We start from the raw sequence: 144,179 nt of genomic DNA on the forward strand, positions 1-144,179 counted from the left end.
TTTGGTGTTTCACCTGAAATCACCTTGAACTTTGAAATTTCTTGCTCAAATTTTTCTGTACTACAATGTTGTACATTCTCTTCTACATTTCCTTCTATTAATGTATCTATTTCTGCACTGCCTTCTTCAGGACCAAAGTAACTAACATGAATTTCATCACACACGTTCATTACATCTGATACAGATCCAGGCAAAAGAGCACTGTTCAACTTTTTTAACATTAGTGCTAGACTTTTTTGCATAATACAACCTGCAGACTAATTTCCTCATTTCAGTATGATGTAATGTTAACATTCTGAAATGGTGAAAAATACTTCAACATACTTTTTTAGAAAGACAAGCCAGAGAATGACCTTACAAACCAGTATTTTCTCTCACTCTGCAAGGTTCTAATCCTTGCAACATCGTAATCCTTTGTTTAACACTTTTCTTAGTATAGTTACGTAAGAAATTGTATAAAAAAATCAATAGCCTGCCGAACACTACAAATACTACCGCAATTCCAAGTGTACACTGGACCTTTAGGACGTCTCCCTAAAACTTCATCAGCTAACACCTCTACTACATTTCTAGGAACAATTTTCTCTTTCTCAATAGGACAAGCATTTTTAACCTCATAAGCACGACCAGTAGTGTCAACTGCATGCAACAAATCATTACTCTGAAGATAACTCTCTTCATTAAAAAAAGGCTCAGAACTTGAACTATGTTTCCATTCACCCAAAAAAACATCAGAAAAATGATGTCTATTAATTGCTCTTCTCCACTTACTTTTGTCCTTCATTAAATGGATTGGCTTATCTAGTGATCGAATTCTATTAATTACTAAAAAAACTTTTTTTTTCAATTCAAAAGCCTTCTCAACTACTTTTTCAATACAATTCTTTTTCTTATAAAATGCTGTTTTTTTACAATTCTTTACTACCTTAGTCAAATTAGACAATAATCTATTATAGAACATCTTCTTCCTAATTTCCTTATATTGGTTTTTCCTCCTTTTGCTATGCATGGTGTTTTGACAAGATGCTTTTCCATGGTTCTTCTCTTTCCTATTAGTTGCAGATAGAGTAATACTTTGTTTGTCTTTGTGCACACTGCTCTTAGTGTTTAACAATTTTCGCAGAAGAGTCTTAGTTTTCTTACCAGGACTTTTTTTCTTTTTATTAACACATTGTTCTTCAGGTAAGTCTTGTAGATGACTTCTCTTTAAATAAACTGCTTTCTTTCATTCTTTCCTCTTTTCAGTTCTTGTAGGCATGATGACTTTTTTTCAGTGTTGATCAAAAGAATCTATTATAAACAATATATATCACTTTAGAAAAATAAACATATGAAATACACTATTATATTACTTATAAGAAGAGAGGGGAGATTATGACAACAAACAATGGAGTATGAAAATAGAAGGAGTTACAACAAGAGAAAGAGGACTATGAGACAAAGAGAAATTTAAATAGAGAAAAGAATATAAACAGACACTGCAGTATAAGGGGATAAAGAGACTATGAAAAGACAGGAAAGTATGAAGAGCTAAGAAGGGGTATGAGGAGAAAGGTGGCAGTATGACGAGAGAAGGCAGAAAATAAGAAGAACGAGACAGACTGTGAGGAGACAGGGGGCAGTATAATAAGAGAGACAAGGACTATAAACAGAAATTGAGTAATATGTGGAAACAGGCATTAGTATAAGGACAAAAAAATATATAAGGAAAGAGGGGTGAATATAACAAGAGACAGAAGAGTACAAGAAGAGAGCAGGGATAATGTGTAGTGCATAAGAAGAAAAAGAGTGTACAAAAACAGAGGATACACTATGAGGAGAAAGGAAGGAGTATAAACAGATGGTGGATTATGAAGAGTGAAAAGAGTATGACGAAACAGGGAAGAGTATGACAAGAGAAACAAATATAAAGAGAGAGGTCAGTATGAAAAGACGGGGAGTATGAGGAAAGTGCTGCTCTACCACCTACCACATTGCTGCAAGCGCGCTGGACTAGCGCTGTGGACATTTTAACCTCTTGTTTGTTTTTATCTGGGATTACCTCTGTGTATTTCTGGGGTTTATATTTACCCTCGTTTTTAACCTGCTCCCTCCTGCCTACATCCCGCTCCCCTTACTGCACATAAAAACGGCACCTTTGTGCCTCCAAAGCACCACTACTTTGTGGGTCCGGGTCCTGGGTCTTCATTTCGGGCGCCATCTTAGATTGGGGCTTGGTATTCGGCGGCGGCCGCCATCTTGGAGCGGACTCGCGCGCCAAGGGCTCATTGGAGAGCCTATTTAAAGTCGCTCCCTTACGCGCAGCGGTACGCGCAGGTGGACGCCTTCTCTGTGCCGGAGTCCTGCCCGTCTGCGCCCGTCAGCGTCCCGGAGGCGGCGGGGCGGTGGAGGATTTGGGTCAGGTGAGGGTAAGGATGATCCACTATTCCTCGGCGACTCTTTACGCTATGCACGCTTCATCTAGCTTGTGTCGCTCTGTATTCCCGGGTCGTTACAGGGGGAAACGTTCCTGCCCGGCTTGTGGCTGGTCACCCACGGGGGCACAGTGCAGTGTTATTAGGACACCCGAGGTCCATGCGAAACATCGCTGCTTGTTGCTTAACACTAGATCGTTAGCAAGGCATGCCCTGCACATTCACGATCTTCTTGTCAGGGAGAACCCGTTATGCCTGCTCCTGACCGAAACTTGGTTGGGAGAGGCGTCGAACCCAGATATTTTCACGGCGGTCCCTTCATCCTATAATATCTTTCGCCAAGACAGAGCTAAGGGTAGGGGGGGAGGAGTCGCTGTGGTGGTGAGGAAAGATATTTCCTGCTCAGTTCTGCCCGTGAACTCCATCGAGGGCTCTGAATCCCTGAGCTTTATGCTGAGACTGTCTCCTGGTCAAGCGCTTAAGGGATTGTTGGTTTATAGGCCCCCTGGCCCGGTGGGCTCTTTTTGGGACGACCTACAGATAGCCATCTCGGAGTTGGCTCTGTCTGCGCAGCATTGTCTGCTTGCAGGCGATTTTAATTTTCATCTTGATGTTTTGGACGATCCGGATGGGATTAAACTCCTAGATATTACATCTCCGCTTGGACTAGCACCGTTTGTGCTAGGGCCTACTCACGAGAAAGGGCATACCCTCGATCAGGTGTTCTCTTCTGTCCCTATTGTTGACATCGCTGCACGGCCGGTGCTCTGGTCGGATCACTGGCTGATTGGGTTTTCCGTGTTGGAGAACGGGCGATCTGGCATCTGTGCCCCCGCGGTGCCCAGAGCTGCCTCGAGAGCGCTACACAGAGTGACGCCGGCTATGTTGGAGCAGGCGCTCACGGAACATCCGTGTTCTCTCTCGGGCGACCCGGAAAGAGACACTGAGGCCCTTCAGCGTTGGTTGACTGAGAGGCTGGATACTCTCGCCCCAAAGGTAACCCCCAGGTCCACCGCGATACGACAATCTGCGCCATGGTTCACCGAGGCGCTGCGTGTGGCTCGCAGCCAGTGCAAGGTTGCTGAGCGGGCTTGGCGCCTTCAATATGATGGGGAGGCTAAGCTCGCCTATAGGTATGTGGTGAAGGCCTATCACCGGGCTATTCTTGACGCCAAGCGGGACTACCTTGCCAGGAGGATTGAGGTGTCGGCGAACTCCTGTAAGGAGATCTTCACGATAGTGAAGGAATTCACGTCTCCGACCTCTTATTCACCCCCGCCTGTGTCACCTGAGGCGTGGGCGTGTGATCTTGCCACCTTCTTCTCCAACAAGATTAAGGCAATTCAGGCCTCCTTCTCGGAGAGCCCAATGGAGGATGGCTGTGGCCCTGGGGCAGGACTTGGAACATCGCCCGTGTCCATGGCAGTACTGGCTGACTTTCCACCTGTCTCCAGTGACATGTCTCGGACACTGTTGGCCAGCCTTAAATCTGGCTCACCACTGGACCCCTGCCCTGCCAAATTTCTGGCGGGCATGGCGGCAGTGGTGGATCCTTTGGTCAACCCGATCCTCAATGCCTCCTTGCGGGAGGGGATTGTTCCACGCACCTGGAAAAGGGCGATGGTGATCCCCCTCCTGAAGAAGCCTGGTCTTGATGCCGAGGTGTTGGCCAATTACAGGCCAATTTCACTTCTCCCGGCGCTGGCTAGGATCACGGAGAAACATGTCCATGGTGTCTTGTCGAGCTTTCTTGAATCTAACAATCTGCTCCATCCATCCCAATCCGGTTTCCGTCCGAATTTCAGTACGGAAACAGCTTTGGTGGAGGTCTCGGAGATCATCAGGGAGACCTTGGATGTGGGTGGCAAGGCCATGTTAGTCATGTTGGACCTGTCGGCGGCCTTCGATACCGTCCCCCATGAGGCACTTCTCGCCAGGCTTCATGACATCGGCCTAAGGGGGATGGTGTTCAGATGGTTTACATCTTTTCTGGAGGGCCGCCGCCAGACGGTCTGGGTGTCCCAGAGCTCCGCCGAGATGCCGCCATTGGGAGTCGGGGTTCCACAGGGGTCTGTGTTGAGCCCGACATTGTTTAACATCTTTATGTCCCCCCTGGCGGCGGCGGTGGAGGCTTACGGAGCCCAGATCGTGTCCTACGCCGACGACACGCAACTCCTCTTCACATGTGGCAAAGATCAGCCATTTGATGGGGAGAGAATTCGGGATTGTCTGGATATGGTCTTCGGCTGGTTCCAGCGTAATAGCCTGAAGGCCAATTCCAGCAAGTCGGAGGTTTTATTCTTCGGCTGTGCCATCGATCTTGAATGGCGGCAATGGTGGCCGGTTGCTATGTGCCCTCCGGTGCAGTCCTCCACGGTTGCCAAGAACCTCGGTGTTAGGCTTGATAACAAGCTCTCTCTGAGAGCGCATGTTCTCGGCCTGTCTGGCACCTGTTTCGGTATTCTGAAAATGCTCCGCAAGTTTCTCCCTTTACTATCTGCGGAGCACAGACGGATTACAGTGCAGGCGCTAATCGGTTCTAGGCTCGATTATGCCAATGCTCTCTTTCTAGGCTTACCGGACTATTTGGTCCAGCACCTGCAGGTGGCACAGAACTCTGCAGCCCGTGCGATCTTTGGTCTGCATAGACGAACACGGGCTTCTGGGCTGCTGCAGACGTTGCATTGGTTGCCGATCCGTAAACGGATTATGTTTAAAGCCCTGACGCTGGTGCACAAAGCTCTGTTTGGCACAGGTGCGGGATATCTGCAGAAGAGATTGGTTTTTTATCGTCCTACCCGCTCTTTACGCTCTGAATCCCTTTTTACTTTTGTGGTCCCACGGGTGAGGAAGGCTCGTACGGGGGGGCGTTCTTTTAGCCTCAAGGCCTCCCAGCTGTGGAACTCGCTTCCACTGGTACTTCGCAGCACTCCCAACTTGCTTCAATTTAGAAGGAACCTGAAAACTTGGCTTTTTAATCTTTCTGTTTAGGTGGATTTTCTTTTTCCTGCATCTGGGATCTGTTTTTCATGTTATGTTGTACACTGTAGCTGTTGTGGAAAGCGCCGGGACACTCTTTTAGAGTAGCCGTGCGCTATATAAACGCATTTTAACATAACATAACATAACAGTATACACGGGGAGTCAAGGAGGAGTAAGAGAAGAGAACATGCAATATGAACAGAAACGGGAAGTATAAAGAGAGACAAGACAAAATGAAAACAGAAAAAGAATATGAAGAGAGATAGAAGAAGAAGAACACAAAGAGAAGGAGTATAGGATAAAAGGGAATATAAGTAAAAGGGAATAAAATGAGGAGACAGGAAGAAATAAGAGAAAAGAGAGAAAAATATGAAAACAGGGGGGAGTATAAGGACAGGGGTGAGAATGATTTGATTTGATTTGATTTGTCTATTTGTATAGCCCGCGATTGCCCGAGGGCGTCTTGGCGAATAATGAGAGGAATATGACAATAAGAAAAGAGAAGAATATCAGGTCAGAGTTGGGACTATAAGAAAAGAGAGGAGAAGTGTGAGCAGAGAGAGCAGAGTATAAGAAGAGAAACAAGAATAAGAGAAAAGAATGGGAAGTATGTGCAAAGAAGAGCGTGAATAAGAAGAAAGGGAGAATATATAAGGAGAGTCGAGTATGTGTGAGAAAAGAAGAAGGAATATAAAGAGAGAGAGAGAAAGAAATGTGGAGAAAAGAGAAATATAAGAGAAGACTGAGTGTATAAGGAGAGAGAGAGTACTATGAGGAGACAGTAAAAACTATAATGACAGGGATGAATATTAAGACAGGATAGATTATGAAGAGTAGGGGAACTATGCAAAAAGAAAGGCAAATGTGAAGAGAAAAGAGAAGTATAAGGAGAGAGGAAAATATAGGTACAAGGAGGTAGTATAATCAGAGAGGAAGGCGTAAGAGGATAGAAGACAGGGGAAATTATGGAAAAAGGGGCAAGTATAATTCCTTAATGTACACAGACACTCAGTCTGATTCTAGACAAAAATTTAAAACCATACATTTTACCAAAACAAATTTACTACACTAAAACGTTTAAGTGACTGAACACATTCCATGTAAACAACTACTACATTTTAGTGGAAAACCCTGACTCATTTTGCAAATAAATTTCCAATTTGCTGCATTATTTTTTGCCAACATTACATCCAAAAATGAGACACCATAGAACAAGAAAGAGGCCCAAGGGGCTTGTAAATCTGCCAAAGAGTGTATGCAGCAGTCTATGTATACTGGCTGGGGAATTTTAAGAGGGAGGTATGATGAGAGAGGGAGGATTAAGAGGTCAAGTGAGAATAAGGAAAGAGGGGAACTATCAGAAGAGAAGGGACAGTATAAGCAGAGAGAGGTAGACTTTGAGGAGAGACAGGGGAGATTATGGAAAAAGGGGCAAGTATAATTCCTTAATTTACACAGACGCTCAGTGTGATTCTAGACAAAAAATGTAAAACCACACATTTTACCAAAACACATTTACTACACTAAAATTTTTAAGTGACTGAACACATTCCATGTATATAACAACTACATTTCAGAAGACAAACCTAACTCATTTTGCAAACACATTTCCAATTTGCTGCATTATTTTTTGCCAACATTACATCCAAAAATGAGACACAATAGTACAAGAAAGAGGCCCAAAGGGCTTGTAAATCTGCCCAAGAGTGTTTGCAACAGTCTATGTATACTGACTGGGGAATTGTTAAGAGGGACGTATTATGAGAGAGGGAGGATTAAGAGGTCAGAGGAGGGTGTATAAAAAGAAGGGGGAGTATTAGGAGACAGAGGAGACAATGAGGACAGAGGGGGACTAAGAGCACAGGAGGGACTATGAGAACAAGCAGCACTATGAGGAAAGACAAGTGAGAATAAGGAAAGAGGGGAAATATCAGAAGAGAGGGGACAGTATAAGCAGAGAGAGGTAGACTGTGATGTGAGACAGGGGAGATTATGGAAAAAGGGGCCAGTATAATTCCTTAATTTACACAGACGCTCAGTGTGATTCTAGACAAAAAATGTAAAACCATACATTTTACCAAAACACATTTACTACACTAAAACGTTTAAGTGACTGAACACATTCCATGTATATAACTACTACATTTCAGTGGACAACCCTGACTCATTTTGCAAATACATTTCCAATCTGCTGCATTATTTTTTGCCAACATTACATCCAAAAATGAGACACAATAGAACAAGAAAAAGGCCCACGGGGCTTGTAAATCTGCCTAAGAGTGTATGCATCAGTCTATGTATACTGACTGGGGAATTGTTAAGAGGGAGGTATGATGAGAGAGGGAAGATTAAGAGGTCAGAGGAGGGAGTATTAAAAGAAGGGGACTATTAGGAGACAGAGGAGACAATGAGGACAGATGGGGACTAAGAGGACAGGAGGGACTATGAGAACAAGCAGCACTATGAGGAAAGACAAGTGAGAATAAGGAAAGAGGGGAAATATATGGAGAGGGGACAGTATAAGCAGAGAGAGGTAGACTGTGAGGAGCGACAGGGAAGATTATGAAAAAAAGGCTAAGTGTAATTCTTTAATTTACACAGACGCTCAGTGTGATTCTAGACAAACAATTTAAAACCACACATTTTACCAAAACACATTTACTACACTAAAAGGTTTAAGTGACTTTACTCATTCCATGTATATAACTACTACATTTCAGTGGACAACCGTGACTCATTTTGCACATACATTTCCAATTTGCTGCAATATTGTTTGACAACATAAGATCCACAAATGAGACAAAATAGAACAAGAAAGAGGTCCAAGGGGCTAGTAAATCTGCCCAAGAGTGTATGCAGCACTCTATGTATTCTGACTGGGGAATTGTTAAGAGGAAGGTATGATGAGAGAGGGAGGATTAAGAGGTCAGAGGAGTGAGTATAAAAAAAAGGGGGACTATTAGAAGACAGAGGAGACAATGAGGACAGAGGGGGACTAAGAGCGCAGGAGGGACTATGAGAACAAGCAGCACTATGAGGAAAGACAGGTGAGAATAAGGAAAGAGGAGAAATATCAGAAGAGAGGGGACAGTATAAGCAGAGAAAGGTAGACTGTGAGGAGAGACGGGAGATTATAGAAAAAGGTGCAAGTATAATTCCCTAATTTACACAGATGCTCAGTGTGATTCTAGACAAAAAATTTAAAACCATACATTTGACCAAAGCACATTTACTACACTAAAATGTTTAAGTGACTGAACACATTCCATGCATATAACTACCACTTTTCAGTGGACAAGCCTGACTCATTTTGCAAATACATGTCCAATGTGCTGCATTATTTGTTGCCAACATTTCATCCAAAAATGAGACAAAATAGAACAAGAAATAGATCCAAGGGGCTTGTAAATCTGCCCAAGAGTGTATGCATCAGTCTCTGTATACTGACTTGGGAATTGTTCAGAGGGAGGTATGATGAGAGAGGAAGGATTAGGAGGTCAGAGAAGGGAGTATAAAAAGAAGGGGAACTATTTGGAGACAGAGGAGAAAATGAGGATAGAGGAAGACTAAGAGGACTGAAGGGACTATGAGAACAAGCTGCACTATGAGGAAAGACAAGTGAGAATAAGGAAAGAGGGGAAATATCAGAAGAGAGGGGACAGTATATGCAGAGAGAGGTAGACTGTGAGGAGAGAGAGGGGAGATTATGGAAAAAGGATCAAGTTTAATTCCTTAATTAACACAGATGCTCACTGTGATTCTAGAAAACAATTTAAAACCATACATTTTACCAAAACACATTTACTACACTAAAACGTTTAAGTGACTGAACACATTCCACGTATATAACTACTACATTTCAGTGGACAACCCTGACTCATTTTGCAAATACATTTCCAATTTGCTGCATTATTTTTTGCCAACATTACATCCAAAAATGAGACACAATAGAACAAGAATAAGGGCCAAGGGGCTTGTAAATCTGCCCAAGAGTGTATGCAGCAGGCTACGTATACTGACTGGGGAATTGTTAAGAGAGAGGTATGATAAGAGAGGGAGGAATAAGAGGTCAGAGGAGGGAGTATACAAAGAAGGGGGACTATTAGGAGACAGAGGAGACAATGAGGACAGAGGGGGACTAAGAGGACAGGAGGGACTATGAGAATAAGCAGCACTATGAGGAAAGATAAGTGAGAATAAGTAAAGAGTAGAAATGTCAGGAGAGAGGGGACAGTATAAACAGAGAGTGGTAGACTGTGAGGAGAGACAGGGGAGATTATGGAAAAAGGGGCAAGTATAATTCCTTATTTTACACAGACGCTCAGTGTGATTCTAGACAAACAATTTAAAACCACACATTTTACCAAAACACATTTAGTACACTAAAAGGTTTAAGTGACTGAACACATTCCTTGTATATAACTACTACATTTCAGTGGACAACCCTGACTCATTTTGCAATTACATTTCCAATTGGCTGCATTCGTTTTTTGACAACATAACATTCACAAATGAGACACAATAGAACAAGAAAGAGGCCCAAGGGGCTTGTAGATCTGCCCATGGCTGTATGCAGCAGTCTAATTATACTGACTGGGGAATCGTTAAGAGGGATCTATGATGAGAGAGGGAAGATTAAGAGGTCAGAGGAGGAAGTATTAAAAGAAGGGGACTATTAGGAGACAGAGGAGACAATGAGGACAGAGGGGGACTAAGAGGACAGGAGGGACTATGAGAACAAGCAGCACTACGAGGAAAGACAAGTGAGAATAAGGAAAGAGGATAAATATCAGAAGAGAGGGGACAGTATACGCAGAGAAAAATGTTAAACCAAACATTTTACCAAAACACATTTACTACACTCAAACATTTAAGTGACTGAACACATTCCATGTATACAACTACTATATTTCAGTGGACAACCCTGACTCATTTTGAAAATACATTTCCAATTTGTTGCATTATTTTTGACCAACATTACATCCAAAAATTAGACACAATAGAACAAGAAAGAGGCCTAATTCTAAACAAGCAAGACTATTAACTATTCTACAACTACAAAAAGTGACTGCACACATTCTACATTTTTAGTACTGCACTTTATTGCACAAAAGTGACTAACTAAACACATTAACTTACCAAATGATTTTATCACAATAGTTATCTAAATGCAGACAAACTCAGAATATGATGCTACAAACTTTACAAGGATAAACACATTACTCTTACTAAAAATAAAATGCACCACATACAGTCCCTTACAAGTTATCAACTCACTTTTCAAACTGATTGGTAAATTAAGAAGAATGCCACTCACACAGTAGATAGTCTTACACAGAATCTCTCTGGTTCAGTGCTTGCAGCAGAACCAAGAAATGGGACATTATCCCTCTCAATTTTCACATATATACACATTGATAACATATCAAATTCCTTCACACAATAATTCAAAACCGAACACACATTTCTATTGGTTCAAAATTTCAAACCTTTCCAATTCACATAACTTTCCACCCTATCCTCAACAGATCATGCAAAAGTCAATTGTCAACAGAGGTCAACACACTGCTCCTCAATAACTTTAGACTATCCATAAGTACTTACTAATAAGTACTAATAAAGAGAAAAGGTTTAATTAGAACCAACCAACACATAAACACATAAACTTGATAGATATCTGTAAAATATATTTTTTTAATTGATTTTTTCTTGCTTAGGTACGCTTACTGGATGACTTACAGACTTTGCACCGTACGTCGTACGTACGTGCATGGTACGCGCACGGTAAATCTACTGTAAAAAAAATAAATAATAGCCGGTATTATACATTTTTTATAATGCCCAGGGACCCCATCTTCCGGTGCTGAAATATAATGTTGGGGACCATGGGGGAAGCCCCAAAGTCCACACGGTCCCAGCGGGCTCCCCGTGTCCTGCGGGAGCTGGCATTGCCTTTCTGCTTGGGGAGCAGCTAACATGCTGCTCCCCATGCAGAAAAGCAATACACTTTGATTTTTGAAAGAGAGAGCAGGTTTCCAGTTTGCTGTGGTAGGGTGGGAGCCGTGAGGCTCCCGCCCTACCATAGCAAACAGCAGTGTCACGGGGGTAGGCACCCCAGGACACTGCAGGAGCCGGCCCTGGGAGAAGGCGGTCACCAGGGCCATCGAGGGCTCCAGGAGGTGGGCCGTGCGGCCCCCCTCCCAAAAAATGTAAAGCCCTGTGGTCCACAGGGTCTGAGGGTCCATCACGGAGCCCCCTATTTTAAATATTAGAGCCCCAGGGAGGTGGCGGTCCCCGGGGCATGTGGGGGACTTCAGCCCCCCCCACACATGTGTTTTCCTTTTTTTTTTTAAAGCCCCGGGGGGTGGTGATCCTTGGGGTTGTGGGGGGGCCATAAGCCCCCCCGCAAACATACAGTTAAAGCCCTGGGGGATGGGGCCCCCGGGGATTACAAAAAATGAGTTATAGAAGCTGTTTTAAGATAGATTTACCGTGCACATACCATGCACGTACGTACGACGTACAGTGCAAAGACTGTAAGTCATCCCATAAATGTACCTAAGCAAAAAAAAAAGATTTTGACATTGGGGATCATTGTAAAACCCCCTAAGCAACCCTAGTGGGTCACGAAGTCCTATAGCCAACAGCAAACATTTCCTGTCAATCTACACACATATACAAATAAATAACCAATCACATTTATTCCCACATTAAATCAAAATGAAACACACATTTCTATTACTTGAACTTTTTAACCCTTTCCACCTGACAAAACTTTCAACCCTTCCCCCATTCCACATTCTGCCAGTTACCATAGAAACACTTAACTGAGCACACAGGTGAAAAGTTCATCATACATTGTTGCAAATCAAAACAGCAAGTGTGCTTGACTTGTCAATATACCAGCTTATCTTAAGTCTTTTCTATCACTTTTTCTTAACCAATAAATAACAGGCTTTTAAAAAATAGAAAATTGAAAAATGCACCCTCGTTTTCTATCTAAAAAGTTTTCAAACACCAATCACTTCTTTGCTTTTTTCAAAAGTCCATTTATCCAACATTTTCGAAAAACAATTATTCAAACTGCTCTTTCATTTACAGAAACCATCTGAGTGCATACAGACCTCTCTTCAAGGTGCTTAGAGTGAGGATTGTGAGACAGCTATATTTTCTGGAGTGAAAGGTACCCAGAACACAAAGGAATTCACAAAGACCTAGGTTTACCACATTAGACATTAGACATTAAATGGATTGGACAGAGAGGGTGAAAGTGGCTCGAAATGATGCCATTAGTGAAATCCTTTATGCATCACCAACACCCTGACTTCCTAACTGTGCACTGTGATGGCAATGACCTAGGCACTTTGACTGGGGTAGGTCTGGAAATGTTTATGAAGGACACCTTTACAGAACTGATGTCACTTTGCCCCCAAACTTCTTTTGTCTACTCTAATATATGTCAAAGGCAAAAATGGAATTGGTCCAATCAATTTTGTCAACAGATTGAAAAAGCTAGGAAACATGTGAACAAATCTGTTTCTGCGTTTCTCCGGGACTATAGAATTGGGACTATTAACCATAACAATCTGCGCTTCAATATGGAGAGATGGTGTACATTTTTTAGATGAGGGGAACAGAGTCTTCCTCTTGAACTTTAGACTCTACATCGGTACTTACTTGTAGGTAGTAAAATCTCCTAATGAATCCAAGGGCTCTTATTAGAGCCACCCAACATGTAAACACATACACTACATAAATATCTTAAAATATTTTTATTTTTATTGCTTAGAAATGCTTACTGGACGACTTACAGACTTTGCACTGTACGTCGTCAGTACGTGCATGGTACGCACACAGTAAATCTATTGTTAAAAAAAAAATAACCAGTATTACACATTTTTTATAATCCCCGGGGACCCCATCGCCCGGGGCTGAAATATAACATTGGTGACCGTGGGGGGAGCACCAAAGCCCCCACGGTCCCAGCCGGCTCCCCGCGTCCTTCAGGAGCCGGCATTGCTTTTCTGCTTAGAGAGCAGCTAACATGCTGCTCCCCATGCAGAAAAGCAATACGCTTTGATTTTTGAAAGAGAGAGCAGGTTTCCTGCTCTCTCTTTCAAAAATCAAAGCAGTTTGCTATGGTAGGGCGGGAGCCGCGAGGCTCCCGCCCAACCATAGCAAACAGCAGTGTCCCGGGGGTAGGCACCCCAGAACACTGCAGGAGCCGGCCCTGGAGGGTGGTGGTCCCCAGGGCCATGGAAGGCTCCAGGAGGGGGGCCGTGCTGCTCCCTCCCAACAATTGTAAAGCCCCAGGGGGTGGCAGTCCCCAGGGCTCGGGGGGCCTTAGAGGTCCCCATCATACATACATAGACAAGCCCTGGGGAGTGGCGGTCCCCGGGGCTGTGTGTGGGGGATTGGGGGGTCCCCCCACAAAACCCTGAGCAGGCCTAGGGGGTCAGGGTGTTTCTACCCTGCCCCCTTTGCTTGTTTTGCACATTTGTTTCACTGCTTAAAACCGTGGCACAAGATGTCTGCCAACACTTCCTGGTTTGGAGTGTTGACAGACAGTTGACAGCGCATGAGCATACAGCTCGAGCTCGTAATGGTACACGTACGGTATATATATATATAGGTAGGTAGTAGGTAGTTGTAGCTAGGACCTAGTTTCCATAGGAAATCCGCAACTTTCTATTTGAAAGAACTTTGGCGCTGGTCGACAAATCTTCGCAAAATTCTCCAAGAAGATGGCCTGCTCTGGTCCTTCCCTGAAAGTTTGTGGGTGATTCGTGAAGCGGGGACTGAGAAAAAAGGGGGGGCCCAAAATGTGTTTTCCTCATGCAATTTTAAATAGGGACATTTAAGACGGGCGACAGCTTGCACTGCTGAACGGAATTACACCAAATTTGACAAAAGAGTAAAGTTTGGTTCACAGATGACGCTTTTTGTTAAATGGTGTAAATCCGTGCAGTAGTTCCTGAGAAAATCAAAAGTAAAATCATAGATATATCTATAGACAAAGTACCGTCTGAGGATTATACGCATACCTTTACGAGCATGAGTTGCATGCTAATTGGCTGGCAACTGTCTGTCAATACTCCAAACCAGGAAGTGTTGGTAGCCATCTTGTGTCTCGGTAGACTCGAGGTACAAGAAAACTGAAAAACAAGTGTGCAAAATATGCAAAGGGGAAGGGTAGAAACCCCATGACCCCCTAAGCCTGCTCAGGGGTTCCACAAGGATCCCAAAGGCATTTTTTTATTTTTTTATTGTGGGATTATGAGTCGTGCATCTAGGGCATGCACAACAGGGGTCCGCACTGAGCTGGGGGCGCAAATTTAACTTTTTCTGTTAAAAAATAGCACCTACTAGAACTTTCTACCTGGGGATCATCGCCCGGGTCTTACAAAACATGTTGGGGATTGTGAGGGGAGCCACTATGGCCCCACGGTACGGCCGGCTTCCCGTGTTCTTCGGGAGCCGACATTGCTTTTACACAGATACTAACTTGCATGTGGAAATGCAATCTTATTTAGATTTTGAAAGGGAGAACAGATTTCACTGCTCTGTCTTTCAAAATGCAAACACAGTTTGCCATGGGAGGGCGGGAGCCGCAAGACTTCTGCCTCTCATAGAAAACAGCAGTGTCCCTTGGGTAGGCACCCCGGGACACTGCAGGGGCCGGCTTTGGGCCTGTCGTTCTCCAAGGTTCTCGTGGGCACCAGGCGGAGGGCCACGCAGCTCCCCTCACACAATACAGAAATCTCTGGGGGAGGTTGTTTCCAGGGTTTGAGGGGCGTCATTGAGACCCACATACTTTTAATTTTGTTGGGGAGGCCTTGCATGCGAAAGTGCAGTAAGGGAGTTGTAAATCTGGTACACAGTGTTTTGCTTTACTTTGCTTTCCTTTCTGTGTTGTAGAGGATCCAGGGTACATGTAAAGTTTTTTTCTACAGCCAGTACCTTTCAACCCTACCTCCAAACGACTTTCTGCCTGTTACCATAGTACTTCAAATTATAAATATTATTTCTATTGGGGACCGCTAACCCCACCCCCCCAAATAAAAAGGGACGTATATACTTAGGATAGTAAAAGAGCTATCCCTTCCTGAATGTGCTAATAGTAAAATCAAGCCCTCACAGGAACTATGCGACGGTTTGGCCTCCTTTTTCCAGAAAAAAATTACCAAGATCATTGAGAGCATGAAGATGCCCCACCTCCCTAGCGCAGCATAATAGCAACATAGAGAACGGGAAAAAGAGTGAAGGAAAGGAAAGACACTCCATACCAAAGGCTATCTTGGATAAATTTGAGACTTCGACAGAACAAGAGTTTGCTCAAACAGCCCTCAATATAACATCGGGATCCCCACTGGACCCTCTACCTCACAAAATAGTAAAAGAGTTTGGGGATGAACTCTTTCTAGTACTTCATCAGCTGTGTAATCAATCGCTCGAAACAGGTATTGTACCAACAGATTGGAAATTGGCAGTTGTCACCCCCATATTGAAGAAATCAAACTTGGACCCCAATTGCCATAAAAACTACCGACCTATATTGCTCCTGCCGTATCCAATCAAGATCATGGAACGGCTGGTCAGCAGATCATTGTCCCTCTTCCTGGAAACTAACAACAACCTTGAAGAGGAGCAATTCGGTTTCAGACCAGCCCATGGAACAGAGTCAGCTCTGCTGATGGTCCTGGACAACCTGCGAATGAGGGCGGACAGGGGAGAATCAGCAATCTTAATTCTGCTGGACCTGTCCGCCGCATTCGATACTGTTAGTCACGACATTCTGCTGACAAGACTGAAAAGCCCTGGAGTTGGGGGAGTTGCGCTCGATTGGTTCCGCTCTTATCTGACGGACAGATGGCAGGCAGTAGCACTCCCTCCATACCAGTCTGAGTTTGCTACAGTCCCACACGGGGTCCCACAGGGGTCTGCAATCAGTCCGATACTCTTTAACGTATACATGCAACCCCTGATGGGCATCATCAAGGCTCACGGCATTAGCGTGATCAACTATGCGGATGACACGCAGCTGATGATTTCTCTTGATGTTGTTCATGCAGATTCACTCGAGACCTTCCACACCTGCATGCTGGAAATGGCATCTTGGTTAAATAAGAACTCACTACAGTTCAATAGTGATAAAACCGAGATAATGCACTGCAAAGTAGGTAGAGTCACTAGAAGCATGCCTGACGACTTTTGGCCTCTGGAGCCAGGGGAGCTACTAACTCCAGTAAAATCAGTGAGGAACTTAGGGGTCAGCTTTAATGACAGTTTGAGTCTAGAGACCAATGTCAACAAGCAGGTAAGCAGCTGCTTCGCCTTAATACGAGGCCTTCGAAAGCTGCTGCCCCTTTTACCAGCACAGGTTAGAGCTACCATAGTCAGGAGCACTATTCTCAGCCGCCTGGACTATTGTAACGCTCTGTTACTGGAATCTCCTGCTTACTTGATCTCCAGACTTCAGAGCATCCAGGCAGCAGCAGCCAAAATGGCACTTTCCCGAGGACGAAGATCCTCCACCACTCTTGCACTGGCCGAACTACACTGGCTGCCCGTACATCAGAGGATCCTCTTCAAATACCTATGCACTGTCTTTAAGGCAGTGCATGGGATGGGGCCCTTACCACTACAAAACAAATTTAAAGGGTATGAACCCACTTGGACCCTCCGATCCTCCTCCACTAACCTCATTAGTATACCCAGGATCAGGCAAGCCACTCATGGTGGCAGAGGCTTTAGTATAGCGGCAGCCCATCTCTGGAATAGCCTCCCTATTGCTATCAGGAAAACAGACGAACTGATGGCATTTTGAAAAAAGGTAAAGACATGGCTCTTCCCTAAAGTCTAACTGCCCCAGAATCAAATGACCACCCATTCTACCCATGATGCACATCGCGCCAGCTATACTATCACCGCGCCAGGATGCCCGTAGGGTTGCAGAGCGCTTTAAAAATACTATAACTAAATAAATAAATACATCATTAAAAATACATTTTATTAAAACAACAATAAATAACTGGAAACGTAACTTAAAGATAACAATACAATAAAGAACTAGAAACATAACTTTAATAAACAATATAATGAACAAAATGTGATGTGGACTTCAATAGACGTATGGTAGGTAATCTGCAAAACAAAAAAGAAAATTAGTGTTTAAAATTAGATTGATGAGACTAAAGGAGGTCAAACATTACAAGTCAAGGTAACACTAGGATTTTACATGTGCAGTGTGCCTGGTACATTTCACTTGTGTTAAAGGCCGCATTGAAGCCGTGCCTGTATGGAAGTGCCTATTGCGTTAGTGATGCAAAAGTGGCGCAACGGGATTGTAAATATGTTCTTTTATTTCTAATGCATTTAATCGGAGGCATTGTATATCTAGGCAGCTCTGTTTACCTTGTGTAAACATTGTGACCAGCAGAGTTCACAACTTCAACTCGGCTTTGGTTCTACACATCAGAGTAGACAGCAGCGTTCATAACTGTAAAAGAGTAAGAGAAATGATGTAAGAGTGAGTGAGAGAGATAAAGAGAGAAAACGATTTTAAAACTGTGAGAGAAAGTTATAGATGCAGCAGTTAATACTGTAGAAAATACTCTAATATTTTATTATTTCCTCAGATTGTTGTAGCCTATCTACTCTCACTGCTTGGAGGTAATTGTATATTTCTGCACACTACCCACTCTCTCCTTTCACAGATAACTTGTTGTTGTTTCGGAAACAAGTTATTTGCTCACCTAGTGCCATTGGCGTGATTCAAAGACATTAAAACTGTGAGAGAAAGTCATAGATGGAGCAGTTAATACTGGAGAAAATATTCATAGCTCATCTTTTGCCTCCGTTGTGTGTCCAAACATGTGCTGGTTTATAGTCCACCCCCCAGTTTAGTGATCAGAAAGATAATATATAGAGTTAGTACATAGTACATACACCTGCCCACGTATATTTTTGCCTCATTTGTTTACACTCAGGTAAATATATTTTGTCAAGTTCCACTGTAAGGTGGTGTCTGTGCACTGTTTTTCTTCCAAAGTAGAATATCCCATGCACTCCTACTGCATAGCGGTAGGTTCTCAATATGGCGTACCTAGACTGTTGCACCCCATTGACTCGCAGAGTCTGGAGCTCCTTGTGCCACTTTTCCCATGTTAAAAGTGACACAAAAGTGGCACATGAAGCTTGTAGATTTGTTCTTCACACTGTTTTAACCTTTCTATTCTCACTGCCCGAGGTAAATGTATATTTCTACGCAGTGAAGCTGCTGCACAGTGCATACTACCCATTCTTTCCTCTCACAGATAACTTGTCATTGTTTCGGAAACAAGCTTCTTTGCTCACCTTATGCCAAGGCTTTCCAAACTTTTCAAGTTGGTGACACACTTTTTGGAGATGCATCATTTTGTGACACAGTAAGGCAGTGTAGCGAGTGATCGTAGCGAGCCAGCCCGAGCCACCTAAGAGGGTTCGGGGGGTTCTCTCTCTCTCTCCCTCTCCCTCTCCCTCTGTCTCTCTCTCTGTCTCTGTCTCTCTCTGTCTCTCTCTCTCCCTCTGTCTCTCTCCCTCTGTCTCCCTCCCTCTCTCTCCCTCCCTCTGTCTCCGTCTGTCTCCCTCTGTCTGTCTAGCTCCCTCTGTCTCGCTCCCTCTGTCCCACTCTCCATCGCCCTCCTCCCTCTGTCTGTTTCCCTCTGTCTCCCGCTCTCTGTCACCTTCTCTATGTCTCCCTCTGTTTCTGTCCCTCTGTCTCCCTCCCTCTGTCTCCATTCCTCTGTCACCCTCCCTCTCCCTCTCTCTTTCCCTCTCTCTTTCCCTCTCTGTCTCCCTATGTCTCCCTCTCTCTCCCTGTCTCCCTCTGTCTGTCTCCCTCTCCTTCCCTATGTCTCCCCCTTACTGTCTCCCTCTGTCTCCCTCTCTCTGTCTCCCTCCCTTAGTCACCCTAAGTCTCTGCCTCTGTCTTTCCCCATATATGCCTCTATCTGTCTGTCTCTGTCTCTGTCTGTCTCTGTCTCCCTACCTCTCTCTGTCTCTCTCTGTCTGTCTCCCTTCCTCTCTCTCTCTGTCCCCCTCCCTCCCTCTCTCTATCTCTCTCCCTCCCTCTGTCTCTCTCTGTCTCCCTCCCTCTCTCTGTCTCCCTCCCTCTCTCTCTGTCTCCATCCCTCTCTCTCCATCGCTCTCTCCCTCTGACTCCTTCCGTCTGTCTCCCTCTTGTCTGTCTCCATCTGTCTCCCTCTTGACCGTCTCCATCTGTCTCTCTCCCTCGGTCTCCCTCCACCAGTCTCCCTCTCCTTCCCTCTGTCTCCCCCTGACTGTCTCCCTCTCTCTCTGTCTCCCTCCCTCAGTCACCCTCTGTCTCCCTCTCCATCTCTGTCTCTCTGCTTCCCTGTCTCAGTCTCTGCCTGTCTCTGTCTCTGCCTTTATCTGTCTGTTCCTGTCTCAGCCTGTATCTGTCTGTTCCTGTCTCTGTCTGTCTCTCTCTCTGTCTGTCTCTGTCCCCTACCTCTCTCTGTCTCTCTCTGTCTCCCTTCCCCTTCCCCTCTCTCTCTGTCTCCCTCTATCTCCCTCCCTCTGTCTCCGTCTGTCTCCATCTGTCTGTCTACCTCCCTCTGTCTCGCTCCCTCTGTCCCACTCTCTATCACCCTCCTCCCTCTGTCTGTTTCCCTCTGTCTCCCGCTCTCTGTCACCTTCTCTATGTCTCCCTCTGTTTCTGTCCCTCTGTCTCCCTCCCTCTGTCTCCATTCCTCTGTCACCCTCCCTCTCCCTCTCTCTTTCCCTCTCTGTCTCCCTCTGTCTGTCTCCCTCTCCTTCCCTCTGTATCCCCCTTACTGCCTCCCTCTGTCTCCCTCTCTCTCTGTCTCCCTCTCTCTGTCTCCCTCCCTCAGTCACCCTGTCTCCCTCTCCGTCTCTCTGTCTAAGTCTCTGCCTCTGTCTGTCCCCATATATGCCTCTATCTGTCTGTTCCTGTCTCTGTCTGTCTCTGTCTGTCTCTGTCTCCCTACCTCTCTCTGTCTCTCTCTGCCTGTCTCCCTTCCTCTCCCTCTCTGTCCCCCTCCCTCCCTCTCTCTATCTCTCTCCCTCTCTCTATCTCTCTCCCTCTCTCTGTCTCCCTCCCTCCCTCTCTCTGTCTCCCTCCCTCTCTCTCTGTCTCCATCCCTCTCTCTCCATCCCTCTCTCCCACTGACTCCCTCCGTCTGTCTCCCTCTTGTCTGTCTCCGTCTGTCTCCCTCTTGTCTGTCTCCCTCTCCTTCCCTCTGTCTCCCACTGACTGTCTCCCTCTCTCTCTGTCTCCCTCTCTATGTCTCCCTCCCTCAGTCATCCTCTGTCTCCTCTCTCTCTCTGTCCCCCTCCCTCCCTCTCTCTATCTCTCTCCCTCTCTCTGTCTCTCTCTGTCTCTCTCTGTCTCCTTCCCTCTCTCTGTCTCCCTCCCTCTCTCTCTGTCTCCATCCCTCTCTCTCCATCGCTCTCTCCCTCTGACTCCTTCCGTCTGTCTCCCTCTTGTCTGTCTCCGTCTGTCTCCCTCTTGACTGTCTCCATCTGTCTCTATCCCTCGGTCTCCCTCCATCTGTCTCCCTCTCCTTCCCTCTGTCTCCCCCTGACTGTCTCCCTCTCTTTCTGTCTCCCTCTCTCTGTCTCCCTCCCTCAGTCATCCTCCGCCTCCTCTCTCTCTCTCTCTCCCTCTGTCTCCCTCTCCATCTCTGTCTCTCTGCATCCCTGTCTCAGTCTCTGCCTGTCCCTGTCTCTGCCTTTATCTGTCTGTTCCTGTCTCTGCCTTTATCTGTCTGTTCCTGTCTCTGTCTGTCTCTCTCTCTGTCTGTCTCTGCCCCCCTACCTCTCTCTGTCTCTCTCTGTCTCCCTTCCCCTTCCCCTCTCTCTCTGTCTCCCTCTCTATGTCTCCCTCCCTCCCTCCCTCTCTCTGTCTCCCTCCCTCTCTCTCTGTCTCCCTCCCTCTTTCTCTCTCTGCCTCCCTCTGTCTCCCTCCCTCCCCCCTCTGTCTCCCCTCCCTCCCTTTGTCTTCCTCCCTATGTCTCCCTCCCTCTGTCCGTCTCTGTCTCCCTCTTGTTTGTCCCCCTCTTGTCTGTCTCCCTCTTGTCTGTCTCCCTTTTGTCTGCCTCCCTCCCTCTGTCGCCCACCTCCCTCTGTCACCCTCCTCCCTCTGTCGCCCTCCTCCCTCTGTTGCCCTCCTCCCTCCCTCTGCCTGTCGCCCTCTGTCTGTCGCCCTCTGTCTGTTGCGCTCTGTCTGTCGACAGACCTGTCGCCCTCTGTCTGTCGCTCTCCGTATGTCTCCCTCTTGTCTGTCTCCATCTGGCTCTCTCCCTCTGTCTCCCTCCATCTGTCTTCATCTCCTTCCCTCTGTCTCCCCCTGACTGTCTCCCTCTCTCTCTATCTCCCTCTCTCTGTCTCCCTCCCTCAGTCACCCTCTGTCTACCCCTCTCTCTCTCCCTCTGCCTCCGTCTGTCTCCCTCTCCATCTCTGTCTCTCTGCCTCCCTGTCTCAGTCTCTGCCTGTCCCTGTCTCTGCATTTATCTGTCTGTTCCTGTCTCTGCCTTTATCTGTCTGCTCCTGTCTTCGCCTTTATCTGTCTGTTTCTGTCTCTGTCTGTCTCTCTCTCTGGCTGTCTCTGTCCCCCTACCTCTCTCTGTCTCTCTCTGTCTCCCTCCCTCCCTCTCTCTGTCTCCCTCCCTCCCTCTCTCTGTCTCCCTCCCTCTCTCTCTCTGTCTCCCTCCCTCTTTCCCTCTCTGTCTCCCTCTGTCTCCCTCCCTCTTTCCCTCTTTGTCTCCCTCTGTCCCCCTCTGTCTCCCCTCCCTCTCCCTCCCTATGTCTCCCTCCCTCTGTCTCGCTCCCTCTGTCCGTCTCTGTCTCCCTCTTGTTTGTCTCCCTCTTGTCTGTCTCCCTCTTGTCTGCCTCCCTCCCTCTGTCGCCCTCCTCCCTCTGTCACCCTCCTCCCTCTGTCGCCCTCCTCCCTCATCCCTCTGATGCCCTCCTCCCTCCCTCTGTCTGTCTGACGCCCTCTGTCTATCGACCTCTGTCTGTCGCCCTCTGTCGGTCGCCCTCTGTCTGTCAACAGACCTGTCGCCTTCTGTCTGTCGCCCTCTGTCTGTCGCCCTCTGTCTGTCGCACTCTGTCCCTCTGTCTCTGTCCCTCTGGCTCTGTCCCTCTGTCTCTGTCCCTCTGTCTCTGTCCCTCCATCTCTGTCCCTCTGTCTCTGTCCCTCCGTCTCTGTCCCTCCATCTCTGTCCCTCCATCTCTGTCCCTCCGACTCTGTGCCTTTGTCTCCCTCTCTCTCTCTCTCCACCCCTCTGTCTGTCTCCCTCTCTCTCTCTCTCTCCCTCTCTCTGTCTCTCTCTGTCTCTCTCTGTCTACCTCCCTCTCTCTGTCTCCCTCCCTCTCTCTCTGTCTCCATCCCTCTCTCTCCATCGCTCTCTCCCTCTGACTCCTTCCGTCTGTCTCCCTCTTGTCTGTCTCCGTCTGTCTCCCTCTTGACTGTCTCCATCTGTCTCTCTCCCTCGGTCTCCCTCCATCTGTCTCCCTCTCCTTCCCTCTGTCTCCCCCTGACTGTCTCCCTCTCTCTCTGTCTCCCTCTCTCTGTCTCCCTCCCTCAGTCATCCTCTGCCTCCTCTCTCTCTCTCTCCCTCTGTCTCCCTCTCCATCTCTGTCTCTCTGCATCCCTGTCTCAGTCTCTGCCTGTCCCTGTCTCTGCCTTTATCTGTCTGTTCCTGTCTCTGCCTTTATCTGTCTGTTCCTGTCTCTGTCTGTCTCTCTCTCTGTCTGTCTCTGCCCCCCTACCTCTCTCTGTCTCTCTCTGTCTCCCTTCCCCTTCCCCTCTCTCTCTGTCTCCCTCCCTCCCTCTCTATGTCTCCCTCCCTCCCTCCCTCTCTCTGTCCCTCTGGCTCTGTCCCTCTGTCTCTGTCCCTCTGTCTCTGTCCCTCCGTCTCTGTCCCTCTGTCTCTGTCCCTCCGTCTCTGTCCCTCCATCTCTGTCCCTCCATCTCTGTCCCTCCGACTCTGTGCCTTTGTCTCCCTCTCTCTCTCTCTCCACCCCTCTGTCTGTCTCCCTCTCTCTCTCTCTCTCACTCTCTCTCTCTCCCTTTGGCTCCCTCCCTCTGTATGTCGCCCACTCTCTCTCCCTCTGTCTCCCTCTCTCTCTCCCTCTGTCTCCCTCTCTCTCTCCCTCTGTCTCCCTCTCTCTCTCCCTCTGTCTGTCTCCCTCTGTCTGTCCCCCTCTCTATCTCTCCCTCTGTCTCCCTCCGTCTTACTCTCTCTCTGTCTCCCTCTCTCTCTGTCTTCCACCCTCTGTCTCCCTCTCTCTCTGTCTTCTGCCCTCTGTCTCCCTCTCTCTCTGTCTTCTGCCCTCTGTCTCCCTCTCTCTCTGTCTCCCGCCCACTATCTCCCTCTCTGTCTCCATCGCTCTCTATCTGTCGCCCTCTGTCTCTCCCTCTGTCTCTCCCTCTGTCTCCGTCCCTCTGTCTCCGTCCCTCTGTCTCCATCCCTTCGTCTCCGTCCCTCTGTGTCCGTCCCTCTGTCTCCCTTCCTCTGTCTCCCTCCCTCTGTGTCCCTCCCTCTGTGTCCCTCCCTCTGTGTCCCTCCCTCTGTCTCCATCCCTCTGTGTCCCTCCCTCTGTCTCCCTCCCTCTGCCTTCCTCCCTCTGCCTCCCTCCCTCTGTCTCCCTTCCCTCTGTCTCTCCCTCGGTCTCCCTCCCTCTCTCCCTCGGTTTCCCCCCTCCTCCCTTGCTGTCTCCCTCTGTCTGTCTCCCTCTGTCTGTCTCCCTCTGTCTGTCTCCCTCCCTCTGTCTCCCTCCCCCTGTCTCCCTCTCTCTGTCTCCCTCTCTCTGTCTCCCTCCCTCTGTCTTCCTCCCTCTATCTCCCTCTGTCTGTCACCCTCTGTCCCCTCACTCCGCATGTGTTTCAGCCTGGACAGAGAGCAGCTTTCTGGACACCCACACACAGCTGCACCCCAGTACTTTTCAGGTCTTTAAAAGACCATTTACTGCTTTGTTGTAAATCTCCCAGCCCCCATAGAGCAGTGTCAGGGAGTCTGCGCTGCTGCGGCGGTGTTTGCTGACACTCTTTCAAAGGAATGCCTTTTAATTAGCAGCAGTTATGTGCTAAGTGCCCATTAATATGCACTCAACACTGGCCGAAACCACACCTGCTTCCAGGCTGCCCCGAAACAGACCCACGGACCCTTCTCCTGCCGCACCTGCAGCTTCACCTGCGACAGAGCCACCAAACCTCCAAGGACTGGAACCAACCACCTCTGCTCCATACTCCTCAACACCCGTTCCGCATGCAAACACGCCATCGAGCTCTGGGATCTGCTCAACACCTCCGCCCCAGATGTGGCCTTCCTAACCGAGACCTGGTGGAATGACTCCTTGGCCCCCGACATTGCCATAGCCATCCCAGATGGCTACAAGATCACCCGCAGGGATCGCACCAATGGAATCAGAGGAGGAATAGCCATCATCCACAAGTCCATTCTCAAGGTCGCCAACCACGCAGACGACACCCTCAACACTGCCGAACACCTGCACTTCGGGATCCACACCGACCCCAACACCACCCTCAGAGGAACACTCGTCTACAGACCCCCCGGACCCTGGGCTCAGTTCAGCGACTCCATCGCCGACCTCGCCAGCACCCACGCGCTAGCCTCCACAGACTACATCCTCCTCGGGGACCTGAACAACGACGACTCCAACTCTGCCACGCTGACCGACAACCTCACTAACCTCGGCCTCAGACATCTCGTCACCACACCCACCCACGCCGCCGGCCACATGCTGGACCCCATCTTCTCCACAAGTATCCACGTCGCCTTCGACCACACCACTGAACTCCACTGGACCAACCACCACTGCATCCATTTCACCATCAAGAAACCAACCACGTACCCAAAAGCTGCCTCGCCGCTGCTGGAGCAAAGTCACCGAAGACCAGCTGATCACCGCCCTCGCCCAGAACCCACCCACTGACCCACAAACCCAGACGCTGCAGCCCGCAACCTCAGACAGTGGATCTGTGACTGGGCCAACACCCTCACCCTACTCTAGAAACCCTCCAACACCCACACCAGCAAGAGAGCCACCTGGTTTACCGACGAGCTCCAGACCTCCAAACGCGCATGCAGCCATTGCACTCCAACTACGGAGGGTCATCAACATCTCCTTTGAAACAGCTACATTCCCGGAAAGCTGGAAATACGCCAAAATCAACATGCAATTTGCCCGCCTCCTCGAAGACAACATCTTGGACATGTCCCAGTCCGAATTCAGACAAAACCACAGCACCCAGACAACCCTCATCGCCGCCACAGACGACATCAGGCGGCACCTAGACAACGGCAAAACATCAGCCCTCATCCTCCTGCACCTGTCAGCTGCCTTCGACACCGTCTGCCATCGCACACTAAAGACACGCCTCCAAGAAGCCGGAATCCAAGAGAAGACCACGTCCTTCCTCTCCGGCAGAACGCAGAACGTCCGCCTCCCACCCTTCCGATCCGAAGCCACCGACATCATCTGCTGCGTCCTCCAGGGCTCATCCCTCAGCCATACGCTGTTCAATGTCTACATGGCCCCCCTCGCACAAGTGGCCCACCATCACGACCTCAACATCATCTCCTATGCTGATGACATCCAGCTCATCCTCTCCCTCACCAAGGACCCACACACCACCAAAACAAACCTCCACGAGGGAATGAAGGCCGTCACCGACTGGATGAGGAGCAGCCGTCTGAAACTGAACTCGGACAAGACGGAGGTCCTCATCCTTGGACCCATCCCCTCAGCCTGGGATGACTCCTTGTGGCCGACCACACTGGGAACAGCACCAACAGCCAACAACCATGAACGCAACCTAGGATTCATCCGCGATTCTTCCCTCTCCATGTCTAAGCAGGTCATCGCCGTCTCCTCCTCCTACTACAACACCCTCCGCACGCTCCGCAGGATCTACAAGTGGATCCCGACTGAGACAAGAAGAACGGTGACACATGCCCTCGTCAGCAGCAGACTGGACTATGGCAGCGCACTCTACGCAGGAATCCCATCCAAACAACTACGGCTACTACAATGCATCCAAAACGCCTCTGCCCGACTGATCGGCATCATCCCCCGCGGCAGCCACATCACCCCCTACCTGAGAGACCCACACAAGCTCCCCGTTGACAAGAGGATCACCTTCAAGCTCCTCACCTATGCACACAAAGAACTCCACAACGCCGGACCAGCCTACCTGAACCGCAGACTCAGCTTCTACACCCCCAACCGCCAGCTCCACTCCGCCAGCCTCGCCGCTGTCCCTCACATCCAACGAACGACCTCCGGTGGCAGATCCTTCTCCTGTCTCGCCACCAAGACCTGGAACACCCTCCCTACCCACCTACGGTAGACCTAAGACCTACTCGCCTTCAGAAGACTCCTCAAGAGCTGACTCTTCGAGCAGTAGCGTCAACCCCCTCAGCGCCTTGAGACCCTCCCAGGTGAGTAGCGTGCTTTACAAGTACTCTGATTGATTGATTGATTGATTGGTTGTTTGAAAACATTGTACACTGAAAATTAGGGTGCATGTTTCTGTTTTTTAAAAGCATGTTTCACAACAACTGATTGAAAGGTACATTGTTAAGATAAGCTGATATGTTGAAAAGTCAAGCATATTTGCTGTTTTGATTGGTAATATTGTGTGATGAACTTTTGCACTGTGTGCTCAGCTAAGTGTTTCTATAGTAACAGGCAGAAGACAGAATGGGGGTGGGGTTCAAAGTTATGTCAGTTGGATAGGGTTCAAAGTTCAACCAATAGAAATTTGTTTTGAATTAATGTGGGAAGAAATGTGATTTGTTATTTACATGTATATGTGAGTAGTATGAGAGGGAAACTATGCCATTTTCTGTTTTTTTAAGAACGGTGAAACACAGAGATTCTGTATAAGAATATCTGCTGTGTGACTGACATTCTTCTTAATCTGCAAATCAATATGAAAGGTGAGTTGTTAACTTGTAAGGGGATGTGGGTGGTGCATTTTGTTTTTAATAAGAGTAATATGTTTATCGTTGTAAATTGCAAAGAGTAGTTTAGTTGTGTAGAATCACATTCTGAGTTTGTCTGCATTTCGATAACCATTGTGATAAAAGCATTTGGTAAGTTAATGTGTTTGGAAACTTGAAGCATAGGGTTTCAGATATAAGTTACACTATTGCTATAATGGCATTAATCAGGGATTGAGGGTGGAGGAAATAAATAATTTGCTGATCCTGCATCAAAATTCCAGTCTAATGATTAGGGTTACCAGCTCATTATTTTGATGGCCCAGAAATAAGCAGTCACATAAAGCTGTATTTTTTGCACTTATCTGTGAATATTTAGAACAGCAAATATAAATAGAAAGCACTTTTAATTGCGTTCTAGGGATGCCTCAATGATCCATGACTGATATTTAAAGAGAATAAAGAAAGAAAAGTAACATAACTAATTAATACATACTTTTTTATTTATAACTCTATTTAGTGTCAAGAGCAGGTCTCTGCAGGCTCCTTAAACAACACACAGCAGACATATTTCTTTTGGCAACCCAACTTTATATTCCTTTTCATTAACTGCATTGAACACTACAGCAGTAAGTGTAAAAATACAAATGTACGGAATAGGCTATAGGGGAGGCCCAGGGGGTACTGGAACCATAAAAAACTAAGCTTTGGTAACCAGTTAACAAAGGCATGTAAATATGCTAATGGTCTTTAAAGACCGGTGAAAAACTCGGGCATGCCGGAGATAAGACTCCAGACACTGCCCAGCCGAGCCCCCAGGAGCGCAAGCTTCACTGCAGCAGCCCGGGCTGAGACACAGGATGGGGGAGGAGGGAATCTGAAGCCCTGGAGGCCAGGGCAGAAGTGTGAAAGTGAAGGCGAGACCCCCTTCGCATCACTCCAGGTCCCCCCTGGGGGTCGCGCCCCACAGTTTGAAGACCCCTGTTCTAAAGAAACAATGTATAGTAAAAGGATGAAGAATCAATTTCAGGAAATTAGAAAAAGAATGTTTTACAATAGAGTTGCCTTAAACTTATTAAAGGATGTGAAGAAAGGTAAAAGAAAATCAGCATTTTACAAGAAGAAGAAACATATTGAAAGTATTGTTGAGAAGGCTTTTGAATTAAAAAAATATGTATTTATTTTAGTAATCAATAGAATTCGATCATTAGATAAACCAATCCATTTAATGAAGGCCAAAAGTAAGTGGAGAGGACTAATTAACAGAACTTATTTTTCTGATGTTTTTTTGAGTGAATGGAAACACAGTTCAAGTTCTGAGACTTATTTTAATGAAGAGAATTATCTTCATAGTAATGATTTGTTGCATGCAGTTGACACCAGTGGTCGAGCTTATGAGGTTAGAAATGGTTGTCCTATTGAGAAAGAGAAAATTGTTCCCAGAAATGCAGAAGAGGTGTTAGCTGATGAAGTTTTAGGGAGATGTCCTAAAGCTACAGTGTACACTTGGAATTGCAGTAGTATTTGTAGTGTACGACATGAAACTATTGATTTTTTACGCAGGTTCTTACGTAACTATACTAAGAAAAGTGTTAAACAAAAGATTAAGATGTTGCAAGGACCAGACCCTTGCAGAGTGAGAGAAAATGCTGGTTTGCAAGGTCATTCTCTGGCTTGTCTTTCTAAAAATGTATGTTGAAGTGTTTTTCACCATTTCAGGATGTTAGCAGTATATCATACTCAAACGAGAAAATTAGTCAGGACATTGTATTATGCAAAAAGTCCAGCAGTAATGTTAAAAAAGTTGAACAGTGCTATTTTGCGTGGATCAGTATCAGATGTAAATGTAAATGTAAATGTACAGGAATTTATATAGCGCAAATCACCGAGCGGTTTCTAAGCGCTTGCTTAGGGAACCCGTCCTGGTATTCCCCTGTGAGATAACCCCGGCAGGGTATCCGCAAGGTGAAAGCCAGGCATCCCGCCGAGAGGGGCCGTTGTGGAGATTAAGCAAGCCATTGCCCAGAGTCGCAGAGTGTGAACCCGTGAATCGAGTAGGCACCGGAGCGAGAATTGTCAAGTCCATGGACATTTTAGGACTCAAGACCCCGCTGAGCCGGGAATTGAACCCTGGTCCCGGGCTGACCTCTGCTTCCAGGTCTGCCTCCTCTAACCAGTGAGCCACACTTCTCCACGTTTGTGAAGAAATTGAGTTTAGTTACTTTGGTGGTGAGCAAGACAGTGCAGAAACTGATACATTAATAGAAGGAAATGTGGACGAGATTGTACAACATTCTAGTAAAAAACAATTTGAGCAAGAAATTACAAAGTTTAAGGTGATTTCAGGTGAAAGGCCAAATTATTCTTGAATCTGTTGTCGACAAACTCATTATAAAAATCAGACTAGGACGGTTAATCTGTATTTAAAAAGTGAAAAAGAAAATAATAATGAGTGGAAGGAATTTGCAACTAATTTGTTTTGATTTGGGTTCTGATCAACGTATTTGTAAATATTGTTGTAACAAATTTGATGAGAACAAAATGCCTGGTAGAGCTGTGCATAATAATTTTGAGTTGGTAAAACTTCCTTCTGAACTGATGGATTTAAATACCTATGAGTCTATTCTTATTCAATGTGTGCATCCATTACAGACTATTGTTCGTATAGAGCCTAAGACTGGGAAATTTCCTCCTTCAGATTTACAGAGAGGATTAATGAAAGAGTTGTGTATTTACAGTTAGAATTAAAGAAAATTATAGAAACTATTGGTGTAGACAGTGTAGAAAATGAACCACTAGTTACTCTTGTTAATGGTGTGCCGACTAAGAATAAAAAAAGCTGGCATATATTAAGATGTGAAGAAAACTATGAACATTACAGTGTGCATCCACTTCATTCAAAAGAAGTGAAGGGAACACTATTGATTTGTTCCAAATTAAAAAAGCAAAACAAGTCCCATGAGTGTATGGGAAAAGAGCTTGGAAGCTCGTTGTTTTCCACAGTTGTTACCAACTGGAAAAGGAGGACAATATGATGAACATCCTGTGCAGATTCCTGCATCTGAATATCGGACAACAAGATTATCTGCAGAAGATACAAGATTTTGACAATGTATCCCTTATATATTTCTTCTTTTGTTTGAAAATGACTTGTTTGGACTTTCAAATGCAGTCAACCATATTCTAAAATCTGGAATACATCTGCAACATGTATCTGCAAAAGATATTATGGATAATGTGCACCAGAGAGATGATCCTCTAGAATCTTAGCTCATTAATTTGATGGCATGTCAGCGTGGGACTAATGAATATTGGTACAGTCGTCATGGAGAACTGAAATGTATGCTACGAAACTTAGGAACTCCAACATGGTTCCTTACCCTGAGCCGTGCTGAGTACGCTTGGGATGATTCACTAGATTTTCTTCGAGAGGCAAATTTGAATATAAAAAACAATGAACACAAGACACCTGGAGAATTGTGCTCTTTGGATACTGTTGATGTATGCAGGTATTTCAATCATAGATTTGAGGCTATGATGTCTTTTATATGCAATAAAAAAAATCCTGTGGATTTCTTTTGGAGAAAGGAGTATCAAGCAAGAGGTGCTCCTCGTATACATATGCTGTTATGGATTAAGGATGCTCCCAAATTTGTAACAGAAGCGGATGATACTGTTTTGAGTTTTATTGAACAATATGCAAATTGTGCTGTACCCAAAAGCACAGAAGAAAACAACTGAAGAACACAAGTCTTACGATTCCAAAGCCACCCATGTGGAAAATACTGTCAATGAAAGTCCAAATCCAAGGACAAGTTCTACACCAAATGTCGTTTTGGACTTCCGCATCCTGTAATATTGAAAGGAAGAGTTTTATGTCATCTTGGTGACATACTATCACAAGAAAGTCTCCAAAAAATACCTACAATTTAAGAAGAAAAGAAGAGTCAAAATACATAAATGACTACAACCCAGTCATTTTGTCCAATTGGAATGCTAACATGGATATTTAATATGTTGCGCACACTTCCATTGCTGTTGCTCGATATGTAGCATCTTATATTACAAAATCAGAAAATAAATAATACAGTTTCAGTTTGAAGATGTTATCGCATCGAGAAATCAGAGCATATGAATGCTCAGATCGGTTATCATCTGCAAGTCTATACTCCAAATCTACAAGAATCAGTTATGTGACTCTAGGACTTGCAGCAATGCGAAATCAAGTACTGAAATCTGTACAATAAATTGAATATTTAGCAGCAAAAGATCCAGAATGTACAGATATTTTGGAAATTGAATATGTTGGATACATATTACTCAAACAGAAGTCATCATCTTGAGAACTTGTGTCTCTGTGAAGTGCTGCAAAATTACACTTTTAAACGAAATACTACAGAGAACATCAATGATGGAAAATATGGAATCATTGGTTCCGAAGGATGCTTGGTGAAACAAACAAAAGTCAATTTGATTAGTCACAGGAAGCTGAGTTGTGACACTGTTGATAAAATGGAATTTTACTATTTAGCTCTTTCACAACTATTCAAACCATGACGTCCAGAATTGGAATTACTTGGACGATGAAATTGATCAAGAAGTTACAATTGCAGCTGATATTGCTAGATACACTTCTCAAGACAGTCAAAGTTCTACTGCACTAAGTCAAGATCCACTAGGAGAACCAATTGTTAAAAATGAAGCAGCAACCGCCATGAATGAGGTGGAAACAGCAATGTATCAAGCTCAAGAAGATGTAACAAACTTAGAAAACTTGGAAGAACAACTAAATATTGAGCAATAACAAATATATGAGCAAGTGACCATGGATTACTTCATGAAAAGAAAGAGTGCTCATGGACGTCATTTCAACCTATCCGAATGTATGTGAGTAGACAAGCTGGAACAGGAAAACGTTTTTTAATTAAAGTAATTACAAATTATCTACAGAAAAAAATTAGTCACATTTGTCTCGTTTTGTCACTGCTCCAATTGGGTTGGCAGCACACAACATTAAAGGAATTACTTTACATTGTTTACTAATGCTACCAGTAGAGCATGAAAATAAATCGGAATACCACAAGCTATCTGGAGAAGCATGTTGTAAAGTTTCAAAAGTCTTGAAGAAAATAAAACTTAATGCTTGTATTTGTGCATATAAGAATGCAGCAAATTCTACACACAGAGTATGACGTGTTAGTTGGAGGAAAACACATCATAGTTTTTGGAGATCTACTGCAACTGACTCCTGTAAAAGGACAACCAGTTTTTAAAACACGTGCGCATGAAGACACCAGAAAGTCTCTGGGTAGTGTTGGAAAAGTGAACATTTGGTCATATTTTGAATACAAAGAACTCATTACAAATATGTGAGAGGCAGATGATGTTGATTATGGAACTATTCTCCAAGATATAAGAATTGGACTTCTGACAGAACATGACAAACAAGCTTTACAGACTTGATTACTTTCCAATTTGTTTCCAAATGAAAATATAGTTCCTGAGAAAATATACATGGAAATTGCAGATAAGAAATCAGTAATCTGCTTAATGCTAACACTGCATGAGTGTTCTATATTCAATGAACAACTTTTGAAACTGGAAAATGAAGAAATAATAAAAATGGAAGCAATCGATAAAATAGAACATGAAGGAATCACTATAATTTGGACCGAAAAATTGAAGAAAAAATTGTATTCTTTAGAAAAATCAATATCTAAAACTGCTGGTTTAGAAAATAATCTATATGCATGTAGGAACTGTCGGATAATTTTAAGGCGTCATTTGGTTGTAGAAAAAGGTTTAGTTAATGGAGCAATGGGCAAAGTTGTGGATTTTGTTAATTATCAAAATAAAGATGGTATTGAATTCTTAAAGATTAAGTTTGATCAGAATGAAGAAGTGAAACAAATTGGTTGTTGTTCTGTTCGTTTTTTGCTTGTTAAAAATGTATATGTCAGTGGAAAACAGTTTCCATTTTCTCTGACATATGCAGTGACTATTCATAAATCTTAAGGTTTAAGTGTTGACAGTGCTTTGGTGAACATTGGAAATTCTGTGTTTAAAGAATGTATGGTATATGTTGCTTTGTCCAGAGTCAGAACATTATCTGGTTTGTTTTTGATTGATTTTGATGATACTAAGATTAATTCTGATGCCAACTATGTTAAAGAGTATAATAGGTTAAGGAGAACATATGTTCCTAATTTAGGTCAATTACCGGTATTTGAAAAGTGTGTAGATGCTCAAAAAAGAAGGTATGAGAATATCTGTACTGAAGGTGTAGGGAAGGGAAAAAACAAGATGATGTTGTGATTGCAAGCAAAAAGAAAAAGGACACTGTTGAAGAGATTGTTGTTTTTCAGTTTGAAAATAGTTCTGGTGTCAACTGCTGTGCTAATGTAGTGGTCAATGTTGTTTTTTTCTTGAAGGTTTGCAACAACAAATTATGGAGAATCGTGAAATAAGATTTTGTTCCTTGTTACATTCTCTTTATGTTACATTCTCTTCATTAAAAATTGAGAACAGATACAAGTAAAATACAAAGTGTTTCTGATGTTCGTAATCTTTTGGATGTATGTTCTGGTTCTACACAACTTACACAAAATATCCAAAAAGATGCTCGGGAGTTTCTACTGTATATGCTTACAGAATTGGAAAATGAAGGTGTAGACATAGAGAATATTTTTGGCCTTTGTTATAAATGGGAACATCAATGTGAAAATTGTATGTATACATGTAGCACTAATGTAGACACTGAAAGATTTTCATATTTGACATTACCAGACTGTCTTTCAGTAAATTAGTTAAAGCTGCAATCATGTAGTGTAGGCATTGCAAATCAGAAATGTTTGAAACAACAAGAGGAACGGGGATAGGACGATATTTAATGGGGTCCAGTGTACATGTCCAAGTATAGAGCACACAGAAGGATACAAAGTTCCCTGGGGAGAGTACAACAGTGTGGAGAAGGAGAAGAAGTGCAGAGTCAGGGAACTAGAGAGGTTCCCTTATCGGAACTAGAGAGCCTCACACACCCAGAGCGCTAGCTGTAAAACACCCTGACTGTAGGATGTCCAGCTTCATCATCGGCTCACTGCTCCTCGTCAGACCGGCGCTGCAATGTCTGACGGAATGCCAGGAGGCACTCTTTTGGCGGAGTTCTTTTGTTCCTTGCCGATGGTGTGTGTGGGTGAGAACAAGAAGTGTAGTCGGTGAAAAGTGAGTGAATGTTAAATAGGGTAAGCAATCCACAATGTATTTTATTGGCGTGGCTGATTCCCTGATTAAAAGGGGTGAGAGGGGAGCTAGAGACTGTAGGGTATGCAGAAAACTAACTCAACCCCCTATTGTGGTCAACATGTTTCTCGCCAACCGGCGATTCGTCAGGACCTTAACAAGGTACTACACAGGAAAACGGCGATACACTGCTCATTCAAAAAGTAAAAAGCAAATGCAAATACAACCTCACTGGGTCAGGTACAAAGCGGGCCAGGGGTCCTGCTCTAATTAGGCGACCCTAAGGGAGAGGAACACAGGCCTCGCAGCATGCTCCCGTGAGGCCAGCGCTGTCTGGTAAGAGTACCTGAGCGTAGACGCTGGGACGGCGGCGACACCTACCCCTCACGCTCGCGGCACCTTGTTAAGGTCCTGACGAATCGCCGGTTGGCGAGAAACATGTTGACCACAATAGGGGGTTGAGTTAGTTTTCTGCATACCCTACAGTCTCTAGCTCCCCTCTCACCCCTTTTAATCAGGGAATCAGCCACGCCAATAAAATACATTGTGGATTGCTTACCCTTTTTAACATTCACTCACTTTTCACCGACTACACTTCTTGTTCTCACCCACACACACCATCGGCAAGGAACAAAAGAACTCCGCCAAAAGAGTGCCTCCTGGCATTCCGTCAGACATTGCAGCGCCGGTCTGACGAGGAGCAGTGAGCCGATGATGAAGCTGGACATCCTACAGTCAGGGTGTTTTACACCTAGTGTTCTGGGTGTGTGAGGCTCCCTAGTTCCGATAAGGGACCCTCTCTAGTTCCCTGACTCTGCACTTCTTCTCCTTCTCCACACTGTTGTACTCTCCCCGGGGAACTTTGTATCCTTCTGTGTGCTCAAATCAGACATTTTATCAACATTATTTATCCAAAGATATAGAAAATATATAATTTTAATGATGTTGTACAGCTGACGGAAGAAAATTGGACACTTTAATAAAACATTTTGTAGCTACACAAATATCAATATCTGGAAGGACTTTTGTAGCAGTAGCGTTAATTTCCCACAATGGTCCTTCAATAACATCTGGACATTACATTGCATATCTCAAAAGTGAGAAAGGCTGGAGTCTTTGTAAGGATGCTCAGTTTGATTTTCAAACAATGTTTGCCTTTCGAATTACCAAATTCCTACCAAATATTTTTAAAGCCAAAGTTTTAGGGAGATAATTCAGCCTCTGAGGAATTTATTGTTATCATTTCATATGATTATCATTGGACAATTTACATAAAAATTACTGCAAAAATACAATTTGGCCTCAAGGAAATGTATTTCTTTGAATTATGGACTTGTTGTTGCACATTGCCTTGGTGCATAATTTTAACTGGCATTATTTATAGTGTTTATAAATTTAAGTTATAACATTTTCTTAGCAGTAATCATTTTATATACGTGTGATTTGTACTATCTAGTATTTTACTATAGATGTATTATTGTTTTTTTTTTAAACATCTAATTGATTGGGGGGTTTTTGCCCGCTGTAATGTGATGAGTACAATTGAAATCACTGTTTCTAGTGAAATCCAATATATTCTGAGAACAGCAAAAAAGGCAAAGCAATTACTTTGTAAAATGTTGAAATCATGCTGTGCTGTTAAAAATGTATTATTATATGTTATAACTACTTTTTCTTTTTCTTTACAGAGCTTAATTTTAAGATATCAAATTTACCACCATTTAGATTATAAAAAACAAGTGAATAGAATGTGTACTGTTTTTTACGTGTACTACTGTTGAGGTAAGTTTTAGTAAGTCTTAAAATACACAATGGACTGTGTTTCGACACATGTTTCAACTAATTATTAATAATTCAAAAGTACCGATCATCTGGGATTTTAACTACTGGCCCACAGATGTAAGGGAGAGCTCTTGCTCTTCCGACTTTACTGACCTTTTATCTGGCATGAACTGCATCCAGCATATACAGTCCGCTACGCATGTCAAGGGACACGTCCTAGATCAAGTGTGGCCATCCAACCTGGACATTTCCCAACCGCTTATCTGTCAGTGCCCGTGGTCAGATCATTGTATTATTACGTTCTCTTTGGCCTGCCCCCCCCCACACAAAACTGGCCCCAATCGGGAATCATATGGCCAGAAGCTGGAACAGAGCCAATCTTAATGAGTTTTACACCCTACTTAGGGTTTCTCCTCCTGCTGAACATAACTCCTTAGCAATTCAGGCCACCAGCATTAAACTCTGGCTTGAATCAGCCAGTGACATCATTGCCCCTCTTAGGCGTATTAAAGTAAAACACCCCCATGACGCCCAGAAATGGTTTTTGGATGACCTAAAAAATAAGAAACTTATACTTAGGCAGGCTGAACGCAGCTGGAGACGAGACTACGTCCCTGGTAAAAAAAACTCTATTTATGACACTGCTCAAAGACTATAAACAAGCTATCCGCCAGGCTAAAACTTCATACTTCTCTCTGAAGATTACCAGCTCTGCTACCAAGACCAACGATATATTTTTCATAGTTGAGGAGCTCTCACACCCTGACAGAGTCACTATTCAGCCCCTCCCTTCTCAAACCCTCTGTGACTCCCTCAACTCATACTTTATGGACAAGATCGCTAAGATCAGAAGCAGCATCCCTCCCCCCCCCCATTAGACCTGCACCCACCATTTGAAATATCCAAATAGTGGATGAAATACCTCCGATATCTGAGGATGAGTTCTTTGCACTCTTAAAAAAGGTAGGCTCTGGCTCCCCGACAGATTTCTGTCCTTCTCACATTCTACAAGCAGCTTTCTCCATTTGCCCCAAGCCCCCCTTGACACTCCTTAACAATTCCCTCAGACTAGGTTCAGTCCCAGACTCTTTTAAGACCGCCAAAGTCGTCCCCATCTTAAAGAAACCCAACGCTGACCCCTCCCTATTGAGCAACTTCCGTCCCGTCTCGTTGCTCCCTTACCTCAGTATGGTGCTCGAAGCCCATGTCACCAACTTCCTTAGTTCATTCATTGAAAGCTCTCAGTTCTTTGACTCGCAACAAGCCGGATTTAGGCCAGCTCACTCTACTGTGTTAGTCATTCTTTCAGTTATGGATGAACTTAGGAGGGGAGCGGACCTCAAGATCTGTCAGGCATTAGTGCTCCTGGATTTGCCGGCGGCCTTTGACACGGTCGACCATAACATCTTAATCGACCGTGTCAGCATCCAGGGGTCGGCCCTTAGGTGGATCTCCTCCTTTCTCAGCAATCGACATCAGGCTGTCCGCCTTTCAAACTTTTCTGTGGAAAAAGTTAAGTTGACATGTGGCGTCCCCCAGGGATCTTCCCTTCCCCCCCTTCTTTTTAATTTGTACCTGACTACCTGACTTCCCTTATTCGGTCCCTACGCGGGAGTAAGGTCACTGCTTTTAACTATGCAGACGACATCTAACTGGTCTTCGAGATTGATTCCTCAGACCTCTCCATCCATAACTTCCAGTCCACCATGTGCCTCATTAGAAATTGGATGGAGGTCAATCACTTGAAACTCAATCCCGACAAGCTAATCTTGATCGGTGGTATTTCCAACCCGTGGAACTCCAATTTTTGGCCCTCCAGCCTCGGCTCCCCTCCTTCTCCGGCTGAATCGGCCAAAAGTTTGGGGGTCATTATCTGTAAATATCTCTCCATGAAGTATCAGATTAGTGCTGTGGTGTCCTCCTGCTTTTTCAATCTCCGCAGAATCCGTAAGATCTCTCGCTTTTTAACCACTGAGGCATTAACCCTCTTCTGGCCCTGGTCATCTCCTGTATCGACTACGCCAACTCACTCTATGTTGGCATCCCGGCCTACCAGCTACGCCACTTGCAGCTGGAGCAAAATCAGGCCGCCAGGCTCATCTTTTACCAACCTAGACACCACCATGTTCACCCTTTGCTTAAATGCCTCCATTGGCTCCCAGTGGCCAAACTTTGCGAATTTAAACTAGTCTGTATTATCTTCAAAGCACTGGCTGGCCTTGGTCCCGTTTTTATTTCTTCCTTGCTTCACCGTTATTTTCCCTCTCGTAACCTCCGCTCCCTTCATCTGGCTCTTCTTACAATCCCTACCTTTCGCTGCAAGAAACATGGTGGTCTTAGATTCTCCTTTCTCGCCCCCTTCCCCTGAAATTCACTTCATGTTGAATTTAGTCTAATCACATCCTACCCCCACTTCAGATCTCGTCTGAAAACTATATTGTTCTGTCAGAGTTACGAGTAATGCACTATCTACTCATTCCATCCCCACTGCCGGTTCTTTCTGTCTCTTCTCCGCTCACAGCGCCATGAAACCGTTTGGTGTGCACGCACTCTAGAAGTAATTTTAACATAACATAACATAACAGTTGAATGAAAAGAACGTGGATCGACTAGATTTCTGTCAGCAAATTGTAATGCAAAAAGGTATAAAATAGGGGACAGCTTTAAAACACCTGTTTGCGAGATATATGGTATAGTACAGAATAGACTAATATGGTTGTTTTGTAGGTCTTGATAATTTCATAATTAAAAGAAATGAAACTCTTTAACTTAAACCACATCACTCAGTGTTTTTGCATATGTCATATTAGATCACATCCCTTCCCTTCCCTTCAGTAATATATAATTATGTCCTATCAGTTTCCTAAAATGTAAGTAGTTGTACATGTTTGTTAATCTTTGTTATGAGTACACAAATGTACTCCTATAATAACAAATGGCATAGCCATTAATTCTATTTCATATTTATAAGGTGAGGAAAAGGCATTCTGTATACCTTTTCTTTTCCATGTAAATATAATCTCATCATACACAGTACTTTGCGTTGAAAGGTGTTCTATAGATGTTGCTGTGCGTGTTTGCACAGAACACTCATAGAACAAAACACATCTCCAGATTTATCAGAAATCATAAATCTGAACATGTTTGTGAATGCTACACCATCCTCCTATTGGTGTTGCAAAGCACACCAAGGAAAATAGTTTTCACTTCTCCTAATTTTTTCACATTCAATATATGCTGCAATGCAAAGCATATATTGAAGGAGAAAAACGCCTTTACTGATTGTTTTTGTGCAGGTCCCTTCTTGCAAAAAAACAATCTCCACATGACACGGAGATACTTTCACCAGGGTGCAAATCTGGCTGTCTCACCACATGACTGCAGTTTGTGCAGCTGTGCAGAGCCAAGTACAGAGTTGCAACATATTTATGTACATATGTTACATCCCTGTGCCTCGGAAGTACCACAGCACACTGTAGTTAAACAGTTTACAGTGTCATGCTGCAGCACTTCCTTATAATTATGCACTTATGCATTCACCACACATCAGAAATGTATTTTTACAGTCAATTATGCACTACACATACATTCATCTTAACTTTCACACACTAGCATACTAGTTTAGATCTTTCTTTAACCAGTGTAGTTAGTTCTGAAAATAACTTTTTTTTATTGTTGTTGTTTTTTTGGGGGGGGGGGATTTTTTGAACGATTTTGTAAAAATGACAACTAGGAAAAGAGAACTTAAAACTGGGAGGAGAGGAGAAAAGAAATCTAACAATGGTGGTGGTCAACAGCTTGACACACCAGATCCACCGACTGCTCTCCATATGCTATCAGCAGTCCATATTTTACACAGTTCATTCTAAGTTTCCCTAATTGGGGACAAATATCAGGGTGTGCAGTAGAGGTTGATGGTGTTGCTCCACTCAAACTCGGGCCTTCTGATGAAGCAGGAGGAGCCTTTCTCAATCTCCTTAACTCCACCCTTGTAAAGTTGACCGGATGCTTAGATTGCAAGTGCTTCCGCATATTTGCAGTTCCGCACGAGTACTTTTGGTTGGGGTCTCCCCTTGAAAGCACTTCCTTCCATATACGGGAAGTAACTTTTGTTGCATTCACCTTTTTCAAGCCTGGTGGAAAGGTGAAAAATGTCCAGACAATGCTGCTATATTTTTCTTCTGGTGGAGGTTCAGGTACAAATTCTTCCTCTGATGAGTTCTCTGAATCAGAGCATGAGGGTGGATTAGCAGCCATAGTATCTTTAAATGAATCTCTTCTCCAAAAAAGAAAAGTTCTAATAAGAGTGATTACAATGGGTGGGGTCCTTCAATAGTTTCAATACGAAGTGTAATGAACCAATCAAATCTCTGCTTTTGAAATCACATGGGGTGCGTGTAGGTTGCACGTAGGATGCGCACACTCAGCTCGCAGCCTGCTTGCATCGTGCTCGCATCCAGTGCAACTTTGTGAAATTGCATCAGATAATCCCTTGTCTTTAATATTTATATTAAATATATATAAATAAGTTTTACAACATTAAAGAAAAGGCGGAAGTCACACACCCAACTCGTCCGATATGCATATGACGTCATGCGCTACCGGGCGTCCGTCACGTCGCGTTATACGTATATCTCGCATATGCGCCAAGCGTCATGCACAATTCGCATAGCAATCATACCTGTCGCACGCCCTACGCGGATCCTAGACAGCGACCATAAAATGGCGGACACGTTCTTATGTCGGAATCTAGAACCCTAGTGTAATTTTCCCAATTCATGCCCATATATAGGTATAAATTACCCGATCCTTGTATAGGCATAGAAATCATTACCATATTTGGACTGAGCCTATGCAGCCCAAATACGGCATGGCTACTTCCACTAAGTTGCGAGAATCCACAACGATTTCTTAGAGAAACCCGCCTTGGGCAGCTAGTGACTTCCCCTTGCCTGAATACTAATTTATCTAGGAAATCATGGAGTTTTCAAAGAACTGAGCCTTTGATGACGTTATTATGTCCAATCATACTTCAAACTTGGCACCTTCCAGGTATAAATATTCGTACATTTTCCCAGACAAACACTCAGTGGTTTGGAGCAGATCGACTATCTACTTGCCCGATGCGCTGCTGCTGCAAGTGCCGAAGGAAGCCGACCCTCCAGCTGACGCACTGAGAGAGGCTCTCTTTTCTCCTGCCGAGTAATCCAGCTCTGGTGTTTCCAGGCTACCAATGCGGGTTGCTGGGAGATCAAGCCCTGGGAGAGAGATACAAGACCTCTGTCATTCTAACACCAAGGTACGGAGCTGATTAGACCCTTAGCCTAAACATTCCCATGTCAAGCCCTTACTGAAAAGTCTACATTGGCTTCCTATTCTCCAGCGCTGCTTGTTTACACTGGGCTGTACTATTCATGAAGCCCTGTCAGGACGCGGCCCCACCTTCATTGCCTTAAACATCCAGTGGTACCTTCCATCGCGCGATCTACGCTCCTCTAATAAAAACCTTCTGGTGTCCCATGCCTTTAAACGGAAGAAACACGGCAGCCTCAGATACACGACCTTGGCCCCTCAATTTTGGAACTCTTCCCCCTAACCTGCGCATGACGGACTCGTATACCCAATTCAGGAAATTACTCAAAAGCTGGCTTTTCTCCCACACATATGACTGATACTCATTCTCTGTTCAGCACAACGTTCGGTCCTGTCCATAGCGCCAAGAAACAGTTTGGTGAACGTGCGCTCAAGAAATATAGTTTAACATAACATAACATTAGAAAATTCTTGAAATAGATTATTGGCAGAAAATACTAAACTTAGGCTACACATCACTTATTCCTTTCCTTGTACTAGACTTAGGTTAGGTACACTGGGGTAGGCACCAGTTGAGTACTTTTAGTCTTTCTACATAACTGTATGTATTTTATGCATTTTATGTATTCTATGTTATTTCATGTGGCTTTGAAACCATACCATGCTTTTTACAGTATTACTTGATAATACTTTTCGCATTATATGCCTTGTACTTTATAACCAGTATTACGATTGTAGCAGTACATTTTCCTATGATTGAGAAATAGGACTGTTCAATAAATACCTTTTATTGAAAACACCCGTGTTTCTATTTCTCAGAACTCTGGTGAAACAAAGCATGCACAATTGACTGAGTAAAATAGTTATCTATTGTTTCCGCGACTCTAGAGATACGTTTCATCCTTGGGGAAACAAAGTTGTCATGTTTATGCGGTTGTCAGAAACTAATCCATTCTTGTGAATTCAAGAAAGTTTCTAGTGACCTCTGAGCTAGCTGGCACTCACAATTAAGTCTAATATATTCGGTAGAGACCTAGTAGAATTCAGTTCTACGTCTAAACTAATCAGGATATATTATTCCAATGCGCAGAGCCTATTGGCAATATAGGAACTACACTACAACGTTTCCCGCAGTAAATGAGCAGGGTGTTCATAAGGTGCTGAACTCCAAAAAAAAGAAAAAAATTATAAAAATAATTTAAGCATATTATGAATAAATTATAATAATGAAAACTACAACTAACTATAACTGGGGAGCTTCACTGGTTTTACATGAGTGAAATGTCCAGCTAACTATAACACCCCTATATGTTTTTTCAGTGAATAGTCTTTGGTGAACCACAGATCCCGTAATGCAACATTCAAAAGGGAGTGATTCCAAAATGGGCGGGTCCATCGGAAGTTAAAAAACTTTGAAAATTCACCTGTGGTAAACTGACGACTGTTTTGGTGGCAGGCACACCTTGGAAGAAGTTTCAAGATGAAACGAAACATGTTGGTGACAATGCCATGCCCTGTTGCTCTGTACGAAATAAATTGATGGAGGCAAGTTTATGTGCGACTCGTCTCATCTCTTGAAGGGGATGGTTGTTGGAATTTATGTCGGCGTGGTTCTGCCGAGGAGAAACGCACAGCCAAACGCAGCGCCAGGCAACCCCGCACCCGAACCATACTGTTGGAACCGTGGATACGGATTGAAGGGGATTGCGGTGCTCCCGGGGACTGGACTCCGGTACTTGGTCCTCAGCCAGTCCTGAAAGTTGGCTGACAGTGAGGGAACTTGTGGCAAATTCGTAACAGAAGGAAAGAGGTCTGTGACCACAACAGGACATTAATGCACCACCCACTGTAGGGTTAAAATTTGAACAGTCTTTGGTGAACCACAGATCCCGTAATGCAACATTCAAAAGGGAGTGATTCCAAAATGGGCGGGTCCATCGGAAGTTAAAAAACTTAGAAAATTCACCTGTGGTAAACTGACGACTGTTTTGGTGGCAGGCACACCTTGGAAGAAGTTTCAAGATGAAACTAAACATGTTGGTGACAATGCCATGCCCTGTTGCTCTGTACGAAATAAATTGATGGAGGCAAGTTTGTGTGCGACTCGTCTCATCTCTTGAAGGGGATGGTTGTTGGAATTTATGTCGGCCTGGTTCTGCCGAGGAGAAACGCACAGCCAAACGCAGCGCCAGGCAACCCCGCACCCGAACCATACTGTTGGAACCGTGGTTACGGATTGAAGGGGATTGCGGTGCTCCCGGGGACTGGACTCCGGTACTTGGTCCTCAGCCAGTCCTGAAAGTTGGCTGACAGTGAGGGAACTTGTGGCAAATTCGTAACAGAAGGAAAGAGGTCTGTGACCACAACGGGACATTAATGCACCACCCACTGTAGGGTTAAAATTTGAACAGTCTTTGGTGAACCACAGATCCCGTAATGCAACATTCAAAAGGGAGTGATTCCAAAATGGGCGGGTCCATCGGAAGTTAAAAAACTTTGAAAATTCACCTGTGGTAAACTGACAACTGTTTTGGTGGCAGGCTGTCGTGGATTGGCAGCAGCACCAGCATATACTCGCCACTAACCTTTGCTCAGATGTCCGGCAGAAACGACGTCGGATGCTAATATCCCCAGCCCTACCAGCTACGGATCCCACAGTGAAGGTTTACTCACTGTGTGAACACATACCCAGCAGGGAAAGGGTAAGTGGATAAAATAAAAAACAGGTAATGGTGAATCTTGAGGACCCCTCTTGGTCTGGTCTAAGGATGGCAGGGGACCGACAAGGACACTCCACCTGTCCAGGGGAAACAAAGGAACAACGTTACCCCCAATGCTTTTGGAGTCTGAGAACACCACTAACCCCCTTTTGGTTTCTGGATCTTACCAGACTCACACCCCACCCAGGCCTTTGGAACCGGATAACAACAGCCTCCTGTGGGGCAGAGAGCCCTCTGACTCTACAGGAGGAAAGTGTTCAGAGGATGGTTGATTGTTCCTCAGACAGGCGTTACCAGCACTGGACCTGTTGCGGACAAAGTACATAGACTATGACGGTTTGTTGACAGCACAAACCGTACATAGCCTGAATTCCAAGGAAGAGTACTAGTGATAACAAAAAAGTCAATGAAATATCTCTGCCTCCTATTCAAGGCTTCACAGTACAGGACGTCACAATACTACAACTCCCAGAATCCCTCTCTGGGGGGTAGCGGACGACAGTAGGCAAATCCTCGGCTTAACTGCAGACGAGGTCCCCTCTTGGACTCTTCAGAGGGGAGAGCACCCAGGGTTCTCAAAGCAAGCAAGAGCCCGGTACCAACTGAATCCCTATCTAACTATGGTACCATACAAATACAGGGCTGGAAACGGAGACGGGCCCGTCTCCGTTTAACACAGTACTTATCAGAGTGCAGGCAGCAGACGGCAGGATACAAACGGCTTCAGCTCCTCTGCAATCTTGTGCTTCTCGCTGGAATCCGGCGGGGAACACCATCCGCCCATCCCACGGCTTCCGGATCAATTGTCAAGCACCTTTCTGTAGGAAGGGAGGTGCCTATAAACGCTGGGTCTCGTGGCTCCACCCGCTTTTCCTTGTGCAGGCTGGTTCCTGTAGTTCGTGTGCCTTATCCTACAGCTACTCCCAGGCGCCCTACAGCGACGGGGATTTCCTCGGTGACCGGTACCCAGCCCCCAGGACCCCGCAATCGCTACACAGGCACACCTTGGAAGAAGTTTCAAGATGAAACGAAACATGTTGGTGACAATGCCATGCCCTGTTGCTTTGTACGAAATAAATTGATGGAGGCAAGTTTGTGTGCGACTCGTCTCATCTCTTGAAGGGGATGGTTGTTGGAATATATATATATATGTACAGAAAAGTCCCTCCGCAAAAGAAGAAAAGACGCAGCAGCCCAGAGGGGAAGTGTAAGGAGGGGCTTTATTCAAACAGATGGCCGTCTGGTGGCGGCGAATGCATTTCGGCACAGTGGCCTTCCTCAGTGCCCAGCACCTGACGAAATGTCTCGAAAAGCCTGCCTGCCGCTTGTAGATGTAGACGCCACTCCGCTCCTCCCCCATGTGATTCCGCTCACCTGTTGTGGCGCGTTGTGTGTCTGCGCACCACGACTCCCAGAATGCAACATGTTCTCACAATCCGGGTCGGTGTAATGGGGAAGGGTAACTGCTGTTCCAAATGGTGTAATGGGTCGGAGGCGAAGAAATAAGCAGCAGGATTTGATGGGCAAATTCAGGTTGTTTCTTGAACTTAGTCACTCCTTGTGCCCCCTCAGACTGTCAGTCCCTCCAGCAGAGCGAAGTGTAGAGCAGGGGCATAATGCCCGAAGAGAGGTATGCAACCTCAACCACTCTGAATCACCCTGCAAGGGGGACGGGTACCGGACCAGTCCATTACTGGAAACAAGAACAAGAAGCCGTGAGGCTGGCCAGTGAAGTCCGGACCCAAGTTGTGACAGGGGCTTGCTGCAATGCGCCTCTGGCTGTGCGCTTGAATATGTACAGAAAAGTCCCTCCTCAAAAGAAGAAAAGACGCAGCAGCCCAGAGGGGAAGTGTAAGGAGGGGCTTTATTCAAACAGATGGCCGTCTGGTGGCGGCGAATGCATTTCGGCACAGTGGCCTTCCTCAGCGCCCAGCACCTGACGAAATGTCTCGAAAAGCCTGCCTGCCGCTTGTAGATGTAGACGCCACTCCGCTCCTCCCCAATGTGATTCCGCTCACCTGTTGTGGCGCGTTTTGTGTCTGCGCACCACGACTCCCAGAATGCAACATGTTCTCACAATCCGGGTCGGTGTAATGGGGAAGGGTAACAGCTGTTCCAAATGGTGTAATGGGTCGGAGGCGAAGAAATAAGCGGCAGGATTTGATGGGTTAATTTGGGCTGTTTCTTGAACAGAGTCACTCCTTGTGCCCCCTCAGACTGTCAGTCCCTCCAGCAGAGCGAAGTGTAGAGCAGGGGCATAATGCCCGAAGAGAGGTATGCAACCTCAACCACTCTGAATCACCCTGCAAGGGGGACGGGGACCGGACCAGTCCGTTACTGGAAACAAGAACAAGAAGCCGTGAGGCTGGCCAGTGAAGTCCGGACCCAAGTTGTGACAGGGGCTTGCTGCAATGCGCCTCTGGCTGTGCGCTTCAATATGTACAGAAAAGTCCCTCCTCAAAAGAAGAAAAGACGCAGCAGCCCAGAGGGGAAGTGTAAGGAGGGGCTTTATTCAAACAGATGGCCGTCTGGTGGCGGCGAATGCATTTCGGCACAGTGGCCTTCCTCAGCACCCAGCACCTGAGGAAATGTCTCGAAAAGCCGGCCTGCCGCTTGTAGATGTAGACGCCACTCCGCTCCTCCCCCATGTGATTCCGCTCACCTGTTGTGGCGCGTTGTGTGTCTGCACACCATGACTCCCAGAATGCAACATGTTCTCACAATCCGGGTCAGTGTAATGGGGAAGGGTAACTGCTGTTCCAAATGGTGTAATGGGTCGGAGGCGAAGAAATAAGCGGCAGGATTTGATGGGCTAATTCGGGTTGTTTCTTGAACAGAGTCACTCTTTGTGCCCCCTCAGACTGTCAGTCCCTCCAGCAGAGCGAAGTGTAGAGCAGGGGCATAATGCCCGAAGAGAGATATGCAACCTCAACCACTCTGAATCACCCTGCAAGGGGGACGGGTACCGGACCAGTCCATTACTGGAAACAAGAACAAGAAGCAGTGAGGCTGGCCAGTGAAGTCCGGACCCAAGTTGTGACAGGGGCTTGCTGCAATGCGCCTCTGGCTGTGCGCTTGAATATGTACAGAAAAGTCCCTCCTCAAAAGAAGAAAAGACGCAGCAGCCCAGAGGGGAAGTGTAAGGAGGGGCTTTATTCAAACAGATGGCCGTCTGGTGGCGTGAATGCATTTCGGCACAGTGGCCTTCCTCAGCTCCCAGCACCTGACGAAATGTTTCGAAAAGCCTGCCTGCCGCTTGTAGATGTAGACGCCACTCCGCTCCTCCCCCATGTGATTCCACTCACCTGTTGTGGCGCGTTGTGTGTCTGCGCACCACGACTCCCAGAATGCAACATGTTCTCACAATCCGGGTCGGTGTAATGGGGAAGGGTAACTGCTGTTCCAAATGGTGTAATGGGTCGGAGGCGAAGAAATAAGCGGCAGGATTTGATGGGCTAATTCGGGTTGTTTCTTGAACAGAGTCACTCCTTGTGCCCCCTTAGACTGTCAGTCCCTCCAGCAGAGCGAAGTGTAGAGTAGGGGCATAATGCCCGAAGAGAGGTATGCAACCTCAACCACTCTGAATCACCCTGCAAGGGGGACGGTACCGGACCAGTCCATTACTGGAAACAAGAACAAGAAGCCGTGAGGCTGGCCAGTGAAGTCCGGACCCAAGTTGTGACAGGGGCTTGCTGCAATGCGCCTCTGGCTGTGCGCTTGAATATGTACAGAAAAGTCCCTCCTCAAAAGAAGAAAAGACGCAGCAGCCCAGAGGGGAAGTGTAAGGAGGGGCTTTATTCAAACAGATGGCCGTCTGGTGGCGGCGAATGCATTTCGGCACAGTGGCCATCCTCAGCGCCTAGCACCTGACGAAATGTCTCGAAAAGCCTGCCTGCCGCTTGTAGATGGAGACGCCACTCCGCTCCTCCCCCATGTGATTCCGCTCACCTGTTGTGGCGCGTTGTGTGTCTGCGCACCACGACTCCCAGAATGCAACATGTGAATATATATATTACCTACTGGCGGTCGCCAGTAGGTATATATAGTTAGGATTTTTTCTCTATGGGTTTTTTGAAAATTCTATGTCTAATAACTTTGGCGTTTGTGGACGGAATTGGCTGAAATTTTCAGCAAAATGGAACATTTTGTTTCTGAGCAGCCACTGGAAATTTGGGGGGAGTTGGTCCAGGGGGGGCCGAGAAAAAAGGGGGGTCCCAAAACGTGTTTTTAACATTGAGTTTTCCATAGGGCGGTTAGCCTCACTTTTAGCCCGAACGGCTGAATGGATTTGCACGAAACTTGGCAAAATTGTAGGGACTGGTAGCCCGATGTGCCTTTTGTAGGTCTCAATATATGTGCTGCAGTGGATTTTGAGAAAATAACGTTCAAAAAAAGATATATATCTGTAAGCGCGGACCAGGCAGCACCCCGGTACGCGTACTTGACGCGTAACGGAACTTCGCGTAGCGAAGTTGATTGGCTCTCCGGTGTCTGTCAACATTCTAAACAGTCCGGAGCGGCCGCCATCTTGTCTCTCGGTAGGATCGAGTGACAAGAGGAGGACAAAACAAAGGGGGAAATGACCATAAGGGGGCATAGTAGATCCTCCCTGACCCCCTAGGTTTGATGTGGAGGCTTTAAAGGGGCCCCGCTAAGCAAAAAAAAATAATTTTTTTTTGTTTTTTTTCGTGGTTAGCGCCCGGTACGCGAACCGGGAAGCGTTCTGGGGAGCGTATCACAATGAAAAATGAATGATAGACTTTTCAAATTGTCGTGTATTTCTATAGGTTCTGATTCGATCCCCCTATTCCTGACCCTATTCTGGTTAAACTTACTAGCTAGTTAACTAACAGTCAGCCCATGAGGCAAGAAAACCCCCATGATGCAGATACCGTTATCTGACGCAGTCACACTACGGCACAGGAACGTGTTATCTGATTAGGTCATAACGCTTGAGATCTAATTAGACAAGCGACATTCCTCCAGCCCCTGATAAGGCATACGACGTTCTCATAACAAATCAAACCTATGACAACCTGGATAATCCGTGCGGCCATTGTTTTGATTTCACAGAGAACTTTAGTAAAGAATGTGCTAACGAGCAAGTCGTATGACATCTTTATTGACGTACCTATGTCCATCCTTACGTCAATCCCGGCACCTTTAAGGTATAAATATTGCCGACCTTGCCCTATGCAAACACACGCGTGGTGACAAGACGGAGCAGCCATACTTGCCGAAGCCGAGAGCAGAAGCAGACCCCGCAGGCAGCAGCCCCGCCTTCCTGACGCGCTGAGAGACGCGCTGCTATCTCAAGCCGAGAGACCCAGCACCGGCGCTTCTGGGCAGCCCTCGCAGGCAGCCTGGAATATCGAGAGCAGAGAAAGAGATACCATTCCTCATTCATCCTAAATTCCAGGTACAGAACTGAATAACCCCTCCTAGAGAATTCTTTAGTTATTCACTTGGCAAAAACAAACTTAACTTAAACTGTAACTTTCTATTCCCGCCCACGCATTAGACTTAGGTCAGGTACACGGGGTAGGCGTAGTTAGAAACACCAGTTGAGTACGTTTAGTCAAATGTATATGTGTATGTAAATATATTTTAATCATTTTTAAACATCATATGGCTCAGAAACCATATCAATGTTTTTACAGTATTATTTTATACTATTGCTTCTAATGTATGCACTTTACTTAACTATAAGTATTGCAATAATATCGATCCATTTCTCTTGTACGAGAAAAGAGACTGATCAATAAATAACATCTTTTATTGAACACGCCCGTCTCTTCCTTTTCTCTACATTCTGATGAGACTAAGAATGCACGTACTGACTGAGTAAAATAATTGCCTTGTGCTCACACGACTCTCGAGATTGACTCTTGATTAGGGGAGAGCAAAGTTGTCATGTTCTATGGTTGTCAGAAACTAAATCCCTTCTTGTCTAATCAGGGGAGTTAATCCTTCCTTGAACATTCGAGAAAGTTTCTAGTGAACTCTGAGCTTAGCTGGCAAACCCAAAAATTTTCGGCACAGTGGCCATCCTCAGCGCCTAGCACCTGACGAAATGTCTCGAAAAGCCTGCCTGCCGCTTGTAGATGGAGACGCCACTCCGCTCCTCCCCCATGTGATTCCGCTCACCTGTTGTGGCGCGTTGTGTGTCTGCGCACCACGACTCCCAGAATGCAACATGTGAATATATATATTACCTACTGGCGGTCGCCAGTAGGTATATATAGTTAGGATTTTTTCTCTATGGGTTTTTTGAAAATTCTATGTCTAATAACTTTGGCGTTTGTGGACGGAATTGGCTGAAATTTTCAGCAAAATGGAACATTTTGTTTCTGAGCAGCCACTGGAAATTTGGGGGGAGTTGGTCCAGGGGGGGCCGAGAAAAAAGGGGGGTCCCAAAACGTGTTTTTAACATTGAGTTTTCCATAGGGCGGTTAGCCTCACTTTTAGCCCGAACGGCTGAATGGATTTGCACGAAACTTGGCAAAATTGTAGGGACTGGTAGCCCGATGTGCCTTTTGTAGGTCTCAATATATGTGCTGCAGTGGATTTTGAGAAAATAACGTTCAAAAAAAGATATATATCTGTAAGCGCGGACCAGGCAGCACCCCGGTACGCGTACTTGACGCGTAACGGAACTTCGCGTAGCGAAGTTGATTGGCTCTCCGGTGTCTGTCAACATTCTAAACAGTCCGGAGCGGCCGCCATCTTGTCTCTCGGTAGGATCGAGTGACAAGAGGAGGACAAAACAAAGGGGGAAATGACCATAAGGGGGCATAGTAGATCCTCCCTGACCCCCTAGGTTTGATGTGGAGGCTTTAAAGGGGCCCCGCTAAGCAAAAAAAAATAATTTTTTTTTGTTTTTTTTCGTGGTTAGCGCCCGGTACGCGAACCGGGAAGCGTTCTGGGGAGCGTATCACAATGAAAAATGAATGATAGACTTTTCAAATTGTCGTGTATTTCTATAGGTTCTGATTCGATCCCCCTATTCCTGACCCTATTCTGGTTAAACTTACTAGCTAGTTAACTAACAGTCAGCCCATGAGGCAAGAAAACCCCCATGATGCAGATACCGTTATCTGACGCAGTCACACTACGGCACAGGAACGTGTTATCTGATTAGGTCATAACGCTTGAGATCTAATTAGACAAGCGACATTCCTCCAGCCCCTGATAAGGCATACGACGTTCTCATAACAAATCAAACCTATGACAACCTGGATAATCCGTGCGGCCATTGTTTTGATTTCACAGAGAACTTTAGTAAAGAATGTGCTAACGAGCAAGTCGTATGACATCTTTATTGACGTACCTATGTCCATCCTTACGTCAATCCCGGCACCTTTAAGGTATAAATATTGCCGACCTTGCCCTATGCAAACACACGCGTGGTGACAAGACGGAGCAGCCATACTTGCCGAAGCCGAGAGCAGAAGCAGACCCCGCAGGCAGCAGCCCCGCCTTCCTGACGCGCTGAGAGACGCGCTGCTATCTCAAGCCGAGAGACCCAGCACCGGCGCTTCTGGGCAGCCCTCGCAGGCAGCCTGGAATGTCGAGAGCAGAGAAAGAGATACCATTCCTCATTCATCCTAAATTCCAGGTACAGAACTGAATAACCCCTCCTAGAGAATTCTTTAGTTATTCACTTGGCAAAAACAAACTTAACTTAAACTGTAACTTTCTATTCCCGCCCACGCATTAGACTTAGGTCAGGTACACGGGGTAGGCGTAGTTAGAAACACCAGTTGAGTACGTTTAGTCAAATGTATATGTGTATGTAAATATATTTTAATCATTTTTAAACATCATATGGCTCAGAAACCATATCAATGTTTTTACAGTATTATTTTATACTATTGCTTCTAATGTATGCACTTTACTTAACTATAAGTATTGCAATAATATCGATCCATTTCTCTTGTACGAGAAAAGAGACTGATCAATAAATAACATCTTTTATTGAACACGCCCGTCTCTTCCTTTTCTCTACATTCTGATGAGACTAAGAATGCACGTACTGACTGAGTAAAATAATTGCCTTGTGCTCACACGACTCTCGAGATTGACTCTTGATTAGGGGAGAGCAAAGTTGTCATGTTCTATGGTTGTCAGAAACTAAATCCCTTCTTGTCTAATCAGGGGAGTTAATCCTTCCTTGAACATTCGAGAAAGTTTCTAGTGAACTCTGAGCTTAGCTGGCAAACCCAAAAATTAAGTCTAGTATCGACAGTAGTAGACCTAGTTAACGTCTGGCCTAGGCCTTTACTGCTGTAGGCACTATTCCAATGCGCAGAGCCTATTGGGAAAATAGGAGCTACACTACATGGCGCCCAACGTGTTTGGAAAGGGCGATAAAACTAACGTAAGACATTTAGAGTAACTCAGTCGTGCTTTCTCACTCAGACCCCTTTTCCCAAATACTCCAAAGACGTCTGGAGTGGGTGAAAGGTTATAATATCCTCCAAAACCTCGCAGGAGGGAACTCCTATGTATGGTTCTTGGTCTAGTCAACGTTGAAGGATAAAACAGTTCCAGAATATTGTGCATCTAATCTCTGTTTCCATAAAGAAACCTGATCTGCAAACAAAAATAATACCATCCTGTCTGTAAAATGGGAGACAGTGATGGAGAAAGAGAGGCAATTAGATTAGCTACTGAAATAGCAGCAGCTGATACTACAGCACTCGATGCAGACCCGGATATAATACTCATCCAGGTCGCCAAAAGGAGAGCTATAACTCTAAAACTTATAGAAAATGGACTGACACCTAGAGGTGGTACAGTCATATTCGTAATCGAGGCACACGAATATCGGCAGACAGAGGTATACTATACATGGATACATTTTCCAGCAGCAAATGCTGTAACAAAGTACTTCCACTATTACAAAGTAGAGGAACCTCCTAATGAGTACACTCCTTTCGAGGAGGTGGAAGTACCACTCAAATTCCAAGAGCATTTGCTCTTATTTGATGGCGCCCTAATACATAACAATCACATTACAAGGCTCGGTCCTTTAGGAAGACCAGGAGCAACGTGGCCGGTCCTAGCCGGATACACACCACATCCAGACATCGAAAGAATGCCTGCAGCAGAGCTGTTAATACAGCTAAAACAACTACTAAAAATTCACAGACAATTAGTTCAGTATGTAATGCGGACTTCAACAATTCAGCCAGCGATTAAACTTCCACAGCTGACCCCTCACCAGGGGAACACAAATAAAATTACACCACAGAACATCCAATCCTGCCTAGGTAAAGTTCCAGCTAAACGGGAAAAAATACCATTCTGGTTGGCACAGAAAATTACCCAAATAGAGGCGGTGTTTCCTGACACCACCCCATTAGAAAAACACAGGATTCTGACTATATGTCTCCCAATGGGAATCGCACCACACATTGAGGACTGTGACACTTGGGGTACAGTCTTTGCTTCCATCTACACAAAAACGCACGGTGTCCCATCCATTTCGGTGATACCAGATGTGCTAAAACAAATTCAAGATGAATACGGTCCAGAACCTGCTTTAACTCTTGGTATGAAATTACTAAAAGACTTCAAACAGGTCTCGGCTATATTACTAGCCAACATAAAGGGTGAAGCAGCAAACGTGGCGATCCGCCAGAGGTTAAAAGAGACAGATATAGCAGACCAACCAGCTGAAATTGCCAGAATCATAGAAAAATCCTATGAAGAACTAGGCAGAGATAGTCTAGGTGGAATACCAGTAAAACCGCAACTGACTACAAGTCCAGAAAAAATATTTTTTAATAATAATTCACCAAAAAAGAACTGGGATGGAAATAAACAGTCCAATCCTAAAGAAAAGAAATTCCAGTCCAGAGGAAGGTCTCCTAGGCGAAGAGAGAAATCTCCGAACCCGAGACAAAGGTCACCTCAGAGTGAACCCTCTGGGAATAGATATAACCTTAGAAATAGGGATAATATTAAAAAACCTGATAGATATCAAGACATTGATACACGTCCCTCTCAATCTTTTCAGAATTCCTCGCAGAAATCGGAAAGAAGAGGACGATCAGAAGAGCACGCCAAGTCCAAAGACAAGGAACCTGCTCAACTGAAAAAGAAATCACAATTTCCAAAAAAGAAGGTAGCCAGTATCAAGGTAGTTAACAATGCCGAGAATACTGAGGACACAACTGAAAAACGGAGAATGGGCTCAGACAATGCTAGACAGCGCAGCAGAGGTGAGCATAGCTCGCAAAGTCCTTATGAATCATCTGGAGACAGTGGACACGAATGAATACCTTCAAGTGGAAACTGCAGACACCAGAGTTAGCAAGCCCCACAAAATATACGAGATAACATTACGTATAGAGGGAGATAAGACTAGGAAAATAAGGGGACTATTTTGGGATAACCTATCCAAGGGCTATGACATCCTTCTAGCTGAAAAAGACTGGCCACCGGAGTTTGTCAGGGAGTGCCCTCATGGCGAAGAAGTAATTATGCCTGCCTTCTCGAATCAGATACCGATTCATAAAAAATATACACTTGCTAGAAAGTGGGCAGTGGCCTTAGCACCTGCTTTATATAAAAATCATGTAGGATGGGATGAGGATTCTCCTCCTCACAAAGTCCAGTTAAAATCACAACCTACTGCACAAAGGCAGTACCCAATTAAGCAAGAAGCTAAAAAACAAGTAAATGAAATACTAGATCAGCTAGAATACCAGGGGGTGATTGAAACTTGCACCTCACAAATGAACAATCCTTTGTTTCCGGTCTCCAAACCAGACAATTCATATCGTCTAGTTTTGGATTACCGACACCTTAACACATGTTGCAAAACTTTTGCAGTGCAAAACTCACACAGTGCTGCACTAATGAATAACATAGTGCGCAAAAAATACAAAACTACCTTGGACATCTCCAACGGATTCTTTTGTCAAAACATAGCACCAGAGAGCAGATATTTAACTGCATTTTCAGTAAATGGCACTCAAAAACAATTCTGTCGGTTAGCCCAGGGGTACAAGAATAGCCCGGGGGTATTCTCAGCGAGAGTAACAGAATTACTACAACTATATGATGATGAAGCATTATCTTATGTCGATGACATTTACTTAACAGATGATGACTTGGAGACTCACTTGAAAAGAGTGAACACCATAATACTTGGTTTCGCTGCAGAGGGTTACAAATTCAACTTCAAAAAGTCCAGAATTGCCCATCTGAAAATCCAGTACGGAGGATATGAATTATCAAGTATTGCCTGGTTAACAGTCTTTTAAGAAACTAGAAGAATTAAAAAATCTAAAATATGAAAAAACGTATCCTCTGCCAATCGACATTCTGCCTCTACGACATTACGCCTGTGTAATCTATACAGACGGACATGCTCAACCCTCCGTTTGGGGAGAACATGCATACAATCCCACATGTGAGATTACAAAAGAAGTGTGGCACGGAGGTAAACTAAGACCTCTATTAACAAAATCACACTCAGTAGAAACTAATTCAGAACTACAAACTGAAATATTAGCTTTGAAAATGGCGCTAGATAATGCGGATCGCGAATTCCCGACACTTATAGTGTCAGATTCATATTTCTGCGTCAAAGCATATAACAAGGATTTGCAGACCTGGATTCAGAACGATTACAAAGATGACACAGATGCACCAATAAAGCAGAGACTTCTCTGGGAACAAGTAGCTCTTTTGAAAAAAGAACTACCAAAGACTCACGTGACTCACTCACTGAGTCATCAGCGTGATGGCGTTCACGTTGTAGGGAATTCATTGGCTGAAACAGCCGCAGCGGCAGCCAGTAAACCGGCTCCCGTAGATCGAAAAAAGCGTACATTAAAATACATTGACGGCGAAACATTGCTGGCAGTAAAAACGTCATCAAAAGGCGACTGCTCGGCGTTACCGATCAACTATCCACTCAATTACACATACATCATAGATGCAAACTCCATTCCTTTTGCTCGAATCCCTGGAGTGGGGGATAGAGTGATTCCAAACATGGACAGGAGAAACTTGTTAATCGCAGACGCACACATGGGCGAGGGTCTCAGACACCTTAAATTAAAGGATTCTCTGGAAGAATTACAATCACGGTACTGGTGGCCAGGCATGAGCCTGCACTACACCATGTTTGTAAAAAACTGCCCAAACTGCAACAGAGATCGCAGTGGGGAGAGAAGCAGTTTAATACCTCGTCGTATCAAGGCAGATAACATCACCACTAAAAAGAATGGCTTGCGATTAACATATACAGGCTAGTTCCCACTTATAATGTAGATCCACAACACTCGGCTGACGTCCGGACTGTTATACAAGATTTGCGAGTCTAAATGGCATATACGCTAAGAGCATGCTACGTTCGACCATTTTTTTCTTTTTCTCAGGCAATCCAGCCTGGGGGGGGAAAGAATGGCCAAATGAGCACAGCCCAGCGGGAATCTTCTCACTTCCTTCCTGAGGGTATGGGATGGTGTAAAGAAAAAACCAAGACAGAAAGCAATCTATAATAGAAAGGATATTAGGTTCGGGAGCTGGGTGGGTCAAACATCTAATAAGTGTCCAACGTAGTCTAAATAACTTGCCAAGAAATTCTCTGAAGGGATTCAGTCCGTACGAATTATTATTCGGAACTAGGATGTTGATCTCTGACCTTGATAGTCAGACTTCAGTGGTAACAGAAAAAAGCTTTGATGTCAAAGACCGTTTGGCTATTTTGCAGGACTTAAACAAAACAAGAAAAGACCTGAGCAACATACAGTTGAAACAACAGCCAACGACCACTGAAGATTCACCACCTGTCCCAGCAAGACCTGTCTGGATTCCAAAAGTCGGGGATCTAGTCAGGGAGAAGATCGCGGTAAAGAAGGAATTTGGGCCTTCTTACAGAAAAGCAGTTCCTGTATTGTCTGTCAACGGGACAAGATCAGTTGTACTACCGCCACTTGCTGGAAAAAAGGAGAACCGAGTTGTATCCATCGACCTGGTAAAACCACAACATGTGGCCGATAACCAACAGTAGGCCAAGTGGACTCCCAATAAGTAGCAGAACACCAAGGTTTGCTACCAGTACAGAGGTCCTATCAAAGAGGCTCATCACATTCGAAACGCCTACAGAAGAACAACAAGGACTATGCAACAATGCAATAGAACTTAGACCTCTGAAAACCCAAATAAAGACATTTAGCAGAGACACACCAATCTATACTGAAGTACCAAGTGAAAATGCAAGAAACAAAAATCCTGAACCAATTGGAACAATTGACAGAACTGCATCCGGTTACTTCATCAACTTCGATGATTCCTCTGAAGGTTTCAGCGAACAAAAGACACAGCCATCATCAAAATCCTTTAAAGACAAAGCGAAGGAACTTTTGAAACAACTAAAAGAAACATATCTGATTTCTCCATGGATTGAATTTTGGGTGGGTTTTGGTGCATTTATCCTCATACTTTGGCTCATCATGGTATTTACTTTGGGTCGCTTCATTGAGGGAAAATATGCTAAAATGGACACAGCAAGTCAGAACATCAACTTGGTCCTCAAACCACACACATCTTCACACGTCGAGAAAAGAGAACTTTCTTCAGAACTTTCTTCAGCCAACTTCACAGCAATTCCAATACCTGGTGGGGTAGCCTGGGACAACACTGACTATGAAATTTATGGTCCGGTCGAGATCCTGAAATATCCACACCAAATCAAGATCTCCTTGAGTGACTTTGCAAAACCAAACTCATTTGCTGATGATTGGGACTTTGAAAGTATAAACAATATGATGTCTGACTTAGTAATGTCTGCTAAATTTACAAAACATGATTATTTGCAGGGTTCTACAAATTATGACAGCATGTACTGCTATAACCATTATGGTAACCATTTCTTGCATAAATCTGCACAACCTAGAAATGTTTTAAATTTTAATCAATGGGAACATTGTGCTACACCTCCAAGAGGAAGCTCTAGAACCGTGTATGGCAAATATTCATATTTTTCAGGTTTTAACATAACTAATGCTGAAACATTTTATTACAAATTGTCAAACAAGACAGGGATGAAAACCATGATAACCAACACAAAATTGATATATTCAGATTCTTTCTTTGAAATAATGAATACTTTTGGATTTGATTATTGGGACAAACATGTTGATTTGAAAAGTGTTTGGGGTACAAAAGAATGGCAAGTACAGGGTATAGAAGCTTTGTTTAGAGCCTGCATGATCCCAGAACAAATGATATTTTTAAATGACACCGTTCAACAAACCACCTGTCTTGGCTTAGCCAAAATCAAAGATTTAAATAACCTGTCTATTCCAAAGCCAATAATGTTTAGCAATAACTCTGAAACAGATGAAGAAATAGACATAAACCATATACTTAACCAAAACAGAACACATCCTGATTGGAAACAATGGTTGATCTGGCCCACAGATACAAATAACTGTCAAGATAGATTCCTGAATAAAACACAGGGTTTCAAAATGACCAGGCCAGACCCTAGATATCCCCAAAGACATCACCCAGGGATAATAACAACCTACAGTGTGGGCAAATTATGCCTTCAATGGCTACAAACTTCCACACTGCCTGAAATTAAGCAACACCTAACTTTACTTACTGATGGTGCTGACTTGCGTGATTTCATAATGGGACCACGCAAACAGCGTCAAAAGCGTTTCATAGCAGCCTCTGTATATGCAGCATACAATGAGGCCTGGAAGGTTACTCAAATTGAGACAGCAGAGAGAATACGGGAAATTGACCGTATTAATTTGGAAAAATCACTTTCTGTAGTGGACAATGGGTTAATGACTCTGTCCTCCAGAATTTTTTCATTGGACAGCATTGTGTCTTCAGCAATCGATATATTATCGCAAGACTTACTGTTATTACAACATGGTCAGTCACAATTACGTTCTATTGTACAGCTTGGCTGGACGTTACAAAATCTGCGTTCAGGCTATGTGCCTTGGCGTTTAATCAACACAACGTCACTATTCCAAATCTTTAACCTTACTGATAGACAGATCGGTATGGCGCAGAAGGGTGCTGATTATACAATCTTGAGCATTGAAAAACTAGAAAGATTACCGTTGACAATGTCAGAACGACCTGTCAGTGAATGGATAATCCACGGAATCATAAATATTCCAATCTCAACCTTCAGGTTTCAATACTGCCAAAAATATATACAGGCTGGCATGTACGAGAAATTGGGAAAGGGGTACCTTAAAACAACATGGAACCTGCCCTATTCACATGCATGTGTCAGTAACAAAGGACAGAAAGTGTTTCTTAGTGGCAACAATTGTGCTATGTCACTAAGCGGCACGCTTCTGTGTAACGGTATTAGTTTGCACGGAGCCTGTGAAGGGAATTCATACAACCTTTCATGTCACCAGCAAGGCGCACCTGCAACTGAAATAGAACCATTCTTTCAAAGACTCTATAATGGGAGTTACATTCTTATTGTAGACCGCAGATGCTGTAGTCTTATGCCCGGGACTCCTTATCTCGTCACTACGACGGCGAAGGTCAAGTGCTGTGGACGTTCTTTGTTTCCCAGCTCCTTTCCAGACAGGGAGGCAAGGGCATGGCCCGGTCTGAAAATTACTTCTATTCGAATAGACACTTTAAGCAGAATGAAAACAGTGCTTCTTCAGACGCCTACAAGGCTCACGTCATCTAAAGAAACGTATGATCTACAAGTCGCAAGGACGACTGCAGAGATACATACATTATTATCAACCAATTCCCCCGTACATTTCGCGGAAATCCTGAGCGAAATCTTAAATATTTCTGATACCACTGGGGTCTCAAAGGTATTTAAGACAGTATTTTCGATGGCATTAACACCATTCAAAGCCATACTGGGTATTTTTCCAGACTTCGTCCATTCGATTTTTGGCGGACTTCCCCTGATCCTAGGACTAATTGCAGGAATCCTATTCCTAGTCCTTATTTTTCGTTATGGCAACCCATGTCACAGATCAAACTCTCGCGACAATGGAAGATACGATCCTAGCCATTGGATACCGGGACCGGATATCAAAAATCCTGGGACTATCCCGGCTTAGAGACCTAAACATGACTTGGTTTCTATCATTTCGACCAATGTGGCAAAGGTGTGTTTTACCTGTACTAAGGTGTCTGCTATGCGGAGAAGAATGCGTGTTAGACACCTGTCTGACGCTACAATCGGATGCGCCGGTGGATGCAGATACACTGTTGGTTCCTACCAAGGTTCACGCACTGTGCTGCCCTCAAAGGCTGCCAATTCTGATGACGGCATTCCTGGAATCTTCACCACTGCGATTGAAGAGTAGTGAAGTTCAAGATGAAAGCAGCATCGAACAGGTACGACCTTCTGTCAGCAATGCAAATCAGAATGTCAATGGAGACAATCATGCGCATGAATGCATGGTTACCCCTATTTCCGACTTAGAGGAACTTTCCCATGAAGCTGTTGACAGTTTTTTCGAAAGCCTGAATGATATGATGTTCTCTCCGGAACAGAAATAGAGACTTTTGAGTAAACTCGCACACGGCGTTCCCTGAATTCGGCCTTCAACTTTAAAAATAAAGTCACATGAACAATTACAATCCAGTTCACGGACAGCAACTTTTTTCAGCAAGCCCCTAAAATATTTTTCTATATATTTTTTCCCGGGACACTGATTTTCTGCTTAAAGTAAGAGACTATTCCTAGAGAACTAAGATTTCTATTTTAGATACTTTATAGACTTTATAGACTTTAGCTGCCCGCTGGTATGTTCGCAATAGATTTTATGTGATGAAATGGTTTCGACTTTTTTTCTGTATAGCCATATTAAGAGCCATTTCATGTGTATTTCTCATATACCAACAAGCAATAATGCATAACAATGCGTGTTTACTTTTGCATTTAATTCATAGCTTAAGTGCATACAATATATATGACTGCAATTTTTCAGTATATTTGAAAATTTCGAAATGCATTTATGTATTTTGGGGTGGTAAGGTATACACTATACTCTATAGTATGTTGTACTATGTTATACTATGCATAGATTAGTAGATATGACCATAGTTAGCGTGGAGTGGGTGTCGTGTATTTCTATAGGTTCTGATTCGATCCCCCTATTCCTGACCCTATTCTGGTTAAACTTACTAGCTAGTTAACTAACAGTCAGCCCATGAGGCAAGAAAACCCCCATGATGCAGATACCGTTATCTGACGCAATCACACTACGGCACAGGAACGTGTTATCTGATTAGGTCATAACGCTTGAGATCTAATTAGACAAGCGACATTCCTCCAGCCCCTGATAAGGCATACGACGTTCTCATAACAAATCAAACCTATGACAACCTGGATAATCCGTGCGGCCATTGTTTTGATTTCACAGAGAACTTTAGTAAAGAATGTGCTAACGAGCAAGTCGTATGACATCTTTATTGACGTACCTATGTCCATCCTTACGTCAATCCCGGCACCTTTAAGGTATAAATATTGCCGACCTTGCCCTATGCAAACACACGCGTGGTGACAAGACGGAGCAGCCATACTTGCCGAAGCCGAGAGCAGAAGCAGACCCCGCAGGCAGCAGCCCCGCCTTCCTGACGCGCTGAGAGACGCGCTGCTATCTCAAGCCGAGAGACCCAGCACCGGCGCTTCTGGGCAGCCCTCGCAGGCAGCCTGGAATATCGAGAGCAGAGAAAGAGATACCATTCCTCATTCATCCTAAATTCCAGGTACAGAACTGAATAACCCCTCCTAGAGAATTCTTTAGTTATTCACTTGGCAAAAACAAACTTAACTTAAACTGTAACTTTCTATTCCCGCCCACGCATTAGACTTAGGTCAGGTACACGGGGTAGGCGTAGTTAGAAACACCAGTTGAGTACGTTTAGTCAAATGTATATGTGTATGTAAATATATTTTAATCATTTTTAAACATCATATGGCTCAGAAACCATATCAATGTTTTTACAGTATTATTTTATACTATTGCTTCTAATGTATGCACTTTACTTAACTATAAGTATTGCAATAATATCGATCCATTTCTCTTGTACGAGAAAAGAGACTGATCAATAAATAACATCTTTTATTGAACACGCCCGTCTCTTCCTTTTCTCTACATTCTGATGAGACTAAGAATGCACGTACTGACTGAGTAAAATAATTGCCTTGTGCTCACACGACTCTCGAGATTGACTCTTGATTAGGGGAGAGCAAAGTTGTCATGTTCTATGGTTGTCAGAAACTAAATCCCTTCTTGTCTAATCAGGGGAGTTAATCCTTCCTTGAACATTCGAGAAAGTTTCTAGCGAACTCTGAGCTTAGCTGGCAAACCCAAAAATTAAGTCTAGTATCGACAGTAGTAGACCTAGTTAACGTCTGGCCTAGGCCTTTACTGCTGTAGGCACTATTCCAATGCGCAGAGCCTATTGGGAAAATAGGAGCTACACTACAAAATGCTGTATGTTAATTGATTGTTGGTTTTGTTGATTATTTTTTTTTTTTTTTTTTTTAAGCTTTTTTTATTGTGTTTCATAATTTATTAAACTTTCTAACATTTCATTGTCAGAAATTTCATAATAATCATGGAATATAGATTGTAGTCTCTGAGGTTGTAAAATGTCCTCATTTGCAAGGAGGTTATCTACTGCTTGTACACATTGCAGTAGTTCTTGGTCCCAAGTTTCATCCATAAATTCAATCTCATTTGGATCAATGATTTCTGTGTTGGACTCTGGAAGGACAATTTCAAATGAAATGTTTTGTTCACTTTCCATTTTTCCTGAAATTTGCATAAAAAAAATATATATTAGTAGAGGTAGGGCACTGTTGGGATTAATTTTAGATAGGCAGTTTTTAACAGAGAATTTATCTTTGGGCAGTGTATAGTATCAGAGTGGAAGTAGGAATATAAAAAAGTGTATCTAAATTTATAAGTACTACAGAGGGATAGTATATAACTAACAGAAAAAGTTTGCCATATTAACTTAAAGTGCACAATATACTTCAGTTTTAAAAATAACAACTTACCTTTAAAAAGAAGTTGAAGTTATTAATGAAAATCCTATTGAAATGTACACCAGGAAGTAGTAGTCAAAATGGCTGTGTTTCCTTCTCTTCCTTTATATATATTCGGGTACATAACCAATCAAATGTGAGGTAAAAAAAGTAGAAAATGAAAGTAACATTTTAATTGGTTGTCAATTCCAACATTTCAGATGTGTTTTGTGAAGTAATTTACCTCACGGTATTTAGAGAGGTCTACAGGCTAAATGGCTAAATGGAATTCCAATCAAATTTGTGAAAATGGTAGGGATTGGTATGTAGTATGAGCTAATCTATATTTGGTGAAATTGTCTCCAGTGGCTTTTCTGTGAACTACTTTCCCACCTTTTTTTCCCAGGGAGCGACCCGGTACGCGAACCGTTGAGCGCCCCGGTTCGCGTACCTTAAGCGTTCCGGGAGTCCACCATTTTGTGTTTCGGTCGAATTAAGATACAAGATGGAGGGCAAATAATGTTCAGAATGGGTAGAAGGGGGCACGGTAGACTTATCTTGACCCCCTAGGTTTTCTGAGGGTGGCTGAGGAGGTTTATATGTGCGAAAAAAAAACATTTTTTTTAAAAATTTCGCGAGGTTAGCTCCCGGTACGCGTACCGGGTAGCGCCCCAGGGAGTGTACTTTGTTGAAAATTAGTGAAAAAAGTTAGAGTAAAATAATAATTGTGAGTGATTAGATGTAGGGTAGCTCTGAGAAGAGCTTTTGGGTTTATGGTACATTTTGGTACTTATAAGTAGGTACCAATGCACATTTTTAAATTCAGAGTGAAAACTCTGTTGCCCTCATCTGAGAAGTGAACTCCATCTCCTCTGTAGATATCTTGCATGTAGTAACGCAAGTTATTGTTGTACAGGGAGCCCATTCCATGGTCTCTCATGTAAGCTGAAACAGATTTGTTTACATGCTTCCTCGACTTCTCAATTTGTGGACAAAATTGGTTTGACCACCTCCATTTCTGTCTTTGGCATATATTTGAATATACCAAGGCAGTCTGAGGAAAAAGTGCCATTAATTGCTCAAAGGTGTCCTTTAAAAGCATTTCCAGACCTACACCAGTCAAAGTGCCCAAGTCATTACCTCCACAGTGCACAATTAACAGGTCAGGTTTTGGCAAATGCATAAAGGTTTTCACCAATGGTATCAATTGGTGACATTTTAATCCTCTGTGGCCAAACCACTTAATTTCCACATCTTGTAAATTGAGGTTAGGTAAATTCCTGCTTTCAACGTACCTTTGAGCCCAGTGAATATAACTATGACCAACAATCCAGACAGAAAACATGGTGAGAGAAGGTTCTCCTGCAGTCAGATGAAGTGTGGCAATGAAATGGCAGTTGAAAAAATGTGAGTTTGAAATGAAAAAAACTGTGGAGTTTCTGTGTTCATGAAGTAGTAACAGTGATTGGTGGATTTTGATTGATGAAAACAGAAAGTTAGGGTGTACAGATGTGTTGTTTGAAAGATGTATTTTGAGTGGTCAATAAAAAATCATTAAATGAAAGAAAGCACTGGATATGCAGGTGCACTGAGAGTTCAGAGTTCAATTGCAACATTGTTGTGTGAATTTGCAAACACCAGAGTTTCTCCAAGAGGTGGTTGCTATGGAAAATAGGCAGAAAGGGCAGAGGGGGAAGGGTTTTCATTTGAAAAAAAGTGAGGGAAGAGTTTTGATTGGGTGACATGAGAAATATGTGTGAAGAATTACACCATTTCTGTGCTTTTGATAGCTGCAGACTCTGGAGTGCATACCTTTTGCTCTGCTGAAGACAAATTGGTGTGTTTCTTAGACTGTTTTCAAACTCAAAGTATTTGCTAAGGTGAGAAAATATTTCTTTACTTTAGATAGAGAATAGTGTGCTTTAAGGAGAAAATTATGATTTATGTGGCGCAAATTGCTTGTAAATATGCTCTCACATGTGCATGGAAAATTTTGATTTTGAATGTTTGTGTTACATAGCCATGTTAAAAGTGAAGCAACCATGCTGGAAAGCCAATCAAAAAATGATTTCATGTGTTTTAATGACATTTTAAGTCATTTTCTGATGTGCAGTGTTTAGAAATTATGATTTGAAAATCGTTTTTGTGGAAAAGGAATTGTTTTTAAATTCATGACAAGGATATAATGGTGTATGGTTCTTTATAAGGCAATTGACTGTCCTTGATGTTATTTTTCTCATTTTAGTGTAAGACCTTTCTCTGTGGCGCAAATTGCTTGTAAATATGCTCTCACATGTGCATGGAAAATTTAGATTTTGAATGTTTGTGTTAAATAGCCATGTTAAAAGTGACCAAACCATGCTGGGAAGGCAATCAAAAAACGCTTTCATGTGTTTTAATGACATTTTAAGTCATTTTCCCATGTGCAGTGTTTAGAAATTATGATTTTAAAATCGTTTTTGGGGAAAAGGAATTGTTTATAAAATCATGACAAGGACATAATGGTGTACGGTTCTTTATAAGGCAATTGACTGTTCCTGATGTTATTTTTCTCATTTTAGTGTAAGACCTTTCTCTGTGGCGCAAATTGCTTGTAAATATGCTCTTACATGTGCATGAAAATTTTAATTATCAATGTTTGTGTTACATAGCCATGATAAAAGTGAACCAACCATGCAGGAAAGCCAATCAAAAAACGCTTTCATGTGTTTCAATGACATTTTATGTCATTTTCTCATGTGCAGTTTTTTGAAATTATGATTTGAAAATCGTTTTTGGGAAAAAGGAATTGTTTTTAAATTCATGAGAAGGACATAATGGTGTATGGTTCTTTATAAGGCAATTGACTGTCCCTGATGTTATTTTTCCCATTTTAATGTCAGACCTTTCTTTGTGGCGCAAATTGCTTGTAAATATGCTGCCACCTGTACATGGAAAATTTTGATTTTGAATGTTTATGTTACATAGCCATGTTAAAAGTGACCCTACCATGCAGGAAAGCCAATCAAAAAACGCTTTTATGTGTCTTAAGGACAATTTAAGTAATTTTCCCATGTGTAGTGTTTTGAAGTTATGATTTGAAAATCGTTTTTGAGGTAAAGGAATGTTGTTAAAATGTATGTTCGCCATATGCCCCCAAATTTCTTTTTCAGGGTTGCAGCAGGGTGTTCTTGAGACACCCCTGCACCTTTGGAATAAATTCCTAATTTGTGATGAGCAAATTGTTAATCGCAAATTGCACCTTCATTTATATGAGCCTCCTAGCCCATGGAAATGAATGGGTAATTTGCAATTAGCAATTTTCTCAAACAAATTTGGAATGGTAAAGAATCGCTATTTATTCCTTAAAATTCGCTTTTTTGGAAATGCAAAATAGTTATATGATACATATGGCGGTTGATGTCTAACAAGATAAGAAGCTTATGGATACATTTATGATGACTGGTGCAATGAAGTAGAAATCACTTACTTCATTGGTAGGCCTTTACAATAAATTATCTCCTCTGTATTCTTCATCTAGCGTAACTTTAATCTGCAATCCTGAGTAGGCCTCACCTTAAACAAACCTCTGGATAGGCCACATCTTATTGTCATCCTGATTTAATCATTTATAATGCTAGGGACAGATTTATGATAGGTGTATACCTCTTTTGTGCCACTTAGAAAACATTGTCCATGGGGAAATGACTTAAAATGTCATTAAGACACATGAATGTTTTTTTTTAAAACGTTTGCAATTTTTTTGGGTCACTTTCAACATGGCTATGTGTCTGAAACAGTCAAAATCTAAATTTGCAATGCACAGGTGGGAGCATATTTACAAGGAATGTGCTTCATGGGGAAAGGTCTTATAATGTAATATGGGAAAAATGACATTAGAGATACTGAAATGCCTTATAGAGAAGCATACACCATTATGTCCTTGTCATAAATTTGCAAACCATTACTTTTCCCCAAAAACGATTTTCAAATTATATTTTGAAAACACTGCACATGTGGAAATTACTTAAAATGTCAATAATTCAAAATTTGTGATTCCTTAAATGCAATGTATCAAAAAAAATATGTAAAAAATGATATTAAGGATTTGGAAACTACCACCAACTTCTAGTTTGTGGTAATTTGCGAATTCTTTTCAAAAAGCATTTTTAAAAAAAAAAAAAAAAAGGTCCCATATGACGCCCATACATGCCATTAGGGCATGTAGGTGTGCCATGTGCTCCCAAATTTCTTTTTCAGGGGTGCAGCAGGGTGTTCTTGAGATACCCCTGCACGCTTGAAAAAAATCCTATTTTGTGATGAGCTAATTGCTAATCACAACTTGCAACATTAATTCCTATGAGCCTCCTAGCCTATGGAAATGAATGGGTAATTTGCAATTAGCAATTTGCTCATTGCAAATTAGGAATAGTAAAGAATCGCTATTTATTCCTTAAAATTTGCTATTTATAATATGTAAAATATTTTGATGATACATATGGCAGTTCATTTGTAACAAGATAAGAAGCTTAGGGATAGATTTATGATGAGTGGCGCATCACCAGGGATGTGACAGTCATCCTGCGCCACTGTTCCGCCACCCATGTTGTGCTGCATTTACAATGCGGCGCAGCATGGGGCAAAAACGGCACAGATGCGTGACGCATCTGTGCCGTAAAGGTGGCGCATTGCTGGAGTTGTATCGTAAGTGCGATGCAGCTCCAGCAAGGCTCAGGGGTGCCCCATCTCTACAATGCTGCGTCAAGATCTATGCCAGCTTCAAGCAGGCGCAGGGTTTTGAAGCAGCTTTCTCCTATCTGATTGTAAATGCGGCACACCATGGGTGGTAAAGCAGTGGTGCACATTAACTGGTGCATGCCTGGGGATGTGCCATTTAATATAAATCTGCACTTTAACATTTGAGTATGTGCAGGGGACACAGAGTCGTTGAGGCTTATCCAAGGTTAAGAACAGATGAGTCCTGTTCAGTGAAAAATTAGACATAGGCTTCACCTGCTCAGCATCGCTGGACATGGCTAAATAATAGCTGCAAAATGTTACTCTTGTTAAATAATTTTACTATTATAATCTGTGAGATTTGTCTCTTACTCTGCAACATCTCATTGTTGTTATCTTTCTTTAAAGATAAAGACAACCTCAACATGAGCGACAATCTGCAATCAGTTGATTTTGACCTCATCATTGAACTTGTAATTGAAACATCAGTGGATGTTGATCCATTGGATGATTTAAATCCTGAGGATGAAGAAGAGCGTGATGAGGATGCAGATTTGTCCGAATTATATGATATAGGATGGGAAGCTGACCTGCTTGAGCCTTTGGAATTATAAACATTTATTTTTAAAATTTATAATCAATAAAAAGTAAAAAGGTAAACCGTTTAATTTAAAAATAAAGACACCTTCAAAAACAGGTTATGTGTAGTGTCTTCAATAAAATATTAAAATATGCTCATAAAATTAGATCAGATTCACATATAAAATAGCATAGGTAACATAAATATAAATGTCATTTCTTTTCTGGTATTTCTGTATTGTAAAAATGGCAATGACTAAAAAATCTTCAAATTAAAATGTCAAGTAGTGTGTTATGTTTTTGATCACTATTACTGATTTACTGTTTGATAATAATGTTTAATAACATTTTTTATTATATTTTTCCTCAGATTCAACTGCAGATCATTTCAAGATTTCAATATGCCTACAAAAATAAGAGAGATAAAGGCTGCAAAACGTCAAAGACAGCAGGAGAAAAAAAAAACGCAGCAGTCCTCTAACAAAAAGATTTCTCAAGCCATGAAGAAAGCACCGGGTAAGAGCTCTAAATATTTCATAAGAAATATTTCTAATAAAAAAAATATTAGTACAGAAAATGTTTCAATCCATAACATGAGAAGTAAATCAAATGGAAAGAAAAGGACAAATGAAAATGTTACTGCTAGAGCAAGAGATAAATCTGTGCATGATAGTAGAAGGAAACAACAGTTTAGGGAGATTCGTAAACGAATGTTCCGTAACAGGATAATTGGCAATTTGTTAAAAAATATTAAGAAAGGTCAACAGAAATTAGTTTTTTATAGGAGAAAAAAAAAAGTTGAGAAAGTTATTGATCAGGCTTTTGAAATTAAACGTAAGTTATTTATTTTGATAATCAATAGAATTAGGAAGCTAAACAAGGCAATTTTTGATTTCAAAAGAAATAGTAGATGGAAGAGAATAGTTAATCGTAGTAATTTTTGTGAAGTTTTTTCTGGAGAATGGATACATAGTTCAAGCTGTGAGGCATTTTTTAATGAAGAGAGTTATTTCCAGGATAATGATTTGGTGCATGCAGTTGACATCAGTGGTCGTGCTTATGAAGTGAAAGATGGTTGTCCAGTTGAAAAAGAAAAACTTGTGACAACAGAGGCAGAAGAGTTGTTAGGTAATGAGGTTTTAGGAAGACGTGCTAAGGGTCCTGTGTACACCTGGAAGTGTAGTAGTATTTGCAGTGTGCGACAGGATTCCATCAATTTGCTTTGTGATTTTGTACGGACATTTAACAAGAAAAGTTTGAAGCAGAAAATAAGGTTGTTGCAAGAATTAGATCCTTGCAGAGTGAGAGAAGTGACAGGTTTGCATGGTCATTCACTGGCTTGTCTTTCCAGGAGAGTATGCCAGAGTGTTTTTCATCATTTCAGGATGCTAGCAGTGCATCATAACAAAGTGAGGAAGTTAGTTAGACTGTTGTATTATGCTAAGAGTCCAGCAATTATGCTGAAACAATTATGCGCTGCTCTTTTGCATGGTTCTGAAATAGATGTGAAGAATATATGTGAAGAAATTGAGTTTTGTTACTTTGGAAGTAAAGAGGAGAATGTTGAAATTGAGCAAGAAGTAGAGGGTCATTTGGAAGATAGTGTACATGTTTCCAGTACAGATAATTTCCAGAGGGAAATTGCGACGTTTGACATGAAATCAAGTGAGAGGCCTAATTTCACTTGTGTGTGTTGTAGACGCACTTATTATAAGAATCAGACTAAGTTAGTGGATTTATATGCAAAAAGTGAAAGGGAAAATAATAGTGAATGGAAGGATTTTGCAACATACTTGATGGTAGAAAATTGTTTTGATTTGGGATTGGATCAACGTGTGTGTACTTATTGTTGTAACAAATTAAAACAAAACCAGATGCCTGCTAGAGCAGTTCATAATAATCTGGAATTGGTTGAGATTCCTTCTGAATTGAAGGACTTAAATACTTATGAATCTATTTTGATTCAAAGTATCCATCCCTTTCAGGCTATTGTAAGAATGGAGCCAAAGACAGGGAAATTGCCTCCATCAGATTTACAGAGAGGATTAAAGGGAAGAGTTGTTTATTTGCCTCTAGATTTCAAGAAAAACATTAACACAATTGGAGTAGAAAAAGTGGAAGAGGAACCTCTGGTTATCTTAGTTAATGGGGTTCCGACAAAGAATAAGAAAATATGGCAAGATTTAGTAGATGTTAGGAAAGTTAAAAAGGCAACATTGTATTTGAAAAAAAATAATAAATACTATAAGAATGTATATGTTGCAGAAGAGGAAGTAAGTGAGGAAGAGGATAGCGATTTGTGTGCTGGTCAAATTGAGAAAGTAGAACCCTCTACTAGTGAGGAAATATATGAACATTATAGTGTTCATCCTTTGCATTCAAAGGAAGTCATGGGGAATGCTATTGAGTTGTTTCAAATGAAACAAGCCAAAGGGAGTCCCATTAGTGTTTGGGAGGAAAGTTTGGAAGCTCGGTGTTTCCCACAGCTTTTTCCAACAGGTCAGGGAGGAAGATATGATGAGCGACCTCATCAAATTCCTGCTTCTGAATACCGGACTTTGCGATTGTATGCAGGAGATGCTAGGTTTCGACAATGCATTCCTTATTTGTTTCATCTCCTGTTTGAAAGCGATCTGTCTGGACTGTCATATGCAGTGAACCACATCTTGAAAAGTGGTATACACATGCAAAACATCTCGGCAAGTGATTTTATGGATAAAGTGAATGTCCAAGATAGTATTTTGGATTCTCACCTGATTAATCTCATGGCGTGTCAGCGTGGTACTAATGAGTACTGGTACCGTCGTCATGGTGATTTAAAATGTATGCTGAGGAACTTAGGTACTCCCACATGGTTCCTCACTCTGAGTTGTGCCGAGTATGGCTGGGAAGACTTACTTCAATTTCTACGAGAGGCAAATGCTAACGTAGAAAACATCGAATTCAAGACACCCGGAGAACTGTGCTCTTTGGATCCAGTCAATGTATGTAGGTACTTCAATCATAGATTTGAAGCTATGATGTCTTTCATCATGAATAGGAAGAATCCACCTCTTGGAGAGGTGTTGGATTTCTTCTGGAGAAAGGAGTACCAAGCAAGAGGTGCTCCTCATATACATATGTTGCTGTGGATCAAGGATGCACCTAAATTTGGAACGGATCCAGAAGACTCAGTGATGAGTTTCATCCAACAGTATTCTACGTGTGCTGTTCCAAACGCAAAGGAGAAGAAAAGCCTAAGAGAAAAAGTTCTGCGTTTCCAAAGCCATCGATGTGGAAAGTACTGCCGTCGTAAATTCCGAAACAAAGACAAGTTCTACACCAAATGTCGTTTCGGCTTTCCACGACCGGTGATTTCTAAAGGAAGAGTAAACAGTTTGATGTCTTCGCTGCGACATAATGTGATGAAGAAATCACCTAAAAACACTTACAATTTGAAGAGGAACGAAGAGTCCAAGTACATCAACGACTACAACCCGGTGATTTTGTCCATGTGGAATGCTAACATGGATATACAGTTTGTGGCTGATAACTGTATGGCTGTGGCTCGGTATGTGACGTCTTACATCACCAAAAAAGAGAAGACAGAATTGAAGGATATGTGGGAAGACATTTCCCATGAAAAGAGCCTCAGCAAGAAGTTGTACAGTTTCAGTCTGAAGATGTTGTCGCATCGAGAAATCGGAGCGTACGAATGTTCTGACCGGTTGTCTTCAGCAAGTCTCTATGCCAAGTCCAGGAGTATCGTTTGGGCGAGTCTTGGTCTTGCTGCAACGCGTAATCGAGTTCTCAAACCTGTGCGGGAAATTGAGTATTTGGCGGAAAAGGAGCCAAACAGTACCGACATTTTGAAGACAAACATGTTGGATACATATTATCCAAATCGAAGCAGTCACCTAGAGAATGTTTGTCTGTATGAGGTTCTGCAAAATTACATGTTCAAGAGGAACATCAAAGAAGATACTGAGAAAGGAGTGTATGCTGTAATAGGAAGTGAGGGATGTCTGGTCAAGCAAAGAAAATGCCACTTGATAAACCATCGAAAATTGAGTGGCGAATCTCCTGAAAAAAAGGAGTTTTTCTATTTAGCACTTTTGCAACTTTTCAAGCCTTGGCGTGCAGAAGAGGAACTGCTTGGAGATTTCCTCTGTTACGAAGACTCTTTCAATGCCGCCAAGGAGACCATAGAATGTCCTGCTTTTCCCAAATATGTAGAAATGTTGAATGCGGAAATTGAGCAGGAAGCAACGATTGCAGCCGAGATTGCCAGAGACAGTTCTCAGGACAGTCAGAGTTCTGCTTCATTGAGTCAGGATCCACTAGGAGGACCTCTTATTGAAAATGAAGCTGCCACTGCTATGAATGAGGTGGAAAGAGCCATGGCACATGCTCAAGAGGATGCGGTTAACTTAGAAGAGTTGGAAAGGCAACTCAACGTTGAGCAGAGGAAAATATATGACGAAGTTACCATGCAAATTGATCATGGATTAAGTCATGATAAGAAAGAGTGCTCATGTACGTCGTTGAAGCCTGTCCGACTGTACGTGAGTGGAGAAGCGGGAACTGGAAAAAGTTTCCTCATTAAAGCAATTTCATGCTATTTGCAGGAAAGGACAGAGTCATCGCTGTCTTGTGTTGTCACTGCTCCAACTGGACTGGCAGCACATAATATTAAAGGGATTACTTTACATCGTTTACTGATGCTGCCAGTGGAGCATGACAACAAATTAGAATATCACAAGCTATCTGGAGATGCTTGTTTTGAAGTTTCAAGAATCTTGAGGAAAATGAAACTTCTTATCATTGACGAAGTAAGCATGGTTTCCAATGTCATGCTTGCCTTTGTGCATTTGAGGATGCAAGAAGTTCTCAAAACAGAGTATGATGTGTTATTTGGTGGCAAACACATCATTGTTTTCGGAGATCTTCTGCAGCTGACACCAGTGAAAGGGCAACCTGTGTTCAAAATGCTCACGCATGAAGATACCAGGAAGTGCCTAGGCAGCATTGGCAACGTCAATATATGGTTAAACTTCAATTATGCTGAACTGCATGAAAATATGCGTCAGGCAAAGGATGAAGTTTACAAGACTATTCTACAAGATGTTAGAATTGGAAAAGTGACCGAGCATGGGAAAGAAGCTTTACATGCACGATTACTGTCAAATTTATATCCAGAACAAGATGTTGTGCCTGAGAATATTTTTCAGAAAATTACTGATAAGAAATCTGGAATATGTTTGATGCCAACTCTTGCAGAATGTGCCAAATTTAACAACAAAATGTTGCATTTAGAAAAGCAAGAGATTGTGAAAGTGGAAGCTATTGATAGAGTAGAGCATATGGGATCAACAATTATTTTGTCTGAGAATCTGAAAACAAAATTGGATTCATTAGAGAAGAGTATATCTAAAACTGCAGGTTTTGAAAAGACTCTGAATGTGTGCTTGAACTGCCGTATAATTTTAAGAAGGAATTTACATGTTGAAAGAGGTCTGGTAAATGGATCAATGGGTAATGTTGTTGATTTTGTGAAATACAGAAATAGAGATGGAATTGAATTTTTAAAAATTAAATTTGATGGCATTGAGGAAGTACAGCTAATTGCTCGTTGTTCTGCTAGATTTTTGCTTGTAAAAGACTTATATGTTCGCCGTAAGCAGTTCCCTGTTTGCTTGGCATATGCGGTGACAATTCATAAATCGCAAGGTTTAAGTGTAGACACTGCATTGGTGAATATTGGCAGTTCTGTGTTCAAGGAGGGTATGGCATATGTGGCATTGTCACGAGTTAGAACTTTATCGGGATTGTACTTGATTGAGTGTGATGTCAGAAACATTTGTGCAGATCTAGATTGTGTTAAGGAATACAATAGGTTAAGAAGAGAGTATGCGCCACATTTGCCTCAGTTTCCTTTGTTTGAGAAACGTCTGGTAGGCCGGAAACGAAGAAATGAGAACAATACTGGGGAGGTTGTAGCAAAAAGACAAAAAGTGAATGAACCTAAAATTACAAGCAGAAACAAAGAGGATTCTGTTGAAGATGTTGTTGGTTTTCAGTTTGAAAACAGTTCTGGTGTCAACTGCTATGCTAATGTAGTAATTAATGTTTTGTTTTCTCTAAAAAATGTAAAAGAAGAGATTGTGGTCAATTCTGATCAAAGATTTTGCGGTTTGTTAAATTCTGTGTTAGAGAAATGTACCACTGATAGAAGAAACATAGAAAGTGTGTCTGAAATTAGAAATCTGTTAGATAGATGTTCAGGCCAAACACAATTCTCTCAAAATATTCAGCAAGATTGTCAGGAGTTTTTAATGTATATGCTTGATGTATTACATGCTGAAGGTGTAGATGTAGATCAGCTGTTTGGGCTTTCTTATCAATGGCAGCATGACTGCGAGAACTGTATGGTATCAAGTACTACTAGTGTAGACTCAGAAAGATTTATATATTTAACTTTGCCAGACAGTAAATCAGTCTCCTTTAATAAGCTAGTAAAAGCTGCTAATCACAACATGGAGTGTAGCCAATGTAAATCTGAAATGATGTCCACATTATTTATACGAACATATGGCCAGTACGTCATTTTAATGTTCCAACGATGTAGGCCTGATGGAACAAAATTGACAACTTTAATAAAAAAAATTGTAGCTTCGCAGTTGTCAATATCAGGAAGGACTTTTGTAACTACAGCAATTATATATCATGACGGCCCTTCAATATCATCAGGACATTACACAGCTTATTTAAAGTCTAGAAATGGCTGGTCATTCTGCAATGATTCTGTTTTAATTTTCAAAAAAAAATTGCCGTATGACCTTAAAAACTCTTACCTGGTGTTTTTAAAACCAAAATTTTAGGAAAATAATCTCGGGATATGATCTGTGGAATTTCAAGAAGTTCTAATGGCTCCTACACAATTTGGCCTTGAGGATAAGTGTAGTTCAGAGACATAACTTCTAATCATAGGATTGGACATCATGGAGATGTATGTGCACTTTAAATGAGTTCAGAAAAACTGTTTCTTTTCATAAGCTAATTGAAGCAGCCAATCAAAACATGGAGTAGAGGGAATGTAAGTCTGCAATGCTGTCTACTGTTTTACATTGCTTTGTGATTAAAAGTGATGTAGAGAATTAAATAATTGTAGTACTCATAGAGGTAGTGTAAGTCTGCTTCATATTAAGCAGTATCAGTGTCATAGGAAATGTAGAACATGACTGAGCAAGAAGGGGAAGATATTACTATTCCAGGATTGTGAAAATGATCTTCAACATTTTAATTCTGAAAGTTGCGGAAATGCCAAATGATGGGATTGGCTTACAAGAAATCCAAGAGTTATAAATATCTCTGACTAGATTTGGCCTTGTGGAAAATAGTGGTAGAGAGCAAGAAGTCATTTATTGCATGTAACGTGTTTTTAAAAACGATGGAGGTTTTCTTTCAGAAAGTGGCGGGCTGAAAGTAATAACAGCACAAAAGAGTGTAAGCTGTTCATAGGACATCCTTGGACGTCATGGAAAGTAAGTTAACTTTAAGGAGTTCTGAATTTTAATTTCTGATGTTGTATGGGTTTTTTAAACACAATCATTTTGATTGTGTTTTTTTTTCCCCGCTGTTACATGATGAATAACTTCAAGTCACTGTTTTTAGTGAATTTTGATACATTCTGAGAACAGCAAAAATAAACCATTTAACATGTATAATTAATTCTGTACTGTTTGCATTTATGATGTATATGTAGAACTGTGTAGGAGGCATGGAGAAGGTGAGTTTTCTGTAAGTGTTAAATTTATTGTATGCAGTGCTGCACTTCTACGTATTCTTTCATATGCTGGACTACATCTGCACAATGAGATACCTAAGCAAAGGAAACACAAGTGATGTGATTGTGAAATGAGCAAAATAAATTGCACATATTTCAATTACATCACCTGTGTTTCCTATCATTACGAATCACATTGTGCAGATCAAGTTTAGGTCTGTCCAGGGAAACATAGGAGGTTTCTACTTTGTTGAAGAGTGCAGTGGACATGACTCACTTCATTAGTAGACTTTCACAGATATTATCTCCTCTGTACACTTCAACAAGTGTAAATCTCATCTTGAACTCTGAGTAGGCCTCACCTCAAACAAATCTCTGGATAGGAGACATGTTATTGGCATACTGAAGCGACACTTTTCTGAAACAAGAGCAATGCAAAAGATGCACCATGTTTTAAGATAGGCCTCACTTCATCTGCATCAAGATACTGTTAGTTTAAAATGTATATCTTTAGGATTGTGTAGAGGACCTGGAGAAGCAGAAGCTTCTGTCAGTGTCAAAGTTGTTGAAAAACTATTTGTCCTTCAATATTTTCCCTTGTCTTTTGTAATTTTTAAATACATATTTTAATTTTTTTCAAATGTTGGTTCTCTCTTTCACAGATTGAAAGTATAGAAATAAAATGTGATTAATTTAACGGCAATTACAAGGTAAATAGTTGTACTCTTTTCGTTACATTTCTATCACATTCACCTACTATTAGATCCACTGCTTCACTTCTTTAATCCTCAGTTTCCTGCCTTTGCTACTTTCCTCATTCCTTTCTCTATTACCTATTTACTCAACTCCTTCCACTCTTTTTCTCAGTCCCTCTGTTCTCATAGTTCCTCAGTCTTGTTCACTCACTCCATCTCTATTACTCTTAGTGTCTGTGAATTACTTTCCCAACTTTTTTTTTTTTGGACCGCTTCCCGGGAAGTTGCCCGGTTCGCAAACCAGCAGCGTTATGGCAGTCCACCATTTTGTGTTTCGGTCGAATCAAGATACAAGATGGAGGGCAAATAATGTTCAGAATGGGTAGAAGGGGGCACGGTAGATGTATCTTGACCCCCTTGGTTTTCTGAGGGTGGCTGAGGAGGACCATAGTTCTTCACTCTTGTTCACTCTCTCTGTTTCTATTAATGTCACTGTTTATGACTGATCAAAAAAATGTTTTTTAAAAAAGAACAGTAACTATAAGGGAAGGAAATAGACAGTTATGTTAAAAGAAAGACAGCTATAGGGAGTAAACTAAGGATACTGTTACCTACAATCCACTGCTGTTGATGTTACTGACCATGTCATGAATGATGTAATATGTGACATCATCAGCAGTGGATTGTAGGTAACAGTATCCTTAGTTTACTCCCTAGAGCTGTCTTTCTTTTAACATAACTGTCTGTTTGCTTACCTTATACTTACTGTTCTTTTTTTTAAAAAATATTTTTTTTGGTTAGCTTCCGGTACGCGTACCGGGTAGCGCTCCGGGAGCGAACTAAGAGAAATAGAGGTTGGCAGAGTTCCAAATATTCTACCAATTTTTTTATAATGGGGAGTTAGTTCTGAAAAGAACTTTTTTTTTAATGTTTTTGTTGTTTTATATTTTTTTTAGTATTTTTTGAACATTTTTTTACTTTTTTTGTATTTTCTGAACGTTTTTAATTTTTTTTTGGGTTTTTTTGGGGGGGGGAAACAAAAACGATCCATTATAAAGGGCTCAACAGGAGCAAAAAAAAAAAAAGAATTTATTTTTTGGTGCGTTTCGTACAAACATTAATATGATTTTGAATTGCTCGCAAAATCAAAGTGATGCTACTTTCTCTGTAGCAGATGAAAGTGCCACATTCCACGCACACTTGCTTTACGTGCCCAAACAACATTTGGATGTTTGCGATCATCTCCCTTGCCTCTGGTCCCGACACCTCTGGAACCACCGATCTTCTTGCCATTGGGAGGGGATTTTGTTGTTCGTCACGTAGCTGGGCAGCACTATAATTATTTGGGTGCCACCTACTCATATGCCGATGCATAGTATGATTGCCATAACTGTATTTTTTATCAGTGCCCCTTGACAATCTATCACCGCATATGCGGCAAAACACGTAACGTGCATTCACTTTCTTTTGCCCCTCAGGAATTCTGTAGAATTGCCAGATGTAATTCTCCTTTCGATTGTACCTCCTGGGCTCCTCTGGCAAAAACTCATGCTCTTCCTCCTCTTCCTCCTCTTCCTGTTCTTCCTCTTCTTGCAAAATTACTTCTGCAGGTGGTCCTCTCTTTCTTGGATTTGGTGGAGGTGGTGGGCTAGCACCAGCTGAAGCTACTAATGAAGCCATCTCAAAGTCTCAATAAAGGGTCTTTCTCTCACCAAGATGAAAGTCAGAGTGATGAAAGAAGGAGGGGTTTTCATCATTTGGGAAAAACAAAAGTTCTAAACCAATGAAAAGTGTCCATTTTAGATCACATGACCTTGTATTACATCATTAGGAAACCAAAAGTGAAATGAACCAATGAAAAGTGTTATTACCGAGTCACATGACCTGCTATGTTTACGTTACGTGGTCGGCGCCGCGCCGCGGATCGCTTCCGGTTCGCGTACCGCTGCGCTTCCGGGTACGCGAACGTAGCACGTAATATGACGTATTACGCGAGAACGCGAAACGTCATGCTGACGCGAAGCGTCACGATGTTGTTTTGTAACGCGAGAGGTGCGCAAAAGGAACGTTTACCAGTTCGCGTACCGGGTCGCGCCTCCGGATTGAGCTAACGGGAAGCTAACCGGTACGCGTACTGGGAGCGAAACAAAAAAAAATAAAAAAAAATTGTATAAAAAACATGTAAAAAATATTTTTCTTTTTAAAGAATAATACATTGTAAAGGTTTTGATATTAGCTATTAAAAAACCAATGAAATTCACTGAAAAAACCATAGGTTATAGACCATATATAGTTAGGAATTAGCATTTACAAAACCTTAAAAATTCACTGACAAAAACCATAGGTTATACACCATATATAGTTAGGAATTAGCATTTAAAAAACCTTATTTTACTCACACAAAACCAATGAAATTCCATATATAGTTAGTTGTACTAACTATATATCACGCACCCGCAATCCACTGCTGATGATGTCACATATTACATCATTCATGACATGGTCAGTGACATCACTGATGACATCACTGATGACATCTCAAATGACATCACTGATGACATCACTGATGACAAAATCCAGTGACTGTATTTTTCTGTAAAGTTAAAATATGTCTTACATATTTATGAATGAGTCGATGTATAAGTGTCTGGACGAAGGATTTAGTAGGTGCATGACTGAATGTATGAGTGAGTGATTAAATGTGTCTCACTGAGTGCATGGGTTAGTGACTAAACTGTCTTAATTTGTGCATCATTATGTCTGTTGTTCTGTAAACTGCTGCATGTGTTGATCAGTAGCTATATGAGTAACTATATAGGTTATTGATTGGTTGCCCAAGCATTTGTATGGGAGACTGAGTGTGTGTGTGGGTGGCTGGGAAGTGTATGACTCTGTGCATAGATGTATGGATTCAAAAGTGCATGTTGGAAACAGCTGTATGGGCGGTTGACTGTGTGCATGACTGTATCGGTGAGTGAATAGATATCTCAGTGCTACATGTCAAATTAAGTACATATGTAAAATACAGTACATGTGAGAGTTGACATATATAAATAACTGTGTATAAGAGCCAGTGAATGTGTGAGTGGCTGTATGGATCATTGTGAACTTGTATCCAGGATTGTATAAGTGAGTAAATATGTTTTAGTATATGTTTGAATAAGTAAGGTGTGTTTAACTGTATAGTTAAGGAAACGGAGGTGTGATTGATTGTTTGTATGACTGTCTAGGTGTGTGTGTAACTTCATGGATGAGTGACAATCTGTGAGTCTGTGTTTACACTGAGTGTATCTAAGGTTATATTAGAGTCTGAAGAGGTTCATCGTATTATCACATGAATGATTTTATCAGTGATGTCATCAGTAATGTCATTTGAGATGTCATCAGTGATGTCATCAGTGATGTCATTTGAGATGTCATCAGTGATGTCATCAGTGATGTCACTGACCATGTCATGAATGATGTAATATGTGACATCATCAGCAGTGGATTGCGGGTGCGTGATATATAGTTAGTACAACTAACTATATATGGAATTTCATTGGTTTTGTGTGAGTAAAATAAGGTTTTTTAAATGCTAATTCCTAACTATATATGGTGTATAACCTATGGTTTTTGTCAGTGAATATATATATATACAGTTCACATGTCACAATGGGTATGGGCACACCTGATGTGCCGTACAAATCACCTAACTTCACGCACCCTTTACCTTTAATCACCAGGCATCAACACGAGTATATTTTTACGAGCCCCGGGTGAGTTCCCCCCGCTGTTTGAATGAGACTAGAATGTACCTGAATATAGAACAGGCACTGGCCTATGAGTGGAAAGCAGTGTGCGAAGAGCATGTAAAATGTACTTACTAATCATCATGCCCTGCACGCAGAAAGTTATCGGGTTGGGCTTGAGGACTAGACCACAGAAGTCGGATGTAGGTTTCTCACTCCCGTCCGAGCGCCCAATAACATGCTATGTCACTAATTACTACACAGCCCTGAGCCAATCGCGTTGAATAGAAGAACAGGTATGGGCGGACAAACATAGTATCACACGGGACATGTAAAAACCCAATCGATGTATTCAATGTCAGCAATTGAAGAGCGTGTGATTTTATGTGATTACATTAACACAGTTAAAACACGGTTTTCGTAAGATGTATTATGAGAACATATTTAAATGTTTAAATTTTACCTGGTAAAAATATATTTTGACAACAAGTGAAAACAGACTGCCATGAATTTTCTAAATGTGCAAGTCATGTACGTCAGCACATAGGGTGTAACCTTTGAAACCATAACAACAACCAGTGCAAACGAGTTTTGTTAATTGAACCCATGACAACATGTATCTGTATATGTATCGTACAATCTAGAATGCATTTGTTAGTGAACAAGGCGGGAGCAAGCCGCCGAAACGCGTCTGAGCAGAAACTGATTGTAAAATAAACCGTTTGGATTGAGATTCACGGAGTCAGCGCCTTCTTTAATTGAAAGTTTGGTATGGTAAAGAATACAAGGGGTTTGAGTCCTGGAAACCCTACGCTGACCCTCCTCGATTTGGCAGCACTGTGTCGACATGGACATTGGATGGTAGAACTTTTGAAAAAATACACACAGTGCCCCCCAGAACCGGAATGCGGAAAGGACCCGAGTAACCTGTGAAAACAACGGAGATCAGCTTCCCGGAGATCTGCGATCGCTGGAGAATAGTCGGAGATTTCTAGGTAAGACGTGACCCTTTGTGAATAGCAGGGAGCGGGCAAAAGGCTGTGGTTCAGTGGGAGAGTGAGCCCCGGTGTGGAGCGCAAAATAACACACGGGCAGTGAATCTGTACAAACGTCACATTTATCTAAAATCCTCAGTATGGCTGCTGAGTGGGAAAAGGGAGGAGAGGAGGCAGCGCTGGATGTATTCGTTGACACGGACACGGGCAAAGGCAACAAGACCAGCTTAGGCGCTCAAGTGCAAATAACTGAAAAAGATGAAACAAAAAAACTATTAAATGAATTGGAAAAAATGCGTAAAAAATTGATGGCCAAATGGTGGGAAGTGAAATCCCTCACCAGATACCTTGATGTGGGGAGAATACCACGAGGATTGAGCATTTTGGTGGCACCAACGTATGAGGACCCTGACCCTGAGATGTTGCAGAGGTGGGCCGAAAACAGTGCAAAGTCATCAGAAAATATGTTAAAAATCCTCATCCGGTTCACGGCGGGTGATAGGGCCAAAATGATTACACGCATTGAAGAAATACTAAAATAACTGGACACAAAAGAAAACAAAGAGGAAATCGCTGAAAGAATGAAAGAAATAATAACAAGGCTGGAGAAACACGAAAACGAAATCAAAGAAAGAAAAGCGATAAAATTCCAGAGGGATCGCAACGATTACATGAACGGGAGAATCTACACGTTTGCGAGAAAATTCGATCAAATAAGACGGCAACCATTGGTATCAACAGACAAAGGACATGCCGCGACTGTGGAGCAAAGCGAGAACGAGATCAGCTCCGAATATGGAACTGACAATGAAAGCAATCAGAGCGCTGAAATGTCTGGTCCGGCACCAACCCCAGCACAAGAACTGGCTTTTTTACGGTTGCAGCGCCTCAGGACACTACGTCCTCGGATCCCGCAAAATCAGGGAGACGGGAGTGGAGGAAACCGACCAAACCAAAAACAACAACAAAAAGCAGGAGAAGAAAGAACAGGAGATGGGGGACAACAAGTGCAAAGACAAAACAAACCAAAATACAGTCAAAACAGACGCCGATGATGGATATAACAAAAGACAACACAGTCATTAATGTATCCAATATGGAGCTGTCACCACAGGAACTAGAAATGTTATCTTTGGGATTAACGTTTTGCAGCAACACGAACTTTGATTACGCTCAAACACGAATTGATTTGTTTTTATATGTCCGAAAATTGAAACTCCAAAAATACTTTGCAAATTCATGCCAACGCACCTCTGAGATGCCAAAGACTAACGAAACTAACCAAATGCTAAATGTAGCACAAATGGAAACACTACACATTTTGATCGACCTGGAACAGCAGAATGAGTATGAAAATGAAGAAATTACACCAAGTGGGGCAGCCTTGAGTTCGGAGATAGACATTTATCATACAATTGCAACAGGATTCAAACCGAAATCAGTGTTCATGCCAGCGATGCCTAAGGATGGGCTAGACCTTTTCGCCGAATGCGTGACAAAAGACCTCAAGGAACTCTCCATTCTAAGTACCAAGCAACGGCATTGGGAGAATCAGGACCACACACGTAAATACAATGACTTAATGGAAAAAATAAAAGCAAGATCTGACATTGTTGTTAGGTGGTCTGACAAAGGGGGAAATATAGTGCTATGGCCCCTAGAAATGTACAACCATGAAGCGCTCAGTCAACTACAGGACAGAGAATGCTACGCAAGGATTAGTCCTACACATATTATAGGTATACAGGAGAAATACCATAATGAATTGTACAAATGGAGAGGGAAAGGCCTGCTGAGCAAAAAAGAATTTGAATTTTTGAAAAATGACTATCCTGTTACTGCCCAAATGTATCTAATCCCTAAGATACACAAAAATTACAAAATACCACCTGGAAGACCAATAATATCTGCTATAGGGAGTTTATTTGAGAACACTAGTGTCTTCATAGACCATTTCCTGCAACCGGAAGTCAAAAAACTACCTGCTTACATAAAGGACACAGGAGACTTTTTAACAAAGATATATGATGTCAAATGGAAGTAGAAGTATCTATTTATGACACTTGATGTCCAGGCACTATACACCAGCATTAAGCATAAGGACGGTCTGAATGCCATAAAACATTTTCTGGGGAAAAGACCTATAAACCTATTCGAACATACGAATATGCTGCTGGAAATGACTGAGTGGTGCCTCACGAACAATACATTCATGTTTGACAGACTGCACTACAAACAGGTCCAAGGATCAGCCATGGGTACTTGCTTCTCCCCCAGCTATGCGAATCTGCATATGGGCCGGTGGGAGGAGCAGATACTATGGGCGTCATACCAAGAAGTCATGACAAACAATGTGATTGTATATAAAAGATTTATTGACGATATCTTTATTTTGTGGGAGGGCAGTGTGGAGAGTGCAATGAGCTTTGCAGATAAATTGAATGAAAATGTACTGAATTTAAAATTCACCTGCAATACTAGCACTGAAACAATACAATTTCTAGATGTAGAGTTGTTTGTCCAACACAATAAGATACAAACACCTATCGTAAACCCACAGCAGGAAACGTGATTCTACACGCCCATAGTTTCCACCCCACACCTCTGAAACAATCGATCCCATATGCTGAATGTCTCAGGATGACACGCAATTGTAGTACCACTGAGGGACTCACAGATGCCAAACAAAACCTCTTCACGAGACTCCAAAATAGAGGTTACACAGACAAGACATGCAGAAATGCAGAAGCAAAATGCAGCACAAGAACGCGACAGGAACTACTGTTCCCGGTGGTGCCAGAAACCAACAGAGACAAGCAAGAAAAACAACCCCCTAGACTTATCACTGGTTTCAATCGATACCACTCGAACCTTCGAAAAATCTTAAGAAGGAACTGGCCACTGATCCATAATGATCCAACCATAGGGAGCACAGTAGGCGAAAGACCCTTGGTATCGTTTAGAAAAACGAAATCAATGCGCAGCCAGCTAGTATGCAATGCACCTGTCATCAAAAAGCAAAAAAACTGGCTACAGTCCCAGAAAGGTTTAAAAACAATGCAGTGAGTGCAAGCCTGCAATCATGGCATCAATACCACCAGTGTCGAGATACCCTTCAGAAGACTGCCCTACTCTATTAGGGACAGACTAATTTGCATATAGCCAGGTTCTGAGCTTGGATGGGGCAGTGAGCTAAATAACGGTGATGGATCAAGCCCTGATCTTTGGACTGGGTAAGAGTGGTCTGCTTAATTCAGACACTCTGTTCATCACCACCCCCTTTTCTGAATCGTTTTTGGCCACTATAGGTGTGGCAGGGTATACTCAGACATGAGTCCCTTGCTCACTGCTCCATCAGGATTCAAGCAAGCCGGGCCGACGACGGCTGAAATGCCAGAAACCGGTCCCCGGAAGCTTGTCTCCTTTCTGGTGAAGAATTGGCTTGGTAGTTTGGTCTGCCCTGTTCCCATGATGCACTGGGCCAGGGACAGACTAATTTGCATATAGCCAGGTTCTGAGCTGGGATGGGGCAGTGAGCTAAATAACGGTGATGGATCAAGCCCTGATCTTTGGACTGGGTAAGAGTGGTCTGCTTAATTCAGACACTCTGTTCATCACCACCCCCTTTTCTGAATCGTTTTTGGCCACTATAGGTGTGGCAGGGTATACTCAGACATGAGTCCCTTGCTCACTGCTCCATCAGGATTCAAGCAAGCCGGGCCGACGATGGCTGAAATGCCAGAAACCGGTCCCCGGAAGCTTGTCTCCTTTCTGGTGAAGAATTGGCTTGGTAGTTTGGTCTGCCCTGTTCCCATGATGCACTGGGCCAGGGACAGACTAATTTGCATATAGCCAGGTTCTGAGCTGGGATGGGGCAGTGAGCTAAATAACGGTGATGGATCAAGCCCTGATCTTTGGACTGGGTAAGAGTGGTCTGCTTAATTCAGACACTCTGTTCATCACCACCCCCTTTTCTGAATCCTACTCTATTAGGGAACATTTCACATGCAAGACTGAGTTTGCTGTGTACGTGCTCACGTGTGAATGTAGCAAAAACTACGTAGGGTCCACCATCCACCCTGTGCATGTGAGAATTCTGCAACACCTGCGGGCAATCGCAAGTATGGGCCAAACATACCCAGTGGCAAGACACATCCATGAGACCCATGGAGGCAATGCAGAAGGTCTGACGTACTTCGTCATAGACAGCATCCCCAGAAATGTCAGAGGCGGAAATCGTAAATTAGCTTTACACCGCCTGGAGTCGAGATACATCATTCTCTTAAACTCCAAAATCCCTTCAGGCCTGAATGCGGATGAAGCCCTTAGCGTCCACATATAACCCATCCAGCCCCATGCCTCCCCTCTTTTCTGAGTACACTTAAAACATCTGCTGTTCACGTTTTCACTGTAAATACACTTCACATGTCACAATGGGTATGGGCACCCCTGATGTGCCGTACAAATCACCTAACTTAACGCACCCTTTACCTTTAATCACCAGGCATCAACACAAGTATATTTTTACGAGCCCCGGGAGAGTTCCCCTGCTGTTTGAATGAGACTAGCATGTACCTGAATATAGAACAGGCACTGGCCTATGAGTGGAAAGCAGTGTGCGAAGAGCATGTAAAATGTACTTACTAATCATCATGCCCTGCACGCAGAAAGTTATCAGGTCGGGCTTGAGGACTACACCACAGAAGTCGGATGTAGGTTTCTCACTCCCGTCCGAGCGCCCAATAACATGCTATGTCACTAATTACTACACAGCCCTGAGCCAATCGCGCTGAATAGAAGAACAGGTATGGGCGGACGAACATAGTATCACACGGGACATGTAAAAACCCAATACAATGTATTCAATGTCAGCAATTGAAGAGCGTGTGATTTTATGTGATTACATTAACACAGTTAAAACACGGTTTTCGTAAGATGTATTATGAGAACATATTTAAATGTTAAAATTTTACCTGGTAAAAATATATTTTGACAACAAGTGAAAACAGACTGCCATGAATTTTCTAAATGTGCAAGTCATTTACTTGTCTACGTCAGCACATAGGGTGTAACCTTTGAAACCATAACAACAACCAGTGCATACGAGTTTTGTTAATTGAACCCATGACAACATGTATCTGTATATGTATCGTACAATCTAGAATGCATTTGTTAGTGAACAAGGCGGGAGCAAGCCACCGAAACGCGTCTGAGCAGAAACTGATTGTAAAATAAACCGTTTGGATTAAGATTCACGGAGTCAGCGCCTTCTTTAATTGAAAATTTGGTATGGTAAAGAATATATTACCTACTGGCGGTTGCCAGTAGGTATATATAGTTAGGATTTTTTCTCTATGGGTTTTTTGAAAATTCTATGTCTAATAACTTTGGCGTTTGTGGACGGAATTGGCTGAAATTTTCAGGAAAATGGCACATTTTATTTCTGAGCATCCCTTGAAAATTTGGGGGGGGTTCGTCAAGGGGGGGCCGAGAAAAAAGGGGGGTCCCAAAACGTGTTTTTAACATTGAGTTTTCCATAGGGCGGTTGGCCTCACTTTTAGCCCGAACGGCTGAATGGATTTGCACGAAACTTGGCAAAATTGTAGGGACTGGTAGCCCGATGTGCCTTTTGTAGGTCTCAATATATGTGCTCCAGTGGATTTTGAGAAATTAACGTTTAAAAAAAGATATATATCTGTAACAGCGGACCAGGCAGCGTCCCAGGACGCGTACTTTACGCGCAACGGAGCTTTGTGAAGCGAAGCTGATTGGTTCTCCGGCGTCTGTCAACATTCCAAACAGTCCGTAGCGGCCGCCATCTTGTCTCTCGGTAGGATCGAGAGACAAGAGGAGGCCAAAGCAAAGGGGCAAATGGCCATAAGGGGGCATAGTACATTGTCGCTCACCCCCTAGGTTTGATGTGGAGGTTTTAAAAGGGCCCCGCGGGGCAAAAAAAAATAAATAATAATAATAATCGAACAGCTGAATGGATTTGCACGAAACTTGGCAAAATTGTAGGGACTGGTAGCCCGATGTGCCTTTGCTAGATCTCAATATATGTGCTCCAGTGGATTTTGAGAAATTAACGTTCAAAAAAAGATATATATCTGTAACAGCGCACCGCTTCGCGTACTTTTCGCGTTACGGAGCTTTGCGAAGCGAAGCTGATTGGCTCTCCGGTGTCTGTAAACATTCCAAACAGTCCGTAGCGGCCGCCATCTTGTCTCTCGGTAGGATCGAACAGCTGAATGGATTTGCACGAAACTTGGCAAAATTGTAGGGACTGGTAGCCCGATGTGCCTTTGCTAGGTCTCAATATATGTGCTTCAGTGCATTTTGAGAAATTAACGTTCAGAAACAAGATATATATCTGTAACAGCGCTCCGCTTCGCGGAGATAAAATTATATGTGTATTACCTAGCTGTTGCTAACACCAGTTAGCGACGGCTAGTAGAAGATAGCGACCATCTTGGGCCCCACTTTGCATGTGAGTGATATTTATCACTAATGACATGCAAAGTGGGCATGCCAAGATGTTAGCGACTGGAAACAGTCGCTAACATCGCTATCTCCTATTATCAACTTTTGGAAATATTCGAGATAAGCGCGAATATCTCCAAAAGCTACCACCTGCCCTGAGCAGTTCTTAGCCATGTTATCCAATGGGAGGTGGATAACATGGCTAAGAGCATTAGCTTGGTAATGCATGAATATCGCTGAGTTTTCAGCGATATTAATGCATTGCGGTCGTTTTTTATCGTATTTCCGATAAACCTTGATAATAGCAAGGTTTATCTGCGATAATTTCTGACGGTAAAAAAATCGTTGCTAAGCATCGTTAGGGATAAATATCGCTTAACTTTGGTAATATGCCCCAACGTCTGTTAACGTTCGATTCGAAGGAAATCAGGAAGTGTTGAAAAACATTGTCTGCGCCATCTTGTCTTTTTTCAAATGCCACACTTTTGTCGTGCACGGCAGCCATTTTAGATGCCTTGACCAGACCCACTCTGTGCACGCTGTCGATCCTTAGCATGGCTCCCCACCCTCGCAAGCATCTCCCCCAGGCAGTGGTCACCCCCGCTCTCTGTCTTATGCATGGGTAATAAACCTCCCCCCATCTGCGCTGCTCTTCCCTGAGAATCACACCCTGTGCCCGCCCGACACCTCCCTTTCGCCCTATTCACTACCGCACCCTCTGATACTCCTTTTCCTCTGTGTCCGATTGTCCAGGCTGGTCCTAGGGTATCAGCTAGCCCTGCAGATGTAGTTTATGGCCACAGCTGTAAAGAATCACCCCTCTTCAAAGGAGTTATAGTAGATCAAGGCCCACACTCGATGAGATCCGTCACAGCAGAAGCGTTGCTATTATCTGAAAACCATCCTGTATTGTGATTGGGGAGGGGACCGAGCCTGAAGCGGAAGATTCCAGGGATGACTCTTTGTACATCAAAGTTTTTACAATTATGTGTCACATTAAAAATATATAGCACTCCGACAAAGTAGTAAGATTATAAAACTTTAATAATTTATAAATATATACAAGAAAACAAAAATAGTAATAACATATAAACATTTTTAGGGAAAAACAACGAAGTAGCGGTCGGCTGTGCGAATAGTCCCAACGCAGCACAACGTCCAGATTTCCGGCGTGGGGCGTCGCGGGGGGTGGGTCATCAGTAGCAAACTGTTGTGCGAATAGTTCCAAGGCAGCAGAACGCGCTGAAATCTAGATGACACTAAAGTGATGTCTAGTAAGTTGCCACCCAGCAAATAACGGCATGGGGCGTCGCGGGGGGTGGGTCATCAGTAGCAAACTGTTGCGCGAATAGTTCCAAGGCAGCAGAACGATGGCACCAAGGTGATGTCCAGTAGGTTGCCGCACTGGTTTTGGTATCCTACAATGCTGCTCCGAATAACGGCGCGGGGCGCCCCAGGGGAGGCGGTGAACGGGCCTGTCCGGTGGAGTGTCATCTGTTGTAGTGGGGCGCCCCTTTACCGTTTCAGTTGCCATTCCGTCCGTTTTTGGTCCACTGTGTCAAAAGCCGCAATTCAGCTGAGTTGCGCCCACTCTTGCGGTGCAGCGATAGGCGGCTGTCACAGGACTCTCAAAATGGCGGCAGGCTGTTTCCTTTTTGGGCCTGGTCCACTGAAATGGCCCTGGGACACCTTGGAAATCGGACGCTTGTCTGCTAGGTCTTGGACCCCATTCTCGAAAGCGTCCCCTCCGCCTTGAGAATTCATCAAAAGTTTTGGGGGCTCCGACTCCTGCAGGCTTCTGGTGGGGAGCGGCTGCCATGATTGCTCGCGGAATGACCACGACTGAGCTACGAGATGGTGGTGCTCTCATGCTGACGCCAGCTTCAGTCTGAAACATCCAGAAACAAGGTGGGGCTTTCATCGTTTGGGAAAAAAAAAAAGTTTTCATCCAATGAAAAGTGTTGTTTTTAGGTCACATGATCAAGCCTTCCATCATTAGGAAACCAAAAGTAAAATGAACCAATGAAAAGTTTTATAAACAAGTCACATGACCTGTTATGCGGCATAGGGTGTAAAATGCGGAGAAAATACGTTGGCACGTGAGGCGGCGTCAGTAGCGGACCGATGTGCGAATAGGCCGAAGGCAACACAACGCGCCAAGATCCGGATGGCACCGAGGTGGTGTCCAGCAAGTTGCAGCACTGGTGTGGCCATCCTACAATGCTGAAAGTCGGCGTGGGGCGCCCCGTTGGCACGTGAGGCGGCGTCAGTAGCGGACCGATGTGCGAATAGGCCGAAGGCAACACAACGCGCCAAGATCCGGATGGCACCGAGGTGGTGTCCAGCAAGTTGCAGCACTGGTGTGGCCATCCTACAATGCTGAAAGTCGGCGTGGGGCGCCCCGTTGGCACGTGAGGCGGCGTCAGTAGCGGACCGATGTGCGAATAGGCCGAAGGCAACACAACGCGCCAAGATCCGGATGGCACCGAGGTGGTGTCCAGCAAGTTGCAGCACTGGTGTGGCCATCCTACAATGCTGAAAGTCGGCGTGGGGCGCCCCGTTGGCACGTGAGGCGGCGTCAGTAGCGGACCGATGTGCGAATAGGCCGAAGGCAGCACAACGCGCCAAGATCCGGATGGCACCGAGGTGGTGTCTAGTAAGTTGCCGCACTGGTGTGGCCATCCAACAATGCTGAAAGTCGGCGTGGGGCGCCCCGTTGGCCTGTGAGTTTGCGTCAGTAGCGGACCGATGTGCGAATAGGCCGAAGGCAGCACAACGCGCCAAGATCCGGATGGCACCGAGGTGGTGTCTAGTAAGTTGCCGCACTGGTGTGGCCATCCAACAATGCTGAAAGTCGGCGTGGGGCGCCCCGTTGGCCTGTGAGTTTGCGTCAGTAGCGGACCGATGTGCGAATAGGCCGAAGGCAGCACAACGCGCCAAGATCCGGATGGCACCGAGGTGGTGTCTAGTAAGTTGCCGCACTGGTGTGGCCATCCTACAATGTTGAAAGTCGGCGTGGGGCGCCCCGTTGGCCTGTGAGATGGCGTCAGTAGCGGACCGATGTGCGAATGGGGCCAAAGGCAGCGCAACAATATTTTCTGAATAGAAGACACCACAAGGCGCTGAGATGCCAAGATCCGGATGGCACCGAGGTGGTGTCTAGTAAGTTGTCGCACTTCTGTGGCCATCCTACAATGTTGAAAGTCGGCGTGGGGCGCCCCGTTGGCCTGTGAGATGGCGTCAGTAGCGGACCGATGTGCGAATGGGGCCAAAGGCAGCGCAACAATATTTTCTGATTTGAAGACACCACAAGGCGCTGAGATGCCAAGATCCGGATGGCACCGAGGTGGTGTCTAGCAAGTTGTGGCACTGGTGTGGCCATCGTACAATGGTAAAAGTCGGCGTGGGGCGCCCTGTTGGCCTGTGAGATGGTGTCAGTAGCGGACTGATGTGTGAATGGGGCCAAAGGCAGCGCAACAATATTTTCTACAATATTTTCGGAGTAGAAGACACCACAAGGCGCTGAGATGCCAAAATCCGGATGGCTCCGAGGTGATGTCTAAGTTGCGGACCGATGTGCGAATGGGGCCAAAGGTAGCGTAACAAGATTTTCTGTATGGAAGATACCACTAGGCGTTGAGATGCCAAGATTCGGATGGCACCAAGGTGATGTCTAGCAAGTTGTGCCACTGGTGTGGCCATCGTACAATGGTAAAAGTCGGCGTGGGGCGCCCTATTGGCCTGTGAGATGGTGTCAGTAGCGGACTGATGTGCGAATGGGGCCAAAGGCAGCGCAACAATATTTTCTGACTGACACCACAAGGCGCTGAGATGCCAAGATCCGGATGGCACCGAGGTGATGTCTAAGTTGCGGACTGATGTGCGAATGGGGCCAAAGGCAGCGTAACAATATTTTCTGTATGGAAGATACCACTAGGCGTTGAGATTCCAAGATTCGGATGGCACCGAGATGATGTCTAGCAAGTTGGTGTGGTCATCCTACAATGCTGAAACTCGGCGTGGGTCACCCCATTAGCCTGTGAGATGGCGTCAGTAGCGGACCGATGTGCGAATAGGCCGAAGGCAGCACAACGCGCCAAGATCCGGATGTCACCGTGGTGGTTTCATAGTTGAGAGGCTCTTCATCTGCAGTGGGGCGCCGAGATCCGGATGGCACCGAGGTGATGTCTAGCAAGTTGCTGTACTGGTGTGGTCATCCTACAATGCTAAAATGTAGTGGGGCGCCCATTTACCGTTTCAGTTGCCATTCAGCTGAGTTTCGGCTGCTCTTGATGCTACAGCGACAGGCGGCTGCAAGAGGACTCTCAAAATGGCGGCCTGTTCTTTGGATTTGGGCCTGGTCCACTAAAATGGCCCTGGGACACCTTAGAACTTGGACGCTCGATTTTTTTTTCCTTTCCTGTACATGCAAAAAAAGGTAAATGCCCGGTACGTTACACGCTTCATCTGCCACGATGAACTCTCCAGAGGAACCGAAAAAAAATATAGTTGTGGTAACTATACCATGCATCGTCATATGGAGAGGTGGCACCAATTAATTATAGTGCTGCATAAAAGAGAGATTTGGAGGAGAACCCCTGACCTGCTAGTACATTCATCAAAGAAGTGGCACTGAGAGCTTCAGAGGCAAGGGAAACGGTCCCAAATATTTAGAAGAACTTTGGAAAGATTAAAATGACATGTTTAGATTGTGGTAAATTAATTTCATGTGGACAGATGAGTGTTACTCTAATAAATACAGCATATGAACATCATCATAGTCGATGGTTGGTAGAGACATTTTGACTATATCCTGGACCTGCCCGTCCTCGCCCAAAATGGCGCCAGAATAAATGGGACTCGTAACTCCTTGTTGTGTACTGGTTGCAGAACCTTGAAATCACGAGATACGTATGCAGTTTTGAAGCACATGGCGGGCGGGGACGAGAATTGATTGAATATTTCGACATCCCTATTGATATTAAGTTCTGATGTGTTATTGATTACTGTACTGTTGAAAGTTCGAATTAACGTCACCCATGGTACTTGCCCGCAAATGTATATCTAGATAATTTTATTGTAACTGGCCCTGTCGTATTTTAATTATAAAATGTACGTCCACCGATTCCGTAACTGTTAGACACCTTAGTTCTTGCAACCTAATGGCCCGCCCGTTACGTTCCTCTACAGTGTAAATGTCTATTCATCATATACGATTACAGTTTGCTCCGTGGCAGGCCCACGTGGTTATAGGCTCGTATTTGTATAATGAAATTTTCACAATAAAGGTTTTTAAAAGAAAACATGGTAGTAGTATATACATTGGTAAAGTTTTTAATAATAGTCACTGTTTTAGAATCATTAAAAGGCAAGTGAAATAAAGCAGACCAATTACATGAAGGGTAAAAGGTATAATACGAAGGAACGCAGTAAAGATAAATGGTCAAGGGCTGTTGTGTTTTCTATTCCTGCAACATAAAGTGATCGATAAGAATCTCATATTCAGGCGTATCGGCGACTAAGACAGCAGGTCGACCCTCTTTTGCTCAACGGCTCCGTCATGGGACGAAGAAACGCTCTTTTTCTCGAAAAAAGAATATATTTTACTTGCAGGACAGTTGTAAAATTTCCGGGAAAGTACATTAGCCTGGAACATTATAACATATATTTAAGAAAAAATAATGTTCGGAAGTAATTAAAAGCGTAATTTTTAGGTGATATGACCAAGGCTTTCATCATTAGAATAAGAAAAGTAAAATGAACCAATGAAAAGTTTTATTAACAAGTCACATGACTTGTTATGCTTACGTTACGCGCTGCGCGCCCCGGATGACTTCCGGATGCGCTAACGCGGCGCGTCATATGACGCATTACGCGACAACGCAGGTCCAGAATATAGTCAAAATGTCTCCACCAATCAGCGGTCGAAACACAACCCCTTTCAGCAGGCTAAATAGTTCTGTTAAATGACAACAGAAGGGACAGGCAACAAGAACCATCAGTCAAAGAGGGGAGGGCTAGTTCTTCTCTACCGGGTTACATTGGGGCGCTACCGGAACTGATCGAATTGGTAGTCTACAGTGTTTCTGGATGTTTCAGACTGAAGCTGGGGTTAGCATGAGAGCAGCACCATTTCGTAGCTCCGTCGTGGCCATTCCGCAACCAATCATGGCAGCCGCTCTTTATCGTTATTTTGGGCGGGGTGGGTGGCGGAGCCGAGCTGTTTTGCAGCCATCATTGTGTGGAGTTCAGTTCATCTCACTAGTTTTGTATTTGTCATGAGGGGTTGTTCCTAATGTTTCTATTTTAGCGAGGTCAAAAAGAGATCCCATTAGTGGCCTACTGATTTTGCTCGATTCCTTTTCTTTTTTTTTACACGATTTTTCGTTATCTGCAAAGACTAAACAGAGTATTGCGACTCTGTGTTTGTTTGTAAATAGAGAATGAACCAAAGAGAACTAATTCTAAAATAGTAAATACTTGGATAACAATCAATCAAATGGAGAGAGAAGCAGGCACGACGGATTACAACGGGGGCAAAGGCCTGCGTTAACTACCTTTCACTATCTGCAAAGAGAGAGTACTCCTAATAGAAATGAGGGGGGGGGGGCACCATTCAAAGCAGATCAGTGTGCATAAACACGAAAATGTTTTCACTTACCACGTACTTGACATTCGACAGCTTATGATATTTGCTATTAAAAAACCATTGAAATTCACTGAAAAAAACCATAGGTTATAGACCATATATAGTTAGGAATTAGCATTTACAAAACCTTGAAAATTCACTGAAAAAACCATAGGTTATAGACCATATATAGTTAGGAATTAGCATTTAAAAAACCTTATTTTACTCACACAAAACCATTGAAATTCCATATATAGTTAGTTGCACTAACTATATATTGCGCACCCGCAATCCACTGCTGATCATGTCACATATTACATCATTCATGACATGGTCAGTGACATCACTGATGACATCACTGATGACATCTCAAATGACATCACTGATGACATCACTGATGACATCTCATTTGACATCATTCTTGTGCTAATACGATAAACCTCTTCAGACTCTAATATAACCTTAGATACACTCAGTGTATACAGACACTCACACACTGCCACTCATCCATGGAGTTACTCACACACCCAGTCAGTCATGCAAAGAAACAATCTCACCTCCATTTCTTCAACTATATAGTTAAACACACCTTACTTATTGAAACATATACTAACACATATTTACTCTCTTATACAATCCCTGATACAAGTTCACAATGATCGATACAACCACTCACTCATTCAGTGGCTCTCATGCACAGTTATTTATATATGCCAACTCTCACATGTACTGTGTTTTACATATGTACTTACTATGACATGTAGCATTGAGATATCCATTCACTCATCAATACACTCATGCACACAGTCAACTGCCCATGTAGCTGTTTCCACATGCACTCTTGAACTCATACACCTAGTGAATAAACTGCTCACACATCTATGCATAGAGTCACACACCTTCCAGCCACCCCCACACAAACTCAATCTCCCATAGAAATACTTGGGCAACCAATTAATAACACATATAGCCTCTCGTATAGCTAATGATCAACACATGCAGCAGTTTACAGAACAACAGACATAATGATGCACAAATTAAGACAGTTTAGTCACTAACCCATGCATTCAGTGAGACACATTTAATCACTCACTCATACAGTCAGTCACGCACCTACTAAATCCTTCATCCAGACACTTATACATCCACTCATTCTTCAATATGTAAGACATATTTTAACTTTACAGAAACATACAGTCACTGGATGTTGTCATCAGTGATGTCATCAGTGATGTCATTTGAGATGTCATCAGTGATGTCATCAGTGATGTCACTGACCATGTCATGAATGATGTAATATGTGACATGATCAGCAGTGGATTGCGGGTGCGCGATATATAGTTAGTGCAACTAACTATATATGGAATTTCAATGGTTTTGTGTGAGTAAAATAAGGTTTTTTAAATGCTAATTCCTAACTATATATGGTCTATAACCTATGGTTTTTTCAGTGAATTTTCAAGGTTTTGTAAATGCTAATTCCTAACTATATATGGTCTATAACCTATGGTTTTTTCAGTGAATATATATATATATATATATATATTACCTACTGACGGTCGTCAGTAGGTATATATAGTTAGGACCTAGTTTCCATAGGAAATCCGCAACATTCTATTGGGAATAACTTTGGCGCTGGTTGATGAATCTTCGCAAATTTCTCAAAGAAGATGGCTCGCTCCGCTCCTCTCCTTCCCTGAAAGTTTGGGGGGGATTAGTCAAGTGGGGGCTGAGATAAAAGGGGGGTCCCAAAACGTGTTTTCCCCATGTTAATTTCCATAGGACCTTTAGACACGGCTACAGCTTGAACCGCTGAAGGGAATTACACCAAACTTGTCAAAATGGTAGTGTCTGGTATGCAGATCACGCTTTTGGTAAAATAGTGTAAATCCCTCCAGTGGTTCCTGAGAAAATTAAAAGAGAAAACAGTTATATATCTCTAAGCGAGCACCGTGCGCGCACCCCGCGATTTTTCGGAATTTTTTTGGGGGGGGGGCCTTGGGGGGGCTTCTCTCTTTTATTTTAATCTGATTTATTTTAATTTCGAGGGTGCCCAACCCTCATTTTACCCCCGAGATCACCGCCGCGGCCCGAGCCGCCTCAAGATGGCCGCCTCCTGGTTGTGGGCGGGGCCGGGAGGACGTGGTTTCCGCTTCCTGTGATGTGCCCGACGGTCTCCCGTGCTGAGGGGGGCGGGAGTGCTTCCAAACCATTATTTCGGCACTGTACACATTTTTGTGCATGTTGCTGACGGCGCACGAACTCTTGTGAATTATATTTTTACCGATATGTAAAGGTGCACACACACATTTCGCGCGTTACACACACGTGAGGCGAAGTGGTTGCAAAAGTTTAACAAAGCGAGGATGTGGCAAATGGGTGCCCAACCAGTGGTACCGTGCACGGGCAGTAACGTTAAGGTGTGGGACAAAGCCCATGCCCTCAGCACCGGGCATGGGCCGAGCCCCAAACTGTAACATGCAAACTCTTAGCAGCACCCATGCAGCCCGCGGCTCCTACCTTGACACAGTAGGAGAAGACATGGAAGCAGCATAGTCCCGCCTGGCTGTGAGGAGCTCTGCGGAGTGTTAGGGTCCCGCCTTGAGCCGGAGAGGGCTGCGAGAGCGCAGCAAGCCGAGGCTGCGAGTCTACTCTGAGCAGACCCTGCCAGGACTGGCGAGGCGGCTGCTCCTGCTGCTGACAGATCCACGCTGGCTGTGTGCGCTGCACGGCCTGGCCGCCTGCCTGGCCTCCTTTCTCCCCTCTGCCAGGGATGGAGAGCCGGGGCCGGCTGGGATAGGCTGAGGTGGAGAAGCCCTGTCTCCCAGCAGGGGAGGAGGGAGGGCAAGGGGGAGGCCGATGGAGAGAGAGCAGGAGGGATGGGGTGAGTGGGGGTGCCTCCTGCTTCTATGACACTCTGCAGATACGTGGGGGGAACCTCACACAGCATCATTTCAACTCCCATCTGCGAACCCCCACGACCTCCAGAAGTTGATAGGGTCCATGCAATCACTTCACAAAGAGAAGCCAAAATCTGTGGAGTCGTTCATGCGTGACGGCTGCCTACTGCCGAAGCCCTTCTGTGTGAGTGGAAGCCACGCTTCCCAAGAAGCGCTACCTGTATGACGTGAGAGTCAGGTGTAGGGAGTTTATAGTCATTTTGTTAGCTCTGCATAGCGATACTAGCACGTTTGCCTATTGCTTACAGTGAGAAAACAAGTGAGCAGAAAATAGGTTCACAACAGTACCAGTGTAGCGTGTTAAGTCCAATGAAATGAATATAAACCACTAATGTCACACACAAGAACTTGGTTAGTGCATCTACAAGCAATTCTAGCCCTCAAGACCTGCTCTTCTAGCTCTAATAATTGGCAAGCACATTATATATATATATATTACCTACTGGCGGTCGCCAGTAGGTATATATAGTTAGGATTTTTTCTCTATGGGTTTTTTGAAAATTCTATGTCTAATAACTTTGCCGTTTGTGGACGGAATTGGCTGAAATTTTCAGGAAAATGGCACATTCTGTTTCTGAGCAGCCTTTGAAAATTTGGGGGGGTTCGTCAAGGGGGGGCCGAGAAAAAAGGGGGGTCCCAAAACGCGTTTTTCCCATGTTAATTTCCATAGGGCGGTTGGCCTCACTTTTAGCCCGAACGGCTGAATGGATTTGCACGAAACTTGGCAAAATTGTAGGGACTGGTAGCCCGATGTGCCTTTTGTAGGTCTCAATATATGTGCTCCAGTGGATTTTGAGAAATTAACGTTTAAAAAAAGATATATATCTGTAAGCGCGGACCAGGCAGCGGTCTGGTTCGCGGACTTTTCGCGCAACGGAGCTTTGTGAAGCGAAGCTGATTGGTTCTCCGGCGTCTGTCAACATTCCAAACAGTCCGTAGCGGCCGCCATCTTGTCTCTCGGTAGGATCGAGAGACAAGAGGAGGCGAAAGCGAAGGGGCAAATGACCATAAGGGGGAATAGTAGATCCTCGCTGACCCCCTAGGTTTGATGTGGAGGTTTTAAAAGGGCCCCGCGGGGCAAAAAAAATAATAATAATAATAATCGAACGGCTGAATGGATTTGCACGAAACTTGGCAAAATTGTAGGGACTGGTAGCCCGATGTGCCTTTGCTAGGTCTCAATATATGTGCTCCAGTGGATTTTGAGAAATTAACGTTCAAAAAAAGATATATATCTGTAACAGCGCTCCGCTTCGCGTACTTTTCGCGTTACGGAGGTTTGCGAAGCTGATTGGTTTTTCGGCGTCTGTAAACATTCCAAACAGTCCGTAGCGGCCGCCATCTTGTCTCTCGGTAGGATCGAGAGACAAGAGGAGGCCAAAGCGAAGGGGCAAATGACCATAAGGGGGCATAGTAGATCGTCCCTGACCCCCTAGGTTTGATGTGGAGGCTTTGAAAGGTTCTCGCAGGGCAAAAAAATATATACCGTTTTTTTAGTTTTTTTGCGTGGAGTGCGCTCGGTTCGCGAACCGGGAAGCGTTCTGGGGAGCGTACTTTCTTGAAAATTAGTGAAAAAAGTTAGAGTACAATAATAATTGTGAGTGATCAGATGTAGGGTAGCTCTGAGAAGAGCTTTTGGGTTTATGGTACATTTAGGTACTTATAAGTAGGTACCAATGCACATTCTTAAATTCAGAGTGAAAACTCTGTTGCCCTCATCTGAGAAGTGAACTCCATCTCCTCTGTAGATATCTTGCATGTAGTAACGCAAGTTATTGTTGTACAGGGAGCCCATTCCATGGTCTCTCATGTAAGCTGAAACAGATTTGTTTACATGCTTCCTCGATTTCTCAATTTGTGGACAAAATTGGTTCGACCACCTCCATTTCTGTCTTTGGCATATATTTGAATATACCAAGGCAGTCTGAGGAAAAAGTGCCATCAATTGCTCAAAGGTGTCCTTTAAAAGCATTTCCAGACCTACCCCAGTCAAAGTGCCCAAATCATTACCTCCACAGTGCACAATTAACAGGTCAGGTTTTGGCAAATGCATAAAGGTTTTCACCAATGGTATCAATTGGTGACATTTTAATCCTCTGTGGCCAAACCACTTAATTTCCACATCTTGTAAATTGAGGTTAGGTAAATTCCTGTTTTCAGCGTACCTTTGAGCCCAATAGATGTAGCTATGTCCAACAATCCAGACAGAAAACATGGCGAGAGAAGGTTCTCCTGCAGTCAGATGAAGTGTGGCAATGAAATGGCAGTTGAAAAAATGAGAGTGTAAAATGAAAAAAACTGAGGAGTTTCTGTGTTAATGAAGCAGTAAGAGTGATTGGTGGATTTTGATTGCTGAAAACAGAAAGTTAGTGTGCATGGATGAGTTCGTTGAAAGATGTATTTTGAGTGGCGAAGAAAAAATCATTAAATGAAAGAATGCTTTGGATATGCAGGTGCACTGAGAGTTCAGAGTTCAATTGCAACATTGTTGTGTGAGAGGTCTTGCAAGAGGTGGTTGCTATGCAGAAAAAGCAGAGAGGGGGCAGAGGGGGGAAGGGTTTTGCTTTGAAAAAAAGTGAGGGAAGAGTTTTGATTGGGTGACATGAGAGATCTGTGTGAGGAATTACAGCATTTCTGTGCTTTTGATAGCTGCAGACTCTGGAGTGCATACCTTTTGCTCTGCTGAAGACAAATTGGTGTGTTTCTGAGACTGTTTTGAAACTCAAAGTACTTGCTAAGGTGAGAAAAAATTTCTTTAATTTAGATAGAAAATAGTGTGCTTTAAGGAGAAAATTATGAAGAAAGTTGTGTTTTTCAAATGTTGCTTTGTCTCAAGTGTTTCACAAATAGATTTTGTTTGTTTGAGAAATTGTAATTGGAGAAAATGTGAAGTATTAGTACTGACAGGGCTTTTATGTGCATAGGAGCTGTGGAGTGTTTTCAAATTATGACTTGTAAATCGTTTTTGAGAAAAAGCAATGGTTTTAATATTGATGAGAAGGACATAATGGTGTCTGCTTCTTTATAAGGTAATTGAGAGTCTTTCCCATTTCAATGTAAGAAGTTTGTCTGTGGAGCAAATTGCTTGTAAATATGCTCCCACCTGTGCATGGCAAATTTAGATTTTGAATGTTTCCGTTACATAGGCATGTTAAAGGTGACTGAAACATGCTGCAAAGGCAATCAAAAAATGCTTTTATGTGTCTTAAGGACATTTTAAGTCATTTCCCCATGTGCAGTGTTTTCAAATTATGAGTTGAAAATCGTTTTTGAGGTAAAGGAATGTTTTCAAAATTTATGTGCGCCATATGACCCCAAATTTTTTTTTCAGGGGTGCAGCAGGGTGTTCTTGAGATACCCCTGCACCGTCGGAAAAATTCGTAATTTGCGATGAGGTAATTGCTAATCGCAAATTGCACCTTCATTCCTATGGGCCTCCTGCTGCATGGAAATGAATGGGTAATCTTGCTGAAATGCAAAGTAGAATCTGTATTTAAAAGGGTCTGCACCTCTGTACGGGTGTTCGCTATGTGAAGCACGAAAGTTTCACGGGCCGAACTCAAGGCCACCTCTCTCTGAGACAAAAGAGCTCTTATTCTTGCCATGCTGTTGAAATGTGCTCCCAAGGTTGGTATTTGTGGCCAGATTGAAAACTCCCTATGTTCATGTGTGGGAGGAAATAGAACATTTCTGCAGCAAATAACCCGTTCATTTACTGTTACGATAAAATGAATACTTTTAATTAACCCAGAACAATCTTCATTATTGAGCATCAAATAACTACCATTTTCCAAGAACTTGAACGTGGGGATGATAGCAGGAACTGGCGTGCCTTGCAACACGCAAGCCATATTTGGTCGGTGTTTGTTGCATGAACCGTGTAACTGTCTGTGCCTACACATTAGTGAATGATCTGGCGTCTCAGTGCATTCCTCTCCATTCAGATAAAGTTCTTGATCATCTTTGAAAATCTGTATGTGTATGGAAGCGACCAGACTTGATGAAGAAAACCACTACCTAAAGGTTAATAACGACCTATTGGTATATATTTCATACAATTTGAAAACTTATATAAAGCAAAAGGCAGCGTTATTAAACCGTGGATAAGGCACGTTGCCAAAGCAGTCAACCTTTTGGATTTATACTGGAAATGTTAAAGGAAGAATTACGGAGTAGGTCCTGTAAATCTTTAATAGACAACGAGTAAAATTACTCCAACCATCGTATTCCTCTAACTCCGGGATAGTAGGGGTGTTTAATTTTTTAGAAGTAGCCAATCCAAAGCATTTGGTCTGGGAAATTGTTTCATTCACAAACAACATATGTTTTGGGATGAGACATGCACGGTGGAAAGCCTCAGTGCCTTGTACCTGCCAGGTTCGTGAACCCCAAACTGATGTAGATCCTGGATATTTTTACTCTGTATTACGTTAGCATGGTCTCATTACTGGTTTAAACGCCATTTTTCCTTTTTTGTAACTTCTGCACACGACACTTAGTTGTTGCTTTAGCTTTCAGCCTACCTGCGTCAAGATCTATGCCTGCTTCAAGCAGGCGCAGGGTTTTGATGTAGCTTTGTCCTATCTGATTGTAAATGCGGCACACCGTGGGTGGCAGAGCAGCGGTGCACGTTAACTGGTGCATCCCTGGGGATGTGCTAGTTAATATAAATCTGCCCCTTTACATTTAATTATGTGCAGGGGACACAGAGTAGGTGAGGTTTATCCAAGGTTAAGAAGAGATGAGTCCTGTTCAGTGAAAAATTGGAGATAGGCTTCAGTATATTATATACTTAAGTAGTGTGTTAAGTTTTTGATGACTGTTATTAATTTACTGTTGGGTAATAGTGGTTAATAACATTTTTTATTATATTTTACCACAGATTCAACTGCACATTATTTCAAGATTTTAGGATGCCTAGCAAAGAAAGAGTAAGAAAGGCTGGAAAACGTCAAAGACAGCAGGAGCATGGAATATTGCAGCAGTCCTCTAACAAAAAGATTTGTCAAGTCACCAAGAAAGCACCGGGTAAGAGTCGAAAAACAGTCATAAGAAATATGTGTAGTAAAAAAAATATTACTACAGAAAATGTTTCACTCCAGAAAAGGAGACCGAATTCAAATGGTAAGGAAAGGCCAATGATAAATGTTACTGCTAGAGTAAGAGATAACTCTATGCATGAAAGTAGAAGGAAACAACAGTTTAGGGATATTCATAAACGAATGTTCCGCAACAGGATAATTGGGAATTTGTTAAAAAATATTAAGAAAGGTCAGCAGAAAGTGGTTTTTTATAAGAGAAAAAAAATAGTTGAGAAAGTTATTGATCAGGCATTTGAAATTAAACGTAAGTTATTTATTTTGACAATCAATAGAATTAGGAAGCTAAACAAGGTAATTTATGATTTCAAAAGAAATAGTAGATGGAAGAGAATAGTTAATCGTAGTAATTTTTGTGAAGTTTTTTCTGGAGAATGGATGCATAGTTCAAGCTCTGAGGCATTTTTTAATGAGGAGAGTTATTTCCAGGATAATGATTTGGTGCATGCAGTTGACACCAGTGGTCGAGCTTATGAAGTGAAAGATGGTTGTCCAGTTGAAAAAGAAAAACTTGTGAGAACAGAGATAGAAGAGGTGTTAGGTAATGAGGTTTTAGGGAGACGTCCTAAGGGTCCTGTGTACACCTGGAAGTGTAGTAGTATTTGCAGTGTACGACAGGATTCCATCAATTTGCTTTGTGATTTTATACGGTCATTTAGTAAGAAAAGTTTGAAGCAGAAAATGAAGTTGTTGCAAGAATTAGATCCTTGCAGAGTGAGAGAAGTGATAGGTTTGCATGGTCATTCACTGGCTTGTCTTTCCAGGAGAGTATGCCAGAGTGTTTTTCATCATTTCAGGATGCTAGCAGTGCATCATAATAAAGTGAGGAAATTAGTTAGAATGTTGTATTATGCTAAGAGTCCAGCAATTATGCTAAAACAATTATGCGCTGCTCTTTTGCATGGTTCTGAAATAGATGTGAAGAATATATGTGAAGAAATTGAGTTTTGTTACTTTGGAAGTAAAGAGGAGAATGTTGAAATTGACCAAGAAGAAGAGAGTAATGTGGAAGATAGTGTACAGGTTTCCAGTACAGATAATTTCCAGAGGGAAATTGCGACGTTTGAGGTGAAATCAAGTGAGAGGCCAAATTTCACTTGTGTGTGTTGTCGACGCACTTATTATAAGAATCAGACTAAGTTAGTGGATTTATATGGAAAAAGTGAAAGGGAAAATAATAGTGAATGGAAGGATTTTACAACATACTTGATGGTAGAAAATTGTTTTGATTTGGGATTGGATCAACGTGTGTGTACTTATTGTTGTAACAAATTAAATCAAAACCAGATGCCTGCTAGAGCAGTTCATAATAATCTGGAATTGGTTGAAATTCCTTCTGAATTGAAGGATTTAAATACTTATGAATCTATTTTGATTCAAAGTATCCATCCCTTTCAGGCTATTGTAAGAATGGAGCCAAAGACAGGGACATTGCCTCCATCAGATTTACAGAGAGGATTAAAGGGAAGAGTTGTTTATTTGCCTCTAGATTTGAAGAAAAACATTAACACAATTGGAGTAGAAAAAGTGGAAGAGGAACCTCTGGTTATCTTAGTTAATGGGGTTCCGACAAAGAATAAGAAAATATGGCAAGATTTAGTAGATGTTAGGAAAGTCAAAAGGGCAACATTGTATTTGAAAAAATATAATAAATACTATAAAAATGTATATGTTGCAGAAGAGGAAGTAAGTGAGGAAGAGGATAGCGATTTGTGTGCTGGTCAAATTGAGAAAGTAGAACCCTGTACTAGTGAAGAAATATATGAACATTATAGTGTTCATCCTTTGCATTCCAAGGAAGTCATGGGGAATGCTATTGAGTTGTTTCAAATGAAACAAGCGAAAGGGAGTCCCATTAGTGTTTGGGAGGAAAGTTTGGAAGCTCGGTGTTTCCCACAGCTTTTTCCAACAGGTCAGGGAGGAAGATATGATGAGCGACCTCATCAAATTCCTGCTTCTGAATACCGGACTTTGCGATTGTATGCAGGAGATCCTAGGTTTCGACAATGCATTCCTTATTTGTTTCATCTCCTGTTTGAAAGCGATCTGTCTGGACTGTCATATGCAGTGAACCACATCTTGAAAAGTGGTATACACATGCAAAACATCTCGGCAAGTGACTTTATGGATAAAGTCAATGTCCAAGACAGTATTTTGGATTCTCACCTGATTAATCTCATGGCGTGTCAGCGTGGTACTAATGAGTACTGGTACCGTCGTCATGGTGATTTAAAATGTATGCTGAGGAACTTAGGAACTCCCACATGGTTCCTCACTTTGAGCTGTGCTGAGTATGGCTGGGAAGACTTACTTGAATTTCTACGAGAGGCAAATGCTAACGTAGAAAACATCGAATTCAAGACACCCGGAGAACTGTGCTCTTTGGATCCAGTCAATGTATGTAGGTACTTCAATCATAGATTTGAAGGTATGATGTCTTTCATCATGAATAAGAAGAATCCACCTCTTGGAGAGGTGTTGGATTTCTTCTGGAGGAAGGAGTACCAAGCAAGAGGTGCTCCTCATATACATATGTTGCTGTGGATCAAGGATGCACCTAAATTTGGAACGGATGCAGACGACTCAGTGATGAGTTTCATAGAACAGTATTCTACGTGTGCTGTTCCAAACGCAAAGGAGAAAAAAAGCCTAAGAGAAAAAGTTCTACGTTTCCAAAGCCATCGATGTGGAAAGTACTGTCGTCGTAAATTCCGGAACAAAGACAAGTTCTACACCAAATGTCGTTTCGGCTTTCCACGATCGGTGATTTCTAAAGGAAGAGTGAACAGTTTGATGTCTTCGCTGCGACATAATGTGATGAAGAAATCACCTAAAAACACATACAATTTGAAGAGGAACGAAGAGTCTAAGTACATCAACGACTACAACCCGGTGATTTTGTCCATGTGGAATGCTAACATGGATATACAGTTTGTGGCTGATAACTGTATGGCTGTGGCTAGGTATGTGACATCTTACATCACCAAAAAAGAGAAGACAGAATTGAAGGATATGTGGGAGGACATTTCCCATGAAAAGAGCCTCAGCAAGAAGTTGTACAGTTTCAGTCTGAAGATGTTGTCGCATCGAGAAATCGGAGCTTACGAATGTTCTGACCGGTTGTCTTCAGCAAGTCTCTATGCCAAGTCCAGGAGTATCGTTTGGGCGAGTGTTGGTCTTGCTGCAACGCGTAATCGAGTTCTGAAACCTGTGCGGGAAATTGAGTATTTGGCGGAAAAGGAGCCAAACAGTACCGACATTTTGAAGAGCAACATGTTGGATACATATTATCCAAATCGAAGCAGTCACCTCGAGAATGTTTGTCTGTATGAGGTTCTGCAAAATTACATATTCAAGAGGAACATCAAAGAAGATACTGAGAAAGGAGTGTATGCTGTAATAGGAAGTGAGGGATGTCTGGTCAAGCAAAGAAAATGCCACTTGATAAACCATCGAAAATTGAGTGGCGAATCTCGTGAAAAAAAGGAGTTTTTCTATTTAGCACTTTTGCAACTTTTTAAGCCTTGGCGTGCAGAAGAGGAACTGCTTGGAGATTTCCTCTGTTACGAAGACTCTTTCAATGCTGCCAAGGAGACCATAGAATGTCCTGCTTTTCCCAAATATGTAGAAATGTTGAATGTGGAAATTGAGCAGGAAGCAACGATTGCAGCCGAGATTGCCAGAGACAGTTCTCAGGACAGTCAGAGTTCTGCTTCATTGAGTCAGGATCCACTAGGAGGACCTCTTATCGAAAATGAAGCTGCCACTGCTATGAATGAAGTGGAAAGAGCCATGGCACATGCTCAGGAGGATGCGGTTAACTTAGAAGAGTTGGAAAGACAACTCAACGTTGAGCAGAGGAAAATATATGACGAACTTACCATGCAAATTGATCATGGATTAAGTCATGATAAGAAAGAGTGCTCATGTACGTCGTTGAAGCCTGTCCGACTGTACGTGAGTGGAGAAGCGGGAACTGGAAAAAGTTTCCTTATTAAAGCAATTTCATGTTATTTGCAGGAAAGGACAGAGTCATCGCTGTCTTGTGTTGTCACCGCTCCAACTGGACTGGCAGCACATAACATTAAAGGGATTACTTTACATCGTTTACTGATGCTGCCAGTGGAGCATGACAACAAATTAGAATATCACAAGCTATCTGGAGATGCTTGTTTTGAAGTTTCAAGAGTCTTGAGGAAAATGAAACTTCTTATCATTGACGAAGTAAGCATGGTTTCCAATGTTATGCTTGCCTTTGTGCATTTGAGAATGCAAGAAGTTCTCAAAACAGAGTATGATGTGTTATTTGGTGGCAAACACATCATTGTTTTTGGAGATCTTCTGCAGCTGACACCAGTGAAAGGGCAACCTGTGTTCAAAATGCTCACGCATGAAGATACCAGGAAGTGCTTAGGGAGTATTGGCAACGTCAATATATGGTTAAACTTCAATTATGCTGAACTGCATGAAAATATGCGTCAGGCAAAGGATGAAGTTTACAAGACTATTCTACAAGATGTTAGAATTGGAAAAGTGACCGAGCATGGGAAAGAAGCTTTACATGCACGATTACTGACAAATTTATATCCAGACGAAGATGTTGTGCCTGAGAATATTTTTCAGAAAGTTACTGAGAAAAAATCTGGAATATGTTTGATGCCAACTCTTGCAGAATGTGCCAAATTCAACAACAAAATGTTGCATTTAGAAAAGCAAGAGATTGTGAAATTGGAAGCTATTGACAGAGTAGAGCATATGGGATCAACAATTATTTTGTCTGAGAATCTGAAAACAAAATTGGATTCATTAGAGAAGAGTATATCTAAAACTGCGGGTTTTGAAAAGACTCTGAATGTGTGCTTGAACTGCCGTATAATTTTAAGAAGGAATTTACATGTTGAAAGAGGTCTGGTAAATGGATCAATGGGTAATGTTGTTGATTTTGTGAAATACAGAAATAGAGATGGAATTGAATTTTTAAAAATTAAATTTGATGGCATTGAGGAAGTACAGCTAATTGCTCGTTGTTCTGCTAGATTTTTGCTTGTAAAAGACTTATATGTTCGTCGTAAGCAGTTTCCTGTTTGCTTGGCATATGCGGTGACAATCCATAAATCGCAAGGTTTAAGTGTAGACTGTGCATTGGTGAATATTGGCAGTTCTGTGTTCAAGGAGGGTATGGCATATGTGGCATTGTCACGAGTTAGGACTTTATCGGGATTGTACTTGATTGAGTGTGATGTCACAAACATTTGTGCGGATCTAGATTGTGTTAAGGAATACAATAGGTTGAGAAGAGAGTATGCGCCACATTTGCCTCAGTATCCTTTGTTTGAGAAACGTGTGGTAGGCCGGAAACGAAGAAATGTGACCAATACTGGGGAGGTTGTAGCAAAAAGACGAAAAGTTGATGAACCTGAAATTATAAGCAGAAACAAAAAGGATTCTGTTGAAGATGTTGTTGGTTTTCAATTTGAAAACAGTTCTGGTGTCAACTGCTATGCTAATGTAGTGGTTAATGTTGTCTTTTCTCTAGAAACTTTAAAAGAACAGATTGTGGTCAATTCGGATCAAAGATTTTGCAGTTTGTTAAATTCTGTGTTAGAGAAATGTAGCACTGATAGAACAAACATAGAAAGTGTGTCTGAAATTCGAAATCTGTTAGACAGATGTTCAGGCCAAACACAATTCTCTCAAAATAGTCAGCAAGATTGTCAGGAGTTTTTAATGTATATGCTTGATGTATTGCATGATGAAGGTGTAGATGTAGATCACCTGTTTGGGCTTTCTTATCAATGGCAGCATGACTGCGAGAACTGTAGGGTATCAGCTACTACAAGTGTAGACTCAGAAAGATTTATATATTTAACTTTGCCAGACAGTAAATCAGTCTCTTTTAATAAGCTAGTAAAAGCAGCTGATCACAACATGGAGTGTAGCCAATGTAAATCTGAAATGATGTCCACTTTATTTATACGAACATATGGCCAGTATGTCATTTTAATGTTCCAACGATGTAGGCCTGATGGAACAAAATTGACAACTTTAATTAAAAATTTTGTGGCTTCACAGTTGTCAATATCAGGAAGGACTTTTGTAACTGTAGCAATTATATATCATGATGGTCCTTCAATAACATCAGGACATTATACAGCTTATTTAAAGTGTAGAAATGGCTGGTCATTCTGCAATGATTCTGTTTTAATTTTCAAAAAAAAATTGCCATATGACCTTAAAAACTCTTACCTGGTGTTTTTAAAACCAAAATTTTAGGGAAAGAATCTCGGGAAGTGCTCTGAGGAATTTCAAGAAGTTCTCATGGCTCCTACACTATTTGGCCTTGAGGATAAGTGTAGTACAGAGACATAACTTTTTACCATAACACTGGACGTTATTGAGAAATACGTGCACTTTGAATGAGTTCAGAAAAACTATTTCTTTTTATAAGCTAATTGAAGCAGCGAATCAAAACATGGAGTAGAGGGAATGTAAGTCTGCAATGCTGTCTACTGTTTTACATTGCTTTGTGATTAAAAGTGATGTAGAGAATTAAATAATTGTACTAGTCATAAAGGTAGTGTAAGTCTGCTTCATAGTAAGCAGTATCAGTGTGATAGGAAATGTAGAACATGATTGAGCAAGAAGGGGAAGATATTACTAGTCCAGGATTGTGTAAATGATCTTCAACATTTTAATTCTGAAAGTTGCGGAAATGCGAAAAGACGGGATTGGCTTACAAGAAATCCAAGAGTTATACATGGCTCTGACACGATTTGGCCTTGTGGAATCGTGTGGTAGAGAGCGAGAAGTCATTTATTGTATGTAACATGTTTTTGAAAACGATGGAGGTTTTCTTTCAGAAAGTGGCGGGTTGAAAGTAATAACAGCACAACAGAGTGTAAGCTGTTCATAGGACATCCTTGGCCGTCATGGAAAGTAAGTTAACTTTAAGGAGTTCTGAATTCTGATTTGTAATGTATGGGTTTTTTAAACACAATCATTTTGATTGTGTTTTTTTTCCCCGCTGTTATATGATGAATACCTTCAAGTCACTGTTTTAGTGAAATTTGATACATTCTGAGAACAGCAAAAATAAACCATTTAACATGTATAATTAATTCTGTTCTGTTTGCATTTATGATGTACATGTAGAAATGTGTAGGAGGCATGGAGAAGGTGAGTCTTCTGTCAGTGTCAAAGTTGTTGCATACAGTGCTCATATTCTACGTAGTCTTTTATATTTCATTACTTTCACTGTTTCTGACAGATCTAAACATTTTTTTTTTAAAAGAACAGTAAGTATAAGGGAAGGAAACAGACAGTTATGTTAAAAGAAACACAGCTATAGGGAATAAACTAGGGATACTGTTACCCGCAATCCTCTGCTGATGATGTCACTGAGCATGTCATGAATGATGTAATATGTGACATCATCAGCAGTGGATTACGGGTAATAGTATCTCTAGTTTACTCCCCTATAGCTGTCTTTCTTTTAACATAACTGTCTGTTTCCTTCCCTTATACTTACTGTTCTTTTTTATAAAAAAAAATTTTTGGTTCGCTTCCGGTTCGCGTACCGGGGAGCGAACTGGGAAGCGAACTAAGAGAAATAGAGGTTGGCACAGTTGCAAATATTGTACCAATTTTTTTATAACGGGGAGGTAGTTCTGAAAAGAACTTTTTTTTAAATTGTTTTTGTTGTTTTATATTTTTTTTATTATTTTTCTGAACATTTTTTTACTTTTTTTGAATTTTTCTGAACAGTTTTATATTTTTTTTGTTTTTTTTTCGGAGGGGGCAACGAAAACGATTCATTGTAAAGGGCTCAACAGGAGGAAGAAAACAAAAAAAAAGAATTTATTGTTTGGGGAGTTTCGGACAAACATGAGCATGATTGTTAATAGCTCTGTTGATCAGAGTGATGCTACTTTCTGCGTAGCAAATGATTCCACTGCAATGTACGCAGACTTGTTTTACTTCACGAAATCTCGTTTGTATATTTGGCACCATCTCCCTGCCCTCTGGTCCCGTTACTTCCGGTACAACAGATCTTCTGGCCATAATAGGGAGATTATCTAGGTCGTCCTGTTCCTCTTCTTCCTCTTCTTGCTGAATTATAACTTTAGCAGGTGGTCCACTCTTCCTTGGATGTGGTGGAGGTGGTGGGGAAGCACCAGCTGAAGCTAGTAAAGAAGCCATTGCTCACTGGTAACAAAGGGTCTTTCTCTCACAATGATGAAAGTCAGAGTGAGGAAAGAAGGAGGGATTTTCACCATTTGGGAAAAAAAATAGTTCTCAACCAATGAAAAGTGTTCATTTTAGATCATATGACCTAGTCTTACATCATTAGGAAACCGAAAGTGAAATGAACCAATGAAAAGTGTTATTACCAAGTCACATGACCTGCTGTGTGTATGTTACGCGCTTTGCAGGGCCTCCCGGTTTGCTTCCAGAAACCTGTGCTTTGCGACTCGGTAAGCGTACGAGTTCGCTAACGTAGCACGTCATATGACGTATCACGCGACAACGCGAAACGTCATGCGGACGGGAGGCGTCACGATGTTGTTTTCTAACGCGGCAGTTGCGGTAAAGAAACGTTTACCGGCTCGCGGTCTATTTCGCGGCATCAAGGTCAGCTAACGGGAAGCTTCCCGATTCGCGAAGCGGGAACGAAGAAAAAAAAATATTTAAAAAAAAAAATTATTCATAAACATATAAAATATATTTTTGGATTTAAAGAAGAATACATTTTACAGCTACAGATATTAGCTGTTAAAAAACCAATGAAATTCACAGAAAAAACCATAGGTTATAGACCATATATAGTTAGGAATTAGCATTTACAAAACCTTGAAAATTCACTGAAAAAACCATAGGTTATAGACCATATATAGTTAGGAATTAGCATTTAAAAAACCTTATTTTACTCACACAAAACCATTGAAATTCCATATATAGTTAGTTGCACTAACTATATATCGCGCACCCGTAATCCACTGCTGATGATGTCACATATTACATCATTCATGACATGGTCAGTGACATCACTGATGACATCACTGATGACATCTCAAATGACATCACTGATGATATCTCATTTGACATCAATGGTCACATCAATGATGATATCATTAATGTGACAATACAATGCATCTCCTCACACTTTAATATAACCTCTGTTACACCCAGTGTTAAATACAGAGTATAATTTTTGAAACCATTGACACACCAATACTAGTTACTACATACCCACTCACTGATTCCTACGTCTACACACACATTCACTCATTCACCCATACAATCATTCATACATACAATCACTCATCTTTACAACACTATCATATGCACTCATACACCTATACAGACACTCACACTCTGCCACTCATCCATGGAGTTACTCACACACCTAGTCAGTCCTGTAAAGAATCAATCACAGTTCCATTTTCTAATCTACACAGTTAAACATAGAGTACCTTACATTTTAAAACATATACTAACACATACTTACTCTCTTATAGAATCACTGATACAAGTACACATTGATCTGCACAGAGTCACACACCTCCCAGCCAGTCATACACACACTCAGTCTCCCATACAAATACTTATGCAACCAATCAATAACCCATATAGCTACTTATATAGCTACTGATCAACACATGCAGCAGCTTGCACAACAACAGACATGCTGATGCACACTTTCAGACAGTTTAGTCACTAACCCGTGCATTTAGTAAGACGCATTTAATCACTCACTCATACAGTCAATCACGCACCTACTAAAACCTTCATTGAGACACTTATACATCCACTCATTCTTCAATATGTAAAACATATTTAAACTTTACAGAAACACATAATCACTGGATGTTGTCATCAGTGATGTCATTTGAGATGTCATCAGTGATGTCATCAGTGATGTCACTGACCATGTCATGAATGATGTAATATGTGACATCATCAGCAGTGGATTACGGGTGCGCGATATATAGTTAGTGCAACTAACTATATATGGAATTTCAATGGTTTTGTGTGAGTAAAATAAGGTTTTTTAAATGCTAATTCCTAACTATATATGGTCTATAACCTATGGTTTTTTCAGTGAATTTTCAAGGTTTTGTAAATGCTAATTCCTAACTATATATGGTCTATAACCTATGGTTTTTTCTGTGAATATATATATATATTCACTGAAAAAACCATAGGTTATAGACCATATATAGTTAGGAATTAGCATTTAAAAAACCTTATTTTACTCACACAAAACCATTGAAATTCCATATATAGTTAGTTGCACTAACTATATATCGCGCACCCGCAATCCACTGCTGATGATGTCACATATTACATCATTCATGACATGGTCAGTGACATCACTGATGACATCACTGATGACAACATCCAGTGATTATGTGTTTCTGTAAAGTTTAAATATGTTTTACATATTGAAGAATGAGTGGATGTATAAGTGTCTGAATGAAGGTTTTAGTAGGTGCGTGATTGACTGTATGAGTGAGTGATTAAATGCGTCTTACTGAATGCACGGGTTAGTGACTAAACTGTCTGAAAGTGTGCATCAGTATGTCTGTTGTTGTGCAAGCTGCTGCATGTGTTGATCAGTAGCTATATAAGTAGCTATATGGGTTATTGATTGGTTGCACAAGTATTTGTATGGGAGACTGAGTGTGTGTATGGCTGGCTGGGAGGTGTGTGACTCTGTGCAGATCAATGTGTACTTGTATCAGTGATTCTATAAGAGAGTAACTATGTGTTAGTATATGTTTCAAAAATGTAAGGTGTTCTGTGTTTAACTGTATAGATGAGAAAATGGAAGTGTGATTGATTCTTTTCAGGACTGACTAGGTGTGTGAGTAACTCCATGGATGAGTGGCAGAGTGTGAGTGTCTGTATAGGTGTATGAGTGCATATGATAGTGTTGTAAAGATGAGTGATTGTATGTATGAATGATTGTATGAGTGAATGTGTGTGTAGACATAGGAATCAGTGAGTGCGTATGTAGTAACTAGTATTGGTGTGTCAATGGTTTCAAAAATGATACTCTCTATTTAACACTGGGTGTAACGGAGGTTATATTACAGTGTGAGGAGATGCATTGTATTATCACATGAATGATATCATCAGTGATGTGATCATTGATGTCAAGTGAGATGTCATCAGTGATGTCATTTGAGATGTCATCAGTGATGTCATCAGTGATGTCACTGACCATGTCATGAATGATGTAATATGTGACATCATCAGCAGTGGATTGCGGGTGCGCGATATATAGTTAGTGCAACTAACTATATATGGAATTTCAATGGTTTTGTGTGAGTAAAATAAGGTTTTTTAAATGCTAATTCCTAACTATATATGGTCTATAACCTATGGTTTTTTCAGTGAATTTTCAAGGTTTTGTAAATGCTAATTCCTAACTATATATGGTCTATAACCTATGGTTTTTTCAGTGAATTTCATTGGTTTTTTAACAGCTAATATCTGTAGCTGTAAAATGTATTCTTCTTTAAATCCAAAAATATATTTTATATGTTTATTAATAACTTTTTTTTTAAATATTTTTTTTTCTTCGTTCCCGCTTCGCGAATCGGGAAGCTTCCCGTTAGCTGACCTTGATGCCGCGAAATAGACCGCGAGCCGGTAAACGTTTCTTTACCGCAACTGCCGCGTTAGAAAACAACATCGTGACGCCTCCCGTCCGCATGACGTTTCGCGTTGTCGCGTGATACGTCATATGACGTGCTACGTTAGCGAACTCGTACGCTTACCGAGTCGCAAAGCACAGGTTTCTGGAAGCAAACCGGGAGGCCCTGCAAAGCGCGTAACATACACACAGCAGGTCATGTGACTTGGTAATAACACTTTTCATTGGTTCATTTCACTTTCGGTTTCCTAATGATGTAAGACTAGGTCATATGATCTAAAATGAACACTTTTCATTGGTTGAGAACTATTTTTTTTCCCAAATGGTGAAAATCCCTCCTTCTTTCCTCACTCTGACTTTCATCATTGTGAGAGAAAGACCCTTTGTTACCAGTGAGCAATGGCTTCTTTACTAGCTTCAGCTGGTGCTTCCCCACCACCTCCACCACATCCAAGGAAGAGTGGACCACCTGCTAAAGTTATAATTCAGCAAGAAGAGGAAGAAGAGGAACAGGACGACCTAGATAATCTCCCTATTATGGCCAGAAGATCTGTTGTACCGGAAGTAACGGGACCAGAGGGCAGGGAGATGGTGCCAAATATACAAACGAGATTTCGTGAAGTAAAACAAGTCTGCGTACATTGCAGTGGATTCATTTGCTACGCAGAAAGTAGCATCACTCTGATCAACAGAGCTATTGACAATCATGCTCATGTTTGTCCGAAACTCCCCAAACAATAAATTCTTTTTTTTTGTTTTCTTGCTCCTGTTGAGCCCTTTACAATGAATCGTTTTCGTTGCCCCCTCCGAAAAAAAAACCAAAAAATATAAAACTGTTCAGAAAAATTCAAAAAAAGTAAAAAAATGTTCAGAAAAATAATAACAAAAATATAAAACAACAAAAACAATTTAAAAAAAAGTTCTTTTCAGAACTACCTCCCCGTTATTAAAAAATTGGTACAATATTTGCAACTGTGCCAACCTCTATTTCTCTTAGTTCGCTTCCCAGTTCGCTCCCCGGTACGCGAACCGGAAGCGAACCCAAACATTTTTTTTTAAAAAAAGAACAGTAAGTATAAGGGAAGGAAACAGACACTTATGTTAAAAGAAAGACAGCTATAAGGGAGTAAACTAGAGATACTATTACCCGTAATCCACTGCTGATGATGTCACATATTACATCATTCATGACATGCTCAGTGACATCATTAGCAGAGGATTGCGGGTAACAGTATCCCTAGTTTATTCCCTATAGCTGTGTTTCTTTTAACATAACTGTCTGTTTCCTTCCCTTATACTTACTGTTCTTTTTAAAAAAAATGTTTTAGATCAGTCAGAAACAGTGAAAGTAATGAAATATAAAAGACTACGTAGAATATGAGCACTGTATGCAACAACTTTGACACTTACAGAAGCCTCACCTTCTCCATGCCTCCTACACAGTTCTACATGTACATCATAAATGCAAACAGAACAGAATTAATTATACATGTTAAATGGTTTATTTTTGCTGTTCTCAGAATGTATCAAATTTCACTAAAACAGTGACTTGAAGGTATTCATCATATAACAGCGGGGAAAAAAAAACACAATCAAAATGATTGTGTTTAAAAAACCCATACAACATTAGAAATCAGAATTCAGAACTCCTTAAAGTTAACTTACTTTCCATGACGGCCAAGGATGTCCTATGAACAGCTTACACTCTGTTGTGCTGTTATTACTTTCAACCCGCCACTTTCTGAAAGAAAACCTCCATCGTTTTCAAAAACATGTTACATACAATAAATGACTTCTTGCTCTCTACCACAAGATTCCACAAGGCCAAATCTTGTCAGAGCCATGTATAACTCTTGGATTTCTTGTTAGCCAATCCCGTCTTTTCGCATTTCCACAACTTTCAGAATTAAAATGTTGAAGATCATTTACACAATCCTGGACTAGTAATATCTTCCCCTTCTTGCTCAATCATGTTCTACATTTCCTATCACACTGATACTGCTTACTATGAAGCAGACTTACACTACCTTTATGACTAGTACAATTATTTAATTCTCTACATCACTTTTAATCACAAAGCAATGTAAAACAGTAGACAGCATTGCAGACTTACATTCCCTCTACTCCATGTTTTGATTCGCTGCTTCAATTAGCTTATAAAAAGAAATAGTTTTTCTGAACTCATTCAAAGTGCACATATTTCTCAATAACGTCCAGTGTTATGGTAAAAAGTTATGTCTCTGTACTACACTTATCTTCAAGGCCAAATAGTGTAGGAGCCATGAGAACTTCTTGAAATTCCTCAGAGCACATCCCGATATTCTTTCCCTAAAATTTTGGTTTTAAAAACACCAGGTAAGAGTTTTTAAGGTCATATGGCAATTTTTTTTTTTTAAATTAAAACAGAATCATTGCAGAATGACCAGCCATTTCTACACTTTAAATAAGCTGTATAATGTCCTGATGTTATTGAAGAACCATCATGATATATAATTGCTACAGTTACAAAAGTCCTTCCTGATATTGACAACTGTGAAGCCACAACATTTTTAATTAAAGTTGTCAATTTTGTTCCATCAGGCCTAAATCGTTGGAACATTAAAATGACATACTGGCCATATGTTCGTATAAATAATGTGGACATAATTTCAGATTTACATTGCCTACACTCCATATTGTGATCAGCTGCTTTTACTAGCTTATTAAAAGAGACTGATTTACTGTCTGGCAAAGTTAAATATATAAATCTTTCTGAGTCTACACTAGTACTACTTGATACCCTACAGTTCTCGCAGTCATGCTGCCATTGATAAGAAAGCCCAAACAGATGATCTACATCTACACCTTCAGCATACAATACATCAAGCATATACATTAAAAACTCCTGACAATCTTGCTGACTATTTTGAGAGAATTGTGTTTGGCCTGAACATCTGTCTAACAGATTTCGAATTTCAGACACACTTTCTATGTTTGTTCTATCAGTGCTACATTTCTCTAACACAGAATTTAACAAACTGCAAAATCTTTGATCAGAATTGACCACAATCTCTTCTTTTACATTTTGTAGAGAAAACAAAACATTAATCACTACATTAGCATAGCAGTTGACACCAGAACTGTTTTCAAATTGAAAACCAACAACATCTTCAACAGAATCCTTTTTGTTTCTGCTTATAATTTCAGGTTCATCGACTTTTTGTCTTTTTGCTACAACCTCCCCAGTATTGGTCACATTTCTTCGTTTCCGGCCTACCACACGTTTCTCAAACAAAGGATACTGAGGCAAATGTGGCGCATACTCTCTTCTCAACCTATTGTATTCCTTAACACAATCTAGATCCGCACAAATGTTTGTGACATCACACTCAATCAAGTACAATCCCGATAAAGTCCTAACTCGTGACAATGCCACATATGCCATACCCTCCTTGAACACAGAACTGCCAATATTCACCAATGCACAGTCTACACTTAAACCTTGCGATTTATGGATTGTCACCGCATATGCCAAGCAAACAGGAAACTGCTTACGACGAACATATAAGTCTTTTACAAGCAAAAATCTAGCAGAACAACGAGCAATTAGCTGTACTTCCTCAATGCCATCAAATTTAATTTTTAAAAATTCAATTCCATCTCTATTTCTGTATTTCACAAAATCAACAACATTACCCATTGATCCATTTACCAGACCTCTTTCAACATGTAAATTCCTTCTTAAAATTATACGGCAGTTCAAGCACACATTCAGAGTCTTTTCAAAACCCGCAGTTTTAGATATACTCTTCTCTAATGAATCCAATTTTGTTTTCAGATTCTCAGACAAAATAATTGTTGATCCCATATGCTCTACTCTGTCAATAGCTTCCAATTTCACAATCTCTTGCTTTTCTAAATGCAACATTTTGTTGTTGAATTTGGCACATTCTGCAAGAGTTGGCATCAAACATATTCCAGATTTTTTCTCAGTAACTTTCTGAAAAATATTCTCTGGCACAACATCTTCGTCTGGATATAAATTTGTCAGTAATCGTGCATGTAAAGCTTCTTTCCCATGCTCGGTCACTTTTCCAATTCTAACATCTTGTAGAATAGTCTTGTAAACTTCATCCTTTGCCTGACGCATATTTTCATGCAGTTCAGCATAATTGAAGTTTAACCATATATTGACGTTGCCAATACTCCCTAAGCACTTCCTGGTATCTTCATGCGTGAGCATTTTGAACACAGGTTGCCCTTTCACTGGTGTCAGCTGCAGAAGATCTCCGAAAACAATGATGTGTTTGCCACCAAATAACACATCATACTCTGTTTTGAGAACTTCTTGCATTCCCAAATGCACAAAGGCAAGCATGACATTGGAAACCATGCTTACTTCGTCAATGATAAGAAGTTTCATTTTCCTCAAGACTCTTGAAACTTCAAAACAAGCATCTCCAGATAGCTTGTGATATTCTAATTTGTTGTCATGCTCCACTGGCAGCATCAGTAAACGATGTAAAGTAATCCCTTTAATGTTATGTGCTGCCAGTCCAGTTGGAGCGGTGACAACACAAGACAGCGATGACTCTGTCCTTTCCTGCAAATAACATGAAATTGCTTTAATAAGGAAACTTTTTCCAGTTCCCGCTTCTCCACTCACGTACAGTCGGACAGGCTTCAACGACGTACATGAGCACTCTTTCTTGTCATGACTTAATCCATGATCAATTTGCATGGTAAGTTCGTCATATATTTTCCTCTGCTCAACGTTGAGTTGTCTTTCTAACTCTTCTAAGTTAACCGCATCCTCCTGAGCATGTGCCATGGCTCTTTCCACTTCATTCATAGCAGTGGCAGCTTCATTTTCGATATGCGGTCCTCCTAGTGGATCCTGACTCAATGAAGCAGAACTCTTACTGTCCTGAGAACTGTCTCTGGCAATCTCGGCTGCAATCGTTGCTTCCTGCTCAATTTCCACATTCAACATTTCTACATATTTGGGAAAAGCAGGACATTCTATGGTCTCCTTGGCAGCATTGAATGAGTCTTCGTAACAAAGGAAATCTCCAAGCAGTTCCTCTTCTGCACGCCAAGGCTTAAAAAGTTGCAAAAGTGCTAAATAGAAAAACTCCTTTTTTTCAGGAGATTCGCCACTCAATTTTCCATGGTTTATCAAGTGGCATTTTCTTTGCTTGACCAGACATCCCTCACTTCCTATTACAGCATACACTCCTTTCTCAGTATCTTCTTTGATGTTCCTCTTGAATATGTAATTTTGCAGAACCTCATACAGACAAACATTCTCGAGGTGACTGCTTCGATTTGGATAATATGTATCCAACATGTTGCTCTTCAAAATGTCGGTACTGTTTGGCTCCTTTTCCGCCAAATACTCAATTTCCCGCACAGGTTTCAGAACTCGATTACGCGTTGCAGCAAGACCAACACTCGCCCAAACGATACTCCTGGACTTGGCATAGAGACTTGCTGAAGACAACCGGTCAGAACATTCGTAAGCTCCGATTTCTCGATGCGACAACATCTTCAGACTGAAACTGTACAACTTCTTGCTGAGGCTCTTTTCATGGGAAATGTCCTCCCACATATCCTTCAATTCTGTCTTCTCTTTTTTGGTGATGTAAGATGTCACATACCGAGCCACAGCCATACAGTTATCAGCCACAAACTGTATATCCATGTTAGCATTCCACATGGACAAAATCACCGGGTTGTAGTCGTTAATGTACTTAGACTCTTCGTTCCTCTTCAAATTGTATGTGTTTTTAGGTGATTTCTTCATCACATTATGTCGCAGCGAAGACATCAAACTGTTCACTCTTCCTTTAGAAATCACCGGTCGTGGAAAGCCGAAACGACATTTGGTGTAGAACTTGTCTTTGTTCCGGAATTTACGACGACAGTACTTTCCACATCGATGGCTTTGGAAACGTAGAACTTTTTCTCGTAGGCTTTTTTTCTCCTTTGCGTTTGGAACAGCACACGTAGAATACTGTTCTATGAAACTCATCACTGAGTCTTCTGCATCCGTTCCAAATTTAGGTGCATCCTTGATCCACAGCAACATATGTATATGAGGAGCACCTCTTGCTTGGTACTCCTTCCTCCAGAAGAAATCCAACACCTCTCCAAGAGGTGGATTCTTCTTATTCATGATGAAAGACATCATACCTTCAAATCTATGATTGAAGTACCTACATACATTGACTGGATCCAAAGAGCACAGTTCTCCGGGTGTCTTGAATTCGATGTTTTCTACGTTAGCATTTGCCTCTCGTAGAAATTCAAGTAAGTCTTCCCAGCCATACTCAGCACAGCTCAAAGTGAGGAACCATGTGGGAGTTCCTAAGTTCCTTAGCATACATTTTAAATCACCATGACGACGGTACCAGTACTCATTAGTACCACGCTGACACGCCATGAGATTAATCAGGTGAGAATCCAAAATACTGTCTTGGACATTGACTTTATCCATAAAGTCACTTGCCGAGATGTTTTGCATGTGTATACCACTTTTCAAGATGTGGTTCACTGCATATGACAGTCCAGACAGATCGCTTTCAAACAGGAGATGAAACAAATAAGGAATGCATTGTCGAAACCTAGGATCTCCTGCATACAATCGCAAAGTCCGGTATTCAGAAGCAGGAATTTGATGAGGTCGCTCATCATATCTTCCTCCCTGACCTGTTGGAAAAAGCTGTGGGAAACACCGAGCTTCCAAACATTCCTCCCAAACACTAATGGGACTCCCTTTCGCTTGTTTCATTTGAAACAACTCAATAGCATTCCCCATGACTTCCTTGGAATGCAAAGGATGAACACTATAATGTTCATATATTTCTTCACTAGTACAGGGTTCTACTTTCTCAATTTGACCAGCACACAAATCGTTATCCTCTTCCTCACTTACTTCCTCTTCTGCAACATATACATTTTTATAGTACTTATTATATTTTTTCAAATACAATGTTGCCCTTTTGACTTTCCTAACATCTACTAAATCTTGCCATATTTTCTTATTCTTTGTCGGAACCCCATTAACTAAGATAACAAGAGGTTCCTCTTCCACTTTTTCTACTCCAATTGTGTTAATGTTTTTCTTCAAATCTAGAGGCAAATAAACAACTCTTCCCTTTAATCCTCTCTGTAAATCTGATGGAGGCAATTTCCCTGTCTTTGGCTCCATTCTTACAATAGCCTGAAAGGGATGGATACTTTGAATCAAAATAGATTCATAAGTATTTAAATCCTTCAATTCAGAAGGAATCTCAACCAATTCCAGATTATTATGAACTGCTCTAGCAGGCATCTGGTTTTGATTTAATTTGTTACAACAATAAGTACACACACGTTGATCCAATCCCAAATCAAAACAATTTTCTACCATCAAGTATGTTGTAAAATCCTTCCATTCACTATTATTTTCCCTTTCACTTTTTCCATATAAATCCACTAACTTAGTCTGATTCTTATAATAAGTGCGTCGACAACACACACAAGTGAAATTTGGCCTCTCACTTGATTTCACCTCAAACGTCGCAATTTCCCTCTGGAAATTATCTGTACTGGAAACCTGTACACTATCTTCCACTTTACTCTCTTCTTCTTGGTCAATTTCAACATTCTCCTCTTTACTTCCAAAGTAACAAAACTCAATTTCTTCACATATATTCTTCACATCTATTTCAGAACCATGCAAAAGAGCAGCGCATAATTGTTTAAGCATAATTGCTGGACTCTTAGCATAATACAACATTCTAACTAATTTCCTCACTTTATTATGATGCACTGCTAGCATCCTGAAATGATGAAAAACACTCTGGCATACTCTCCTGGAAAGACAAGCCAGTGAATGACCATGCAAACCTATCACTTCTCTCACTCTGCAAGGATCTAATTCTTGCAACAACTTCATTTTCTGCTTCAAACTGTTCTTACTAAATGACCGTATAAAATCACAAAGCAAATTGATGGAATCCTGTCGTACACTGCAAATACTACTACACTTCCAGGTGTACACAGGACCCTTAGGACGTCTCCCTAAAACCTCATTACCTAACACCTCTTCTATCTCTGTTGTCACAAGTTTTTCTTTTTCAACTGGACAACCATCTTTCACTTCATAAGCTCGACCACTGGTGTCAACTGCATGCACCAAATCATTATCCTGGAAATAACTCTCCTCATTAAAAAATGCCTCAGAGCTTGAACTATGCATCCATTCTCCAGAAAAAACTTCACAAAAATTACTACGATTAACTATTCTCTTCCATCTACTATTTCTTTTGAAATCATAAATTACCTTGTTTAGCTTCCGAATTCTATTGATTGTCAAAATAAATAACTTACGTTTAATTTCAAATGCCTGATCAATAACTTTCTCAACAATTTTTTTTCTCTTATAAAAAAACACTTTCTGCTGACCTTTCTTAATATTTTTTAACAAATTCCCAATTATCCTGTTGCGGAACATTCGTTTACGAATATCCCTAAACTCTTGTTTCCTTCTACTTTCATGCATAGAGTTATCTCTTACTCTAGCAGTAACATTTCTCATTGGCCTTTCCTTACCATTTGAATTCTGTCTCCTTTTCTGGACTGAAACATTTTCTGTAGTAATATTTTTTTTACTACACATATTTCTTATGACTGTTTTTCGACTCTTACCCGGTGCTTTCTTGGTGACTTGACAAATCTTTTTGTTAGAGGACTGCTGCATTCTTCCATGGTCCTGCTGTCTTTGACGTTTTGCAGCCTTTCTTACTCTTTCTTTGCTAGGCATCCTAAAATCTTGAAATAATCTGCAGTTGAATCTGTGGTAAAATATAATAAAAAATGTTATTAACCACTATTACCCAACAGTAAATTAATAACAGTCATCAAAAACTGAACACACTACTTAAGTATATAATATACTGAAGCCTATCTCCAATTTTTCACTGAACAGGACTCATCTCTTCTTAACCTTGGATAAACCTCACCTACTCTGTGTCCCCTGCACATAATTAAATGTAAAGGGGCAGATTTATATTAACTAGCACATCCCCAGGGATGCACCAGTTAACGTGCACCGCTGCTCTGCCATCCACGGTGTGCCGCATTTACAATCAGATAGGACAAAGCTACATCAAAACCCTGCGCCTGCTTGAAGCAGGCATAGATCTTGACGCAGGTAGGCTGAAAGCTAATGCAACAACTAAGTATCGTGTGCAGAAGTTACAAAAAAGGAAAAATGGCGTTTAAACCAGTAATGAGCCCATGCTAACGTAACACAGTGTAAAAATATCCAGGATCTACATCAGTTTGGGGTTCACGAACCTGGCAGGTACAAGGCACTGAGGCTTTCCACCGTGCATGTCTCATCCCAAATCATATGTTGTTTGTGAATGAAACAATTTCCCAGACCAAATGCTTTGGATTGGCTACTTCTAAAAAATTAAACACCCCTACTATCCCGGAGTTAGAGGAATATGATGGTTGGAGTAATTTTACTCGTTGTCCATTAAAGATTTACAGGCCCTACTCCGTAATTCTTCCTTTAACATTTCCAGTATAAATCCAAAAGGTTCACTGCTTTGGCAACGTGCCTTATCCACGGTTTAATAACGCTGCCTTTTGCTTTATATAAGTTTTCAAATTGTATGAAATATATACCAATAGGTCGTTATTAACCTTTAGGTAGTGGTTTTCTTCATGAGGTCTGGTCGCTTCCATACACATACAGATTTTCAAAGATGATCAAGACCTTTATCTGAATGGAGAGGAATGCACTGAGACGCCAGATCATTCACTAATGTGTAGGCACATACAGTTACACGGTTCATGCAACAAACACCGACCAAATATGGCTTGCGTGTTGCAAGGCACGCCAGTTCCTGCTATCATCCCCACGTTCAAGTTCTTGGAAAATGGTAGTTATTTGATGCTCAATAATGAAGATTGTTCTGGGTTAATTAAAAGTATTCATTTTATCGTAACAGTAAATGAACGGGTTATTTGCTGCAGAAATGTTCTATTTCCTCCCACACATGAACATAGGGAGTTTTCAATCTGGCCACAAATACCAACCTTGGGAGCACATTTCAACGGCATGGCAAGAATAAGAGCTCTTTTGTCTCAGAGAGAGGTAGCCTTGAGTTCGGCCCGTAAAACTTTCGTGCTTCACATAGCGAACACCCGTACAGAGGTGCAGACCCTTTTAAATACAGATTCGACTTTGCATTTCAGCAAGATTACCCATTCATTTCCATGCAGCAGGAGGCCCATAGGAATGAAGGTGCAATTTGCGATTAGCAATTACCTCATCGCAAATTACGAATTTTTCCGACGGTGCAGGGGTGTCTCAAGAACACCCTGCTGCACCCCTGAAAAAAAAATTTGGGGTCATATGGCGCACATAAATTTTGAAAACATTCCTTTACCTCAAAAACGATTTTCAACTCATAATTTGAAAACACTGCACATGGGGAAATGACTTAAAATGTCCTTAAGACACATAAAAGCATTTTTGATTGCCTTTGCAGCATGTTTCAGTCACCTTTAACATGCCTATGTAACGGAAACATTCATAATCTAAATTTGCCATGCACAGGTGGGAGCATATTTACAAGCAATTTGCTCCACAGACAAACTTCTTACATTGAAATGGGAAAAATAACATCAGAGACTCTCAATTACCTTATAAAGAAGCAGACACCATTATGTCCTTCTCATCAATATTAAAACCATTGCTTTTTCTCAAAAACGATTTACAAGTCATAATTTGAAAACACTCCACAGCTCCTATGCACATAAAAGCCCTGTCAGTACTAATACTTCACATTTTCTCCAATTACAATTTCTCAAAGAAACAAAATCTATTTGTGAAACACTTGAGACAAAGCAACATTTGAAAAACACAACTTCATAATTTTCTCCTTAAAGCACACTATTTTCTATCTAAATTAAAGAAATTTTTTCTCACCTTAGCAAATACTTTGAGTTTCAAAACAGTCTCAGAAACACACCAATTTGTCTTCAGCAGAGCAAAAGGTATGCACTCCAGAGTCTGCAGCTATCAAAAGCACAGAAATGCTGTAATTCCTCACACAGATCTCTCATGTCACCCAATCAAAACTCTTCCCTCACTTTTTTTCAAAGCAAAACCCTTCCCCCCTCTGCCCCCTCTCTGCTTTTTCTGCATAGCAACCACCTCTTGCAAGACCTCTCACACAACAATGTTGCAATTGAACTCTGAACTCTCAGTGCACCTGCATATCCAGAGCATTCTTTCATTTAATGATTTTTTCTTCGCCACTCAAAATACATCTTTCAACGAACTCATCCGTGCACACTAACTTTCTGTTTTGTTTGATACATTGCATTTAAGTAGTCACAAAATTTGCAAATCCTTCAGTGCAATTGCAAAATAAAGAATAGCAAATTTTGCTACTCCTTATTTTGCATCAAACTTGTTTGATACATACCATTTGTCTAATTAACATTCGCAAAGGCCGAAATTCGTAGAATTTTGATCTTTGCGAATGCTAATTAGCTTGATACATATGGCCCCAAGTGAGGCCTGTCTTGCGACATGGTGCATCTTTTGGATCACTGCTGCATCGGTTTCATGTGGTACGTTTTTTTTACACCATGACATATCTGCCTAAATGCATCAATTTGTAATGTTGTCGCCTCATAGCAAATCTTTTGCACCGCCGCTGCATCATAAAAGTGACGCACAGTGGCACAAAAGAGGCATATACCTATCATAAATCTGTCCCTAGCATTTTAAATGATTAATCCAGGATGACGATAAAGTGTGGCCTATCCAGAGGTTTGTTTAAGGTGAGGCCTACTCAGGATTGCAGATTAAAGTTACGCTTGATGAAGAATACAGAGGAGATAATACATGTAAAGGCCTACCAATGAAGTAAGTAATGTGCACTTTATTGCGCCAGTCATCATAAATGTATCCCTAAGCTTCTTATCTTGTTACAGATGAACCACCATATGTACCATCAAACTATTTTGCATTTCCTAAATAGCAAATTTTAAGGAATAAATAGCAATTCTTTACCATTCCTAATTTGCAATGAGCAAATTGCTAATTGCAAATTAGCACCGCCGCTGCATCATAAAAGTGACGCACAGTGGCACAAAAGAGGCATACACCTATCATAAATCTGTCCCTATCATTTTAAATGATTAATCCAGGATGACAATAAGGTGTGGCCTATCAAAAGGTTTGTTTAAGTTGAGGCCTATTCAGGATTGCAGATTAAAGTTACGCTTGATGAAGAATACAGAGGAGATAATACATGTAAAGGCCTACCAATGAAGTAAGTAATGTCCACTTTATTGCGCCAGTCATCATAAATGTATCCCTAAGCTTCTTATCTTGTTACAGATGAACCACCATATGTACCATCAAACTATTTTGCATTTCCTAAATAGCAAATTTTAAGGAATAAATAGCAATTCTTTACCATTCCTAATTTGCAATGAGCAAATTGCTAATTGCAAATTACCCATTCATTTCCATGGGCTAGGAGGCTCATAGGAATGAAGGTTGCAATTTGCGATTAGCAATTAGCTCATCACAAAATAGGAATTTTTTCAAGCGTGCAGGGGTATCTCAAGAACACCCTGCTGCACCCCTGAAAAAGAAATTTGGGGGCATATGGCACACATACATGCCCTAAGGGCATGTATGGGCGTCATATGGGACCTTTTGTTTTTTAGAAAAAAATGCTTTTTTAAAAGAATTCGCAAATTACCACAAACTAGAAGTTGGTGGTAGTTTCCAAATCCTTAATATCATTTTTTACATATTTTTTGTTTGATACATTGCTTTTAAGGAATCGCAAAATTTGCAAATCCTTCAGTGCAATCGCTAAATAAGGAATAGCAAATTTTGAATTAAGGACATTTTAAGTCATTTCCACATGTGCAGTGTTTTCAAATTATGATTTGAAAATCGTTTTTGGGGAAAAGTAATGGTTTGCAAATTTATGACAAGGACATAATGGTGTATGCTTCTCTATAAGGCATTTCAGTGTCTCTGATGTCATTTTTCCCATATTACATTATAAGACCTTTCCCCATGGAGCACATTCCTTGTAAATATGCTCCCACCTGTGCATGGCGAATTTAGATTTTGACTGTTTGAGTCACATAGCCATGTTAAAAGTGACCCAAAAAAAATTGCAAACGTTTTAAAAAAACACATTCATGTGTCTTAAGGACATTTTAAGTCATTTCCCCATGGACAGTGTTTTCTAAGTGGCGCAAAAGAGGCATACACCTATCATAAATCTGTCCCTAGCATTTTAAATGATTAATTCAGGATGACAATAAGATGTGGCCTATCCAGAGGTTTGTTTAAGGTGAGGCCTACTCAGGATTGCAGATTAAAGTTACGCTTGATGAAGAATACAGAGGACATAATACATGTAAAGCTCTACCAATGAAGTGAGTGATGTCCACTTCATTGCGCCAGTCATCATAAATGTATCCCTAAGCTTCTTATCTTGTTAGAGATGAACCGCCATATGTATCATCATACTATTTTGCATTTCTTAAATAGCGAATTTTAAGGAATAAATAGCGATTCTTTACCATTCCTAATTTGCAATGAGCAAATTGCTAATTGCAAATTACCCATTCATTTCCATGGGCCAGGAGGCCCATAGGAATGAAGGTGCAATTTGCGATTAGCAATTAGCTCATCGCAAATTAGGAATTTTTCCAAAGGTGCAGGGGTGTCTCAAGAACACCCTGCTGCACCCCTGAAAAAGAAATTTGGGGGCATATGGCGCACATAAATTTTAACAACATTCCTTTACCTCAAAAACGATTTTAAAATCATAATTTCAAAACACTGCACATGGGAAAATTACTTAAAATGTCCTTAAGACACATAAAAGCGTTTTTTGATTGCCTTTGCAGCATGTTTGTATCACTTTTAACATGGCTATGTAACACAAACATTCAAAATCTAAATTTGCCATGCACAGGTGGGAGCATATTTACAAGCAATTTGCGCCACAGAGAAAGGTCTTACATTAAAATGGGAAAAATAACATCAGGGACAGTCAATTGCCTTATAAAGAAGCATACACCATTATGTCCTTGTCATAAATTTAAAAACAATTCCTTTTCCCCAAAAACGATTTTCAAATCATAATTTCAAAACACTGCACATGGGAAAATGACTTAAAATGTCCTTAAGACACATAAAAGCGTTTTTTGATTGCCTTTCCAGCATGGTTGGGTCACTTTTAACATGGCTATGTAACACAAACATTTAAAATCTAAATTTACCATGCACAGGTGGGAGCATATTTACAAGCAATTTGCGCCACAGAGAAAGGTCTTACATTAAAATGGGAAAAATAACATCAGGGACAGTCAATTGCCTTATAAAGAAGCATACACCATTATGTCCTTGTCATAAATTTAAAAACAATTCCTTTTCCCCAAAAACGATTTTCAAATCATAATTTCAAAACACTGCACATGGGAAAATTACTTAAAATGTCCTTAAGACACATAAAAGCGTTTTTTGATTGCCTTTGCAGCATGTTTGTATCACTTTTAACATGGCTATGTAACACAAACATTCAAAATCTAAATTTTCCATGCACAGGTGGGAGCATATTTACAAGCAATTTGCGCCACATAATTCATAATTTTCTCCTTAAAGCACACTATTCTCTATCTAAATTAAAGAAATATTTTCTCACCTTAGCAAATACTTTGAGTTTGAAAACAGTCTCAGAAACACACCAATTTGTCTTCAGCAGAGCAAAAGGTATGCACTCCAGAGTCTGCAGCTATCAAAAGCACAGAAATGCTGTAATTCTTCACACATATCTCTCATGTCACCCAATCAAAAGTCTTCCCTCACTTTTTTTCAAATGAAAACCCATCCCCCCTCTGCCCTTTCTGCCTTATCTGCATGGCAACCACCTCTTGGAAGACCTCTGTTGTTTGCAAGTTCACACAACAATGTTGCAATTGAACTCTGAACTCTCAGTGCACCTGCATATCCAGTGCATTCTTTCATTTAATGATATTTTATTGACCACTCAAAATACATCTTTCAAAGAACACATCCGTGCACCCTAACTTTCTGTTTTCAGCAATCAAAATCCACCAATCACTGTTACTGCTTCATGAACACAGAAACTCCACAGTTTTTTTTTCATTTTACACTCTCATTTTTTCAACTGCCATTTCATTGCCACACTTCATCTGACTGCAGGAGAACCTTCTCTCACCATGTTTTCTGTCTGGATTGTTGGACATAGTTATATTCACTGGGCTCAAAGGTACGTTGAAAACAGGAATTTACCTAACCTCAATTTACAAGATGTGGAAATTAAGTGGTTTGGCCACAGAGGATTAAAATGTCACCAATTGATACCATTGGTGAAAACCTTTATGCATTTGCCAAAACCTGACCTGTTAATTGTGCACTGTGGAGGTAATGATTTGGGCACTTTGACTGGGGTAGGTCTGGAAATGCTTTTAAAGGACACCTTTGAGCAATTGATGGCACTTTTTCCTCAGACTGCCTTGGTATATTCAAATACATGCCAAAGACAGAAATGGAGGTGGTCGAACCAATTTTGTCCACAAATTGAGAAATCGAGGAAGCATGTAAACAAATCTGTTTCAGCTTACATGAGAGACCATGGAATGGGCTCCCTGTACAACAATAACTTGCGTTACTACATGCAAGATATCTACAGAGCAGATGGAGTTCACTTCTCAGATGAGGGCAACAGAGTTTTCACTCTGAATTTAAGACTGTGCATTGGTACCTACTTATAAGTACCTAAATGTACCATAAACCCAAAAGCTCTTCTCAGAGCTACCCTACATCTGATCACTCACAATTATTATTTTACTCTAACTTTTTTCACTAATTTTCAAGAAAGTACGCTCCCCAGACCGCTTCCCGGTTCGCGAACCGGGCGCACTCCACGCAAAAAAACTAAAAAAACAGTATATTTTTTTTTTGCCCTGCGAGACCCTTTCAAAGCCTCCACATCAAACCTAGGGGGTCAGGGAGGATCTACTATGCCCCCTTATGGTCATTTGCCCCTTCGCTTTGGCCTCCTCTTGTCTCTCGATCCTACCGAGAGACAAGATGGCGGCCGCTACGGACTGTTTGGAATGTTTACAGACGCCAAAAAACCAATCAGCTTTGCAAACCTCCGTAACGCGAAAAGTACGAGAAGCGGAGCGCTGTTACAGATATATATCTTTTTTTGAACGTTAATTTCTCAAAATCCACTAGAGCACATATATTGAGACCTAGCAAAGGCACATCGGGCTACCAGTCCCTACAATTTTGCCAAGTTTCGTGCAAATCCATTCAGCCGTTCGATTATTATTATTATTATTTTTTTTGCCCCGCGGGGCCCTTTTAAAACCTCCACATCAAACGTAGGGGGTCACCGACGATCTACTATTCTCCCTTATGGTCATTTGCCCCTTCGCTTTGGCCTCCTCTTGTCTCTTGATCCTACCGAGAGACAAGATGGCGGCCGCTACGGACTGTTTGGAATGTTTACAGACGCCGGAGAGCCAATCAGCTTCGCTTCGCAAAGCTCCGTAACGCGAAAAGTACGCGAAGCGGTGCGCTGTTACAGATATATATCTTTTTTTGAACGTTAATTTCTCAAAATCCACTGGAGCACATATATTGAGATCTAGCAATGGCACATCGGGCTACCAGTCCCTACAATTTTGCCAACTTTCGTGCAAATCCATTCAGCTGTTCGATTATTATTATTTTTTTTTTTTTTTGCCCCACGGGGCCCTTTTAAAACCTCCACATCAAACCTAGGGGGTGAGCGACAATGTACTATGCCCCCTTATGGTCATTTGCCCCTTCGCTTCGGCCTCCTCTTGTCTCTCGATCCTACCGAGAGACAAGATGGCGGCCGCTACGGACTGTTTGGAATGTTGACAGACGCCGGAGAACCAATCAGCTTCGCTTCACAAAGCTCCGTTGCGCGACAAGTACGCGTCCTGGGCCGCTGCCCGGTCCGCTGTTACAGATATATATCTTTTTTTAAACGTTAATTTCTCAAAATCCACTGGAGCACATATATTGAGACCTACAAAAGGCACATCGGGCTACCAGTCCCTACAATTTTGCCAAGTTTCGTGCAAATCCATTCAGCCGTTCGGGCTAAAAGTGAGGCCAACCGCCCTATGGAAATTAACATGGGAAAAACGCGTTTTGGGACCCCCCTTTTTTCTCGGCCCCCCCTTGACGAACCCCCCCAAAATTTTCAGGGGCTGCTCAGAAACAAAATGTGCCATTTTCCTGAAAATTTCAGCCAATTCCGTCCACAAACGCCAAAGTTATTAGACATAGAATTTTCGAAAAAACCCATAGAGAGAAAATCCTAACTATATATACCTACTGGCGACCGCCAGTAGGTAATATATATATATATATATATATATATTACCTACTGACGGTCGTCAGTAGGTATATATAGTTAGGACCTAGTTTCCATAGGAAATCCGCAACATTCTATTGGGAATAACTTTGGCGCTGGTTGATGAATCTTCACAAATTTCTCAAAGAAGATGGCTCGCTCCGCTCCTCTCCTTCCCTGAAAGTTTGGGGGGGATTAGTCAAGTGGGGGCTGAGATAAAAAGGGGTCCCAAAACGTTTTTTCCCCATTTTAATTTCCATAGGACCTTTAGACACGGCTACAGCTTGAACCGCTGAAGGGAATTACACCAAACTTGTCAAAATGGTAGTGTCTGGTACGCAGATCACACTTTTGGTAAAATAGTGTAAATCCCTCCAGTGGTTCCTGAGAAAATTAAAAGAGAAAACAGTTATATATCTGTAAGCGAGCACCGTGCGGGCACCCCGCGATTTTTCAGATTTTTTTTTTGGGGGGGGGCCTTGGGGGGGCTTCTCTCTTTTATTTTAATCTGTTTTATTCTAATTTCGAGGGTGCCCAACCCTCGTTTTACCCCCGAGATCACCGCCGCGGCTCGAGCCGCCTCAAGATGGCCGCCGCCTGGTTGTGGGCGGGGCCGGGAGGATGTCGTTTCCGCTTCCCCCTTCCTGGGGGAAGCCTGTGATGTGCCCGCCGGTCTCCCGTGCCGTATGGGAGACCGGGTAATGCTGCCGGCTGGTGCGGGGCTTCCGTGTGCTGAGGGAGCCCCGGGAAAAGTGGAGACGCCGCCCATACCTCTTGTGCGTGAATGCTGTCCCTAACCGAGGTAAACGTGCCATTGAGGAGACTCCAAGGCAGGCAGCCACGGGAAGTGCTGCAAACGTTGCATTTCAGAACCGGGCAGTTTCAGAAAAGCCAGCAAGCAAACAAGGCGAAGGTGAGCTGACAGCCATTGGCTGGCCGACGCGTCTGAATAATGATTTCTCTCCTAATGAACTGTTGCTCGTTTCCGAGTCGATTGCAGCAGCCTCGGATGGAAAGGCCGGGTCTGCAGTAATAACCTGCTAATCCGGTGTCGCTGTGTGTTTGCGGAGGCAGACAGTGTTTGCCAATGTCACTCCCTGCCTTGACTAACAATGGTGGCACTTACTGCACATATGCTCTTGAAAGCTGACAGGGCCGCGCTGCTGCCTGTGGAAGGCCCAGATAGCCATTATCTGTGAGGTAACACACCTGACAGAGCGTATAGCAAAGCGTAAGACTATAGAGGCACCTTATCGTCCTGATACGGATGTTGGGATTGCTGGTTGTTAAAAGTGTCGGCAGTCCTGGGAGGAGGTACGGTTGGCGTGTGTACGTTCAGAGGGGTATTCATTTTTTGCTGTAAGTGCTGCTGTCGTCTGTGTTGGTGTCTCAATTGGGGCTAGGTGGGTCGTTTGAAGATGTTAATTGTATGTCAGTGTTTGTGAGTGGAGGTGTTCGGGTGAGTGTGTGTTAGTGCGCTTTCTTTAAGTTGAGGGAGAGTTCACAGGTATTAGAATGCTCATTGTGCAGAGGGTGTTATGCGTGGGTTTTTAATGTGCAGAATGTTGTATGTGCCATGAGGCAGAAGTGGTTTTTATTAACCTGTGTGTGTGAATGGGTTGTGTTGAAGAGCGTTGATGGGAGTGGTGGAGTGAATACCGTGGAGGTGGTGAGTGGGTTTGTCCGTGTGGTTGAAAAGAAAGGTTTGGTGTGGTGAAGTGTTCATATGGCTGTGGTGGTGTGAAGGCGCGCAGATTGTGGGTTTATGTTATGCTGTCTGTGTGGGTAATTACATATGCTTAGATGGATAATTGTGTATTGATGCCAGTAGGTCGATGTGACCAGCACCCTTTTCAGACAACATGCTGTTGAACGAAGATGACATGCTTTGGCGGGTTCCAGTATTACGTGTTAGGGGTTGGGGAGGGAGCATACCCGTCCCAGCCATTAGGATCGTTTGCCAGAGTGCGTGTGTGTGTTGTGTATTCACCTTTTCATTTGTACCTGTGTGTGCGCTCAGCAGTTGCCTATGCCATGTAGTAGTGCATCTGTGTTTTTGTATGTTCGTTGTCTGCGTGAGTGTTTGAGGACCACTGCGTGCACTAAAAAGATCGGGCTGTCAAACAATAAATAACTTGCTCAGTTACATCTAAAAGTCTATTTTCTCGTAAGTTGCATTGACTTATTTAAAGGGCAGTCGTGCTAACATAGTTTCGGAATCAGAAAGAAAAGCGCTGCCTCTTGGAGCCCTCTCCCCTCGTTCTCGTTCACAGATTGATTCCACCTTAAACGGCGTGGGCTTTTTGGTTACAGGCGCGCCCCGTAGTTCAGGTTTTTGTCCTACCCACAGCAGCTGTCACCCTGCATTATTCGCAGTCAGCTAAATGAAACATTATTCAAAACATATGCATCGTAATCAGTTCGGTCACACTTACAAGCACACGCGTTAATAAGGCAATCAATCACCCGGGAACAAGCAAGTTGTTCTGTAACAGCTCATAAACAGTGTGTAATGAAGAATTGGAGGTTAGCATGACATGCGTTGATCAGATAATCAATGTCAAAGATGCGATGAATGTCAGTAAATGTAGTTTTCATGTCGTTTCTATAAAATCCTCAATTTACAACAAGCAGTTCAATTACCCAGAAAATACAGTCAATTAAATAGGGGTGATTGGGCAGTAAGGGCGGACCATCGATCTCTGCTTTCCTATTTCGCTGGTGGACATTTAATTTCGTTTTTCTATTAGCCCCGAAATAAAGAAAATATAAAATATATTAAACAACCTACACATTTATTTTCTTCTGAAAAACAATTCGGCACGGTGACAGACAGTGTTCGGCGTTTTATGATGAATCCTTTTTTTGCACTTTGCCCACTGGAGACACAAAATGATTCTGTTTTTGGACAGGATTTTTTTTTTTTAAGCGGGGGGCTGTCTACACCTATTTGTTCTGCCATCTGTCTCAATCGTCTTCTTGTTTTTAAGGGTTACAACCCCTGCCTTAGTAAACTATAGTGGAGAATGACTGAATAATTTTGATTGAGAATGGTTCTGTATAAGAAAGAACAAATTCCTTTCTGTTCTCCGGCAGAAATTCCTTTCTGTTCTCCGGAACAAATTCCTTTCTGTTCTCCGGAACAAATTCCTTTCTGTTCTCCGGAACAAATTCCTTTCTGTTCTCCAGAACAAATGCCTTTCTGTTCTCAATGCACCATGGACTAGTAAAATGTTGTTGTTTTGCTGGAAAGAAATGTGGGGAATCCTTATAAATCTTTGGAAGACACACACACACACACACATATATATATTCACTGAAAAAAACATACGTTTTAGGCCTTATATAGTTAGGAATTAGCATTTAAAAAACCTTTGAAATTCACTGAAAAAACCATAGGTTTTAGGCCTTATATAGTTAGGAATTAGCATTTAAAAAACCTTTGAAATTCACTGAAAAAACCATGGGTTTTAGGCCTTATATAGTTGGGAATTAGCATTTTAAAAAACCTTTGAAATTCACTGAAAAAAACATAGGTTTTAGGCCTTATATAGTTAGGAATTAGCATTTAAAAAAACACTGAAATTCCTCCTATATAGTTAGTTGGACTAACTATATTTGGCGCACCCGCAATCCACTGCTGATGATGTCACATATTACATCATTCATGAAATGGTCAGTGACATCACTGATGACATCACTGATGACATCTCAAATGACATCACTGATGACATCACTGATGACATCTCATTTGACATCACTGATGACATCACTGATGATATCATTCATGTGATAATACGATGCACCTCCTCACACTCTAATATAACCTTTGATACACCCAGTGTTAAATACAGACTACCATTCTCGAAACTATTGACACACCAATACCAGTTACTACATAGGTACTCACTGATTCCTAGGTCTACTCACACATCCACTCATTCACCCATACAATCACTCATACATACAGTCCCTCATCAATGCAACACTATCATATGCACTCATACACCTATGCAGACACTCACACACTGCCACTCATAAATGGATTTACTCACACACCTAGTCAGTCATGAAAGAATCAATCACACTTCCATTTCCTCATCTATACAGTTATACACACAACACCTTACTTATTCAAACATATACTAACACATACTTACTCTCTTATACGATCACTGATACAAGTACAAATTGATCTGCACAGAGTCACACACCTCCCAGCCACCCACACACACACTCAGTCTCCCATACAAATACTTGGGCAACCAATCAATAACCCATATACTTACTCATATAGCTACTGATCAACACATGCAGCAGTTTAAAGAACAACAGACATAATGATGCACAAATTAAGACAGTTTACTCACTAACCCATGCACTCAGTGACACACATTTAATCACTCACTCATACAGTCAGTCACGCACCTACTAAATCCTTCATCCAGACACTTATACATCCACTCATTCTTAAATATGTAAGACATTTGAGATGTCATGAGTGATGTCATTTGAGATGTCATCAGTGATGTCATCAGTCATGTCATTGAGATGTCATCAGTGATGTCATCAGTGATGTCATTTGAGATGTCATCAGTGATGTCATCAGTGATGTCACTGACCATGTCATGAATGATGTAATATGTGACATGATCAGCAGTGGATTGCGGGTGCGCGATATATAGTTAGTACAACTAACTATATATGGAATTTCAATGGTTTTGTGTGAGTAAAATAAGGTTTTGTAAATGCTAATCCCTAACTATATATGGTCTATAACCTATGGTTTTTTCAGTGAATTTTCAAGGTTTTGTAAATGCTAATTCCTAACTATATATGGTCTATAACCTATGGGTTTTTCAGTGAATTTCAATGGTTTTTTAATAGCAAATATCAAAACCTTTACAATGTATTCTTCTTTAAATCGAAAAATATTTTTTACATGTTTTTAATAAAAAACATTTTTTTTATTATTTTTAATGTTTCGCTCCCGGTACGCGAACCGGTTAGCTTCCCGTTAGCTCAATTCGGAGCCGCGACCCGGTCCGCGAACCGGTAAACGTTCCGTTTGCGCAACTGTCGCGTTAGAAAACAACATCGTGACGCGTCGCGTCAGCATGACGTTTCGCGTTGTCGCGTGATACGTCATATGACGTGCTACGTTAGCGTACCCGGAAGCGCAGCAGTACGCGAACCGGAAGCGATCCGGGGCGCGGCGCGGAGCGCGTAACGTAAACACAGCAGGTCATGTGACTCGGTAATAACACTTTTCATTGGTTCATTTCACTTTTGGTTTCCTAATGATGTAATACTAGGTCATGTGATCTAAAATTAACACTTTTCATTGGTTTAGAACTTTTGCTTTTCCCAAATGATGAAAACCCCTCCTTCTTTCCTCACTCTGACTTTCATCTTGGTGAGAGAAAGACCCTTTATTTACATTGTGACATGGCTTCATTAGTAGCTTCAGCTGGTTCTAACCCACCACCTCCACCAAATCCAAGGAAGAGAGGACCACCTGCTGAAGTAATTTTACAACAAGAAGAGGAAGAACAGGAAGAGGAGGAAGAGGAGGAAGAGTCAAGGTTTGTGCCAGAGGAGCCCAGGAGGTTTAATCGAAAAGAGAACTACATTTGGCAATTCTTTAAATTTCCTGAGGGGCAAAAAAAAGTAAATGCACGCTACGTGTTTTGCCGTATATGCGGTGATAGACTGTCAAGGGGGACTGAAAAAAAGTACAGTTACGGCAATTACACTATGCATCGGCATATGAGTAGGTGGCATCCTAATAATTATAGTGCTGCCCAGCTACGTGATGAGCAACAAAATCCCCCTGCGATGGCAAGAAGATCGGTTGTTCCAGAAGTGTCGGGACCAGAGGCGAGGGAGATGATCCCAAACATTCAAATGTTGTTTGGGGAAGTGAAGCAAGTGTGCGTGCACTGCAACCAATTCATTTGCTACAGGGAAAGTAGCATCATTTTGATTATCAGAGCTATTGAAAATCATGTTTGCCCGAAACGCCCCAAAAAATAAATTCTTCTTTTTTTTGTTGCTCCTGTTGAGCCCTTTACAATGGATCGTTTTCGTTCCCCCCCCCAAAAAAAACCAAAAAAAATATAAAAACGTTCAGAAAATACAAAAAAAGTAAAAAAATGTTCAAAAAATACTAAAAAAAATATAAAACAACAAAAACATTAAAAAAAGTTCTTTTCAGAACTACCTCCCCGTTATAAAAAAATTGGTAGAATATTTGGAACTCTGCCAACCTCTATTTCTCTTAGTTCGCTCCCCGGAGCGCTACCCGGTACGCGAACCGGAAGCTAACCAAAAAAATTATTTTTTTAAAAAAGAACAGTAAGTATAAGGGAAGGAAACAGACAGTTATGTGAAAAGAAAGACAGCTCTAGGGAGTAAACAAGAGATACTGTTACCCACAATCCACTGCTGATGATGTCACATATTACATCATTCATGACATGGTCAGTAACATCATCAGCAGTGGATTGCGGGTAACAGTATCCTTAGTTTACTCCCTATAGCTGTCTTTCTTTTAACATAACTGTCTGTTTCCTTCCCTTATAGTTACTGTTCTTTTTACAAAAAAAAAATTTTGATCAGTCAGAAACAGTGACATTAATAGAAACAGAGAGAGTGAACAAGAGTGAAGAACTATGGTCCTCCTCAGCCACCCTCAGAAAACCAAGGGGGTCAAGATACATCTACCGTGCCCCCTTCTACCCATTCTGAACATTATTTGCCCTCCATCTTGTATCTTGATTCGACCGAAACACAAAATGGTGGACTCCCGTAACGCTGCTGGTTTGCGAACCGGGCCGCTTCCCGGGAAGCGGTCCAAAAAAAAAGGTGGGAAAGTAATTCACAGACACTAAGAGTAATAGAGACGGAGTGAGTGAACAAGACTGAGGAACTATGAGAAGAGAGGGACTGAGAAAAAGAGTGGAAGGAGTTGAGTAAGTAGGTAATAGAGAAAGGAATGAGGAAAGTAGCAAAGGCAGGAAACTGAGGGTTAAAGAAATGAAGCAGTGGAACTAATAGTAGGTGAATGTGATAGAAATGTAACGAAAAGAGTACAAAATATTTACCTTATAATTGCCGTTAAATTACTCACTTTTTGTTTTTATACTTTCAATCTGTGAAAGAGAGAACCAACAATTGAAAAATATTAAAACATGTATGTAAAAATTACAAAATACAAGGGAAAAGATTGAAGGACAAATAGTTTTTCAACAACTTTGACACTGACAGAAGCTTCTGCTTCTCCAGGCCCCCTACACAGTCCTAAAGATATACATTTTAAACTAACAGTATCTTGATGCAGATGAAGTGAGGCCTATCTTAAAACATGGTGCATCTTTTGCATTGCTCTTGTTTCAGAAAAGTGTCGCTTCAGGATGCCAATAACATGTCTCCTATCCAGAGGTTTGTTTGAGGTGAGGCCTACTCAGAGTTCAAGATGAGATTTACACTTGTTGAAGTGTACAGAGGAGATAATATCTGTGAAAGTCTACCAATGAAGTGAGTCATGTCCACTGCACTCTTCAACAAAGTACAAACCTCCTATGTTTCCCTGGACAGACCTAAACTTGATCTGCACAGTGTGATTCGTAATGATAGGAAACACAGGTGATGTAATTGAAATACGTGCAATTTATTTTGCTCATTTCACAATCACATCACTTGTGTTTCCTTTGCTTAGGTATCTCATTGTGCAGATGTAGTCTAGCATATGAAAGAATACGCAGAAGTGCAGCACTGTATGCAACAACTTTGACACTTACAGAAGCCTCACCTTCTCCATGCCTCCTACACAGTTCTACATGTACATCATAAATGCAAACAGTACAGAATTAATTATACATGTTAAATGGTTTATTTTTGCTGTTCTCAGAATGTATCAAATTTCACTAAAAACAGTGACTTGAAGGTATTCATCATGTAACAGCGGGGAAAAAAAAACACAATCAAAATGATTGTGTTTAAAAAACCCATACAACATCAGAAATCAAAATTCAGAACTCCTTAAAGTTAACTTACTTTCCATGACGTCCAAGGATGTCCTATGAACAGCTTACACTCTTTTGTGCTGTTATTACTTTCAGCCCGCCACTTTCTGAAAGAAAATCTCCATCGTTTTTAAAAACACGTTACATGCAATAATTGACTTCTTGCTCTCTACCACAATTTTCCACAAGGCCAAATCTGGTCAGAGCCATTTATAACTCTTGGATTTCTTGTAAGCCAATCCCGTCATTTGGCATTTCCGCAACTTTCAGAATTCAAATGTTGAAGATCATTTTCACAATCCTGGAATAGTAATATCTTCCCCTTCTTGCTCAGTCATGTTCTACATTTCCTATGACACTGATACTGCTTACTATGAAGCAGACTTACACTACCTCTATGACTACTACAATTATTTAATTCTCTACATCACTTTTAATCACAAAGCAATGTAAAACAGTAGACAGCATTGCAGACTTACATTCCCTCTACTCCATGTTTTGATTGGCTGCTTCAATTAGCTTATAAAAAGAAACAGTTTTTCTGAACTCATTGAAAGTGCACGTATTTCTCCATGACGTCCAGTCCTATGGTTAGAAGTTATGTCTCTGAACTACACTTATCCTCAAGGCCAAATTGTGTAGGAGCCATTAGAACTTCTTGAAATTCCACAGAGCACATCCCGAGATTATTTCCCTAAAATTTTGGTTTTAAAAACACCAGGTAAGAGTTTTTAAGGTCATACGGCAATTTTTTTGTGAAAATTAAAACAGAATCATTGCAGAATGACCAGCCATTTCTAGACTTTAAATAAGCTGTGTAATGTCCTGATGTTATTGAAGGGCCGTCATGATATATAATTGCTGCAGTTACAAAAGTCCTTCCTGATATTGACAACTGCGAAGCTACAAAATTTTTAATTAAAGTTGTCAATTTTGTTCCATCAGGCCTACATCGTTGGAACATTAAAATGACATACTGGCCATATGTTCGTATAAATAATGTGGACATCATTTCAGATTTACATTGGCTACACTCCATGTTGTGATCAGCTGCTTTTACTAGCTTATTAAAGGAGACGGATTTACTGTCTGGCAAAGTTAAATATATAAATCTTTCTGAGTCTACACTAGTAGTACTTGATACCATACAGTTCTCGCAGTCATGCTGCCATTGATAAGAAAGCCCAAACAGCTGATCTACATCTACACCTTCAGCATGTAATACATCAAGCATATACATTAAAAACTCCTGACAATCTTGCTGAATATTTTGAGAGAATTGTGTTTGGCCTGAACATCTGTCTAACAGATTTCGAATTTCAGACACACTTTCTATGTTTCTTCTATCAGTGCTACATTTCTCTAACACAGAATTTAACAAACTGCAAAATCCTTGATCAGAATTGACCACAATCTCTTCTTTTACATTTTTTAGAGAAAACAAAACATTAACCACTACATTAGCATAGCAGTTGACACCAGAACTGTTTTCAAACTGAAAACCAACAACATCTTCAACAGAATCCTTTTTGTTTCTGCTTGTAATTTTAGGTTCATTGACTTTTTGTCTTTTTGCTACAACCTCCCCAGTATTGTTCTCATTTCTTCGTTTCCGGCCTACCACACGTTTCTCAAACAAAGGATACTGAGGCAAATGTGGCGCATACTCTCTTCTTAACCTATTGTATTCCTTAACACAATCTAGATCCGCACAAATGTTTGTGACATCACACTCAATCAAGTACAATCCCGATAAAGTTCTAACTCGTGACAATGCCACATATGCCATACCCTCCTTGAACACAGAACTGCCAATATTCACCAATGCACTGTCTACACTTAAACCTTGCGATTTATGGATTGTCACCGCATATGCCAAGCAAACAGGAAACTGCTTACGGCGAACATATAAGTCTTTTACAAGCAAAAATCTAGCAGAACAACGAGCAATTAGCTGTACTTCCTCAATGCCATCAAATTTAATTTTTAAAAATTCAATTCCATCTCTATTTCTGTATTTCACAAAATCAACAACATTACCCATTGATTCATTTACCAGACCTCTTTCAACATGTAAATTCCTTCTTAAAATTATACGGCAGTTCAAGCACACATTCAGAGTCTTTTCAAAACCTGCAGTTTTAGATATACTCTTCTCTAATGAATCCAATTTTGTTTTCAGATTCTCAGACAAAATAATTGTTGATCCCATGTGCTCTACTCTATCTTCCAGTTTCACAATCTCTTGCTTTTCTAAATGCAACATTTTGTTGTTAAATTTGGCACATTCTGCAAGAGTTGGCATCAAACATATTCCAGATTTCTTCTCAGTAATTTTCTGAAAAATATTCTCAGGCACAACATCTTGTTCTGGATATAAATTTGACAGTAATCGTGCATGTAAAGCTTCTTTCCCATGCTCGGTCACTTTTCCAATTCTAACATCTTGTAGAATAGTCTTGTAAACTTCATCCTTCGCCTGACGCATATTTTCATGCAGTTCAGCATAATTGAAGTTTAACCATATATTGACGTTGCCAATGCTGCCTAGGCACTTCCTGGTATCTTCATGCGTGAGCATTTTGAACACAGGTTGCCCTTTCACTGGTGTCGGCTGCAGAAGATCTCCGAAAACAATGATGTGTTTGCCACCAAATAACACATCATACTCTGTTTTGAGAACTTCTTGCATCCTCAAATGCACAAAGGCAAGCATGACATTGGAAACCATGCTTACTTCGTCAATGATAAGAAGTTTCATTTTCCTCAAGATTCTTGAAACTTCAAAACAAGCATCTCCAGATAGCTTGTGATATTGTAATTTGTTGTCATGCTCCACTGGCAGCATCAGTAAACGATGTAAAGTAATCCCTTTAATATTATGTGCTGCCAGTCCAGTTGGAGCAGTGACAACACAAGACAGCGATGACTCTGTCCTTTCCTGCAAATAGCATGAAATTGCTTTAATGAGGAAACTTTTTCCAGTTCCCGCTTCTCCACTCACGTACAGTCGGACAGGCTTCAACGACGTACATGAGCACTCTTTCTTATCATGACTTAATCCATGATCAATTTGCATGGTAACTTCGTCATATATTTTCCTCTGCTCAACGTTGAGTTGTCTTTCCAACTCTTCTAAGTTAACCGCATCCTCTTGAGCATGTGCCATGGCTCTTTCCACTTCATTCATAGCAGTGGCAGCTTCATTTTCAATAACAGGTCCTCCTAGTGGATCCTGACTCAATGAAGCAGAACTCTGACTGTCCTGAGAACTGTCTCTGGCAATCTCGGCTGCAATCGTTGCTTCCTGCTCAATTTCCGCATTCAACATTTCTACATATTTGGGAAAAGCAGGACATTCTATGGTCTCCTTGGCGGCATTGAAAGAGTCTTCGTAACAGAGGAAATCTCCAAGCAGTTCCTCTTCTGCACACCAAGGCTTGAAAAGTTGCAAAAGTGCTAAATAGAAAAACTCCTTTTTTTCAGGAGATTCGCCACTCAATTTTCGATGGTTTACCAAGTGGCATTTTCTTTGCTTGACCAGACATCCCTCACTTCCTATTACAGCATACACTCCTTTCTCAGTATCTTCTTTGATGTTCCTCTTGAATATGTAATTTTGCAGAACCTCATACAGACAAACATTCTCGAGGTGACTGCTTCGATTTGGATAATATGTATCCAACATGTTTGTCTTCAAAATGTCGGTACTGTTTGGCTCCTTTTCCGCCAAATACTCAATTTCCCGCACAGGTTTGAGAACTCGATTACTCGTTGCTGCAAGACCAAGACTCGCCCAAACGAAACTCCTGGACTTGGCATAGAGACTTGCTGAAGACAACCGGTCAGAACATTCGTATGCTCCGATTTCTCGATGCGACAACATCTTCAGACTGAAACTGTACAACTTCTTGCTGAGGCTCTTTTCATGG

Source organism: Lissotriton helveticus, chromosome 6 (assembly GCF_964261635.1).
Source record: "Lissotriton helveticus chromosome 6, aLisHel1.1, whole genome shotgun sequence".
Taxonomy (NCBI): Eukaryota; Metazoa; Chordata; class Amphibia; order Caudata; family Salamandridae; genus Lissotriton; species Lissotriton helveticus.